Below are 105,094 nucleotides of genomic sequence, written 5' to 3'. Positions count from 1 at the left end.
CACAGGAAATGAGAGTTCACCACCTTTGAAATAGTAAAAGAGAGATGCTGAAGGCACATCTGGCAGCTCAGCTCAACATGATCTAACTAGACAAAAAAGGCCACAAAACATGAGTGCAAAGATCAAACTACAGTAGATTTAACCATTAACCACAACAGGCACTGTAAAGTGCATTGCTCACACACTGTAAAGCTTTTTAAAACAACATTGTGTCAAGTGTTCATTTGAGTCATAGCCATTAACAATGCCCACTGGAAAGCCAGACATGTTGGCAACCACGGGAACAGTACAATAGACAAACACTGCTCTGTAATCAGCCCTGCCCACTGAAGGATTCCAAATGAAGCTGTCATCTACTACACAAGTCTGTGAGGAAAACAATAATGTTGACAGGAACTTAGTCTGGTGCAAAACAGAGGGGAATGTTCCCGGTTAACGGTAGGAGAAACAGAGTTGTGACTGGAGTACTGCAGCTGACTCAATCTGGACAGGAAAAGTAGATGATTAACATTGTGTTACCTCAACAGCCACAGACAAGGTGCTTTGGTGCAGTATTTAATCCCCAAACTGCGTGTGAAAGGCCTTTCAGATAAGAAAGGTGCTGTGAAAAACCAGTTAGTTGGAGTTTGGAGAAGGCCTTTAAAAGAGGTCATCCAGATGTATTCAATCTCTGCCGCAGCAACAAAGGAACCCTTCTTTTCTCTTGACCACATCGTCTACATCTTGTACAAGAAGATACACTCACAAGGCCTGTTCTGAATAAGCCATTGTCTTGAGTCTGTGGTCCGCAGCAACAACAACAACAAAGGAAGATGACAGAAACAAATAACAATTGTACTGTTTTTTTGAGGAGAAAAAAGTGAGCGATTGTTGAATTTCTCCACGTCAGCGATCATAAGGAAAGGGGGTCAGAGAAACAAAGAAACATGTCATGGTGCTTGTTAGAACTTGAACCGCAGTCCCTAATATTGAAGAAAGCAAGGGAAGTGTGTGATGTGGTGTGTGAATGTGTGTGTTCTTGAGTGGATGGAGTGGGCGCGTGTGTATGAACTTCATTGTATGTCTGCACGCATTAACACATAAGATATATGATCCAAGAAATAACAAAAAACAGCAATTACACATTTTAATGGGCCTATGTTTGCATTACATTAAAGGGAGACTGACAGAGACAGAAATGTCCCTATAATGCAAAGCTCAGCTAGTCTCCAATTTGATCACTCCATACTGTTTATAGCATGCTTTTGCTGAGCTCTGGCTAATACTGAAGCTCTCTACCCTATTATTTATTTACAGGGACTAATTGAGGGTCAGGCCCTTTGGCTAACATAGCAGCACATTATACATGCATGCACATTAAAATGCTAACTAAACATGCTATGTACAGTACTTAAATATTACATTGCTGTGGAAGGGAAAAAAAACCTTGTAAGTTGTTATAATATATTCTTGGATACTTATTCATGGGTTTTACTTTTCAACACAACTCTATTGACCTGTTGGTTAACTTTGCTGAGTAAAACCTGGAAATTCCCTCAAATCTGCAACATGGACTCATTCACTCAGCAAACGTGTCCAGATAATTCAGCAAACCTGCTTCTTGGAACAGGCTCCAGCTCGATGTGAGTTCCTCACATGAACTTTGAGAAAATGTTCATTTTGACTGGCTGTATTCAATGATGACCAAATTTTCCATTGAGCCTTCCAGAGTTGATTTGAGGACAGTTGTTGTTCTTGGGTCACTGCTCCTGTAACTCAGTCTGTGTATGTGATAAGAGTCTACCAGAGCCACCATCAGATGCATTATTGATGAGCCTAATGTCCACAAATAGGAGAGTCTATGTAGGAGCAGTTTTGTTAATATCATCCCCCCGTGTGATATTAACCTAAAGTGCACCACAGTGGGCCTTAAAATTTTCATTCAACACACTTTACATTTCCGTTTTGTAATCTTTATAGCTTGATTATTTTGATTGATGGTAACCACAGATAGGAATGTGGTTATTTTCACAAGCAAAACTGAAATAAATGTACTGTTCGATCGAGTCAACAAGATTGCTATGACTTTTTAAAATTTTCACTTGTTTGCACATGTACCCAAATGCACACAGACAGAATGTGAGCACAGACAATCTATAACAAATCCTTTCAACTAGTTTTTCCTACAAGTAATCTATGCCTTAGTCTTAGCAGTTTAACCCAGTATTGGTCGCCCCCCACCAATTTTAGATGTTGTTTGAGGAGAGCAGATTATGGGGAGTCACAATTCCCGATTAATTGCCTGAATGATCAATAATCTGGCTGTCGGACGATCGGATGGATTTCTGGCATGTTCGAAACTTTGGTCGGCTGTGCTGAAGTTTGAGCAGATCTATGATTTTATTTCCTACATGGCTGCTGTAAACAACATCCTTTATAAACTGTATTGAGATTGTTTTAATGTTATTGGAGTATTGTTTTATATATTGTGGCTAGAAATGTAGTTTTGACTGAGACTGTGCTGCAGACCATATTTTCTGCATCTTCCAGCCATCTTTTTTTCTTTTTGCTTTCTGTTATGAGTAGAATTGCATAAACTAAGAAAACTTTTCTTGTATTTTGTCCACATTTTTGAGGAAGCATCCATCTTGTTTGAATAAAACTAGATATTCTGAATGGACAAAATCAACTGGGGATTCTGTGTTTATGTACAGTGTGACCTTACAAGTATTGTGTTTTGGCTGTGCAGAGAGGCTGATTAAAACGTGTAGTGTGAGTTAACGCAACATACAAGATTAATAAAAACATACAGTGTCCCAGCTTTCAAGACACACCAATCTCAAATGTTTAGAGGGCAGAGAGCTATGCCAATGTGATGCCTGACCAGACAACCATGAAGGCATCCAGTCCACGATCAGTTGAAGGGAGAAAAAGACTATGTATAGTAGCTTGAATATCCCTGGAATCCATCTAAAACTACAGCGTACCACGTCATTTCTGTTGACCTAGTTGTCACATTTTCTCCATAAAAATGCAGAAAAAGAAAGTAATAGAAAGAGCAACACAGGACTTTCTCCCTTCACATTGTCAGACTCAATCACAAGAGTTATGAGTCATCATTTCACAGTTTACTGATGCCTGACAGTCCTGCTCACATCAGCCCACAGGGGTTGTCAGTTAGAGGCACTTCATCATTCAGCATTATCAGTCCCATTAACCTGCAAACACCGACTCACTTACCCAAGATCATGGTGCAGGTACACAGAGGAGGGCACACACTGACTCAATCATATACCATCACACTTAAAGGGACAGTTCACCCCAAAATCAAAAATACATATTTTCCCTCTTACCTGTAGTGCTATTTATCTAACTAGATTGTTTTGGTGTGAGATGCCAAGTTTTGGAGATATTGGCCGTAGTGATGTCTCGAATATAATGGGACTATATGGCACTCGGCTTGTGGTGCTCAAAGCGGCCAAAAAAAAACATTTGAAAAACTCTGTGGATTATCTCGAGTAACTGTGTCATGACTTCTGGAAAGAGGCATTGCTGTTGAGTTTTTCAAAATCACTTTTTTGGCACTTTGAGCACCACAAGCCAAGTGCCATATAGTTCCATTATATTCAAAAAAGGCAGATGTCTCTATGGCTAATAATTCCAAAACTCTGCAACTCACACAATCTAGATGGATAAATAGCACAACTGGTAAAAAGAAAAATATGTATTTTTGATTTTGGGATGAACTGTCTCTTTAAACACTCAACACAACACACACAACATACAAACCCATATTTATACCTATGTCAAGTAAAACCAGGGGCTGAAGGAAGAGGCAGGACAACATAAACACTTGCATTTCCTTTCCACTCCTCTTTTTATCTCCTTTCATCCCTCTCTCTCTCTCTCTCTCTCTCTCTCTCTCTCTCTCTCTCTCTCTCTCTTTATTTTCTCCTGGATTTTTCCAACTCCTGCTGACACAGTTGCAAATCAGTCAGGTTAGATTCCTACTCTGACGATCCTCATCTGTAAGTGGGTGTGTGTTTGTCCAAGTGATAGAAGCTAAAGAGGCAGTGTTTGTTAGAGAGAGACAAATTCCTCTCAAAAGTGAAAGGCATTCAATCTGCCATTTGCTATCATTCAATGGAAAGTTTACTTTCCAAAGTAAATAATTCATATGACGCATGTCTTTGGCATCTGTGAAGCAAATTTCCATGGGGTTTCCCAATATTATAGACTCAAAATAACTTTATAAATCTTGCAAATCAATCATGTTTCCCACTGATACATTCATTCATTGTTTAGACTCAGGTTATTGTTCTACCAAAATATCAGATCCAGATAATCAAAAGAAAACATGACTCCTGCAACCTAAAGTTAACAAGGAAGTGAAGTAATAACAGAACTGTATTATTTTCCACATTCATGAATCACCAGATTTCCACAAAAAATTCCTGTCTTTCACTTGTCTTCTCCGAATTCGGATCACTGCAAGAAGTCATGGCCTACAATAAGTATCACATTCTTGCCACTGTCGCCAAGTGCTTGCTCTTGGTGGGAATTGTTGGGTCTCTGTAAATAATATTATAAAAAGTACGGTCTAGACCTGCTCTTAAGGAAAAGTGCAATGAGATAACTTCTGTTAGGAATTGGCGCTATATAAATAAATTTAACTGAACATCCATGTCTGTCTCTTTCAGAAAGGATTATGAATTCTTGGACTTTTTCAGGCAGGGTCAATGTTCTCAGGGTAGTCGTTGTAAAACATGGTGAGGTAAATTTCCACTCACTGTGTTGACAAGAGGGAAGATTAAGGTGTCAAGTAGGTAAATAAAGCCTGATACCTGATAGATGCTGCGGACTTTGTGTTTGTGTGTGTGTCCGTGTGTGTTCTGGTTTGTGTCACTCACTAAAATGGGGCTGTCTCTTTCTGTGAGCAATGAGACGAAACCAGAGAAGGGCTCTGTTTCCTGTTTATAGCGTCTTCGTTGTTAATGCTTTGTCCCTGGAGACAACACAGAAACCTCCAGCTGATAAAATGAGCAGTAGAAGGGTTAAGAATAACAAGAGGACAAACAGATTTGAAGTTACAATGGTGTTTTTTTGCCATAGCTAATCTCTTATTAGTGACATCAGGATAGTAATCATGTAGCACTATCTGTAAACATGGTGCTACTTTCCTACTAGAAACTTTTACAGTCTCGTCTGTCTGTTTTAAAGAGTGTGTGCTTGATTACCTGTCTTTTCACCTTACAGCACAGCAAATCAATTAAAGATTGATGGGATGAGGTGCAACAGAACACCAGTGAAATATGACTCTGTCAAATCAAAAGTGTAACCTGTTGTTTGTGAAGTATAGCAAAAAGAAATACACATTTATTTCCGCTATTATACAAGGACAATCATGTATAATAATTTCAGCAGGAAAAGGTATACAACAAGAAAAAGAGGATCCTCTGTGACCAATAATGCAACAAGGGTCAATTAGGGCAAAGCTCCCACACAAAATGACAGAAGATACTGACCAAAGCAGACTTGTGACCTTTGAAAACAACCTGTGAGTGGGAGGTCTGACGCAAAAGGCAGAGATGGAGGTCAAGCTCCATTTGACATTGTTTCGGGGGCATAAAGGTCTCAGGTCTCCAAGCAAGGCCTAACCTGAACTGTTTAGCCACCCGATAACCCCTTAAGGATGCTTTATAGATGAGGCAGTCCAGGGTATTGGCAAAAAGGTGAATATTTTTATATTTAGAATCTCACAATTTTAAGAATGGATGGACTCTTAACCCTTTGTGTTAGCGTTGGTCCCAGAATCAACTTAATGAGCAAAACAGGACTCCTGGAAACACTGGACCAGCGGTTCCCAACCTTTTTTGTCTGATGTACCCCCACAGGTGTTCTGAATGTTCTGATTTTAAATTTGGGTGTTATTTAACACTATTAATAATATTAAATTGGATAATGTAACAATACATTTTTCATACAAGTTATAGTGATCACGGAATTGTGGCTGTTTAGGATTTGTTTCTTTTTTTACAGTAGGTACTGAACCATTACCACTTGGAGTGGCAGAAGCTGGACGTTTCAACCATTTATCCATTACCTTTAGCTATCCATTTTGACTTCGATACTCGCTTGCTAACTAGTTTTCACCCTCTCAGCACATGGTGTTCAGAAGTCACAACTGAAGCTGGAATTAGAGTTCTACTAAGATACACATAAATGACTTGGCATACCTTTGCTTAGAAGGGTGTTATGGGTAACTGTAGATCAGACAGAGACTCGCAGAGAAGCTGACTTGTACACCTCCCAACTACAACAACGCGTCGTGCAGACCGGCAAGTTGTACATACATGCCTTGAGTCATGTCGGTGGGTGATGTGCCCTGTGCAGTGTAATTGGTAGTTATAAGTTAGCTGAGCAACTGTTTTTCACATGTTTCAACTTTAGAAGAAGATTCCTAACTTAGAATCCCTGCACTAGGCAATCTATGCAATACGCTACACAATTAAGACACTGGTCAAGCTGAGTGTTTTGTGGATTTACCACTGGCCTCAAGCATTGTCAAACTTCTCCTTTATGTCAACAACTCTGTACTGGGCAATGGTCCCTGTAATGGTCACATAAAGGGTGTCAGTGTGTCAGACCCTGGTGTCAAAAGCAGTTGTATCCAGTTTAATGGAGGCACCTTGATTTAATGACCATGTGACATTAGGCATGGGAGTACCCTGAGGTTATCCATGGCTGGAGCCAGACTGTGCGTCTGCCAATTTGGCCCTGTCTCACCCCTTAATGCTCAAACTGTGGGTCAGTCTTCTCTATGCACCCCTCAGGGAAGCTTGGACTGGTCCACAATCTGCTGATTAGGGGGCACTAAAGCTTCCTGCAAGAGCTTTAGCAGATCAAAGAGCAGAGGACGGTGGGCAACTCAAACCAAGGACCCAAGTTAAATTCAAGATAAGCCTCCAAGTTTCACCATGGGCCAATAGCTGTAGACAATGTGATTTTGATTAAGGCTGATGGCACTGGGAAAATCCATTCTCTTTGAAACTCCACAGGGTTAAAAGCTAAGACCACCTCTGTGACTGACAGCACTGAAACATGGGAGCTCACAGACTGCATCAGGGCAACATTTGGCAAAGAACAGAATCAAAGATCTGTAAGCGTTGTGAACTCTTGCAAGGTTACACACAGTATTGGCAAATGCCCTGCTGGGACACATTATGAAATGCCTTCCTCTCTGTACATGTGTGAGCTGAACAAATTAACATGAAACATTTGCCGTCGTTTCAAGCGACTGTAAATTAGTTTCCTCCAGGGCCACAAACTCATTAGAGGCAAACAGACATTCTCTCAATAGAGTTAACATTATACAAAGTTGTAAATTCAGATGGTGTGTTTGATAAATGGCTGTCATTTCAAATCAAGCCCTACCAAATAGAAGAGTAGGACAATAAAGGGCTTCATATCTGTATCCTTGGCTTTGATCCATGACTTGTGATTTCATGGTCATTTGGACACTGGTTGAAATACAACTCACATCTTGGCAAAGATGCTAGTTGCTTGTTACTGTCCTCGTCAAAAAGGCAACGAACACTTTGACACCTGGGTGTGAAGCCTTTGGCCCGGCAGCAAGCTGCTGCACTCCAACCCTCATTAACTAGAGCACCATTTGGTGAACACATGGGTGATCCAAACAGTTCCAAGCCCCCATCAATTAAAATTTTAACTGTTTAACAATACCATATGTTTCAAATTATATCATAACGCTTTCTTGCTGTCTTTAATACCAAAAAACATTTGAGTATGCAGAGTTCTGATCCAAAAGATCTGTTAAAGTTTAAATCAACTTCATGAAAGATCTACTTGTGTGAGCCTAATCAGAAACAAACAAGAGACGAGCAAACTGCGCCACATCACCACGCCTCACGTCGCTAAAAGATATGTCCACTTAGTCTCATGTTTTGGGACAAGATAGGTGTTGACAAGCATCAGTTTATCCACATCCGACCACCCCGCTGTTCAAAAAGCCGAACCGCTACATAAGGTAAATGTGAACCCATGCATGTCCCCACAGGCTGGGCCTCCTACATGGTAAAAGGTCTGTGTCTCCTGTTGAGGGACAAGCAGAAAGGAAGGCAGAACTTCCATCCCTGAGGGGACAATAGGGCCTGTCACAGGGCCACTTACCCTGCTCAACACCTCTGCCACAGGACAGGTGATGAGACTTCTGTCTTCCTGCAGGGGAGAGGGATAAATCAGAGAGAACTATCGGACCATAGAGAGATGGACAACATCCTCTTTCAGTCGGCTTCATCCGAGGGTGAATTACAACAGGAAAAGCTGTTGAGGCATGACTGTCTTTAGATGAGGCTTTGTTTAGCTTGTTTGCTAACTGTGGGATTTAGGCTTAATCTGTAAACCATCTCTCCCAGATGACCCTAATGCTTGGCGTAGCTCATTACTTACATACAGGAGCTATACATCACCAGGCAACCAGAATACATGTGGAAACCATTTTGATTTCACCTGGTCCCTCTGCTGTAGGGGTACAGTTGAGGCGGAAATGGCCAGGTTAGGATGTGGAGTGCTCCATAATGATACTAATTGGTGGTGTAGATGTAAAATAGGCCCAGGTTTATAGGTTTGAGCTGCTGTGTCTTGAGAGGAAGGTGGTGAGTTTTGCAGACTGAGGCGATTGGCCTGGATCGAGATCCACATCTGTTCTGAGCCAGCTGTTGGACAGATTCTTTTGGAGTGCATGGGCAGGCTGTGATCAAGACCTTTGAAGAATTTTGCTTCCAGTAAGCACTGACTGTCCAAATTAATCCTTCATTACAGGGCTGAGTCTTTTCCAACTTACTGCAAAACAGGAAAAACACCCTCATATGATTTTCAGGCTATAGACTTTCCAAAAGTCTATAGCTAGTCTAAAGTGTGAAATATGAATTGCAAGGTAACATCTTACAGTGGGAAAAATGTGCTGTCACAGTTCCATTGACAGTTCATAAGATCATAAGATGAGAAAATAAGGCATGATAATTTAGATGCATTCAAAAGCCGACACCCAAACTAATTTATAGTTGGTTTTACGAGTTTGTACTTTTCTATGAAAAACAGCACCTGTGTTTAGCTTGAATTAGTATGTTGGTTACACTAAATTCAATTAATGACGTTTGAAGTTTCACAGCAGGAAAAAAGAAGAAAGAAAAATATCTAAACATCCATAGAAACCTCTCACTCCTGTAACATAATGTAAAGCCCTAGAAGGCAAAGTTGTGGTTTTGAGCTATATTAACAAAAATGACTTGACTTGAAAACAACGGATTCATTGACTTGGAATCCATAGTTACCAACATGAATTATATAATTATAATGTGTTTTATGTTCACGTCTGTGTTCTGTGTTTTACCTGGCTGCAAGTTATAGTTCAATCTGACCACAGCTGCTGTTGTTTGTGATGGATCAAACTACAAAAACATTTTACAGCCACCTTTCAAACCTACATGAGGCGAGTAGTTGATACTCAAATGTTTAATTTTGGGTGGGGTATCACTTTAATATCAGGACTTTTATAAGACAACATAGAAGGGTTCTTACACCAAAATCACAATGTTTTTGTCTTGTTCCAACAAACAGCCCAACGTTTACAGTGTTCAATATTATTGCAGGTGGCAGAGCTGCCATCTAGACATGACAACCTTTCCAGCCATCCAGCTGACAGACACTGACCCACACACAAAAACTAATCCCCTACTTTCCAGTGTTTGTTTTCATAGAAATCCTGAATGTGTTGGTTTGGGTTGTTTATGTGGAGACCTATTGGGTGACTGACCTCTAAGTCTGACTGCAGTGTGCTTTTCATAATGCCAGCTCCTTCTCTGGCGAGGCCCTTCAACGTCTGGTATTGTTTTACCACAGGAAAGATGTTCTGCCAAAGGCTATGAATCCCTGAGCCAGAGAATGTCTCACTATGTGATGAGATAGCTGCTTTTCTCTGTTCTCACACAAATATTGATCTTTAATATTAGGAAATATTATACACAAGGGGGCACAAGCCAGTGTCTTCTTGTGCCAGTCCCAAGTCTGGATAAATGCAGAGGGTTGAGTCAGGAAGGGCATCCGACGTAAAACACATGCCAAATTAAAAATGTGAATCGTGAAAAAGAAGAAGATTACTGCTCATTCTCATTGTACACTTTGGATTCCCATCACATTGTGACTGTCTTCTTCATCAAACAATAAGAGCTGTGAGTTATCCAGAGACATGTCAGCAGATGGCTCTGATCCACAACACAGCACTTCACACCTCTCTAGGATTCGACTACAACCCAGGCATCAATCAGAGCTGTGGCATGAAGGAGCTAAAACAAAACAATACTTCGTGTACATCCCAACAACTGTGGTGCTGGGTCAACAATTCTGACATATTCAGGACTTTGCGAACATCTTCCTCCCTTTTTTTGTTTCTTTTTCCTTCCTTTTTGAGCAAGATTGTGAGCACTAAAACAAAACAATGTAGGGGCATGCTATTCCTCGACTAGATGTAAACTGCAAACAAAATGCGTCGTAACCGGCAGGAGTGTGGTGGGGAGAAGGGTAAAGGTCAGCACAAAGGGTAAAATAAACAGTAGAGGACACACTGATGCAAGCATGTTTAGGTCAACCACCAGGTCTGGGTCTTAAGTCACTACACTCATGTAGAGATGAGGAGAGAAAATGATTACTGTGTGAGATCTTGTAGTGGATATAATCTTCTGGATCCACCTATAGCCCTGAAGATGAATTGACTGCATTTGTTTTGTAGAACACTTAATGCTGCCCGGATTACATAAAAAAAAAAAAAAATCAACATAACAATATAGAATGTGTCTGCAAACTTGTCACTGCCAACATAAAATGTTTATACAGATCTATCAGCAAAATGTTTAATTGCCATTGTATTTAATTTGTTTTTCTACAATATCTGCACCTGATAACTAAAACATGATAACTAATACATGATTAATGTTTCTATGGTTGAGGCAACTCAAAGCACTTGATTAAGGTCAGAGAAAGTTCAAAAAAGTTGAAAATTGGTTAAATATGAATAAAAGTCAATGCTGACTTGAAGTACAAGACAACACATGTTGATTTTTTCAACATCTAACCAAAACCATAATCTTTCCCTGACATTATGGATTTTTTTGGACCACATAGTAGAGGAACAAGCTATAAATGCAACATTGACATATTATCATTACTTTATAAAGTTGATATGGCAACTGTGTTGGAGCAATATTCCTTGTCGGTCATTAATTTGGAGTTGTGTTTCTGGCCACCTGATGAATTTACATCCAGCAGTCACTCTCCTTTTAGGTCTTATTTGGTCTCCAACTCCTCCGGGAAATATCTGGCTCTTTAGCCGCTAAATGCTCCACTATGTTCACCAGCTAGTTGCTAACTGTGTCTGTCTGCCATTTGTTACTGGGTATGTGGCGTACTGTAGGTTTTAAGAGTTTGTTTTTTGAGTGAACCAAAACAGTAAGGTTTCAGGGTGTAAAACCAAAACAATCAGCAGAAAGATGCTAAAACACTCCAAACAGCTGAAGAGAACTGTAGAGTTGGGTGATAATTCTCTTTGGTTTCATATATATCACATTACACATAGTCATCTGATCCATTGTTAATATTAAAATATTGCTTAGAGCAGCTTTAACCAAGTGATTGATAGTCTAAACCTGATAATACGTGCCAGAGTCCTTGTAAGCCCAAACATCCACCTAACCTCCTCCTCCCTGTGACTTCATAAATAGGTCACACTTCCAGGATTGGAAAGAAAGTTTGCCAGCTAATCTAATCCAGGCAACATTTATGATAACTTCAAAGCAAATTAAACTATAAATAGTAAGACAAAGAAGACAGAGACAGATATTACCAGGAAGGGCCAAGCACAATATCCTTACAAGAAAAATCTGTGCCAGGGAGAGACAATGATGCATATCCAGGAAAAAATAAGCACTCCACAACCCCCCTCTTTGCACTCCATTCACAATCAAACTTGAGAAGTATTTTTCATTCCAAGACAAACGGGCTCCATCAAGTTTGAGCGATTCCACAACAGGTTAAGGTGCCTCAGGCACCTTATTGTTGAATTGAACCTACGGAAGACATAGTGCTACTACATCAATGGATACCTCAAACGATTATCTCTGTTTCTCCAAATAGCCACCACATGGTTCACAAGGCCGTCATCAGCTACAGAGATGCCAGCAAATGGTCCAAGATGGGCCAGGGCAGGAAGCTGGCCACGGTACGGCTTCCTCCCTTTGAAGTATCATTAATCCTCCAGCTTGTGTGTGTATGTGTGTGTGTGCTCTTACTGTGTACTTCTATTTTTGTGAGGACCAATTTGAGTCTTAGATGTTGAGAGTGAGGACGATTTGACTGGACTGTCTGTGAGTCAAAGAATCACTGTTGTGATATTCTATGTTTTTCTTATTGTCAACAAATTTCATGAAAAGACCAAAACCAACAATTACTTTCTGACCTTCCCTTCCCCTGTTTGTGGCACACAGCCCCAAGCCCATTGGTTCCTACTGAGGATAAATCTTCAAAATTGGCTCACAAATATATATATAATATAATTAATAATATAATACATATTTCAGTTTTTAAAAAAAGGCTCAGCAATCCCCTAAAACAGCTGGGTACTGTGTTTTTAGCAAAAGTTACTCAAACAGGATTAAACAGTGAATTTGTTGGGGACTATTTTCAGCAGTGGATCAATACACATTTGGTGCCCTGAGTATTTACAGCAGCAGGGCGGTGTATGCAGGGTCAACTCAAAATAAACTACAGTGTCCATTTTAATGTATTTTTCACTTACGACTGGTGGTATCTAGTCATGCAGATATTTTTAGTTTCATTTTGTCACCCAAATATAATAGAATTTCATTTGCGGTGCTTACAAAATAAAAAAAAATCAGCAGCAAGGTGTCTTTCCAAAAACACTGTTCTGGTTACTCTGGATAATCCACAGACCTCGCTGGGAACATTTTTCACTGGAACTTTTTTCTACTGATGTAATGGTCCCTAACTCTCAAACAGACCTTTTATTAATTAAGTATGGACCAGTCAAAATGTCCTCACTTTCAAAAAATGTTCTAACTCTCAAGATCTAAAACTCAAAATGGTCCCCCTAATATACAAGTGCAAATGTGTGTGTGCATGTGTGTTCAACTCTATAGCCCATAGTCCCTAAATGGTAATATCAATATTTAACTTGCATATAAAAATACTTATTATTATTAGATTAAAGCATACATAACTGCCATTTTTTTTGAATGACATTTTGGCATCATGGAAAGACAGAAAGTACATGAAAACTCTGACAACCTCACTTCTAATATTTTCCTGATTTTCTGTGGGTATCCATTTTCCTGGTGTTAGATAACATGTGTAAACAGGATGGGCCTTCCTCCCAGTCCTTGAGGAAACTGCTTCAAAGAAGGCTTATGGCAAAATGCTGAGGTATTTGAATAAGAAGATGTAAAAAGTATTTAAAATGGGCATGGCTCTGCCCATCACTCCATTAAAATGTGCCAGACTAGATACATGAGGAGTGTTGTTAACTTCTGTTGCTTAATACCATATGTCATAAACTGCTATTGTGAGTCACATCACAAATATATTAAGATATTAGAAAATATGATCCTTAAATGTAAACTGAGGAAGACTCAGTTTACTTTCTTACCCTAAGAAAGGTCAGTGTACACTGCAAAAATTGCCATCTTATCAAGTTTTATCATTATTGAGCTTTCTTACAGCAGGTTTAAATAAATCTGTCTACCAACATAAATAAACTTTTTTTCCTCCATGATTTTAGTGCAGTGTTTTGCCTTATTCTATCATCTTCCATTTCTAAAACAACCTTTAAGTCCAATGCATAAAGTTTACTGCTCATCAAAGACTTGTTGGAGGTGTTGTGGCTAAAATGTAATGTATAATGATGTTAAAAAAATCGGAACCCTTCAATCTGTGTAATATTCATTAATTAAGGCATTTATTGAGGTTCAGAAATTGGAGAATCTGGATGCTTTTCCTGTCATTATACATTAGAATATTCTTTAAAAATGTGTTAATTTGTTATCTTGATTTGTAATGGAAAGTTTTCTCAACAACTACCAGTCACAGTTGAAACATTATAGATCCTTTAGGATCCTGGATGTAACCCTGTTGTCTCCCTTGCCCTCTCACTACGTGATCGTTCACAGCTTTTACAGGATTATCGTCCCACGAGTTAACAGGGTCTTAAACAGCTGACTGGCAACAGGAATCGTGCAAGGAATTAGCCACCTGCTATATCGGCCATCCACAACCACACAGCAGCAGAGAGAGAGAACTCTCTACACAGGAAGTGTCCTCCTGGGGGCAAATACGGCGTCAAACAAGGTTGAGGTGGCTTGCCACCTCGCACACAGTGCTCAGCAGGAAGTGTAGCTTCCTTGAGTTGTGGCTGTGAGGGCAGAGGTCAGGGAACGGGATCAGCAGATCGTGTTACTGCACCCAGATGTGGCAGAGGACGACCATGGCTCCAGTCTGGAGGTGCCCCAAATGCAGCGTGACTGCCTTCTCTGTTCTGCAGAAACAGAAACTTCTATTTTGAGAAATGCCATTCCTTTGTAATACAGTAGTGTAATGATCTCTTTTTTAAAACTTGTATTCTTTCAAGGCTTTGCTGAGCATTCTTGCTATTTTTAAGCTTCATATTTAGACACTTTCCCTAACTTGAAACATCAACAACACTTTTCCTGTCAGCTACAGAGCTGCTTCACAGGGGCAGTTTTGGCCAGTTAAGTGTGAAATGTTCCTCAAGGAAAGGAGTGTGTGTGTGTGTGTGTGTGATGTATGCAGTATGGATGGATCATGTGAGCCTTAGCATGTCTCTGCTTTGGAGCGTGTTTATATTCTCGGTAAAATATTTCCAGTGGCTCTGTGTGCGCTGTGTTTCCTCACTCGCCTGTCTTCTCTGTCGAGAGTGATGAGCTTGAGAATGAGAAACAGGTGTGTGTGAAATGTGTGGATCACTCCTTTATCTCTCACTCTCACCCCCACTCCCGACCTCTCTGAGCCAGTCGTGCTGAGCTGTGTTTTATGACAAAGGGGATGAAGGGATGAGGGTGAGCAGAGAAAACACAGAAGGAGAGAGGATGATCACTGAGAACGGGCAACACATAGCTGCAAAATGTACTGTTTATTCTGTGCTTTCAATCACGATCAAGACAACAGCAAGGGGACATTATGGTGTTACTTAATCAATTGCCCACAGCTAATCAACAAATAAATTTGATTCAGAATGGGAGCAGTAAGTACAGGACAAGATATAAAAGCATCACAAAAATCATATTAAAATATGGGTGAATGGGAAAAGAAATATATAAGGAACATTTTCTAGTGTTATTTTAATCTAACTGCATCACATGTGACTTTATCAACATCAAAGGGTATAACATCTAAAGCTGCTCAGGTCATGTGCGATATGGGGCAATTGTGAGGCTATTGAAGCTAAAAGTCCACTAAGATGTTGTGTGAAGTGCACTGTTAAGATTAATTAATCAACAGCAGGAGAACAATACTGATTAAAGCACAATCAATCAATCAATCAATCAAACGCTGGACTGACTGATTAGTTAACAAGCTGTACAACCAATGAATAAAACTACTTTCAAACTACTCAGTAGGCATAGCAACTAATTCGTTTAGTAATTCATTCTAAAATAAACGAAATCAACAATATAAGTGAACCTGCCAGTTTGAAGAGATGATTTGTTGCCATTTTCAATACTTTGGTTTATGACCAAATACTTGTACGAGCTGTACTTTGTGTTTGGTGCCAATTAGCAAATGTTAGCATGCTAACACGCTAAAATAATATGGTGAATATGGTTAACATGATACCTGCTAGACATTAGCATGTTAGCGTTGTCATTGGGAGCATGTTAGCACGCTTACGTTAGCATTTAGCTCAACGCACCACAGCGCAGCCTCACAAAGCTGCTAGACCGGCTGTAGACTCTTAGTCCTGTTGTTGTTTTCAGTGCAAGTAAAGTTTCGGTAGGCTAACACTTACAGGCATACTGCAACAAGGTGTGCTTCTGTTGCTGTCCTTTTTTTTTTTTTTTTTTTTTACCAAGAAATAAGTGGTGCCATTGACACCTGATGAATTAAAGGATAAAGCAACCCAGAAACCCAATGGCTTACATATGCATTAATAACCTTTTTCTTAACTATTAATAGAGCCATTAGGTGGTACTTTAAAAAAAGTATGCTCTATTGCAGATAGAGCTACTTTAAGCTTCATGTCACTTGATTTGATTAAACTTTTACCACTAATACTACTGATACTACAATAATGTTTATGAAATGAACATTATAAATGACTTATTTTAATGTTATATTTGACACTGTAGTCTTCGCTCTAATCCACCACAGCCCCCCTCACCACTCCACTCAGCTCCCTGCAGGAGTCAGTTTACACAGCCTCATACCTGCCCCCACCGGGACTCCCTCTTTATCGCGCTGCTGCCATGCAGCGGTCCGTCAGTGTGTCAGCAGTCCGCGCAGAGCGCAGAGCGCAGCGCCACGCTGAAACAGACCGTCTGTCACAGCGAGGAGCTCCACACCTTTACAGGATTTGAAAGACAACAAGAGAACAACTCAGAGAACAAGGTGAGCACGGAGCTGCCTGTCATTTTTAATGGTTTCCTTGTAAGTAGATGTGTGACTGATTCATTTTGTGAAGTTTTCCGGGTACCGATCATGGTGGAATCGGGAATGAATTGATTCATGCGATCAGTGATCTTGCGTGTATTATTTCTGACGTTCTGTTTTCATTATGTGGCAGCACTATTTTGCAGCGGTACATGAGAAAGATTGGCATGGACCGATCACGCATTAACTGAATCTTATGTGAATTGTACAGCTGAAATTATTTTTGGACAGCTTGACAAATAACGAATAGCCTGGTAACTAAAAAAGACCATATAATGTTGTGGCACTGAGTATCTGTGGCACTCGCTGGTCAATTTACCATACTTAAGGGTGGGCCACTTAAATAACTATCATTAAATACGAGTTAAATCCTAAATTAGATAAATCTCTACCCCAAGGAACAGTACCCGTGTCTGCTCACTACAGGATTACTTCAGTTTGTCTTTTTTAGACTCACGACTGAGATCTTTATGGTGTGTTTATGGCCTATTCTCCCTGGCAGTATGTCTGTGAGTGATGTCAGGCTTTTTGTAGGTGGGTAATCCATAAACAACAGACCAGGTTATGGATCGACCCAAACAGTTGGGTTTTTGACAAGTGCAGCAATTCATCATCTGCCATGTAAACCTATATGTGGACTCTCTGGTTTAACTCAGCCTTGAAGTCCAGTCCGTAAAAGCTGCATGATATGGAGAGGGTGAGAGAGAGAGAGAGTTGACTGACCACTGTGCTCTGATTAAAGCAGATACAGTTGACCTGAGGCAGCAGGTTTATCCCATCTTAACTCTGGTCTACACTAAATATTTACATCTGGATGAAATCAGGGGAACGGCGCAAATGAGGCTCTGGCTTCCAAACATCTAATCAGGGAAGAAATGTTTTGTAATCTTGAACTAAATTAAGCATTTCTCTAACAGTCAGTTCATTTATGACAAATACATGTCTCGTTTTGTAGTCACTCATGCTAATAAAAACAAGCATATACTCATTACAAAGCCTAAAACAGTGTTACCCGAGAACTTACAAAAGAACAGAAGTAAGTTGGAGACCTGAGGGGTCATTATGCAACACACCCACTCTAAAACTGAAAAGACTGTAAAGACTGTCTCCTCCAAGGAGACAATCACGTGCCCTCAGGGTCAACTCCACCTCGATCCACCTCTAGCCCTACCACCCGTTCCCCTAACTCTCTACTGATATGTGGCTCATGCATCCTGAGTTGGTTTGATCACTGTGGGGTCAGGAGCATAAACAACTTAGGAGGCAGACTAAACAGACCACACATGTCTTCTAAACACATTCACCCTGAGATTCATAAGTGAGCATGTGTTGGTTTGGCCTGTGTGCAGCAGCAGGAGGTTTAATTCATGTTTTTTTGATGCAGATCATGAACTGGCAGTGAGGAAGCTTTGCAGAGGGAGAGGTGGTCTTTCAGTTCCCTGCATGAGAGAAACTAACTACAAACCTAATGCCTAACTTTTTTCTTGTCCATGCTGGCTTAAAAGATGAACTAATACAAAATAAAAGACTTGCTTTCGTCATAGTTTGGGTGTAATCACCCTCAAGGCACTTGATGAGGCATAAGATGAGTGCAGGTTATGCATGACGTATAATGGATTGTTAGGAGGTAGATTCAGGCCCATCTCCTCCCTACTTTTTTTTAATTCAACTTTTGTTTTTCTTGAAAGTTTAAGCCCACAAATCTGAACTGGCTTGCGTCCCTGCCTGAAAGCTACAATGAGTCATAGATCATAAACACCCACAGCCAACATGAATCCTTCATATTGCGTATGTTTAAACGCAGGATACAAACATCTCTCTGACTGAATACCTACCTGCAAAATTACAGTGTGGAGAAGTCATAAACAGTTTCCCTTTTCTCCCCCAATTCATGTGGCAGTGCGCTAATTTTCCAGCTGTAATACGGCTGCATCTGTGTTTGATGCTGATCCCAACGGAGCAGACGAGAATACTTCCTCCCGTTACAAAGCAGAGAGCCCAGGGGCACCAAGTGCAGAGCTGCTCGCTGCAGTCTCCGTCTGGGGTGTTGACATCATTAACATGACTAAATGAAATGTCCCAATCCGCTTGGCTAATAGCACCAGCAGTGATACTGCTGATGATGGTGCAACACTTTAGAAAGCCTGCAGAATCATGTTGACTTTATGACTTTTGAAACACTAAACTTACTCATAAATATTCATGCACTCACCACACTGTAGCCGTCTAAACAGAAGCTAAGCAGCCACCATATCATTGACCACTGCATGATCTAGCACAGGTTAAACAGTTGAATATATTATGGGATATAATAGTACACCAAGATTTCTCTTAGTCTTTTATTTTCCAATTTTCTCCCTCTATCTGTTTTTACTTGATGCTGTTTTTTGAGGCTCTACAAGTGTGTAATCTGATTGGTTTGAGCCACATCAGTGCTGACTGCGGAAAACGAGTGAAAGCCACAGGATATTTCATGGTTTTACTTCACAATGGGCCACTCATGTGTTTCTTATCACTTAAAGTTCAGCCGTACCACAGTCACATTCAAGGGATGGTTTTGCTTTCCTGCAGAGCATAGTCTTGAAAAGATCACATTTTAAGAGGGACGTCAAACATTTGTTCTGTTTAATCCCCATTTTGTTGCATGGTTGCATGTAAAGACCCCCAAGTTATGGCGGGAAGCTCGAGTTTCTAATTAGAGGGGAAAATGTACCCTGCTAATGACATCATCTTCCCTCTGGCACTGTGTTAAAGGAGTGTGTGTGTGTGTGTGTGTGTGTGTGTGTGTGTGTTGCTGAACAGCAGCTGTTTTTAGACGTGTGTGAGACTTCAAACACTCACACACAAACTGTCAGGCTTGTAATTTAGCTTTATTGCTCCTTGTCACCTAGCTTGGGCCATTGTGCCGACAGTCTCTGGGAACTTCCTTGCCGACCGTTTTCAGGAAGAACTCTTTGAAAAAGAGGAAGAACTTGTCAAAAAAGTCACAGCTTCTCTACATCCAGCAGGAAAACAACATATTCAGGCAGGCACCCTATGATAAAGTAATACCCACTCTTACAAAGGATTGCTGGCTGAAACGAGAAGTAAAACCTACCATTTATGTACCAAGATAGTATTTCATCTGTTTTGTAAACACCAGAGTGTGGAATCATATTCATTGAAGTGATAATTTGATGAGCAAAGAATATTTTCAAAATAGATGAGTCTATGTATGTAGCTTTTTGGAGTGAAACATTTACTTGTTGGCTTATCTTCTACAGATTTATGATGCTGCTCTCGAGTGTCTTCAGATGTCTTTGAATATGTTTTAGCTTGCTAGCAGAAATCAAAATTTGCACCAAATGTTTGTATCTAACTTTGGAACTGATATGATCATCTGAAAATCTGTCTAACCATTCTCTCAGGCCGGAAGTCAGTTTCTGCTCTTGCATCGCTCCCATATCCATGGGCTCATAACTCAATCCATAATTCATTGTGGGCAATGCAATCATGAAACATGATTTGACAGATCTCCATCTCCCGACAGTCCCCTGTGTGTGGGTGACAGCTGTGAGAGCAGCCCTTCTCTCCGTTGCTCTCACATCCCTGTAATTGTTCACAGTCTGATCGGGTGCCTCTGTAGCTCTGCCACATCCCATCACACTCAACCGTGCCGCGCTGTGTTCGCTCAGCCATGAGGAAGATGACACAGGCCTGGACATTCCCTTCGACACATCGATGCAGCTCCACAAACTCTTCCCGCTCCTCCAGATGTTTTCGGATTCTGACAGGAGCGAGGGAGGAGAGGAAGGGAGGAGGGACGAACGGTGGGGTCTCTTTCCATGGCGCTCGGGGGGTTGTTTGCAGGTCGGTCGATCGGTAATGAGAGAAGACAGCTGGCAGGTTCAGCGGAGGTTAACAACTAAGCGTAGATGGCAGCGAGGAAAAACAAAAGAGCTCAGTCGACGGTCTTTGTGTGAGAGATTTTTGGTGATTCTTTACTTGTAGTCTGAAGGTTTTCGGAGAAGTTATGTTTGTTTGAGGTTTTGTTTTGGGAAGGTTGCAAAAGATTAATGTTGGATTTAAGGCCCTGAAAACCTACTTTTTGAATTAGCTTTTTACTATGAGCGATGGGATCCTACATGAACAAACCTTTTGTTTTTTTACGTGAGATATTTCTGTTTTTCTGTTTTTGTCCTTGCTTTTCTCACTGATTTGAAGTGAACAGGACTCACTGGGAAAAAGTTGTCACAGATTTCTATTTCTGCACCAATTGGGATTCAGCAACATTTCAAGTGTGTTGACAGTTGTGGGTTTGTTTGCTTGTGTTTTCAGCACTCAGCACAAATTTGATCAAACCTCACCTACACATTTCTGATGAAGATGATTAGCTAGACTTTTTGAATGTTAAACTTTCTCATAAATCACTTTTTTCCAAGCTTTAACTTTGAGTGTTAGCTATTTAGTCATTGATATTTATTGTTATAGAGAAATACTAAAGGTTCTTAGGAGCTTTAATACTTTGCTTTAATACTAGCTGGCAAAAAAAAAACCCCACTTTCAATAAAATGAATGAGTTGTGCCTCAAAAAACAGGATGATGCATCCTTCAATTGCTTATCCAATAAGCAGTATATGAAGTATAAATTAAGTGTTAGTGGAGCATTTTATTTCATCAAGAGTTGCACTATATGAACCTGATCAAACAGTGTTCAATGCTAGCACATTTAAAGTGGTGGAGAGTATGTAGTAACACAGTAGGAGGGGCTTGGATGGGGTTTGGCACTACAGTCACAGATGACCCAGTGTTTGGGGACACAGCACAGCTGGAGCAGCTTTAAGCTTTAACCAACCCCAAACAGCCCTATCAGAAGTCTTCACAAGTTGGTGCTAACCTTTTACTGCTAATATCAGCAACATGTGTTTAGAATAATTCTGAAAATGGTGTGTGAATGTCCTTTTGGCAACCTAAATCTCCTCTCTGGTGTCCAGCTTTTCATTCATTTCATTTATCAATCTCAATCTTAAAACAAAACCTAGAAGTAGTGGATTTCCCTCTCTACATATATGTACTTCTTTTATCCATCACTTTAGAGTGACTTTTTATTGCTGTGGTTTTTAGGACAGCTCAAATGCAGGTACACAGGTGTATGATTTAACACCACTAACCATGTTTTGACATTTTAGTTGCTCTTTGCAAGTCTAACAGCCACCATCCAGTGAAGCATCTTTTATCACTTTGTTGAAGCAGACATATGCCTGGCAGAGTGAAAAATGTGCCGACTTGGTGAAATAAAACATCTGGCAGCTCGCCAGACAGTGCTGTCTTTCAGAGCATTCTCACCAGCTGAGAGCTTAATGAGGGTTCACAGTGTGGGAACAGGCCTTCATAATTTAAGCCTCTGGGAGGTTGAGGGATGTGCCTAGATTCATGCCTTTGCACTGTACAGTATAAACAGCCTCAGTACAGGGAGGGACCTGTGTTACCCTGAGTCGCAAAGTGCATTCCCAATCCAGGGCAGTGCTGCACACACACAGTAGGTCACTGCGGTTTGTACTGCTGGTCACATAAACCAGGCTGGCATGTGGAGGGAGCAGCAGCGGTGGTCATAATTTACCAAACAATGCTGTCCAGAATTGGGATGTCTACCTGATGCAGCCCAGATCTAAACACTTGGTATACAAACTCAACTCTCTCCTGCACACACCCTCTCTGACTCTCTTACTGTCTTCTCCCACACAAACATTCATGACACACTGCACACTTTGGGTGCACTCAATGAATAATCGATTTAACTGCAAAACTCAAATTGCTTTACTAGTATTGTCTTCTGTCAAGCCAAAGGAAAAGCACTATATGTTGTTTTTGACCTAGTGCCACTGTTGGAACTGCAGGTCATGTGATATGCTGGGGTTCAGAAAGGAGAAGAACATTTCCTGATCTTCATACATGTTCAAAAATTGCTCTTTTGAATCATCTGTAAATGAACCATTAGGTCTAAAATTTTAAAAGCCACACTGAAGTGTACCACTTAGGGCTACATTGAATAATCTGATGATTTTTTTCTTGATTAACTGATTAACCGTTTGGCCTGTAAATTGTCAGAAACTTGATGAAATGTCCAAATTAACGTCTTCAAATTGCTTTTTTTCTCCGACCAACAGTAACCAATAAGGGACTAAGAAAAACAGCAAATATTCACATTTAAGAAGTCAGAACCTATGAATTTTTGGACCTTTCTCTTAAAAAATTATTTTAAAGATTATTATCAAAATAGTTGGCGGTTAGTTTTCTATGGTTCGAGAAAGCTCTATTGAAACATTATTTTTGCATCAAATTTATATGTGTGAGTAGTCAGGCATGCTCAGCCAGAAGAGACAGTAATGTGCATTTAGCATGGGCACCTGAGTGGTAGAAACTTTTTTGGCATATTTGCTGAGTGAGCAGCCATTTTAGGACAAATTTAGTTTAATTCCATGCTCCACAGATAAGTGTAGTCATAGAGAGAGATCTCAAAAAATGTTGTCTTTTAATTAAATAGTTTAATGACTAATCATTCATTCTCTACAGAATGTCAACAAAATGACAGATGAGTCGACTTATTGATTAAGAAGAGGGGCAGCCCCACTGCACACACACATAATGGCTTTCTGGATCTTTGGCTGCATTGTCTGGGTGGTTGGCTTTGAGGATCCAGGTATACATCATCTCTTGTAAGTGCATGAGTTCACTCATACACTTACAACAACATAGTTCACTCATCGACAGTGAGGTATCGCAGCTAGGCTTAACATTCCTGGACTGGGAGGCAGGTTCAGGTGTCTCTGTGTTACAGTGTGGATTATTAGGTTTCCTAGCATAGAGCACCTGGTGAAATTGGAATTCGCATTGTAATGATAGAGTCTTCTCATTATTCTAATGATATAAATATGAATTTAAGATACATTTTCAAGTAAAATGATGGGCAGATTTTGGCAGTTTGAGTCCAGACTTTCATAGGCAAAGCTTGGATACAGTTCTTTTTGCTTTAAAAACTGTAGCTGAAAAAGTATATAGTAACTCATAAAACTTTATAGGTCAGAGCTGTTTAATTATCAACAGTAACAGCACTCGTCCTGGGCCCTTAGCTCAGAAGAAAAAGGAACTTGTCCAGTCTGTTGATAAAAGCAAGAATAAATGAAAACATGTTATCTCAGCAGACGTTATCTGTGTTAGCACTGCATGGGTGTTACAGTGTTGATAAAGGCCTGACTTACAGTATAATGGCTGTTACAGGTTGACTATATCACATTTGAAAGCAGTCACTGAAATCTCATGGTGAAAATTGTTTTAATTATTACCTCAACTTGGTGGAATGAAGCCAACTAACAATTATTTTGCTATCGATTAAGCTGGTGATTTTTTAAAAATTGATTTATAATGTAGTCTATAATATAAAAAATAATGTAGTCTATAATATAAATAATAATATCCATCACAGGTTACCAGACTCTTATGTGATGGCTTAAGATTTTTTTTAACTTAGTTTTAATAAATACAGGTGTAAATAATTTTAATGGTATGAAATGATATGGATTTTAAAAATATTGACTATTACTGATTATTTGCCAGCATACAAGCTAGTTGGCTAATACGCTCATTAGCTGTGTTTAAAAGGTCTTTGGTTATTGTGAATAAATTAAGCTAGTTTCAAAAGCCAAAAATGTAATTTTTTTTAATGATGAAGCAGAATTTTACAAATCGGCTAATAGGCTAATAAGCCTGATTTACTTAGTTGCCAGTTGGCTAATAAACTAATTATCTTATTAGCTGATTTACAAGCTAATTAGCTTTAGTGTTTAAAAGGTTTTTGATTAGTAGAATGTGCTTTCTGCCTTTTGTAGACTTATGTGTTTTTACTTTTTTTTTTTAAACTTAGCTTCAACAGTTAGCAAGAGTTTCGGCAAATTTTACAAACCAGCTAATAAGCTTATTAGTGTACTACACCCAGCATGTATCATTGTCATCTCAAAGTCTGCACAGGTCTGGCTTCTTTGGTTTGTGGCTCCAGAGCTCAGCTGCCTCTGCGATGACTTGCTTTGAATGACAAAAGACTGCAGCAGTGAGTTAAGAGCCCATCTTGCCCATTTTATGGTTTGGGAGGAGGTCTATTCAGGTCGGGGGTCCCTTAAGTCGTCCCAGGTGGCCTACTGCTGCTCCGCATGAATGTGGAGAAAGCCTCTAGGTAGCCTCTAACCATAGATCAGGCGGCAAATGGCGCTCAAGGCCTCACAATGGTGATTGAATTTACAATTGGCTACCAGGCTTTGTTTTTGAGGGGACAGTAGCCTATGTGTCCCGTGGCTCCATCTCTTACATTTTATTGCCACCATGTTGTTATTTGTCCCTTTCCCTTTCTGACTAATCAGGCAGAGCAACCAGGTCAAGACTTATCTGTAGACCTGAAGTAGGACCATTGTTATGGGCCATTAATAATGCAAAGAAAGGCTGGTGTGTCTCTTTGTCTGGATAATAGAAGACACCTCCTCTTTGCCCTACCCCATAACAGACTTCTTGAGGTCTGTGTCTGTAGTGTCTGTAGTGTTGGTAAATGACCGAACCAGACAAAGTCATGAATCGCGGCTCATTACTGGCCATGCAGATGCTTTATATTCACACTGTAGAGAATCAACGTGCACAGATGCTTTGTCATGACATAAAGGCATCTTTGAATGAGCTTTGGTTAACGTTTGAACATTCAGACATTTCAGTCCATTAGTGACGATCGTTAGTCTGTGTCATACTTAAGCCAGATGCCACGTTAGTATAAAGAAAGTGAGAAATACAAGACAACAGAGAAAGAGAGGAAAGACGTTAGAGATGGCCAGTTGGTTCCTTTGGCGGCAGCAGATCCCTCTCATCTGTCCAAAGATTCATTTGACAGGTAAGCATGCTGAATTAATTTCCCAGGAGCTTCAAAGGTGGTCCTTGTGAATTTATTAACCTCTTATCTTGTGTTTACCTCACTGGATACATACTTCACAGTAGAACTTCCTTTAACCTTCTGATCCGAGGCCAACCGGCTTTTCTTTGGATACACCCAGCGAGCCTAGATGAAGTTATTCTTCTGAGTGCTCTCTTGAAGCAAACAAACACTTCCTGGATTTTTTTTGTGTTTAGCTTCTTTCTGGGGCACCGCTTTCAGATCAGAAAAATAACCCAAACTGCATTTTTTCACTGTCAAATATGTGTACGTGACAGTGTAATTGATTACAAAACATGACCTGCTTTGTGTTCTCATAGGATAAAATGTAGCCCAAACTATGCTGTTGATTAAAAGGAAAATTGAAGTACACAGTCCCTTCCCATGACAGGTCTCTGTCAGGGCTGTCCGCGCATCTTGATGTAGCATGACACAAAACATCTGGTTCCTCTTTAGCTGCATGGGGGCGCCTGGTTAAGCCTCCCCTGCAGGCTGGGCCATCCGCTTCACAGAGAGGACACGGGGGAGGGAGGAAAGGAAGGGAGAGGGCAGACAGACAGACAGACAGAGGAGTTTTATTAAAGAACAGAGAGATGGAAGGCATAAGAGAAGGGTCACATGCTTAACATGCTGTATTGGTAATCCTGGAGTTTGTTAATGTTTGGATTTTGGTAATATCTTTTGCACTGCATGTCCCAGAGATTACTTTAGAATGAGATGTTTGACATTTGTGAAGGTTTCACTAGTTTCTTTGTATGTTCATCCATGTAGGCTACATCTGCTAATGGTAACTATCCAGTTGGTCATGTTGTACAATCTATTAAATGTTATGTACATAAGCCAGAGGCTGACCATGGGCACTTCCTGTAAAAAGGCTGTGAAATATATATTTAGTTATAAAGGGTCCATAGTACTTGTTGAATCGTCAAACAGTGTCTGAAACCTTCGCCCCCACATCTTTCCGACATCAGAATTGGAGGGTTTGTAACTTTCTGAGACTGGACAAGCTTGCCACTTCACACAGAAATTGCCCAGGTGTGCAAAGTTAAGGAAGTATCCAGTGAACTTCACTTTCTAGCTCTCTTTTTTTATTATTCACACAACTACTTCCATCACTGGTCGTGTGTACAACCAAGCGCAATGAATGCCGTTGAGCACAGATTGTCTGAAAGTATGTTATCCCCATTTGAACGATTAGCTTGTCGCAGCCCACTTTATGACAGATAGCTTTTTGCCCCACTTTTGAGTGTGGCTATTCAAAGGAGGTTTAAATTATTATATTTTCTTGCCTTTAGATGTGTTCCGACAACACTTTGTACGAACAAAGAGTTCGTTTAAGGCATACTGAACCCTTAACACTGCTACGGAGGGAAAACAGATGAAAACAAATGCTGACATACTACTCAGATCACTTTTGTATTTTAACTATCTGATTGGTAAAAACAAAATGAAGAAATTAAAAAGAAAATTTCTTTTGAATGATCAATAAGATTATAGATATCTGGGTCCCGGTCGCGATTTGCTTAAGTCTGTGAACTGTGACCAATTTAACCAAAGTGGCATTTTCCCTTCTCAGATCATTTCATTTGAATAGTTTCAGAGTCCAGAAGAGGTAAAACTCTCCAGTATTTCTCAAGAAATAAGCAAAGATTTCAGAAATAACATTTTTGAATGTTCTTCTTCCTATTTTGTTAATCATATTGTGACCTCTCAGATTTATCTTGCAACCCTCTTGGGGGATTCTGGCCCACTGTTCCATATGAAAATATAGGTTACTACTTAATAACAATGTCAATATATGGACAAAATCACTTCTCATAAATAAGGCATCTTGTTTGGAAAAGTAACACAATGTATGTTGTCCCAAGCTTGACAAAAGCTTTTGAAAATTGCACTCAGATACAGAGTGTATACAGTAAATAGAGCAGGAGAGAGACAGAGATTCAGACTGATATAGAGAGGGTAGATACACAGGGTGTATACAGGAAGTGAGTGATAGAGAAGGGAGGAAAATGAAAGGGTAAGGAGGCCCTGTGGCATAAACACGTAGAGAGATGAAGAGTGGGAAGGAGGGCAGGAGAGTGCGGGGGAATGAAAGACACAATGTTAGGTAGCATTAGGAAGCAGAAGGTGGTGGTGGGGGGTTTCACTATAGAGATGAGAAAGAAGGAAAGGGTTTAGAGGTTAATGACAACCTACAGTGAGAGACGAAGGAGGTTGTATAACACAATCATCTAACACTTTTCACAAACCTTGAGATCACAAGAGAAGTTGCTGGGTACTAATTTGGCTCATTATGGTCAATGGACTTAATGGTGGCTATTGTTCTCCAGCAAATCCCAGTTGAGTCACTGGTTCACTCTGTGTTTGTGTGTGTGTTTTCAAACATAACCTTTTCATCATGCAAATTTACATTTACATTAACATTTTATTAATTTATGTTTCGAAGAATTCTTAACACACTTATATCAGTCATTGTCTATATTTAGCAATGTAACTGTCAGTTAGCATTGTGACTCAGATTTAGTCATATGTTGTACGAGATAGCACTTGGAGCAAGAGCTAACCTCTGAAAGTAGCTGGTTTCCTTCAAGCTCGTAATGACAGATTCAATGAATGCACAAAGAACCAAAGAAATACATTAGAAATAGGACAAATACAGAATGTTGTGGATTTCAAGGTTATGACTGTTGGGTCAGTAGGGATTAACATTTACTGTATCCATAGTTATTGGCCCTTGTATTCTTCATATAATTTTGCATACTTTACCCCCATCCCCCTCAATGGAAAGCCAACATCAGGATTTATGACTTTTTTAGGCTCCTGTGGTGATAATCCCCTTTAATGCTTCAATAGCATTACCATTTTGAACTCAGATGGGGAACAGATTGTTATGGAAGATTGTTATAAATACCCCAGCCAACACACCGTAACCCCTATTCCCACTTCCTCCTCATTTTCTACCCATTTTTCTTGTTTCATGCCCAGTCAAGCCCTTTCTTCCACTTCCACACCTGTTGCGAGACATTTTTCCCGGAATTCTACCTAAACAATGGCTGGCTTTCCCGAGCTCTGACAGACTGACATCTGGAAAAAACAACTAGTTGGCTGTTGCCCCCCTTCCTCAGTGAATTTATAGTGGCATGCCATTAGACAGGCTAGCGCTTCTCTGTGAGGGATGTGGAGACTGAACGAGTTGGATGGTTACATGAACGTGAAATGTCACCTTTTAATGTGTCAATAGTAGTTTAGTATTTAGTAGTTGTGGGCTAGAGAGTAATAATAATAGTCATACTGAACCCAGTAAAAAAAAAGTGAGACCATTTTAGGAATTATTTTGAATAGTTTATAATTAATATTTATTTAATATTAGCTAATGGGCTCATATTGTAAGCCAAATAAAAGAAATGTGCTGGTAAAAGAAACATTCAACTCTTCTAATGTGAAATATGATAATTTTAATAAATATATTTAATGAACATAAATCCACTGCTGGTAATTTGCTGATCTACAGATGTGTTTGAGTTTGGTTAGTTTGGTTTATAACTTTGTTTTAAGCTGTATAGTGGCACACAGCACTGCAAAAACCATTTCTCTCCATTTAAACCAGTTATTTAATTTGTTATTGAGTCCTAAATGTATTTTCTTAAAGCAAGAGAAATAAAGAAATATGAAAAACTACACTGGAACTAAATCAAATTATCTCCCCCAAATGGCAGAATATTCATAGTTTTAAGAAAAGTCTTGAAGTGTGAATGTCAGACTAAATGATTTGTTTTCCTTTGAGAGAGCAACATTTTTTTGTTTTGCTTATTTCAAGTCACTTTGATTCGATTTGAGTGTCAGCGGGCTGAAGTGCATACACTCATGTTGTCTTAGGTTTGAATGTGGCTCATGACCTTTGTTGGATGTCATTATGTCACACTATTATTTACTATCTTACAAATCAAAAAATGCTTTAGAAAAATAAGAGAGAAAAGCAGGGGTTAAGTGTTTTCTTGTGTTTGCCACTATCAGTGGGGTCATATGATTTGTCTTAAAGGATGAGACATGGACACTTTTTCCTGCCAAAGGACGTTGCTCATTGTTTTACCTCATGTGAAGGAAAAGTTAAAATAGCATTTGATAACACTTGAGGCAGACCTATGGGAACAATAAGCAAAACAATATAACACCCTCCTGCTGTCTAGCACGGCACAAGGAGCATTTATCTCTCCAGTTGGACTCTTAACACATTTTGAAGGGAGGTGAATGAATAACAGTCTCCACCTGTGCCTCTGGGTATTTATATCAGCTTCAAGTTCAAAAGATGTGTTCTTTGTCTTCCCAGTTTGTACATGGCAAACTCACTGCTTCTTTTTGTGCACATGGAAAATGTGAAGAATAAGAGAAAGGCTTTATCATCTGCAGCCCAACTATGCTTATTGCCTCATGCTGACACACAAACATGCTTATAAGCTCAGACGCAAAACTAGAGCAGATACACAAATATACCCATGACCGCATGCACATGCACACATACATAGACACATGATAACTGTACTAGGGCTATAAATACTCCTCGGGTAGAGCCTATCCCTTTATAGACACGTGCAGCCTCCTCCCCCCACTTTCCCCTCCCAAACCCTTATATAGCATGAAAACCTAAAGGACATGAAACGCCTGTCTTCACAGAACACATCATAAATACAAAATGTGGCAATCCATTTCACAGAGTCATGCCTTTTGTTTGGTTTAAAGTGTCTTATAACGTTTTTAATGGTTTGTTAATTTGAAGAGCAAACTGTTTAACTGTGACTATGAAAGAGTTATTACGTCAGAAGTATATTGGTTGATTTAAGCTGCACTTTAAGTGGTGTTTAAATTGCAAAAACCTCAGTTTTCAGTAGAGATGTTTGTTTAAAACTTTTAAGCGGTCAGCTGAATTTTTAGGATTTCTACCCCTTGGTGCTTTGTAGCAGTGCTATATCATAGAAAACAAAGAAAGTGATTATGCAATATTCATTTTTAAAAATGCGGTCCTTCTTCAAAATAACTTCAAAATAATCATCTTTCTCAGCTTGCCAGATTTTCTCAATGATCAGTCACACACGTTATATTTGCTGCTATTTCTCTAAAAGCAAACTTGAAACAATTGGCCTAATCAAACTTCCTGCACAAAAAAACTAATGGAGGTAGACACATCATCATGCGCCTGGACAACAGACATTGTTGCATCCATTCATCTTTCATCCAACACTTAGAGGATGCTGCAATACTACCTGGACAACAGACATCTGTCATTTTAAAAATAAACATAAATTACTGAAGGAGGACAGACACAAATCAGTTACAAAAGATAAAGAAATGCTTGCATAGGAAACAATACCCACATGTGCTTGTTAATTCATATATGTGATATCTGTGTTCACATTTATGAAACTGCTTATACCACGTTCAGTGACAAAGGAAAAGCTTGTTTTGTGGTATGTCCTTCTTCTACTTCTCACTGGTTCAGCAGCAACATGTTTATGTAACCTGTAGTTGAACCCTTACCTGTTTACTCATTGACTATCTACTTAGATAGGAGTGTCAGCTACGTGTCTAAAAGTAGTATGCTTATTATTATTTAATATGTAAGACAGAGGGTCATTAAATGCTTACATGTGTCCGCACTGCATTGCCGCCTGCTTCAGACATGTAACTCCCTCAAGCTTTAAATAAGCACAATCTGAGCTTAGCTTTAGGGACCACCATCCTTCCGGCCATCTGGTCTCTGTTGCTTGCCCTGGAGAATAACATTTCCAACTAAAACCACTCTTTCTCTCTCTGTGTCTCCCAGGGATCCACACAGGTGAGGTGAGGACAAGGACAAAATCTGCATCTGCCCCATCTGTCCGTCAACAAACCAAGTGCCTCGGTGCCGGCCACCCTCAGGTCACCTCAACCACGACGGGCGCCAAACAATAAAAGTCTTGACCCAAAGTCCCTCAGACAGCCTGCACAAAGCAAATATTTGAAGCTGTTATATCTGATTTCTCCAGGCAGCCGTCACTGAAAAGATCAACAGTGAAGGGTGTTGTTGGGAGACAGAAAGAGAGAAGAAAAAGTGGGGGAGGAAAAAGTAACCCTTTCAAAGTGCACCCTGCCTGCTATTTCTGCTGCGCTGTGGGCAGGCAGTGTCTCATTTGGGAGTGCTCTTGGCTGACAAAAAAAGGACTTCCCTCTGCCCTGCCTGCCTATCCAAATGCCTGTATAAATACTGGATAGAGATATCAATTTGTCTGGGCTCTAGCATTGCCCAACAAAAAGACTGTAAGCTATCTATAGAAAACGTTCCAACAAACTTGGACTCTGTGGTCTCCTGAATTGCTACCCATCTATTACCCCTTAAGGAAGATCCAAGAGCTGTGTGAACAGGAATGAGAGCTGCCACAGTTTTCTACACTTAGAAACTTTTACAAACACTCTCATTTGGTTTGAAGTTTTCGCAGGGCCAACAACAGCTCATTTATTTGAAGTTTTGATGTCTTTCCCAGCTCAGTGAATCAACATGAAGCCCCTAACACCAATTGGATCACCTTCTCCTCTGAGGCTCCTCAACAAGGGTCCAGACTACCTGCGCAGGCAGATAGATGGTGGAGGCCATGGCCGCTCAATCAGCGCTGTGGAGAGGCTTGAGGCCGACAAAGCCAAATATGTTAAGAGCCAGCAGGTGATCAACACCAAACAGGAGCCTGTACTGGTGCCCTGTGCTACCCCACCACCACAGCCACGGCGAGCTGTTGCCATCCCTGGTAGCCTGACACCTCATCTTCCCCCACGCCATTCATCCAACACCCCCTTCTCTACACTGTCTGGCTCCTTCACCTCAAGAGATGAAAATGAAAATGATGACTCCAGAAAGGAGAACAGACGGACTTCTGTTGATGTTGAGGCGCATAACAGGAGCAATGTGAACAATCTAATGCCTCCCATCCCCAGGACTCCTGGAAATAACACCTTGGTAGCACCACACAGTGCCCCTGTACTCAGAAGAAGCACAGGCAAGCGCATGCTGAGGCCAGACTCCCTTGTCATTTACAGGCAGAAGAAAGAGTGCAAGAGCCCCAGTGGTGCCGCAGTGGGAGAGAACAATAACATGGAAGTGAAGGGCTACAGTTTTGTCCGCCGCCTCTTCCAGGGGTCCATGAGGGAGAAGAGTAGCGGAGGAGTCCAGAAGATGGTGATTGGTGAAGAGAAAGCGTCATCACGGGATGGAGACTCCCGCATGTCTTGGACCAATGATAAAGACACTATGGATGGTGGACCAGGGAGCAGGCGGTCTAGTAAAACTGACCAAGAACGCATCCCAGGGTCTATCCCCAGCCCTGGGTTTAGCTGTACACTTGAACGGACTAAGAATGGATTTACAAATGGTACCAGTGATGGAGTTAACAATGGTATCACCAATGGCAACCACTCAAGTAACCATGATGATGAGAATGACCCATGGAAACGGGCGTCACCACTACCAGCACCCAGAAGGCAGTTTGGGGAGTTGCAGCGCTCCAAGTCAGACCTGCGTCTGCGCTGCTCAGTAGCGTTATCAGAGCAAGAGCATTTTTTTGACTTCTGCGGGCTGGACATAGACATGATAGAGCGTCTGGGTCGAGACAATTTCCTCTCTGGTGCCAGCTCCATAGACACACTCTCATTGGCCCTCCGCAGTGTAGGTGGGGATGGCTGTGGTGGCTCAGAGCCCAGCGAGTTCTCCCGGCACTCAGGAGATGGGCTGTTTCAGGAGGAGCTGGCTGAGCAGCTTCCCACTGGTGTATCAATCATTGAGAGAAATGCTCGTGTCATCAAGTGGCTTTATGGGTGCAAGAACGCTGCTCGAGAGGGACCCAAAGAGTCTACTGTTTAATATAGGGACAAGGAACCATGTGTCACAGAGTGCAGAGGGTCTGAAGTTGTTTTGTCCCAAACAAGAGTTTGCTGGTTTCTTTTCTGATGAAACAATAACCCGGGGGATCTGTACATCCTTACCCAGAGAGAAGTGCAATTGCCTTTTGTAGAATTTGGTTCTCCAGACCTTTACCCTTTGTGCAGAAATTTGCTGCTGAAATGCACTACAAACCAAAAGTCAAAGCATTGAATCATTACTGACTTTCACTTGAATTTCAAAAACAACATTTAGTATGGACTGTGATTAGCTAGTAGCATTGCAGCAATGCATCATAGAAGGAAGAAATAGGACTTGTTTCTATTTTTGAGCCGCAAGCAGCAATGCAGCCAGTAAGATATGATTATTCTTTTAAATTTCAAATGAGTGTCATTGACAGTCAACTTAGGTTTTGTTTCAGCCGCTAATGTCTGCACGTAGGGTTAGCATTGCATGGCACATGATTACCTTTAGTCCCTTGCTCTCCCCGACTCCAAAGAGACTGTTTCTTCAACTGAGAGGACAACAACTGTTACTAGTTATCTCATGTCAAATTGCTATATTGTATTTATAGATCCTATGGAAGTATTGTGTGGGTATAGACAGACCTTACTGGTGAATGGAACAATTTCTCCTGGAAAAATGTTTTGGAAACTGTGTATGTGTGTGTGTGTGTGGCTGTGTTAAGAGTGGACATTGCTGTCCTCTCCTTTTGTAGCTTCTTTTCAGTTACTGACTGAACTGGATTCAGAACTGATCTGAAATCAGCCCCTGTGACCCCTCACAAGGCACATAAGTGTATGTTAGTCATGATACAGTAGACACAGTCTAGTGTCCTTGACACCGACACCCTCCCTTCATGACTAAATTAAAATGGAAAACCACTAAGCTAAGTTTTTTCTAAACTGGAAAACTGTTGTGTGAGTGTGAAGTGAACCATGAGTACCTCATTCGGATCTGTCCCAGTTTAGTTTGTGTGTTGCTTTTTTTTTTACTCCTTAAACGCAGGCGTTGGAACAAACATGCAAGGCACCCCTGTGGGGTTGTTAATGCACTGAACTGGACAGAGAGAGAGGAAATGAAAGATAGAGATATAGCTTTTACTCTGTACAGAGAGATTCATCTCATATAATGTTAAACACTGAGCTGGATTCAAAGGAGCACCTGCATCGTGGAAGACAAGGAGCCATGCCTGGCCAGTAATTTTCATCATTTTCATCTCATTTTCCAAACCCTAAAGAGGGTCAGTTCTCACACACTATACACTGTCCAATAATCACGTGTTACACATTCATTGATTAGCACAGCTAATGGTTCATGCATGTTCAGTGCTCACAGCTGTTTAAGCTATAGTTGCAGAGATGATAAACAGGGAAAGATTCCTGTGAGAGCAAAACTGGACTTTTGCAAGCAAATATAAACACAATGAGAATTTAAATCTCAAAAAAGAAGTTTCAAAAATGATGAAAATTTCACAAAATAATATATTCACCTCCAAAAGTAAAGGAGCCCAAGTTGTCAAACACTTGCTGCGAAATGTTTTAGGCTTTCACTTTTACCATCTGGCAGTTTACAGACGTTTAACCTTCCCAGCTGGCTCATACAGCCTGTTTCCCATCAAAACAAGCAGGGGAGGCTGAAGCTGCCCTCCTTTCTCTGATAACCAGAGATCCTACCTCACTTCATCCATCCTTCAGTGATTCTCACTTTATCGCCATGAAAGGTCATTTCCATTGCTTGGCCTAGAGGATGCCACTGAAATATGAACTGGGGGTCTGCAGAGGTATGCAGAGGTTAGACTGAGAGGCATTCTGGGCTGAGTATTACTAAATCCAAGGTCACGTTATATTTGTACATGTGATAAATGAACACAGTTACTTGCATCCTTGATATTTTTTCTGTATTTATCATCAGCATGGCACACACCTGAAACCCCTTCAACTTGAACTTGTTTTTTATCTCCCTGTTAAAAACCATTTGGTTGCATGTTTACAAAGTGGCTCCATAAAATTCTGAATCTCTTTTTTATTTGATATGAGAGATTTAATTTTTATTCCAAAGAGGTTTGTGTATGATGTACACAGCAAATAAACACAAAGAAATAAATATTTGTGTGAAGGTCATTTATTTGTTGTCTTTTCTTTGAGAAAATGATCTTGGATTAAGGGAATTACAATAAAACACTTGTAACATTCACTATTCAATGAAAATCCAGTAAACATTTAATAAATATTTTTATTAATATTACATGAAATTAGAAAAAGTCAATATAAAAATATATAGAAAAGCTGTGAATGAGTTGTTCTCTAATCTTCTTAGAGGGTAATGGTCGACTGAGTCAGTGTTGTGGCGCTGTCTCGTCCTTGACCACATCACGTTTCATTTTTCACATTATCTCAAGTGGCTACGCGCTAATCCTTTTAGCATTCCCTGCATAGTATGCTCTTGAGTGAGTTGCAGCAGGTTGTGTTTGTAGACAAGAAGGCCTCTGTGTGGCCTGATGCTATGTCTACGCCACCCGAGCAGACCCTCCACACTGTCTGCAGACTCCTCCTGACACTCTTTGTCTTTTCTCTCCTTTTTAGACCTGAGTCAGCTTTAGTTTCCACATGCACCAGCTCACAATGTATTCCCTTATTATCTTAAGGGAAAACATCTAAAACTATTTTTTATTTTATGCTGACAAGTCTCCCTAAAATGGAAGTCAGAGCTTGAATCTTGAAGTGAAAATATCAGGTGACACTTTTTGGAAATGTTACATTGTCAGTAAATTGGTGACTGGCTGAATTTTTGTTTAAAGAAAAGTTCAACATTTTGGGAAATATGCTTATTCACTTTCTTGCTGAAAGTTGTTGAGAAGATCAACACCACTCTCATGTCTGTCCATCAAGTATGGAGCTAGAATGGAGCTAGAGCCAGTAGGCCTTTAGCTTAGCTTAGCATACAGACTGTCAGCAAGGGAAACAGCTAGCCTACCAGCCCAGCCACTGTTCACCAAACAATAGTTATAGCATGTAACTCCCTGTAAAACCACAACTTGTCATATTTAGTTATGTACAGATTAAACAAACAAGCTATAACGTTAATTAGTGAGCTTTACAGGTGCTGAAAGGCAGATTTTTGTATTTTAAAGAGAGGCTAGCTGTTGCCAGTGTTGCCAACTTGGCCACTGTCACTAGATTTAACGACTTTTCAGACTCTCTTAGCGACTTTATTTCTAAAAAGTGACTTGCGACAAATTTAGCAGCTTATTCAGACCATCAGCACGGCTCTTCTGCCAACAGCGCCGGGGTCTCTCTCCCTCTTCTCTTGTGCTGTGTGCAGGCAATCAGTGTGCAGCATGTGGGGCAGGCAGCTTCTTTCTCACTCTTTCTCTCGGATCTCTGGATTAGGATGTTACTACAGGTTGTAAATATGTAAATAGTTTGATTTTGTTTGATCTCCCTCCTCCCTCCCTTTGTAGATTTTTTAATTTTAATTTTAATTTGTTTTTACTTCAAATATACAATGTCCCTATAGTTAGTCTGTGATTATTTCGCCAAAGATTTCTCTACCTACGTTTTATATGGCTTAAAATAAGGTAAGCTTTATGCAAATTAATGTGTGATGGCGTCATCAACATGCATGATGAGTGTATGATGTCATCTGGCAACTTTTAGCAACTTTTGGAGTTACTATAGCTACTTTCATTGGAAAAGAGTTGGCAACACTGCCTGTTTCCAGTCTTGCTAAACTAGGCTAATCGCTGACTCTCATGTCTGTCGCTGCACCCAGCAGCCAATTAGCTTAGCATAGCACAGAGACTGAAAACAGCTAGGGGGAAACGCCCAGCCTGGTTCTGTCCGAAGATAACAAAACCCACGTACCAGCACCTCTAAAGCTCACTAATTAACACGCTATATCTTGTTTGTCCAAAAAAGAAGTATAAAAATGACTATTGGGCATTTGTTGCCAGGCCATTAGTGGAAACTCCAGGAAGTTACTGGTTATAGCCAAGAAATAGTCCGACACATAACTCTTGGTAAAATTGTTGTTTTTACATTTCATTTTTTGTACAGATTACCTGGCAGGTGGATTTTGTTTCTTGTTACCCTCTTTCCAGTCTTAGCTAATTGCTAACTTGGCTCCAGCTACATATTTACCATGCAGATATGAGAGTGGTTCATCTTCTCATCTTTCAGAAAAAAAGCGAATAAGCTTATTTCCCAACATGTCAAACTATTCCTTCAAGATATCTAAATGAGCTTTTTATTTATTACTAGGGCTGACAGATGTGAATTACAAAATGTCTCCACATCCCAATAAAATCATCATGTCTGCTGTCGGGCTACAAGTTGTTCCATTATTCACTGTCCATGGAGCAGCTCCAGGGTTTGTCTGAAGATGACTTCATCAGCTATTCAGCTTGAGAACAGACTTAAAATTCACAAAGGAAAAAATATGTGTTTTCTATTTCAGGAAGGCCTTTCCCTTTAAAGAAGCCGGAAATGGTTTAAGGACATTTAATGTCTCACACATTCTCTGGCCTCTATTATGCAGACACTGACCAAAATTTTGCTAGCTGGTTGTTTTTTCAGATAGCCCTAAAATTTTTAAGTCTCTAACAGCAACACATACAGTGTAACTACACACATAAACACACACACATCCAATTTCTCCAACCCTTACCACACTTCCCTTTCCCTCTGTCTTTCCCAAAGCAGAAGAAGACAATAGCCCTCCTGTGTGCCTGTGTCTATGTCAGTTACTCTGACCGGAGGGCCTGCTGTGACATCCTGTTCTGGGTTCATAGGACAAGGTTTAAACATATGGTCATGTTTTGGGTTTGGCCTTTCTTCATCTGTCTGCCGGGAAATAAACAAGACAGCAGCTGGCACTGTAGAGGACAACACAGATCTTATTATTACAGGAATGACAGGGTTTAGATTGGTCTAGTGTTGAGTTTATTGGGGGAAAGTCGAGCTGGTGTACCTGTTTTAGTGTGCTTGCAAAAAACGCCTGGTAGTTTGAAAAGTGGATGGTAAACTGGCAGGGATCCTCCACTCCAGGCTTTGATGCTGCTGATGTGGTTTTTTACTCACATTAAAAAACACCACAGGGGGTCCAAAGACCTCCTGCTATATGCTTTTGCCCACCAGCAAATCCAGCAAAGTTCTGACCCAATTACGACTTGACAAACTGGTTTGGAGTTTTTGCTGAGTAAAACATCTCTTGGAAAACAAAACTATTCTTAGCAATTTTATAACCCACAAATGTACAAACTGTTTATAATTCACACAAGCAGTTGTGGGTTTACTTTATTCATTTTGTAAGAGCCTTGCTTAAAGGCCCTTACTGCCACAAAAGCATAACAGACTTTCTAGGGCAACAAATGAAAATCTGATTCCCTTTTTGCCTGGAGTTTTAAACTCATTGTGGTCTTGAATGCTTCTGGCAACTGTCACAACAAGATTTTGTCACATCGTACAGGCAGAACATGAGCTTCTTTTGGGATAAAAGACTCCAGTCTAGCTGTTTGACAACAACTCGGGTCAAATACTAACATTTTATGTCCAAGTGGCCTCAAACTGTGATGCATTTGTAGCTGGGATTTTTCCTCTCTGCTCTGAGAAGCAATAATGTGTGTCAGGGTTAGCATGGGTTGTGAAGTGTGTCAAATCTGGCCTAGTTCTTCTGCGCCAGCAGCTTCAGCAGACTGTGGATGTCTACGCTTGAGAGAAGCTTGGTTCATGACTCAGGGACAGAGAGGCTGAACTCACACAAAACTAGCACACAGGTCTGTAAGATCCGCCAGGACAAGAATAAAACCCTTTAGCCAATTAGCAGCTGTTACCAAGACACAGTTTCATCAGGGATGTGCTAGATACATCTGGCTGTAACTGAAGATACTGGTGAGGATAAGAGTCCCAGTTCCATACCACTGTAAATACCGATTCTGACTAGATTTTTAGTATGGAGTCCCTAAACACTGGAAAAGCAGCAAAATGAAGTATTCTCAAAGATGTCAGTATGCATACTAAATGTGCTAGTTTTATGAGTGTGCTGTTGATGGACATTATTGTCCCACATTGCAATACAAAACAGAAACTTGAGGACCCAATCAGAGCTGGAAAAAAGGCTCCAGGAACATAGAAATAATAATAATAATAAACCAAGTATGCAATTTTATGGAAAAAACATTGAAAAAACAGGTAAAGTAAGTTAATTGACAGCTTTCTATGAAGATTAGTTGCAGTGTGTAGTAATTCAACTACCTTTTCAATGTGGGGGAAAAATTCGATCTGTAATGATCTGTTAGTATTCAAAATTCAATGTGTATCAGAGCAACAACCCGTGCCTTGTACTCCAGTGGTTAGTGTTCCTAAAATGCACTGTCTGACCCGTTGTGTGCCCTGTATCAGCAAACAAGGTTATTGTTGTTTCTAACAGAAAAACGGAGATAACTAGCAAGCCGTGCTGAGCGGATAGTCATCACCAAACCATGTGAGAAGTAAGGTGTGGAAGCATTTTGGATTCAGCAACATAAAAAAAGTTGATAAAAGGCTGTTTGCTGACTTTGTTAAATTCAACTATCTTAGAGTAACATTAGCTTGCATTCAGAGGCACTGCGAATGAACAAGTTTAGGATAAGGCTACTTACAAGGCTGCTACGTGTGTTGTGTTCAAGGTCTTGAATCAAGAGTGGGTGAGGGCACCCCTACGTGACCACACAGTTTGATTTGATACAGTCGCAGACAAAATAAAATCCTCATAACTGAGTCCAAGGAATGACTGGAATGATCCAAAATAGCAGCTGTCAAATCAGTTATGTAATGGTGTTCCAAAACCTACCAGCTGGTTTACATCTGGAAATGCAACCTACCAGAGAATCAGTCAAAAAGGCACAGTTACTATGTTGTATCTGCTTAGTGTCCTAACACACCACAAAGCAATTTCAAAATCCAGTGTCACCATTTCAGCTACTGCCCCTTTGACTCTGAATGCCAAGCGTCTCTCTCCAAATGGCTGAAATCTTAAACCAACATTGGCAGGAGGTGCTGGGGGAAGCTGCTTTAGTGTACCCCCACCTCTGTAACAAAAACCATCCCTGAGCTGAAGGTATCCTATAGCTACGTTGGGTCATAAATCAGAGGAGTGGCCCTTTTCATTCCCCTCTCTCATGCGTGACCTCTGCTTTCCAGGGGGTCAGGGAGTGGGCTGAGCCTCCTGTGGGAAACCTGACCAGGACATGGACCCTCTTCAAATAACTCTCTGACGTCAGGAGAGACTACAGCAGAACAACGACTGGACTGCCGCAGGGGCTCTGGTTCAACCCCAACTGAAACTTACAGGAAGAGGAGACAAGAGTTTTATGTGTTCAGTGAGGTCAGTTGACCCTCATTGTAGAACAAAGGCAAGGACTGACTACAGCTGGGCTGAACCGAAACTAAATATTGAACAGTTTTCATTCAGGGAGTATTCCGGCTATTAAAAGTTTCCTGGATTAGGTGTTATGTTGGTTGCTTTAACCTTTCCGTGAACGAGTCCACGTTGGTATGAATACACATACACATGACGACTATGCTTTTATTACTGTAGTTTTCCACACAGATTGATAGTGAAACACAAAGTTATCAAAAGGCAAAGTTGCCAGCTATCGCCTCTCTCGTTGAATCAGCACTGGTAAAATACTTCCAGTTACAGCAGCTAATCTCTGCAGCCTTCTTGACCCTTGACATCTAGATTAATCTTCCTCCTCTTGCTCTCCTACCTTTGATTTTAATAATCAGTCTGTGTCTTGACAAAACAACCCAACATAATCATGAGAACTGATTCAATCATTTATCAATAAACATGGTTATCCCTTTTGACTATGCATCACATTTTCATATTTCTCTCTGTTCATTATGTGTGTACATATTGTAAATAAATCACCATATATCTGTATCCGTATATCTGAGAGAAGTCATTATGACTCTTTTGTGTGTCTTTTAATATCAGAATCTCTGAAGTTTGAACCAGAAAAGCGACTTATTGTCTAGAAATACATTTAATATATTTCCAACTTATGTTTGCTATGAATACTATATTTACTATACAGTTACCCAAAACTATGTGTGAAAATGTGAATACCACAAAACTAGAAAGCAAAGAGCAGCATGTTTGCCTGCTACAGTAATATCAGAGTAGCAGGGCAGTTTGAACACATTTTTAACCCAATCTAGGTTTCTTGAGTAAGAATACTCAAACTGAATTCGCTGTATTGACAGGGCAGTACTTTTTTTGGGGAATATCATTTATTTATAATGACCCAAAGTCCATCTCTGTAATAAATATTTATTCATGCCAGCTGTGAAAATCTACTAATGCTAAATATTTATCATCAAACATGTCACATAAGTACAACTAGATAACTGACTAATTCCCTGTTATTATAGTGCTCTTTGTATGCTCACTGATACGGCAGAAAAAATGTGAACAGGATTAAGTGTTGGTACAGAGGTCTGCCTTATTATAAACATGAAACCCATTAACATCTTTTGGGAAGCCACTACTGTATAGCACGCTAACATGATTGCCCAAAGACTTTTATTTGTTGTGACAGGAAAGAGAGAAATTAATATTCTTTGTTGTCCAATGTTTTGGATAGCTAGGATCGAGGCTGTGTGGTCGAGAGTTCAGCAGAGCTGGGCCAAATAGTAGCTGCAAATAATCCTCAGTGTTTGTTTTCACCTGCTAGGAGTGCAGATTAGTAGGGTTTACTGCCAGTTTTGCTATGAGAATGAGGAAAATTCTCACTGTTAAGTATACTAAATTCAAACACTGTAGCCTTCTACATACTGTATTGTTCCCATTTGGTGAAAAAGAATGATAAGAATGTAATAAACAAATTAGCAAATATCTTGTGGTGAATGTTTTAGTTCTTTAGTTTTAGCATGTTAGAGAGGTCAGAGAAGATGGACAGTAATCTGTAACTGTGGAACTTGCAGAACTGTAGAAGAAGGTTTTTTATTTCAACCATTTAAAGCTTTTCATTCTCTACAACCTTTATTCAAAAGACTATAGGAATAAATGTATCAAAATGAAAGCCTGAAGAACAGTTGTTTTGGCAGCATACCACAAAATAAGTCAGATTTGTTTCTCTTGCTGTCAAATATGGCATTGTGAATGCTAACATATTCTTAGTGATTCCAGGTTTATTAATTAAAAGTCAACCATGCTACTTGAAGAAGTTTGCAAGTCACCTTGAGAGCAGATACTCTGAGAGCAGATGTTCCTAAGTAGTAAACAGGTTTATAAAAAAAAACTCTGGAGGTAAATCAAAAATCCACAGTTAGCCACATGGCATCTTTCACCATTTAGATGATGATCTTGGTGAACAGGGCGGCAAGCAGCGACCAGAGTCAACTTTCTTTTGGTTACAAACCAGTATTTTAGCTGCAAGAATACACTAAATTTAATAGCATCTGAAGTGTCCTATCATCCCTGACATTAATTGTAAGGAATTGTTTGTAAAGTTCAGTATTTTCAACAATGGTACAGTTTAAATGTGGGGTGACTCTCAGAACATGTCTAAACTTTTTGAAAATCTTTATCTTGATTCCGCATAAAACAAAGAAAATGTTACTTTTATCCAATGTCATTATATATTCCTTGCAAATTATCAACTGACTTACATGCATTTGGTGCATTTAGCTGCAAATACTGCCTGATAGCTGTGTAAGCGGGCAAGAGTCGCATTTTCTACTCTTATGTTGAATTAAGTTGAAAAATTATTATAATTTCAATACATTTTGTATCCAGATCTATCCTACATCTTTTACAGTAACATTCTACAATGTGTTATTCACTGTGGAAGCATTTTAGACCACTGGGTTGTGAGAAAGCAGCCTAATCATACAGTCAGATCTATTCCCAGTCTTGTGGGAACAAGAAACATCAGGTCGACAGCTGGCTCTCGTTCCCTGTCTGTATCCATGAAAACATTCATCTACACATCTCATGCTCTGATATTCGACTCCCACGAAGGCACAGGGTTCATAACCTAAACTCCACGATACAGTCTCTTTATTGGTCACTTTATTGCACCCCAAGGGTTTTCGTTTACTCTCTTTCACTTTCAGTTCTTGATGTTTTCACCAAACAGGGTAAAAGTGTCTTCTGGGACCATATGTTTACAATATGGCCCGGGTGCAACCAATGACAGGCCCTTTCCTTTTTAGATGGCAGCTTTGATGTGTTCCACAGCCAGTTAAATTTGTTTGGGAAAATGTATGTTTAAAAAGACAAATCATCCACAACTTCAAAAGTTTGCAGACCTCATGGATTTCAGAGGAAGAAGCAATACTTTATAATATAAGCAGGTATAGTTCACTTTAACAGAGGCTGGTATAATCACAAGGGATCAGGATCCACAAACACTTAATCCTACAGCTCCCACAATGCAATTGGATAGCATCTTTTTTAAGATACCAACATCTTTCAAACTCTGACATAACCGAATCAACAGAATGCCTACATCCCCAGTTTGTAACTGGGGATGTAGGCATGATGAGGATGATGTCTGGATGTCACTTGAGTAATTTTCATTGTCATTGTGGTTGTTATGGAGATGCCGCACAGAGATTCTATAAGACAGTGATCCTAAACATACAGAGTTACAGTAGAAATGGGTCTGCTCCTGTCTGTGGTTTGTAGAATTCAGCCAGAGCTGCCACCAAATGTTCAATGAAAAAAGAGTCAGTCATTGTTTTATTTCATTTCCCTTTTGCTGGAGTATACAGCTCAAAAATTGTGGATGGATGGATGTCGACTGCAAATGTTCCAGCGTCCCTAATTTTTAAACAAATTAATTTCCTTTAGCTGTCTTTTAGACAAAAACATTTCTGCCTCAAGCATTTTGCAGCACAGATTTTGAGCTCAGATAGAGCGTAGACAGACTGAGTCCAGGCTTAGACTGTAACCTTCAGGCGGTAGAAAGAGAAAAACAGCGGCAGACACCAAGAAAGGCAAGACTGGAGATTAAATCACTGTCTGCTCCTCATGCCTCTGTCTATACCACTGACCATTCGCCAAACCCCGCTCCAATACCTGTCAAGCTTTCTGTTCTCGCTTAGCACATACGCAGTTTACAATGATATGTAATGTAATGATATTATAATGTTATTCTTTGATTTCATACAGAAGTAAAGAAAAGACGGCTTACACAGTAAATGTATTGGTCCTGAATGGGGCTTTTTCTACCTGTAACCGTGCATAAAAATGTAGTTAGCTGATGATTTGGTGCTTGGTTTTGGAAGTAATGCTATGTTACTACTGTAGGTAGCCAGTTAGCAGGGCATCCTAAAGTTTGCAGCTTACATTAATCCATTCCTTACACTTTTGTTGTTGTGTATTTTGTTTCTAAAAAGAAGATAAAGAGGAGGAGAAATCCAAAGGTTGATAGGCTGGCGGTGCCTACAATTGCGATTGGACAATCCTTGTTTGGTGAAGTTGTTTATCAGTTGCAAACTGTTGATGCAGGGGACAATTTACTACGTCTCCCATGCATAGTGTCAAGCTGTGGCACACTGGAGGGGTTATGGAACAAAACTGCTAAATAAATGCTGCAAACCGTTTGCACAGGACACATGAGAATGAATGGTGACCCTGGACAGATATGTGTCCCTCTCAGCTACATGCACAGGAATCAGCTTGATCGCCACATGCATGTACACAACAGGAGCAACATTAGTGACCAACAGCACTTGATCCATCCTCCCAGGGTCTGTCAGGCTCCAGATGAAGAGCGTCTGTCTGCTGCTCTCCGCAGCCTCCACCATCATCAAAGCAGACCAGAGCGTTTGACCTCGCCCTCGTCTCCACCACATTTCTGGGGTTAGCCTTTCCTAATTTTACCCCAGTCTGGTTGCCAGGGCGAGGGAAGGCCCATCACCATGGCGCCACGCTGGGTAGAACCCCGAGGATTCAGCTAATGATGGCCCTCAAAAACCACAGAGGATCCCCACCTGACATAACATCCTCTATGGGATCTAATTGTATCGTACAGAAGAACGCCTGTCAATCATAAGCGGTATTGGAGGTATTACATTCATTTTGAATAATTTCTGCTAGTTTGTCAATCCTTGTTTTTTCTGTTATTATGTCATGGCTAGTTTGATTTGTTTCAACAAAGTGTTACTTGGTAACTTTGGTATCTCTGCATACAGTAACTGTAACATTGATTTCAGCCTAAAACCCATCATAACCACAACTCTGTCCCATTTGTTTGATTGGTTATCTGCACTGGAATAAGTGAGGAATATTAAAGTGCAATGAGATAAATTCTGTTATGAATTGGCGCTATATAAATAAAACTGAATTGAATTGAATTAAATCCAGTGTATAACATTTAGGAGGAGCAAATGGCAGAAATGGAATATAATATTTAGAAGTATGTTTTCATTAGTGTATAATCACCTGAAAATAAGAATCGACCTAGGTCGCCATGTTGCGCTGCCATGTTTCTACAGTAGCTGTTGCAGCAGATAGGGCCGTTCATGTTTTTTGCGAGTTTCGCAGCAACTGTAGTTGATACCACTAAATCCTACACACTAGACCTTTAAATGAAAGAATAAAGTCACTGAAGTAATTACTTTCGAAGGTAATTATCCACAATGCTGATCACAGCTGACAGATAAGAAACTTGAAAACAAATTATCTGTCAACAAATTACATGTGAACTGCCTGTTGACCCAGTGAAGTTAAATGTGATCCAACACAGTCTGTTTCCTCTAATTACATTCTTCACATCAGCATGAGCTCTCATGACTTATTGCCAAGTTCCTGAATTATTGTGCATAGTCCAGTAAGGAATGTAGCTCCATGACGTACATACTGCAGAATATTTGAGTTATGTAAAGACAGTTTCTATTTTTTATGATTTATTATTCACTATAGACAGAAAGCTAAAAGGTCTAAGCAAACTCTGCAGCAATGTACAGTATTTATGGATAAACTGTGCTTTTTTTTTGCACTTAAGCAAACTTTAGTCGCTAACTTAGAATCAGACTTAACTCATTAACAGCAGTGTGAATCGTAGAAGTAGCAGTGGTGTGGTCAAAATTACACATGGCTGTGATGTTCTTTAAGCCAGAAATTCAAAAGAAATCGCAGTGTGGACTGAAGTAATTCTTCTGTAATTGTATTTTGTAAAGCATTTTGCTCTAAACTGCCTTAAGCACAGTACAGCGATACATGAAGCTCTGTAACATCTTCATACTGCATGAGTGAAGGCCACAGCTGAATCTAAATTGAATTGTCTAAAACATGATATGGTGACACCCAGCTTTGGGACTGGGTCATGCCCTATGACAGTGGCGTCTCCTGGAGGGGAAGCGTGAGTGATCAGGGTGTCTAATTGGCCAATTAGTGTGCCACTCACACAGATGTAAAGGTCCTTGAAAGGAACAATGAGTGACTTCCCAAGGAGTTGAATGAAAGGATTAGGCCTGCTGTAATCTCCTCTGATTCTCCAAAAGGTTTCTCCACCTGTACAGACACACCAGACGTGATGCTAGACAGATATTAGGTTTAACCTGTGATGAGGAGTTACAAGTAGACCTACATTTTTAAAACCATTAAGTGAAATCTCTAGGCATCAAAATTAAATATATAGATTAGATTATATTAAAAAGTGTTTCCACATTGAAGAATAGTTTTCATATATTTATGTTTATGTATAAATCCATGGATCTCATTTACCTAAATAATGATCTATTGATCTTTTCTGAAATATCTGATGCTGAACCAGCAGCTATTCTCTATCTAGGCATTGAAGACACAAACGAATATGTGTGCCGATTAGATTAAAAAAAAACTCTTTCCACATTAGAGAATTATTTCATGATTTTCATATTTATTCACAAACTCATGGGTCACATTGACCCAAATACAAGATGGCTGAACTTGATTGTTTGATTGATAGGATTATGAGTAAATCCAAGCTAAAGAAAATAAGTCTGTAGAAATCTTTTTGTTTTCATTTTACTTATTTTACTTTACTTTCTACCTTTATTTAGGATGAAATGTCTAACCAGCTTGTTGCTGTGTTATTTATCCAGTTACACATTCAGTAATTCAATTTTTTTCTTCTCCCAAGAAAAAACTGTAAAATATGTACAAACATTGATATGTGTATGGATGTGCATGCATGTGTGTGTTTGTTAGTTTTGGTTCCACCTGCCATCAGACTTTTACTCTTTTAAAGTGTTTTTTGTTTTGTTGAGTTGATTTTGTTTCATCAAGAAATTGCTTGTGCTGAGGATGAATTGGCTGACTATTTGGAAAACAAAGTAAAATAAAGAAATATTAAGACAAAAGTTTTTTCATTGTTTAATATGTTAAGCATATCCTTCACATGATCTTAATAAATAAATAAATAACTTTAGAGAACATTTGTATCATTCTTTTATAACCACATATTTCATTTAGTTGTTTTACATCCACACAAACAAGTCCTTGTAAATGCCAACTCCCCACAACAGCCTTGTCCCACAATAGCGCTCCCTCCGTCAACTCCTTGTCAAGTGACACTGTCTATTCAGCCACATCTCCTCACCCACCACCTCTATAGCCAGACAGACTGTGACACCCCAGATTCCCATGTCAGAAATAGAGGTGGACAGAAGGACGACGACTGCAAAGAGAAGCAGCATGCAAAGGAACGCAGGAATTTCTGTTGGGGGGGAAAAGCAAAAGAATGACCAGCCGAAGGAGAGACGGAGGGGTTTTAATGACATCCTGATGACAGGCTGGATGGAGGTATGCATGGCTCCTGCAGGAGCGGAGGAAGAGAAGGGTGTAAGACGAGCCATATGGGCTTGTATAGCTGTGATTAGATCGCTGCTCTTTTACGCTCCATACCTGCACTGATCATATATGATGAGAAACAGGAACAGTGAAGTCTCCAGCTGTGCATCAATGTGTAATGTCCAACTTGACTAGTTATGTCATGGGTCACTGGTTCTTCCGAGCTCGATTTGCTGGGCATGGATGCATGTCTGTGGTGTATGAGGGCTGTTACTGATGTGGTGGAAAAACACAACAAATATCATGTCTTCTTTTTTTGAGGGGTTATGTGCCAGACTGATTGTGGCCAGGAGCAGTGACTCCCTGAAGTGTCTGCTAAGCTAATAGGCCTCTGACGGTAAATTCATGTTTATTGTTTATCATATGATCTTCTCATCTAACTCTATGCACGAAAAAGAATAAGCGTATTTCCCAAAATGTCAAGCTATTCCTTTAACACCTCCTCACATCCAACCAATTGCTATGTAAAGTGGGCTTCATTAGTGGATTGTCTGAATCGGAAAGTTAAAACAATTCACAATGTTAGACAATATGACAAGCAGCAAATCCAGTTACCTTTGACTTAGTGCTTCTCGACATCCTACTGGATCTTCTTATACTTTAGGATATTGAAACTCATTAAAGCACTTTGATAAATAATAAAAATACAGTGAGAGTTTTTGTCTCCTCAACCTCAAAAATGTAATTTTCAGATACATTTTTTGAATGTCGGTTGGTTGGTTCTCACGGTGAGCTCTGTGTGTGTGCATGTGTGTGTGTAAGGCTTAGAGGTTGTAGCTACAGGTCTGCGCAAAAGCAAAGAACAACAACCCTAAACAGCTGTAGCAACAGTAACTTGATCCTGACAGGGACGCTGTGGAAGGCTAAAGAATCGATTAGCATTCCAGCAACCACAATACCCAAATATACAACCTAAAGTCATCACGCACACCAGCACTTTTATTGTCTGAGCGACCACAACAACCACTGGTCCATAACAACAACCTGACAATCCAGCTTTGAAAAGCAGTATGATTGATGAAGAACTGTAACCCTCTGGCATATCGCTCTCTGAAAAATAACTCTACAAACTATAATTTCAGAGTCAGAAACATCTCAGCTGCTCAGTTATATTTTCTATGTCATGTATGGAAATACCAAGGCTCGTGTTCTACAGGCTCAGCGGTCCTCTTGGTAAGTGGCCCCTGTTATGTGGAAATGATCAATGCAACCAACAAATACAAACATGAATTGTGAAAAAACACACACATATTGACTAAAAATGTATTGACTTGTGGTCATGGGACAATCCTTTGAGCCCTGAGTTCTTGTTAGAGAGTGTCAACAGCTGTAGAAAAATCAGTCTATTTTTAGCAGACAGACCTACATTTGGAGATGGGTGGTCAGATTTCAACAGAGATGGAGATAGATGATGGGTGGCAGGGTGTGTGTGTTTTTGCTACGCCTGTGCCTGTGTGTATTTGTGTTTTTGGTGGGTTGCGGTGTGGTCAGGAGGGTGGCTTAGCAGAGAGATTACCCCTCTGCTGGGAAATAGAGGGGATATAGGAGGCAGGTTTTCTTTTTGAAGGGGCCCCCGACTCTGTTCCCAAAGAGCCACGAGATTACAAAACTGATATTGAGCCTGTAGATTAGAGGGATGAAATGTCCTGTGAGAACCACCTCAACGTGAGGTGAAAGACTGAGGATTGTGGGCCTTTGAATAATTCACCTCCCTTCCTCCCTTCTCCTCCTCTAAAACATTAAAAAACCTTTCAGAGAGGCTTTACAGTTAAATAATTACCACCACTCTTCTGATTAAAAAAGCAAAAATGACTGATTATAATAATATTTTGTGGTGAGTTCTCTAAGATGTTATGAAAGTAAATCCAAATGATTTTCACTTCCAAATGAGACATCCACCATTAAGCATCATTATATGTTGTACAAACAATTTCAAGCTCCATAACTTCAAAATTGTAAAATGTTTGAGGATTAATCATCCTGTGAATATTAAATGACAAGCATTTCATTAAAAACGAAAAAAATTTAAACCAAACCATGCTTTCACAGGGATCTGCACATTATCACTTGAGGATTAACAAGGCTACAGGTTGCACGACAGAGGTCATAATAACCCAGTGGAGTGGTAGACTTACTTAAAAAATCTTCTTATCTGTGCAGACATACTGCAAACACTGGAGATTAACACTGCCGACTGCTTTGGCTACATGCTTGTTTAGGTGTTCTCCTGCTTTTAGCTGATAAAACTATCTCAGTGTCGTCTGGTGCAAAGTTACAGCTAATCTCTCCCACTCTTCTGCCTGAAAATGACCTCTGTGCAGTAACTATAGTTCTGAAATGTCCAGTGAGTTAAATATGACCACATTACTTTTGGGACATTAGTATAATTACTGTAAACAAGAAGAACCATTAGAGAAGACATTAGCAGCCTCTAGAGATAGTTCATATTGAGTGCCTCTGGGTCGAATTTCATGTTAAATCTACTAGAAGTAACAAGTGGTTTACAACACAAATGGACACTGCTTTAAAATGCTGCATGTAGCACCGTTAATGATGTTGAGCTTAATCTTTGAATGAAAATCAAATAAGAGATAAGACTACTGCAAGGTTAGTCTAGGGGCCACGTTAAAGGAGCACGGTGGAGGGTTTTTTCTTTGTAAACAACAAAAGTTATGCTTATATTCCCTGTTAGTCACCAAAACACATTGTGTGCATCCTTGAGGCCCAATAAACATGCTGAATACACTGCCTTCCTCAAACATTTGCAAAGCCGATTTTTGGAAGAATTTGAAATCTGCAGTCTTTTTCTACCTTGTCTTTGTTGGTGCATTGCTACATTTCTTTACTAACAAAACGGGGATCCACTCTTAAAAACATTGCTCCATAGCACTACTAGTGATCAAAAATTCCACAGGGTACCTTGAACTACAGAATTTTTGTTCTTTGTGGTGGGGTTTGTCTCTTGGCTGTTCTCATTAGACATATAACTCTCAGTTATCTCAGATTTATATCTGCTGGGAGATTGTGTGAGAGCACATGTACAATATTTATGTCTCGAGTGCAGTCTTCAAGGAGGAAGACAGTGACATATTTTGTTGTGTTTGCTCTGTAGTCCAGCACAATACATTTGAAATGCTGGCTGTCACCTTTAATTTGAGGAAGTTTATATCCACATCAGATGAAAAAATTAGGAATTGTGGCCTTTTTTTACATAATCCCCCAATTTTAGGGGAACAAAATGTATATGTATGAGTGTAATATAGCTATCTTGTTTAATATTTGGTGTCAAATTTCCACGGTGATGCCCTACTAGCCCGGTACTGCTGCCACCTTCACTTCTTGCTTGTTTTGAGGAAGGTGAAATACATGCTTAGTTGAAGTGAGGTCAGCTGACTTACTTGGCCAGTGAAGAACAATAAACAGTTTGGCCCTAAAAAAAAACCTCCTTGGTTGATTTGTTTATATATTTTGTAGAATCATTGTCCTGGTGCATTGTCTTAAAAAATGGAGGTTATGTAGGAAGAGGGCTACACTGTTCACCCAGTATGGATGGACACCCTTAAAATTCAGGTATTTCTACCTTCATAGAAATTTAATTTCAAATCAAATGTGCTGGTGGGGAAACAAAACAATGAAAAGTGTTTCATTCTCTTCTAGTATTTCCAGACTGCACTGTATATGTTTGTGCACGTGCATGCTTTCCTCAGACTAGTTGCCACATTCTTGCCTCAAGCAGGTCCGGCACTTGTAGGCAAGTATCTGAAAATCCTCAGACAGTGTGTTTTTGTGTACACCTTTGCACCCGCAGGTTGGTTTCCAGATGGGACTGCTGCTGGAGAGTGTGACTCACCGTGTCTGTTCAGACGCCCGCCGCAGCGTTGTCATACCTGATTGCTACCAGACATGTCTGTCTGGCTTTCATGTAAGAAATGTGTGTGTGTGTGAGGTTTAAAGTCAAATATCACCTTCCCTGTTTGCTTTTATAGCCCCTGTTCCATAATTTCACCTGTAAATCTTCTCTCATACTAACTTCTGATCTCAGATTTTACAGACAAAACAAGCTGGGGGCAGATGACGGAGAGATGACACCTCAAGGCCAAATATTTATGCATGTTTCTCATTGACTGATGCTATTTCATAAGCTTGACAACTTTGAGACCTTGAGCTGTAATCTTGAAGACAAACTTCCCAAAACCTGGCACTGTCCAGTTACTTTGGCTGCATAATTTATGACTTGTGTTGGCCAAGAGGAGTCACAAAGGGACAGACGCTGGAAATGCAACATCAACTTACAACATAATCATATGGTAGTTTGACCCAAATCCATTATACTGCACTATTCTCTAAAATGGTCCCATTGACCTTGTGATGTTATTTTCTCTCTTTTTACAGCATACCAATCAACAAAGAAATGAGTTTCATGGATCACCAAATTTCCCTCAGAGGATAAAGAAAGCATCTATGTATAATACAAATCTAATTTTAATTTTCTTGTGTATTTCAGCTTGTCTAAACTTATTTTAAGATTGCACTTAACTTGAAAATGTGATACAAAAGCTCAAATCAGAGCACCAGAACACCTGTAGCATAAACCTGTTGCCATAATTACCATGTATTATTGCCATACATCATCGTAATTGCAAAGGTAATCCCACCACAAAAAACAATCATAGATATAAACAGATTTAACTTGTTATCTTCTCTAACCACCTCCTGTCCAGATGAGCCAGCAGAGAGAAGGAAAGACTTTGTGGGCTATATGCAACAAACAAAGCAGGCTCACGCAACTTAGTGGGTGAAATAATTACAGTGTGTGGGACAGAGCCCACGGCAAGGTGTGAAGCAATTTAGTCATCGTTGTTCATCAGCAGAAAAAATAAAGTACTGCATCTGAATTATGTTTTTTGTGCAGGAGGGGGGTGGGGAAATGTTTGTGCTACACTGTGAGCCAAATGGCAAAGGCCAGGGAGAGAGAGACAGGGTGAGGTACACACCTGTTTGAAAAGACTACAAATGATAAAAGAGTTTGACACTTTGGGGGCAGTGTGTGTGCATGTGTGCATGAGAGAGTTGGATTTATTAAGGACTTTCATTCTAATCAACAGGAGTGAAAATGTTTTAGGGGCGGTTGAATCTGATTTAACTTTGACACGCCAAACCATGAGGCTCTCCAATGTCCAACCAGTTTGAGAGAAGGGGTGGGCTTGACCTCTCATTCAGGGAATATTGTTTGTTTATATTCTTGTTTTATAACTGCATGCAGAAATAAAACAAGCAGCAGAGAAGAAATGATGTTGTTTGGCTGTATAGTGAGTGCAAAGACAGTGACAGAAGTTAAAGACAGAAATATGTTTGATAAAACACTGTATAATTTCCAACTTTGTGGACTGCTGTTGTTAGGCTGCTAGCCATGCTAGCTCCTGCAGGATATGTTTTCCACCCCACCCAACCCATTTGGCCACACCATGCGAGTAAATTTCACCTGGCGGATTTCAGTCTGACTGCACCTTAAGGAAGATTCCAATCAAGCACAGCTTCACACAGTCCTGAGATGAGGTCTAATCAGGCAGATTAGTGAAAACCCCTGTGGACTAAGGGGATTTGGGCCTTTAAGAAGGAGACACAGAACACAAAAATAAAGACTGACTATAACCCCACTTTGGCCCTCATAAGTGATTTTAAAGATGCTGGAGAAGTTATTTGAAGACTACTCTGTAACATTTACTTGGTCACATGTGGTCAGTGTGAAATGGCAAAAAGTTATTAGGCATCCCGACCATAACCATAAATATTAATGTTAATCTTCATCCAGAAAGCGGTTTAATTTTTTGCTACTTGAGGGCATACCTGATTATCTTTTTAATTGTGTCACAACAGCACAACTGTATGAGCTGATCTTTAAAGCTGATATTTTCATATTAACAATGGATCAAATGACTGTTATGTGAAATGGAACGTGTTGCTCGTATTGATGAACCCACAGAGAATTATCACCCGACTCTACAGTTCACCTCAGCTCTATGAAGCATTTCAGCGTCTTTAAAAGAGGACTCAGATTTAGCATTGTACTGCTGTAACATTGTTGGACTCACAATGGATTGTTTAAAAAAAGGATCAAAAAGCGATGCAGCAGAACTAGATATATATCGTCTTTTTAATTCCACGTATTCTTCCTTGACAAAACCTACATTACCCAAAATTCAACCCGACCGCCAACAGTTCAATTTGGAGATAGGGGTGTGTTATGCTAGTGGCGGCTAATGTAGCCTTGTGCTGTTAGCGTCAAGATGTGGAGCGGGCTACAGAGGTCTGGTAAGCTCACTTCTTTCTAACTTCACAACCCATTTCATTTTCAAACTTTTCAATCATTTATCAGACTTCACACAGCTCCCTCTGGAGCCACAAAATACTTTATACAACTTCTTATAGATATTTCGCTGAGGAGTTGATGGAGAATTACTGTATATTTTGAATTTAAATTTGTCAGGTGGCCAGAAACACAACTCCAAATGAATGAAATGAAATGTTTCCCTGTGTCTGGTGTGTGTATATAAATAGGCAACTGTTAGGCAACTTAAGGTGGTAATATATCAGTGTATTATTTTACAGCTTGTTTCACTGCCCCCAAGTGGACAAAAACTCAATAAGGCTAATGCTGCTTAAATTTTTTCCTCTCCAAAAGTAGTTGGGTATCGATTTAAAAATATAGAATGAATGACTTTACAATTTACTAAGAAAAACACAGTACAAGAATGTGAAAAGCTGCTGAGAATACTTTTTATTTTAGTATTTATTTTTATTTGATCTCTGCTTATAAACCAACCAACCAAAACATTTTTCCATTGATGACAAAAAGCAGCTCATTATTTCAGATCGTCCCCTAAGACACGTTTTAACTGCGACTCAATATATGATTGCATGAGAGCACATGTACAATATTTATGTTTTGAGTGCAGGAGGAGGACAGTGACATATTTTGTTGTGTTTGCTCTGTAGTCCAACACAATAAATTTGAAATGCTGGCTGTCGCCTGTAATTTGAGGGAGTTTATATCCACATGAGATGAAAAGTGTAGGAATTGTGGAATTGTAGGAATTTTTACATAATCCCCAAATTTTAGGGGAACAAAATGTATATGTATGAGTGTAATATAGCTATCTTGTCAAATAAACAAAACATTTTTCCATTGATGAAAAAAAGCTCATTATTTCAGAGCCCCCTGAGACACATTTTAAATGCGACTCAAGACATAACAGACCTCTCATCCATCCACTTTGTCTCTCTGTACTTCCACCACAGTCTCCCCCTGCTCAAACCGCCAACCATAAGTGTTAAGTTTTTGATGACACCAAGTGAGTGCTGCTCACTTGGTGTCATAAAACTGCAATCAAGTAGTTCAGCATTCATCAGATTTCACCCAAACAACCCACTCTCATGCCACACCCCCCAAAAAAATCATCTTTTGTGGAATAAATTTACCTCCCAAGCTTTCTTATGGTCCCTGACACAGAAACTACGTGAGTTACATAAATATGTCGCAAAAGCTGAACATGTCGCTGAGCTGTGAGTGGGGAAAGATCTGCTTTGACTCAAACTAAGGCTGACAACTGTGAAAGTCTGGACAAAACTACAGAGACTCACTGACTTTCACAGGATCCACAATGACAGCCTGAAATTTGACTGACAGTGGAAACACATGGAGTTTGTTCAGCTAAAGAAAGCATGAACTTGAGCTTTGGGTACATTTGCTCACGTAATCTTCACCTTTTTTAGGGTGTGTTGTCAAATTCAAATGGAAATGTCAACAAAGGCCCCTAAATTGAAAAGGAAACAGTGTTGTATATGAGGAAACATGGCACAGTAAGAGAGGAAATGGGTATATATATGGGGAAAAAAACAGGAAATAAAAGAGAGAGAGATCAGAGAGGAACATTTAAGTATGAGTGACAGGGAATATGAGATTTTTGGCTCTATTATAAATGATGGCTTTAGTCTGTATGTGACTAGGGCAGTAAAAGAAGGTAGAAGAAGAGAGGAGACAAACGTTTTGCAGTGAAAAGGTAACAAGAGCCCCCTGCTGGTTAGAGGAACTACAGACTGGGTACAGATTAAAATCATGCTCAGGCATTTCTGTTGATTTTGCTAAAGGAAAGTGGAGGCTAAGACCAAACTCAAGAAAAGCAAAGGGAAGGCCCACTGGACAGAGCTTCCCCCAAAACAACCAAAACAATTGCAAACTAAACTAGCCCAAAACAAAACCTAAAAATAGGGATACCAATTATCTCCAACATTCGTCATACAGTGTCTGTATGACACTGTTTTCTATCTATGCTGTTTGTGATTCATGAAAAGCATTTAAAGCTCTTTTGAAAATAAGAGTTACTCTTTTTAGGACAAACTCATCTATATTTTTAAAATATTATGTGCTAAAAGTCAAGAAGCAAATCAAACATCTTACAATAAAACCTGTTGAATGCAGTCACTGTGTCAGTATTTTTTGCTGAATGACTAAGACTATTTGTAGTCACTCACTGCACAGAAAAGTCCATACATTAGCAGTCATAACAGATAATTTTCTTGAAGCACAATAATTAGGTGAACTTGGTTTTGCTACACCCTGATGTTTAAGCAATTCTCTTGGGATGGCCCACGCATCTGGCTTCCTGTGCTGCTCTGCTGTTTTCTTCTTGCAGTAGCCTGGGTGGGTCGTCAGAGCAACTAGCTGCACCTGAGAGGTGGAAGCAGCAAAAGGCACAAAAGGGTTGCTCTCCCAGGCTGAGCTCCCTCTTGCTGGGAAGCCTCAGTATCTCCTCATGGCCTCCACATCTTTGTAGTTTTATTTAGGTTTACATATGTTACAACACACACACGCATATATTCACCCATCCACACATGCCCTACACCACTGACTCTTTCCATATCGCCACACCCCATCTTATTTTCCTTATTCATTAAATAAACAAATTTGGCTTTTGAAACTTTTGTGTGTGTGTGGACTCCCTCTTGTTAGGGTTAAAAATATATTATATGATTATACAGCAGCATCTTTTCACTGAGATAATCCAAAAACATTTGAGTTTCACATACTTATTATCTAATTTAATTTTGTCTGCTTTGCATCTGTTGTAAAATAAAATACAGAGTAAAGCTGCAAAAAATGTCTCAGGTACATCTCACCTATCCTGCACTGTTACTACTGCAACACCCATGTGTAAAAACTGTCTTGTTCTGTCTTGATAAAATCATGAATTTTTTTCTTCCAGTTTCGGAAAAGGATTAATTGCGTTTGATTTTCTTCCTGTTTGGCAGAAGAAACAAAAATTACATTTGCTCATTCATGCTCAGAACTTTTAGTGCAGCAGTCTTTATTATAGCATGCCAGAAAACAAAACAACAGAATAAAACATAATACAAGATCAAAACCAAAATCTGAGATAAAATAATGTTCAAAGCCTAATTTCTTTCAAGTCACAAAATTTGGAATGCTTAAAAACTCACACTTTGCATTGTCAGTCAGTCTCAGTCACAATCAGAAAATTCGAGACAGTTAAGTCATCATGTCAGTGCACCTGACTTTATCTCACCACACACACATTCATATTTTACACATTACATATAATTGTGCAACACATTTCCCCTTCCTGATGTCTGAGGAGAGAATAAGTAGTTTATAAATGCTTGTATTATGTAACAGTTATGTCGCACTGCCAAATCTCTTGACTCAAATCCCCTGCCCTCTGAACAGGTTAAGTGAGATAATCCTCAACTAATCCAGCTATCACTGCCTTTAATCTCTTAATCCAGTTTTTGCTAAATTACAGATTAGATCAAGTTTGCTGACAGGTGTGAATGCCCCTTTTTGTGGTTTAAAAAGCACTTTGGGAAAGTAGATGTCACCATACAACCCCTAGAAAGTAGACTGTTTTGTATAACCTACAGTATATACCAGGTTCAACACTGGATAAAGTAATAAATCTGTTGTATTTACCTCTATCATACTGATCTCTAGTTACACTGTTGGCTACATGCTGCGTCTCAAGATGGTAAAGAGACAGCTATTAGCGCTGTAGGCAGATATGCATAGTACACCCATCTCATCTCCAAGTAACTCTCTTTTTAGTACAAGCGATTTTAGAAGTCCCCTTTGTGAAGCAAAATCCCTCCTTGCTCGTGAAAATTTAATACAAAAAGATATTTCAAGACTATTCTCCATTTGTATGCAGGAGAATATTTGGGCCTAAAATAGGGTCATGGGAAAGTAAAGGTTAAAAATAAACTGGTTCATTGTGATGTGGTTGGAAAAAGAATTTTATATGGGAGACGGTGCATAAGTTCAATAGTTTGTGATAAAAAGGGACTTCTACAATAGTGGTTACAATTTAGTTACAGGACATCCTGTGTAAAATATACCTTCCTCCTAAACTTCTTCCACACTCCTACAATCTAACCCCTTCATCATATTGTTTATATTCTCCAGATTCCTTCATCATGAACAGCTAGTTGCTCTTGGTCTTCAGCTCTGCCAGCTTGCTGGTGACAAAGTTCCACTTGAAGGATGTGTCCTCGTTCCCTCCTCCCAGCGAGACGTATTTGGAGAAGCTGTTGTTGCTGCTCCATCCTCCTCCTCCTCCTTCACTCTCCTCTCCCTGAGGGATCTGCCCATCCTGGCTCTCCTCCCCTCCGGCCTCTGTCACCCCCTCCTCACCCTGCCCTGCTGCCGCCTCGTTTGCTGCAGCAGCGGCGGCTGCAGCCTCTGCCTGTTTCTTGGCAGCCCAGTTGGCCGCAAAGCTATCCCAGAATCCTGAGCGCCTAGTGGGGCGAGGAGGCTCTTCTGGCTTCACTGCAAGTGGACTGAGAATTCAGAGAAAGTAGTGAGGTTAATTTTAGGATTCAGTCAAATATAGGTGGGTGCTTTGGCTTGGAATTCATTGTCAACCAACTGTTAAGTTTTCTGATTTTAGATTTTATTCTAGTGCTCTACTCATTAGTTATACTGACTGATAGTTTTAATCAAACGGAACTGCTCTGTAGACAGAAACATTAAAGATAAGTTGGTGGACTGGTTAAAAATAAGGTTTGGTTGCTTTGTGAAAAAGGGTGAGGGGTTGAAGCCTAAGTATTCAACCAATCTTAGTAGCATCTACTATCTAGTCTAGATCAATTAAAAACTAGACTAAATTCATAAATTTGAAAAAGTAAAACATCTTTTGATGACTAGGTTACATATAATTCTTGTTTTCAAAAACATTCCAATTACTATTTCAATGTGTAATTAGGAACCGTTTCCCCTTTGATATTTTGGGAAGTTAGCTTATGCACTTTCTTGCCAAGAGTTAGATGAGAAGATCAATATCACTCATGTCTGTCCACTAAATATGAAGCTACAGCCAGCAGCCGGTTATCTTAGCTTAGCATAAAGACTGGAAACAGAGCCAGGCTTGCTGTTTGCCTCTGTTTACAGTCTTTATACCAATCAGTATTGGTTTTGATCTTCTCATCTAACTGACGGCGGAGAACAGAGAACGAATAACAAATATTTCCCAAAATGTCGAACTACTGCTTTAGATATAGTCATTTACAGTAAATGCTGTTAAGGCAATAGTCATATCTAACCTAGAAGTCTATTAAACATTCGACTTTTTAACCAAATGTAGCCCAGATTTGCACCAAATCAAATCTTAAGTCTTGCAATTTATAGTTATATTTTGATGAGACCTCATTTTTTGCCATTCAATTTGTCAGTGAGCTAAATTCTGCTACTGAAGTTTAACTTCAACAACATTATTTGGGCTTCCTTGAAGTGCTGTATAATTAAGACTGATTACTACCAAAATTTCATAAAATTGAAATAAAACTGAATACATGTCACACAGAAACTATAACAATTCCCCATAGTTCCACGAACCAGCCCTGTTTTACCAACACAAACCCCACAGATGGTACAAGGTGCAAGAATAACATCCGACTAGGAAGAAAGACTCACTGGTCAGCGACTGGCGGGCTCTCAGTCTCCTCTAGAAGCTGGTGTTCATCGTCTTTGTTGAAGAGAGCTGATAACCTGTTCCAGCTTTTAGTCCCTGCCCCCTGCATCTGGACACACAACCAACCACACACACAGGGTCAAAGGCCAAGTAGGTATACAATTAGCTGTTTTCAGAGGATCAGTTGAACAATGGTCCTATCTCATACTTGGCTACATGGAGTTTTAATGATTTTACGACCACTTATTATGATATTCCTCATTACTGACACAACACTGAAGCTGTGGGGTAACAGTTGCATGACCACATTATTAAATACTTTTTTGGAATATAACATGTCCCAAAGATTATGTAAGAGCTTTCAATGTTCACGTACTTTCCTGGCCAACTGGGATACAGCATTGGGTCCCTCATCCTCCTGCACTGGACTCATCATATCATTCTCCACCTCTGTAACCTGCAACAGCAGAAAAAAAGACAAAATGGATGTACCTTACCTGTCCATACAGTGATGTCCTGAATTTGTTTACAACATACTGTCTGACGTTAATACAGATGTACAAGATTTGTGCACTTTAGTCGCCATCTAGTGCATATTGTGGATATTAAGACTTCAAAAGAAATGTTCATGAAGAAGATAGAATACATAAAAAACAGATGTTTTTTTAATATTTTTTTTGGCTTATGCCAGGACTTGAATAGTATTTCCACATCAGTATATATCAGGTCATACTAATACACTTTAGTTGTCACGAATTTCTCAATTATGCGAGGAGCAATGTCGACTAGTTAATAGCAGCAATGACAACTCTGCACATCCATCTAAATGGAAACTATCTCTCCAAACACACACAGTATTCCCTGTCGTCCCTATAGATGCCCTGGCATTGTGACAGACCACAGTATGGTCAGCCAGTCAGTGGAATGTCAACTAATCCGTTTGTTCAGCTCCCGTGCAAGATCCAGTTTCTCGGCCCTCCAGAGATCTGGGTTAACACAACACTGTGTCTGTTTCGTTGGTACCAAACCCTGGCTGGAGTACAGGTGTTGCAATGAGGCCAGTGGTGGAAGAAGTAGTCAGATACTTAAATTAAAGTACCAGTACAACAATGTAAAATACTCCATTACAAGTAAAAGTCCTGTGTTCAAACTCCTATTACTGATGCAACAGTGTGTAAGTAGTTTTACTGTTGTAGCTAGTGGAGGTGGAACACATTTTAATTACTTTGTATACAGTTTGGTAGTTTAATCCAATAAACCTAAGGGTTTATTTATTGGGTTTATTGGACCCTTCAAAGTGTCATAAATAAATCTGGGGGGGTTGTGAGATGATGAATGGTGCTTGAAAGACGAAAGAACTATCTTCTGCTACACAAATTTGTATTCATTTATTGGACTTTTCTCTGATTGTTCTCTTTTTTGGTGAAATATTAGATACTTTACCTCTTTGGGCCTCAAAACATTTCTTCAAATTAAACCATCTTAGGAGGTTACAAAGAGGAATGTCTGTAAGGGTTCACCAGCCAAAAAGATTGGCAACCACTGGTTTAATCTTTAAACAGTGTGTTTTATAAGCTTATCATCATAAAATATTAATCTGAAAAGTAACTTGTAACTATAGTGTTTTGATAAAAGCAATGGAGGAAAAAGTACAATATTTCCCTCTGAAATGTGGAGCAGAAGTATAAAGTAGCATAAAATGATAATACTCAAGTAAAGTGCAAGTATCTCAAAATTGTACTTAAGTATAGTACTTAATTAAATGTAGTACTTTGTTACTTTCCACCACTGATGAAAACATTGAACATGCCTAGTAACGTTGCCCTTTTGTACAGTACTACAGTTAACAAGGTGCTTTATTGGTGCTGTGACTACGTCTGATACTGGATTTCATTTTTGACACTAGAAACGGATGAGTTCACAGAAGGTCTGCATGCCAAACAGTTTTATCAGTTAATAATTCAGTCAAAAGACACAAGAGGAAGTATTCTGTAGGCCTAACTTCTGCCTTAAAGTTCCCTTTGCACATAAAACAAAATGATGAATAAAAAATAATCAGGAAACAAAACCTGGGGACTTTCTGACTTCAATGCCAACGACCAACGTCAACTTTCTGACACTTTAACACATGCATATGAATCAGTCAGAGGAACAAAGATGGAGAAAGTTGTCAATTCTGTACCTCTTCAGCAGTGTCCTCCTCATACTCAGGGTTAAGGGTCTTCAGTACTTTGCTCTTATATACCTTCCACATTGGATTCATACTTGCACAAATATCTACTCAACACTCAGGACCTGTGAAGACCTCTTTATGCCTCTGTGGTCCACCCTCCACCAAGTCTCCACTTCCAGATTCAGCTTGTCTCAGTTGGGCCAGCTTTGACCAGTTTCCATGCATAAAGTTCTCAGTAGCTTAGTATGGCAAGGGACCTGTTCAGCACCGAGGCCTGCACTGTTTCATAGCGTTTCTCCTGGTCAGATTATGTCTGTTTCGTCAAGCCAACAGGGTTGACAGCTGCTTTCGTCCCCACACAGTGTCTGAACAGGTAAAGCTAGGAAGCTGTGCTGTTTGTGTATGCGCCCACGCAGGTGTGTACACACACACACACACACACACACAGACTAAATTCAGCGTCATGGTTCAGAATCCCTGCCTTGGTTACCTGGAAACAGGTGTAGATTTCCTCATGCATATTTCAGAGGGTCTCTATCCCAGAGCCAGAGGTCCATTGTCAGCCAGTTTTGGTAGACTGGCTCCTGTAACCCTGATGCACACACACACACACACACACACACACGCACACGTGCACAGTATTGACATGTTTTTGTTCAGATAGACAGATTTTTATGCTACAGCAGCTCAGTGCCTTGAGCAAGTTCCCGTTTTCCCTTCCAAATTAGCCGTCTCAATCAAAGCTGGGTCTAAACTCTTCCTAATGTACCTTAGCAGACAGAAAACTAAAAAGCAGGAGGGCCTATTTTATTTTAGAAACATGCATTAATTACTTGTAATCTCATCTGCAATTCCCTATGAATTAACTCTACACACACCTTCATACGTGCAGTTTATTTATGGAAACACAAGTTTATACCATCTCACCAAACAACCCACTTATCTTCCACTGTTAGGTTGCAAGCCTGGCCCTCTGCTCTCATTGGTTGGTGCAGCATATCAGTCAAACACCAACCAGTTTCAGGTACACCGCAAGGTTTTTTGAGTCGCTTGGCAACCTGAGAGGGCTGGCAAGTGTCGTGTAGATAAAGAGAGATGTATAAAGCTTTGATGACAGATTGGGTTTCACCAGCCATCCACAACAATACGGCTGACTACAGAGCTACACTGCTTTGCTTATTTGCTTAAACACGTATGCTAATAAGAAACAACTACATTTAATGTTAACTCAACATGTTTCAATTATCTCTTTTATTGCAGCAATGATTATAGCATTGCAAGAACTTGATACTGAACATAGCAATGGTAATATAGCACTTGTGCACTTGCTATACATTTATGTAAAGCTATCCAGTGTAGCCTTGATTATAATCTTGATTATACACCAGAGAAAATTGATCTAACTTCTCCTATGGCTCTCCTGTTTCTGGTTTTGATTACCATACAGAGATGGACAGTAATGAAGCTGTAAGGCCGGGCAGATCCATAAGATCAACATGAATAAAGAATGCAGGTCTATGGATGTCCATGCACACAGACTGATGAATGTTGATTATTTGAATAGCAGCCAGTTTAGTTGTGACCGGCCCAGCTCGTGTTTCAGACTGGAAAGGACACACCCAAGTATTTACCAGAGTTAACACACCAAGGCAGTGGATTGTTATGGAGGTAGCACGGCTTCTTCAACGACCTACATATGTCTTATTATAAATACAAAAAGGATTACATAATAAAACCGTTAAATAATAGAAGATGTATACCAGTGAAGATTTTTATTAATTAAGTAAACATGCACGATAGTGAAGTTTCAGAGCATTATGCCATACTGGACTTTCGCATCAAAAAGATCTGGAAATAGTTAACAAGTTCTCAATCAAACTGCACAAACCTGCAGACAGTGGTGGACGTAATATTCAGATCTTCCTCTTTAGTATTATCAATAACAAGTACTTGAATAATCAAAACTTCTTGGTAATACACTTTCACAGTGTTATTATTGTATATTTTGCATTATTCAATTATTATCACTGATGCATTAACATGTATGGAGCATGTTAATGTTGCTGCTGGTCGAGGTGGAGCTTATTTTAATTATTTCATATACTGTTGGGTAATTTAAATGTTCATTATTGTTTAGTATGTAAAATCTTAATGTTTAAAACAACTAGTAACTATAGCTGTGAAATAAATGTAGTAGTAAAAAGAACAATATTTCCCTCTGAAATATAGTAGAATAGTAGAAGTATAAAATAGCAGGAAGATAGAATAGTGATGTAAAGTACAAGTACCTCAAAATTGTTCTTAAGTCTTACTTGGGTAAATGTACTTAGTTACTTTCCATCACTACTTGCAGGTGTGTGAATGATCATGGACATAATATGTGAGATATTTACAGAGGCCAAATTCTATCTGGAATTCAAATAATGTGCATAAATTAAAACATCAGTATAGATGTTTGACAAAATTCTTATCACAAGGTCCACTTACTTGTTTTTTCTGGAGCTTTCGGCCACATCTTGTGCCCTTCGTCATCGAATGGAGTTTTTTACGTACTGAGTGTGTGAGATGAAAGCTCAAATGTGGCTGAAAGCTACTTCAGATAGTGGACCTTCAGATAAGAAGATTTTTTTGTCAAATTGCTGTTTTCAAGGTCAAGAATGAACCTTCAAACTCAGTAGAGATATGGAAGAAAACGTAATTTTCACAATATGTGAAGATATTATTATACCAAACCAGTTTTTTTGTCATGTTAGAGAAACGTTTCTCCTCACTTAGTGTCAGAGAGAAGAACTACTACACTGGAGCAAAAGACAAATATTCAGTTTAATTAAATTATTTTGTTACACATTTTGTTTTTTCACTTCATACTCATTAATTAATTGTCTTTGTGTGTTGTGATGCATACCCCCAGAATCCTACACATATCCTCTTCTTTCCTGGATCTGGTTTCACTTTCACTGGTATTTTCTTATTAATTACTGGCTGGATGTTTTCCAAAAGCAAATACTAAAGAGAAACATACCATATAAACTGTTACAGTATATTGTCGTTGCCTTTGATTACCACAAGGTGGCTCAAGAGTCCTTTACGTTGAACATCTGGTTTTGGACATTGTGAGGAAGCAGTCATGTCTAATATTTCAAATGTGCAGTGATTATTAATAATATTTTTTCATCACGTTACAATCTGCAAATGCTGATATAAAGTAGTGAGGTAAATATGCCATAATTTAATTAATAATACCAAAAAAATACACCATGGGTAAAAGTGGCATTGTAGCAAATCTTTAAAACAAATTTAAAGCTAAAAAGAAGAAACAATGGGCTTTGATTGCTTCACTGATCATATAGGGTTCATCGCATGGCAGTTTAAAAATATTCTTTATGTACCTGCTGAAGTAGTCTGATTTGTGATTACTTTGTTTGATTTGATTAGTTTCATGACAAAGTTCATCAAAGCTAATAATCATTTTTATTGCCATAATTGTTCTGTCTTCTGTCGGACAGTTGACTGTTCAAAGACGTGTCATTGTTGGAATTCTTCCAGTCCAAAGGTGAATGTGAATGTGGGTCAATACCTTTGTCGCACAGCAGCACGTCTTGATATATCTGTACATTAGCAAACTATTTGTATTTGAATGTTTCCTTGAGTACTTGCGGAAACCTGTTGTCAGTAACATTTAGATCCTTTACTTATGTAGAAGTTGCAATGCAACAGTGTAAAGATAACGCATTACAAGTAAGTCCTGCATTCGTAATTTTACTCGAGTAAAAGTATGTAAGTGTTGTCAGTAAAATATACTTTAATTATGAAAAAGTACTCATTGTGCAAAAAAAATGTATTATATATTATATTAGCCTATATTACTGGAGTTTTTTTTACTGATGTCTTTACACATCTATGGCAGATGAAGTGTTCATATCATTTACATAAGTAAATTAACAATACCGAAGTGTAAATATACTTAGTTACAAGTAAATGTCCTGCATTCAAAATGGCAGTTAAGTACAGAGGTATTATCAGTGAAATGTACTTAAAGTATTAAAAAGTAAAAGTACTCATTGTGCAGAAAAAATGACCCTTTTGAGTGTTATTGTGTATTGTGTATATTTAGTCATTAATACTGACACTTTAATGTGCAAGTAGCATTTTATTGTTGTAGCTGTTTATATACATGTAGTTTAATCTATAACAATGCACTATATCTTATGTGTAAGTTTAAATTAAATTGATCTTAATATACAAAGTAACTGCTGATAAATAAATGTAGTGAAGTAAAAAGTGCAATATTTCCCTCTAAATTGTAGTGGAATAGAACTACAAAGTAGCATAAAATGGAATTACTCAAGTTAACTGCAAGTGCTTAAAATTATATTTAATTACAGTACTTGAGTAAATGTACTCAATTACTTTCCACCAATAAATTTACAGTATGTGGAAGCAGCATTTCAATGTAGTTGGTCAAGGCAGAGCTAATTTTAATTTCTTTATATGCTGTTGGGTAATGTATAACAATGCGTCGTATTTGCTTAGCTCATCATTGGTTTTGTGTGTAAAATGTTACTCTCCAAAGTAACAAGTAATTATAGCTGTTAAATGAATGTAGTGGAGTAAAAAGTACAATATTTGCCTCTGAAATGTAGTGGAGTACAAGTATAAAGTAGCATAGAATGGAGATACTCAAGTAGCTCAAAATTGTACTTGTAAATATACATAGTTACGTTCCACCACTGGCTGTTGCTATGAATGCATTAATGTTGGTGAGCAAAATACCACTAAACCATGATCTGCGTGTGGTGTACATACACTATAGAACTCACAGGTCAGTGCAGATGAACCAGGCGATCCTCCTCCATAACGTGTCACATGCATTGCTAATTTGGAGTCGAGGACCTTTGCAGCAGGCGACAGCTCACATCTGTGCTCGTCCTTCTTCTCAGCTCCCAGTATCTTGTCACCCCCCTCTCACCCCCTCCTGTCTGGTGTCCACGTAATGCTCGTCCATTTAAGAGCCTGTTGTTCAACCTCCTGCAGCGACTTGGATTGGACAGTGAAATTCCACCAGTGTGTGTGTGGGCCTGGACTTTACAAGGCTGATGTATGCTCACCAGTCAGAATGTTTATAGCCCTAAATAGACCTGAATGTAAAGACAGAGCCATAGCAAGATGAAAACTGGCTGGTCTTCAAACACAGTATGAGCCGTGTGTTGAGTAAAGGGGTTTGACATGGAGCCTGCTGAACTTTGCTGTATTTTCTCTGCTGTGTGTAGTGTCAGAAAAACCTGACTGAAATACTGTAGTGTTGAAGGTCAGGGCAAATGTAACTCAACATTTCAGGTTAAAAACATCTGGAATCCACTTTTAGCTCCAAGTATATTGAGCAGTTTGCTGACGCAGTGAAATTTCAGTATGCAGGTCAGTAGGTCAGACTGTAGGACAGCTGCTTGGACTAATGTGCATGTGCAGTTTGTCCTTTGGCTTATTTAATAAAGTAGATTAAATGAATATTATTCACTTTCTTGCCAAGAGTTAGATGAGAAGATCAAGATCTGTACAGAAAACATGACGCTACAGCCAGCAGCCACTTAGCTTATCTTAGCATAAAGACTGGAAAAAGGCTCTGTCCGAAGGTAAGACACCTCTGCTTGCTAATTAAGGTAGAATTTATTGTCATTCTCTCCATATACAATATTCAGTATACAGGGGAACAAAATGTGTTTCTTCAGTGCTACGGTTTACTCAATAAAAACAAATGCAACAATACATAAAACAAGTGTAAAGTGCAATAAAGTGAAAGAAGTATTAACTTGAGTAAAGTGCAATGAATGAACAATGTTCATCTCATTTGTTTAAAGGAGCTATATGTAAGACGTGGCCACCTGTCGAATTCATACTCCAAACAAACTGGGGGTAGCATGTCACCAGAAAGTTGGGGTGTCCACACCTATCGTAAGAAACAAGGAAATGCACAGTCCCTCCCATAGGTCTTTCTTTCTTTCAACAAATAGCTAATTTAGCAAACATATCAACACTGTCAGTAATTAGCTAGCTTTAGAAGCTATCACTAAATAGCCAACATTAGCTTTAACAGCTGTTTACTTACCAGTCTAGAAGAAACATTGCCAGTTCAGCATCAAACATCAGCTGTTAGAGGTCTGAAGAGGTAAAACTACAGCATGCCACAAGAAATAAGAAAAGTCAGAAAACAAAATCTAAATTGAAGTAGCATGAAAAATATTTTTCTTGTTTTATGTCCTATTAATCATGTTTTGATCCCTCAGACTTATTTTCCTTCCCCAGGTCAGGAATTACTGTTGTATACTTTCAGTCTTAATCAAGCATTTATTTGATCCAGTGGACGTTCATAAACAAGTGATTGAAAAGTACTGGGGCAGTGCTGCAGAGAGAAACATTTCCCCGTGTGGGATTAGGATTAGGGTCATAATCTGTGTCATCCCGAGTGAAACCACCAATGTTTCTCCTCAAATTTTCAGTTAATCTAACAACAGTAACACCTTTTAATTTTTGTTTGTTAAAATGGTGTCATGTCTTAAAATGTCAGTCGGGTGAAAGTTGGACCACATACAGTTTGTTTATGCAAATAAAAACAAGGCCTACATGTAAATGTCACGTGCTTTGTTGGTAAGGTGTGGTCATCTACATCAATTTAAACAACAAAGAAAAGTCCCACTCAAAAAGTAGACAAGTAGTAAATCACCACAGACTTGCTAAAACATTTTTTATCTGGAGTTTTTTTCTCCATAGACACACCGGATGTGTGGATTTTTGTAAACCCATATTTGACTTGTGTATTGATCACCTTATTTGTGAGGGAAAATACAGCTTGATAAAGTTAGCCATAAATGGAATAATGGACACATGACTTCTGAAAAATGTCAGATTAGTAGGACCTTGCCACATTGGAGAACAGACGTACATCCGTACTTGTGTACATGCACGTGACCTGCATTTGTTTGTCTCTTTTTGTACACACATGCATGTTTAAAAGCAAGCTGTTAGATGATGCAATGCCATGCATGTTGCATAAACACCTCTACTTGCACGCATCACACATTTGTCTATGTTCTTCTAATGTTTTACGAGGCCCTGCAGACGTGTGAGTTTCGGCACCGACACTTCCTATCATGCCAACTGTTGTGTAATGCACAATAAAATGCCCATTCACAGCTCCTCCCAAAACAGGATTTTTCTGTTATGTTTCCTTCAGGTTTTACATAAGAACTCTCATGGTTATTAGTCCTCTTCCAGTTTACTGTGGTTATTATCACATCCTGCACTATAGTATGCATGCAGTTTAAGAAACAAAAGGACATTTCTTAAATAAACATAAATGTTCTTATTCTGATGTAGTTTTTCTTACTGTCTGACCTTGTGTAAAAACAATATTTTGGAGAGTTAGGGTTTGCAGGTAGGAAAAACTCAGCAGGGTGCAGATTTAACAATGAACGATGCGTTTATTGGTAGCAACATCGACAATGCAGAAGGCCCATCTATGCACTCAAACATCACCAATCATTCACTAATAATAACAGCAATGGGAGTGTGGAAACTTAATGGAGCACAACGTAGAACACAACAACACCAATAACAATGCAGGAACACAAATAAAACTAGACTCAATCGATTGTCCCAGTGCATGCTGGGAGGCTTCTCCATACAACTGCCCAGTGGGATGCTACTAAATACTTTTTGTTTTATTACACAGCTGCTCAAGATCTCATTGTCTGAGATACCAGTGTGTCTTTTGTATGATTTCACCAAGAACGCAATGACAAGATAACTGTTTTAAAGGGAAATACTGCTCACTCTAAGAGTTCATATGCTTTTATTATCATTCATGACAATCCAAAATAGACATTGATGAATCAAGCTGTCATTTCATACATGCACACAGTACTCTAGTTACTGTGACGTACTAGATCAACACAGTCCATCCACAAACATCACTTAAGCCTTTGTTATGAGCTGCAGGTTTACAGAGTCCTGACCTGTGCTTTGTCTTTGAACACACACACATGCACACACAAACAAAACTTCTCTTCGTATATGTTATCCTTCCAAAACAGGCCACGACGAAAGGTTGATCTCTCAGTAAATAGTGAAGCATTCCAGTGACTGACTGGAGCCGCTGAGGTGTAAGACAGATGATTAATCACCATTTCACCAGCAGAGAAAGAGTGGGTGAGTCCACTGACCAGTTCAAATCAGCTCAAGAAAATCTTTAGATTAGATGCAACTAATCAAACATATTTTCATGAGAATGTTATCAGTGTTGATAGTAGGACAAGAAGTTGTTTCGACATGTTAAATCATCATCCCATAATGGTAAATTCAAGATGACAAAGTAAAAAAATCTGCATTTGTTTTATCGCTTCTGCATTTGTCTTAATTTAAGGAGGATTTCATCAGCATTCCGAATAGACAACAAAAATTGATCATGGTTCTGCTTTTAGCCAAGCCAGAAAGTAAAAAAAAACAAACAGATTTTTCAAATAAATTGACTTTAGCGCTATAATAACATTGATAACTTATATAAAGTTATAACAGAAGAACCACCTTGAATGTGTTTGGGAGGGTCCGAGGGCATGGCAGGTGAACCTACAGTTTACAGGGCCTGAGGGTGATATAAATATATTCAGACCTGTTGTTGCTGTGAGCTGTTGAACTCACTTACATGACATACTTTAAGAGAGATGATACTCTGGTTTAACACTGTTACCATAATCAAAAGGCATGCAGTGGTGTCATCAGTTCAAGGACTATCAGTCCACTATTAGTTTTGCATGTTTTAGACCATGAACATTACTACCATTTTCCAAACCATACCATATATATTTCGTTTTCTTGTCAATATAGGTTTTAGCTATGCTAGCAATGTGGCTCTAGGGATGGCAATGTTCACCACTTTGGTTGGGACTGAAATATCTCAACAACTATTGGATGGATGTCATGAAATTTCGTAAGGACATTCATTGTCCCCAGAGGATGAATCCTACTGCTTTTGCTGATCCCCTGACTTTTCCTCTAACGCCACCATGAGGTTAACTTTTTTTGGTTCTGACTGATATATCTATTGGATGGATTGCCATGACATTTGGTACAGACGTTCATGTTTCCCAAAAGATTATGTGTAATAACTTTAGTAACGACCTTTCCCGTGGCGCCATCATCAGATCAAAATTTTAATATGTCCGATATTTTGGAAATGATGAAATTATTGACCAAATACCTGCAAAATTAATGGCATTCCCATCAATCTTAGCTGTACTTTGTGTTCAGTGATATTTAGCTAATGTTATCATGCTAACACGCTAAACTAAGATGATGAACATGGTAAACATTATACCTGCTAAACATAAGCATGTCAGCATTGTCACTGTGACAATGTTAGCCTGCTGACATTAACATTTAGCTGCCTAAGTACAGCCTCACAGAGCTGCTGGCATGGCTGTAGACTCAAAGTCTTGCTGTGAAACAAAAGCTCTCAGTTATGATTGTAAATATAAAATAAGAAAAGGACTGTCCTCTTGCTTTCCAGGATTATTGACCAAGTTATATCCGAGAACAGAAAAGCAGCATGGTGGTCTACGTGCCAGGATAGTTCTGCTGTTGCAATGGGAACATTTTAGCAACATGATACAGGTGGGTTATTTTGGTGAAGAGAATCAGAGGTCACACAGGTTTACAGCTAAGAAAGGATCATTATGAAAGCTGCTTGTTAGAGAATACAAGAGACAACTAATGCATTTGCATTCACATGTGTGTTTGTGTGCTTATGTGTGGTTGCATGTGCACTAGCTTGTATAATTACACAGTCACAAGGTCCCCTGAAGACACTGAGGAGCTCTTTTTAAGGAGGTGCCCCTTCAAATCCCAACCCCTTCTTTAAACTGTACATGTGGTTGTGTGCTCTTCTGTGCAAGTTTTTTCAGGATATAGCCTGTTCAAACAGGTTTGTACTGAAAGGCTGGAGGTAGTTCCCCAACAGCAGGCCTGCTGTTTCACTCAACAGGAATATAAAGTTCACAACAAAGAAGAAAACACACACATGTAGGCCCACAGAGAAGAGTTTAAAACTATGATGTTGTACAGATATGATAGATTAAGACATTCAAAGATTTCAAGCAGATATGAACCTCAAATGAAAACACATACACATGGCTCAATATACACAGATTGTAAAATAATGTAAAGAGCACACAGAAGCACATGTACAGTCAATACACAAAGGTAAATTAATTTCATGGTACCAATGTGGGGTTTTAGTTTTGATCAAAGCAGAACCCAGTGCCACTGACCGAGTGCTCTAGAGGAGAGCTTGTAGAAAGAAATCATCATCATTCTTATTTTATAAACAACACAGTACTTGTGATGTTGACTTTGACTCTCTCAGAGTTGACTTTCTAAAAACCCCAGAGCAACATACCTTAAAAACACCACACTGAGCATGCTCAGTAACAGCAGAAGATGAAGAATATTAGAGAAAGAGAGAACTTACTGTAATGTGGCACACAATCTACATGCATGTGTGTGTTAATACAGACTTGAGCATACTCTGTGTCATGTAATATGTGTATTTACTGTATCTGCACTTGTGTGCATGAACATGTGAGTATCATATGTGAGCATGTTAGCAAGCTTACATGGGACGTGTACATGACACGCCATGAATCATGTTATACAACAAAGCCAGATGACCCTCGGACATCCAATCACAACCTCGCCTTCCTGCTTTAACTGTTGCTGTCATGATGCCGCACGTACAACTGCTTCCTCTCATCCTTGCCAATCCTCGAGCTTTGACCTTAATATATCAAATAATGGTCAGCTTTTATGACCAACCAGGAGCCACTCTGGTCCTGAACAAAGTTTACGAGCACGTGGTGGCTGTAAATTTTCTGGTGCTGAGTGTCCTGGTGGTTCCAACTGGACACAGTTGCAAAGTTTACGATCAGCATCCATATGAAGCACCACGTGCCTCAGCAGCCTCTGTTGCAAAACTGAGTCTCTCAGATATCCATCCACACCTGTCTTCATATGTTCCCTCCAAAATTAACCTGCTCTGACCTCATCTGTAGAGAACGGGTTGCTGCCAGGGGAAGATTAGATGGAGGGATTCAGGGGGTTGGAGGGATGAGATGAGAGGATTGGAAGGTAATTCAACTCTGCATTCTCTTTACAGCAGTCTTGGGTGTAGAGCTCTGGAACAACTTCTGGTGTAAGTGGATCTTCATCAGGTGCCTGATGAGTTATAGATACAACAGTGACGGAAAAGGAAAGGGGTGCAGATAGAGATAGTAGTTAACAGAGCAGTGAGTGTTTCATTTGGACATGAGCAACATGCGCGGCAGCAACCAAGACATTTGTTTAATGTAAGCCAAGTTTCAACTTTTGAATTTGCTATGTACACTAAATACACACTCTAGCACCCAAGTCCATAAAGATGCAGGTATAAGCAGGCCAACATGCTGACACAGTGACAACACACATTAGTAGTAGTGTAGTGTATTCATTGCCACTGAGCAAGACAATTAATCCATAATTGCTCCCATGGGTCAACTGCATGGCCAATAGTGGAACACTGTGGCTGCCTCCCTGAATACATGGCTGTGAAACCGACAGCTGAGGAAAAAGCAAATGTTTCTTGCATGTTTTTGACAGCTTGTGACATAAATCCACAATGAATGCTACATAACCAGGTAATTACTCATGTAATTAAATATCAGGATGAGAATCTCTCAATTTTTCAATAATCAGTGATTGAGAAGGTAACTTGCAGGAGCCTTAGCCGCAGAGCTATTTCCAGAGAAGGTGCTACTAGTTATATGTGCTAGTGATAAGATTAAAGTGATTTTAGTTAGTTCTAGTTTTGGCCTGAGAAACGTGAATTGGTCCGGTTAGTTTGACTGACTGAAGACACCGATTTTTAAAAAATCAAACAAAACCTTTGTTCCATTTCATAAAGACTGATATTGAAGACTGTGTCATTTGAAGTCAACAGGTACACCATGGAAAAACAGTATACCTGTTTAGGTGAGTGCAAGTAAGTACTGTGTCATGTCACAACTTATCCTGTTTACTGCTGAAAAGTAGGCCACATGGCCCAAAGGCATACCCTTGGAGTGATATATGTCAAGGCCTGACAAAGACATATACCTGGAAAAGGTGATCTATTCCTAACAAGGCACTCCCTTCCTCAGAATGACAAACGTTTGGGTCAGATATCTACTAACTAAGCTTATTCAGAGGACTGCACTGCTGTGGAGAAAGAGGCTTTAAGTGTGTGACCATTTCAAAACAGTTTCTAAATCCTCCCATGACAGAAATAACTCTCAGAGGGCAACAATAATGAGAATAGTCAGAAATTAGAGTTAAAAACTGAGGGACTATTATTCCCAAACCACTGCCTATTCCCAGCTCTGGCTCCTACAGCCGCTGCTATTCTCACAAGCATTCCCCACCAATATAGACAGGAAATCAGCTGCTCACTGCCTCTGCTCCTCTCATACAGCGGCTCAGCAAAAAAATGTGCCCATCAAAACCATGTGGGGTGTTGAAACAACATTCTCAGGCTGTGGATTTTCAAAAAGAGTGGTCATTGAGTGATTTCAAAAAGGGATAAATTAATGCAGAACATACTGAGACATCTTTTTTTTGTCAAAATAAGTAGACTCATGTTTCAATACAGTGGGATAGTTTTTCTACCACTAGACCGCGTCTTGAAGGTAACTATTTTACTCACAACAGCTGAAAGTGATTTATGTGAATTCTTCAAATAAACTGAATTACACTGGAAACTACTGAAACTGCCGTACCCAATCAACAAGTCTGTTCATTTATTGTAAGAAAATGTACTTTGTACATTTCCAGACTGGATTCAAGACAAAAAGAGTTGCTAAGATGCTCGCTTTTTAATACCGGAAATTGACGTTAATGATAAAACCATAATCGTTTTATTTATTGTGTCAAATTATTTATTTTCTTAGTTTTTATGTAGTAGGCTACTTCTTCCCATTTTTTATCCCTGGCTGAAGGATGGCGTCCAACAGTCAAAACACTCAACTCAACATCTGCCCTGAAATGAAATTTGGTGTGGATATATATAGCCTAGATTCTTGCATCATATTTTTTCATGACAGTGCAGGCAATAACTTGCATAATAGTGCCCAATAGTTGTGGTTTACCAAGTCACTGCTTCCTCCTCCACTGATTTCCACTTAAGTTTTGCAGCAGGTTCTGCAAATGATTCCCTCCATGTGTTTCCTAGTGGCACATGAAAAGATGAACAGATGGCAGTTTTAGGTTGTGTGACAGAGCAGGAATGTTTGTAAGATTTGAAATAAAACACCCTGTTAATAAGGTTTAAACAAGACTAAGAGCTTTCAGCTAAATGCTAACGTCAGCATGCTCACAATGACAATGCTTACAATGTTTATGTTCATATTCACTGTTTTAGTTTGTTACTAACATTTGCTTATTAGCACACACAGCAGAGGCTGACAGGAACATCATTAATTTAGTCACACTGCTAGCGTTGCTACATGAAATACACTAGAACCAGTGGGGAAAAGTAAAAAAAAAAAAAGTGAAAGTGTGTTTAAATCTATACAATATGTTAAACTTGTCTCAAAGTTTTTAAATTGTACTTTTGTTGATATCTGTGTACAGTATTTAATAATCTAGCTAAGAGACAAGTAGTCAAAGTGTAAAATCCACATATTAAAAAATAATTTCACATTTTTGTCTGATATATACTGTCACACACTTTCCTTCTTCTGTTTGCTCTGAATGGATGACATCAGCTAGCAACAGTTATAAAGCAAAATGATCACAAACCCTGTGGGGAAAAACCTTTGCGCCCATAAATAGAGAAACAAACAGCCTTCGAGTCCAGAGATAAGCCGCTTTTCAGTAAATCCTAATGAAAGGGGAGCCAGAGGGAGATAGAAAAATAATCAGAGTGACATTAGGAGGCAGAACATGGCGTCCTACATCACTGACCTGGCAGGTTAAAGAGCTGAGATATTAACAAGCTGTAGCAAACTTATAAACTACAGCTTTACAATTGACAGGCTAACTTATATAGCACTTTGCAGTTTACTTGTTTGGTTTTTTTTTGAGCATGGCAGGCTTCCTATGGCCCATAAGAGCGATTCAAAAACGAGACAAATTCAATGATCACTGAAAAATAGACTTTTAGTTATTAGAAGGGCTTTTTATTAGTAAAAGTCTATTTTTTTAAAGATTGGAGGCTTTGATGTGGCAGCAGATAAAAGCGGATGCTGCTGATTATGCTGCAGAGCGTGGGTGTCTGGGATCTGAGAGACATTGTGTTCTCTGCAGTCTGCACGTTGGTCGCCAGTCACAACAACAGCTCCCTGGGCAGAGGCCACCCCAGAGCGAACCTCCATCCAGCACATGCTCCAGCCCCGCACGTGCACGCTGTCGTCTCCTCGGCCTGACTCTGCCAGGGATGCTGAGATGTGACCTTATGCAGTCTGTGCACATAAACAGGACTGTGATCTGCATGTGCTTGTACATTTCATGTGTTTAAAACATTTCTGGGGGGGATGCCTCATGAAGCTCTAACACTTCATCCCCCATGAAAAGGGTTACATACAGTACTTCTTGACAGAAAATAAAGCTACTTCAATCTGTGGTACAACCTGTGGTAAAGTGCCAGTACGCTTCTAATGGACTTTTTGGTTCAATCAGTTCAAATATCCAAAACAATATTTCGCCATTATTATACAGCCTGTCAAGACTAAGGTCATATTTAACATACATGATGATACATACAGGAGCAACAAACTCTCCCACTGTCATAAAGATTTATCATGCACACACAAGTTGAGCATATTTCTTATAATTGCTCTTCTGAGAGATTGTGAACTCAGTGATTGGAAAATGAAAGGTGATAGTCAACTGAGAATGAGCTTCACAGTCCTGTTTGTGTCTCTTGTTCACACCTGCAGCTCCAAATTCCACCTATTCCTGAATAATTGTTTTTTTACAAAAAGCATTTACAAAAGCCATCTTATCTACAGAACTTCACTTTTTTTTTGTCTGTTATGGCCACCTCTCTCTGAGTGGCATCTCATGCCCCTTTGTGAGAACTGGTTAGATGTTAAAACAAAATAAAAAAAGGGAATGGAGCTGTCCCAAATAATGATCCTCCCACCCACATTCCCCACTAATGACCTTATCGCCATCCTTTTGTCTCTGTGGCTCAGAACCAGGCCGATTTTGGTGACGCATCACCAGTTAGCCAATGGGCGCCCTTCGTTAAGGGTTATGTCCTGGGCCTAGCATCACTGAGACGGCAAAGTGAGATTTTTGCCCAGTGATGTGCGAGGAGGACGGGATGGGGAGGGATGATGGGGGAGGAGCTTGTGGCGTGGGCAGAGGGGCACGTGGCGCCCAACGAGGTCTCAGCCTGTCACAGGGCATCACATCAGACAGTGAGCAGGCATGCGCACTTTCTAAACTCCACGCCCTGCAAGAGAAAGGGAGAACGTGCAGAAAAACAGTCACCAATCTGCCTCAAACCTGTCTGTAGCAGGGGAAGATGGGAATTAAGTGTGCAAACATCAGGAAATCCGTTTTGTCTGGCCAACATGTGAAGTACTATCACACTTACTCATGCACCCCATGTTACAGAGGAAATATAAATCTATAAAAACATGAAGAATGCTCAATGAATATTCTGTGAGGTGATGAAAATGGCTGCCACTTAAAATCAACTCATAATGTGGACGACCAATCTTGCCAGAACTACATATTTATTCCTTAATTTGCCATCCAGAGACATTACATTAGGGCACATTCACAAGCTATCTCTTCGAATATACCATTTGCTAGAATTTTAGAACTTCCTCATCTCGTTACTTGCTTAAAAAGGTATTTTATGTGGAACGGTTATCCAAGCACCAGTAAAAAAAAGACAACATGCTTGCAGAAAATGCTTGACATTCAAGGTCTACTTGGAACTAAAAGACATGTACGCTCAAATTCCTTTATTGCTTGGGTTTCCTACTTGACACTCAAGCAGAGCCACACCTACATTTTTGTAAATTCACTATAAATTTGGGCTTGCATGTGCCAAGCAGATGAATTAAAAAAAAAATAAATAAAAAAAAAACACTACCTCACTTAAAAAGAGCCATAACGTGCATCAGCCTGACCACTTCCTGTTGCGTGCAGATGAGACAGATTCTCTGATACAGGAAATACTGTAGCTCTGCAGCTTTCAGTGCCAACTAAGGAACTGTTCACACTCAACTCAGCAATGGTTTTAATTTGTGGAGGAACTGAGTTTGATTACTCAGAGTTAACATTCAATATTTTAAATAATATCACCCACTGTACATCTTATTCAAAATATTCACAGCTTTATTAAATCATTACAAAATAAAGTAATACATTCATTCATCAGTAAAAACAAGACAGACTCATGAATTTTGCTTTGATTGCACACCATGCAATGTTCAGTAAAGTTAATGCAAACATTTAACATGTAGTAGATACTGCAAGAAGGTGCTCATCAAGGAAGTCACAAATCTTATTAACAGGACGTCAATTTATGTTAACAGCGTGAAATCACAAAAAACACCATTTAAAAAAAAGGAAGAAAAAAAAAAAAAAAAAAAAAAAAAAAAAAAGGTAGTGAGTAGTTTTAAGTCCCTTTGCAGATCTACTGTAGTATTTAAAAACATTTCTGCACTTTTGTGCAAATCTTCACTGAATCGCTGCCACCTGACAGATACATTTCACAAGTGTATATATTTAATATTGACAGTTTGTGAATACAGCTCCCAATCTGTTCACAAGGCTCTGCAAGGTTCTCTCATGAAGGGGAAAAAAAAAAAAAAAAAAAGCTACAGAAAACAGTTGAGCTAACTTTTCATCCCCTTTAACCATGTTTTGGGCCTGTTATCACTTTGTTACAAGGTACATCTCAATTGCAGTCAGCCTTCCCTTAAAAAAAAAAAAGGCATTACTGTTTGTTATTTAACCCTCTTTGGCCACTTGCAAAAGTCACAGTCCCCCCATTGCTCAGCAGTATTGACGGCATCTTGCAAGCATGTACCTTTGTAATGACTAATGGTAAGACCCAGTTGGCAGTCGGTTTTAATCAATCACCCACCCAAATCAGTCCTATCCATGACCCCAAGTGAGCCAACCAAACAAACCCCTCAAGGTCCCGACAACAGAAAGTCTAGAAAACACGCGCAGCAGCCCTGAAATCTCTGCACATGGAAATTCAGTGTTTAAGTGTGACTATAACTGTGAGGTGAGAAAAGTACGGTCCTGAAGACACTGCTGTGTCTCTGCTTCTGCCTCCTTGCTCCACCCACTTTACTTCTCATTGGTTCATCCATTATCTCCACAATCAGAATGGTCAAGTCTCTTCAGGGCGCAGGCTGGGCCTGGACCTTCTCCGTCATCTGTTTGGCACTGTAGTAGGACAAACTCAGGCCCATGATGGCCAGCATCATGGCTATCTGGTTGACAGCACGGTCTTGTGGCTGCGTCTGCACCTCACCGGCAACTTGCCTCTGCAGAAATAAAAACAAACCGGACAAAGGTCAGTTGTCAGTCAACAATGGAAACAATGAGCCTTCGCCACCTGCAACATTGGTTCCACAGCCCTCTGCCATGTGACCAAACCTTTGGCAAGAAAAGTTATTAAACATTTAAGAGGGGAAGAGATTTTAACAAAAGGGGAACACAATGTTCTGTGCACAAAGAGAATAAGGTGCACTCAGAATCAAACAGCTCGTATTTTATAGAATGACTGTACATTAGATCATGCCTACTGTATGTGGTTTCCAAATGTACAGCTCCTCCTTACACTTATGAACCCTGTGGGGCCTGGAGCAGTGAGGTAGAAAAGTCAGCATTTTAAAAACATTAGGCATCTGAGACAGCTGCCCACACTCCACATCCTTTCATTTAAAAAGAACATATACATACAGACTATGTCAGCTAACACATGACTTCTGGTGATGTTTTCAGAGCCAATGGTAGGTTTGTCGACCATTAAGGTATCCATTAAGGTATTTTTTGAATATTTTATGACTGGGATGATATTTTATAGATAACATAATAATAATAAATAATAATAGTTTTTTTTTTTTTTTTTTTTTTTTACAATCCACAAAATTTTTTTAGCCAACATTCATCTCATTCCTAAGTTGTTAAACTAAACTGATTTTTTCAGGAGTTACTACTGTAGAGCACAATGTGAAACATAGATGTATAATAATAAAGTCCAACCGCATGTTGAAATCCTTGTCAATTCAAACCGACCCATCTGTCCTTGCGGGCAAAATTTTAATCCACTGAAAAGTAGCCCTTGGTTGTAGAAGCCTTACGATAACTACTCAGCATTAAGAAAGAAAAATTTACTGTCGCGCCAACATCTTATGCAACGCCAGTCACTTTTCTCCGCCAGTTAAGCTTTTGAGTCAGTGTAAACCATATAGGGGACAGTCTTTGTTTCCAAATTAGTGTAAATATGCGAACAAAGACTTTACACAATAGTCAAGACATATGGTGGGTCACTACTAATGAGTGGTGACAGTGGGAGGAACAAAAGAAACAGAGAGGAAATTATATCACCATGACTAGTGTCACCCCTAATTATATTGGTGATGAAAGCGGATTGTGGGTCACAGAACAGCTCTGGGCCCCTTGTCTCAAAGCAGTTCAGATTAGAACCAGTGTTAATGCCAAATAAGCACAAGGATAAAGACAAACTGATGGACAAGTTGACAGCATATACTAAATATAAACTTTTATTAATCGCTGAGTTAAGTGTTCATTCGTAAACTGTGGAGGAAGCTGCATGTACCTGGAGGAGGCGGAAGTATCCGGGTGTCAGCCTGCCCAGTCTGATGATCATGTCTATTGATGTGAGGTGGGTCGAAACAGTGGAAGAGCTCGGGGGGGCTCTGAGGACCTGCAAAGAAAAATGGGAGAATTTGCTAAGTAACTGCACAGCAATCTGACAGAAAAATTCTAACCAAGGATAAAGTTACCAACATATAAATACAGTTGGATAAGTGGCCGTGAATTCGTCTCCAAAACATGAAAAATATAAGAAAAAGTAAATCTAGTATTTCTAGTGATGTTTTGAGGGAGACAAATCCAGGCATTACTCAGCTTTTATACAATAATCAGATACAAATCGACTTTCCCTGTCGAACTTTCAAATGAGTTTTGTTTTTGTTGTTTTTTTAGAAGTATTGCTGCCAAGAGGAAGAGAAAATTGCTGTTGGCTTGCTAATAAACCAAAACCATCTGATCCATGCACAAGGAAGGAACATCTCTCCCCTGCAGGCAGCCATGGAACAAAACTTCACTATGTGCAGGAACGCCTTGCAGAGAAACCCAACGTATAGGTGCCTCTATCATCTGGAATTTTTGACCAACTTGGCACCATTTCTTCCCAGAATACCCCTAAACCCCTCTATTATTAAATCATCATGTTTGAACCAAATGCCTGGACCAAAGCAACTGAGCCTCTATTCATGCTGCGTCAGTAAACTGACGCAGCATGAATAGAGGTTCAGTCCCACACGGAATTGATTAAGAAAGTGGTGTTTTACATAATTGTTGAACACTAATTTTTGAGAGAGAACACCAAAGAAAAGCATATGGGGGGGGGGATGGATGTCCGTCCAGCCATGAATTAAGAGCAAAAAGTACCAGACAAAAGGAAGCTTTATTCAAACTGGATCATCTTTACTGGTGCAAGGATGGGAAAAGGTCATCTCGAAAGGAATCCCAGAGAGACAAGATGAAGCAGAAGAGGTTGTGCATCACAAGACACATACCTCAAGGTGTTAGCTTCATAAACAACCAGGGAAGTCACTTTCAGCTGGGACTGACCACTGCATTTGTGATCAAGGTTCCAGGGAACGTGAGGAGGATTGTGGAGCAGGTAAAAACATATGTGAAACATTAATGTGCCAACCTGGTTGGAGTTCCACCCCTTACGAGAAAAAGAAATATAATCCAAGCTTTCAAAAAGGCGTTCCTTGTGTGAAGAGTCGGTCTTATTTTCGTGAAAACCAAAAGCTTGTGATTCTTCACCTTCCAGAGGCCCTCTGATGGCAAAAGAAAAAGCCCGATACTGGCCAGTGGGACCATCTACTTCCCAGCCACGCTGAAAATCCTAACAGATGCCAAAACAGTGATGAACTTGAACAACTGAGAGCGCTTCTGTGTTGTGCTCCGCCTTTTTATAAAGCCCCGCTCTCATCCAACCAGATCTGCAGGCTTGCCTACAACACACACCCACTCTCAAAACACATACACAGCGCTGTCAAAATGCATTACTCTCAGTGGGTCACTTTCCCCAAAACACACCCCTTCCCACCTCCTTCCAAAAAACAACAAAAACCCTTGTGAACTGTCGGATATGATTTTCAGTTCAAGGTAAATAGGAATAATACACACAAAAATGGAAAAAAAATAAAAAAACAATACAGCGTGACACTGAGTTCTTAAAGCACCATGCATGTCAAAGTGTAGGGTTACATAACCAGCCTGATGTGTCCATTTAATCTAAAACTGGAGCAGAAATTAAATGTCACAGACCTCAGGATTGTCCATCAAGAACCTGACAAACCTCCAGATTAGAAATATGGGGCAGTAAGTTTGTCTTTTATAAACAAACAGTTATTTGTTTTAGCTGTGCATTTTAATTCCTTGAGTGGTTGTCTGTGTTATATAATACGTTTCCATTTCACTGAACAAATAGTTGCCGTTGCTCTCTAAGCCAATGTTTATATCATGCAATTTGAATTTTCTGACTAACATCCACTGGGCCTGAAGTTTCAGAGTTCTTTCTTGAGTACGGCAACTGAAATACAAACAAACAAAGAGATATCAGGATATTTGGGCTTCTTACAGTGAAGAGCTTGGTATACATAAGCAGATACAAGTCGCACCTTGAAGAAACACTACAAGAATTTGGCTCTAAATTGGCATCTGCGTCACACCAACAAGGAGTTATCTAGGGCCACTAATTTCATTGTTAAAAAAAAAAAAAAAAAAAAGTAAAAAAAAGTCATTAACAACAAGGTAAGCCCATTAGTTGGAAGTCTTTATAGCACTATGATTAAGTCAAAGCTTGGTTTATGACTACAAGCAAGTCTACAGCGGACACAATGATCTGATCTAAGTAGCTTTATACTACATGAAGACAATGTGTCAAAGATGTTTGTGAAGGAGAAAGAGAAAAAAAAAAAAAAAGGAAAAAAAAGGAGAGAGAGAGAGAGATTACCTGAGGCTCTTTTCAAACACATTTCCGAGTCATCAATTGGCAGTTTTTCCAACAGGTTAGATACCTGCAATGTGCCACACTGCCAGCAACCTTGATTAGAACCAGTGACGTGGGCTCGTCGCCAACCAAGCTGCCATATGACAGGGACAGCTCAGGGAAGGGTGTTGCCTGCATGACAATTAACCTGCTGTGAACTTTTTGTTCACTCGTCATGAGGACTCAGCCTGTGAACAGTTGTATAATGTCCTCCGTAGCTCTAAATGTTGTTTTACAACAGTTTGATAAATAACCCTGAGGCTTGAGACTTCAAATTTTTAAACAGACATCCTGGTTTACAAACTGGAGGTGTGGGGTTTGAAAGAAGAAATGGGCATTTACCAGGCATGGTGGATCTAATAAAAGATGCTACTGGAGGTGCATTATGGGAGTTGTAAGACCCCACGTTATTGGAGCTTGACCCATACAAGAGACTAAAAGTCACGATATTGCAGCCTCTGCTGCTTGAAGTCTTCAACATCGACGTTTGCGTTCTGGCAAAACTACTTCCTATTTATCTCAAATGAAAACGCTTCTTAATTTTCAGTCATACAAAACTGATTTGAATTTGATTAGTTGAAAAGAAAATGCAGTAATGAAGATGTATTGCCTTTCCATAAGGAGAGGCTGTGAAAAACACAAAAAGGGTTGGGTTGAATCTATTTAGTTCATCTCTCCCAGACATTGTTAATAAGAAAAAGGAAAAAGACAGTATGCAGTATGTCAATCAGCATTAGAGTCACAAGTGCACCGGGCCCCTAAACATTTATTTGGTACACTGTGTACTTAACTCCAAACAGCCAATGAAATATCATCAACACTCCTTTCCTCCTCTCTTGGTCCCGCCTTCTCATGTCACTTTTTACTACCGTCTGCAGCCAATCTGTCTACAGCAGGGGGATCTCCAGTGGACAACAGCCGTGTGAAAGACAGTGGGATCAGTAGCTGCAGCAGAGCTATCGACAAAGTAAAAATCTCCAGCAAGACAACAGCAGCGCATCAATCGGACCATCTAGTCGTGCAATAGCTCCACTCCACATCCTCCACTATTGCATGTATGTAACTGTTGCCATGGTTTCTTTCTCTGTGTCACCAGGGTGGTTTAGCTTTTGTGATGTGATGCTGTAACTGGCAACTATTGAAGAGAAGCCTATTCATGCCTTTGAATTTTGAATGAATGAATGAATGAATGAATGAATGAATGAATATTAAAACTTCAAAACCAAAGTCCATCATTGCAGAAACATAGTGTGGCTAAACACTAGTCACACCCACAAAAAACAAACACTGAATACGTCAAGATCTGAAGACACTAAAAAGTCATGCTGAACTCCATAGAAACAAAATTATTTTCATTATCGTCTAATCTGGCGATTATTTTAACAATTAATCGTTTAGTCTATAATATGCCAGAAAATGCCGAAAAACAGCCGTCACATGTTCCCAGAGCGACATTTTCTTATTGCTTGTGTTTGTTTGAAAAAGAAAAAAATAATAATTACCTACACAAATAAAATTGATCATCAATATAGTGGATTTGATTAATTTTCTTTTGATCAACTAATCCATCAATTGACTAATCATTTCAGCTCTAAAATTAATGCGCAAGACATGTTTCCATTATGTTGCAGCCATGTAAAAAGGCAGCTTGGGTTTGAATATCACTCATTACAAGCTTCAGTGTGTGGCTGGAACAAGCAGATGAGGTATTTGGTGTAAAATGAGAGCAAACCCCCCACCCCCAAAAACAAACAAACACTTTTTACCAGCTAGTTAAGGGACAATTCAAGGGAATGTCAGGGTTCCTACAAATACACAGAGGCAACAAAATGGGATGTCCATTTAAAATACCACATTAAAGATTACTTTTTCAATTAACGTACATATAACCAGTTAAGAGGTCATGACTCTTCAGTTTAAAGTAGTTGTGTGTGTTTGTTATTGTGTGTGTGTGTGTGAAATTTTGTCCCCCCCACATTAGTGGCAGACGTACTCAAGGCGTACGTGACAATTAAACACAAGACATGGCCTCCATTTTGGGCCCCAACTGTGAAGGAGCCAACCTGACTGACACGCAAACAAAGAAAAAGTTGAGTTTGGGAGTGTAACAGATAGATGCTAGTCGGTTAAATGAGATAGATCCCAATCTTGTTAATTAGCATTAAGAAACTGTTTGCCCACCCACTGTTAAAAGCCACCCACTAAGGTGACACGGGTGTAAATCTAAATCCAGGAGGGAAAGAGACCCAAAAATCCAGACTTTGGTCAACTGTCATCTGCACATCACAGGCTGGATTAAACAGTACTGGTATAAAGCAGTAACTTTCTGTGTCATTTGAAATGCCGTCATGCTAATTCAAGAGGAGTCAAATATCAAAATCTTCATCCACACCAATAAATAAATAAAATAAATAAAATCTAAATTGAATCTACATTCAACAGCATCTTTTCACCCCCAGGCTCAAACTGGCTGCACTTCCAAGAAAAGTGTTTTCCAGTCTCTATACTGCCAGGGTACAAAATGTACAGAAGACAATGTCATGTCCAATTATTCAGTTTGTCCATGACAAATCTTTTAGACGCGCTCCTTCGTTTTAAGTATGCTTTGCATTTATAAAAATTCTTATTTCGTTTTTAAAACCTATGCAACGCGAAAAATACCTGTCCCGCAATCAACGACCTAAACCAGGTGAACACAAACATTTTTGATTGTTTAAAAAAAATTAAAAATAAAAATCAGCTTTTAACAAAATCCTGCATTTGTGAACCTTAGGTCAAACTCCACATGTATTTCATTCAGGTTTTACGTGAGAAAGAAAAGCTAACAAACAAGCCACACCTATAGTTTACCAAACCAGCTGAGAAACTGAGTACTTACCTGCAGCTGCACCGGGGGGTTTTGGGACAGTTTGGGGAGAACTGGGGACGGCCAGCCTCTCTCCTAACGAAAAGTACACGGTGTCCACGATCTTTATAGGAAGCCGTGACATGTTCTATATGGACGGGGGGCGGGGCGCCAGTCCTGCAGCACACGCAAGGCATGCCAGCGTGCAAGTGAAATACAAAGCCCCCTACAACTGGGAGGAATGAGAGTACCAACACATACTGTAGATAGGCTACCCCTACATGTCATGTGTACACTGTGGTAACATGGCCTAAATACAATGGCACAAATGACAATAAAACATTAAAAAACACATGAATTAAAAACAGTCAGTTGTGGAAAACTTGGTTGCTCTTTGGAAAAAAATGTGGTTATGATGTCTTTGCCATTGTTTGGCTACTCATGAAATGCTATTGGACTAAAAAATGCATTGTGCACACTCTAGGAAAGTGATTCAGGTTGGTTATAAAATGCAGATGTACAGAAGTGTTTGTTGTTGGAAAATTTCATAAATCCATAATATATTTGCTTCAGTTGAGATTGAACGTTCATTCTTGATTTTTGTCGCTGACAAAAACAATCATTAAAAAAAAGGTCAGTTCTGGAGATGCTGCTCAGCAGATGGAGTTGCCTAGTTGTCAAAATCATGTGAATGTTAAATTTTCTCTGAGCTATTTAAGGACTTCTTGTCCATGTTGGTTTGAAAACAATTTCTTTCAATCTCAATTTTCAAGCCAATATGGACGAGAAGTCCTTAAAGTGATCAGAAAAAAAGGAAATGATGTGTTTACAATCTCTATAATTTTGTCATCCTGATTGTCCATAATCTTATCATGTTGATCTATTGCATAGATGTTGCTCTTCCTTCCATTTTTTCCTTGTTAAAAAGGTTTTTTGGGGGAGTTTTGCCTTGTCGAAGGTCTGAGAATAGAGGGTGTCGTATGCTGTACAGAATGTAAAAGCCCCTTGAGGCAAATTTGTGATATTGGGCTATAAAAATAAAACTGACTTGAATTGAAATTTCCAAATATATCTGAAAGGTTAGGACTGGCAGTTCATTCTTGACCTTGAAAATAGCAGCTGACAAAAACAATCTCACTACAAGGTCCACTCAGCACCTGTTCTGGAGCTTTTGATCATATCACATAATCTTCATCCTTGATGGAGTTAGCCAGTTGTCATGGAAATATAGATGCTCAAACTTCCATTTTTTTCTGAGCACCTTAAGGACTTCTCGTTCATGATGGCTCAAAATATAAAAATATTAGCTTAATGCTGGCTTAAATAAAAATTAAAAACCACTTAAAAACCACTTAATCAATCCTCTACAGATGGGTGATTAAATCAAAAACAGATAGACAAACGTTGGGGTGGCTGTGGCTCAGCATTTAGAGGGGCTTGTCCACGGCACCTCCTGTCCACGTGTGTTGTAGCACTAACCTACCTAAACTTAAATGAAGTTCAAATCAGCTCGGTGAGCCCCATGTTTGTTTAATTTTAGTCATCTAGGTATAGTGTTGAAATAAAAGGTTTATTGGGACTATGAATAAGAAACCAGCATCACTTTTACCAGAAGCAGATAGAATTTTTGAACCAGACAGGAAAAAATGTAAATGCCACAGACATATTGTCAAGGTGACTATGGATACACCCTCCACCCTTTTGGTTGGGGTCAGAAGACTCATATGCATTCCTAACCTGAGAGAGAAAGGATTGTGTCCTTCACACTGGAGCTACACATACTGCACAGTAAACACTGTTTAAATCAGTTAACTGTTGGGTCACTCCACATGTGGTAAATCCAGGGGGAAAGGTGATAGTAGGAGGACTTCTCGTCCGTGTTGGCTCTCTTTTAATCTCAAACTTTTGAGGAAGATTGTGTGATAGGAACAAAAGCTCCAGAACAATTACTGAGTGCACCCTGTGGTGAGATTGTTTCTGTCCACTATATCTAAATCAATTTGACGTATACCTTTAAAATTGTGCAGCATGGACGAATACATGGACGTATATTTCTTTGTGTCGTTGTCGCCAGTTCAATATCAATCTAATGCATGAATGTAGTCTTGGGTCTATGGGATTTTGGTCCTGAAGTTTTCAACATACAGTATGAATTGACCTGTATGTCTTTGCTGTGTTGCGTTGCTAGTGTGTGTGTGTGTGTGTGTGTGTGTGTGTGTGTGTGTGTGTGCCCCCAGCTTTACCACATGTGGAGTAACGTAACAGTTAACTGATTTAAAGTATGTGTTCACTCTGCGGTATGTGTTGGGCTTCATACTCGCCTAGTTTAGGAATGCACATGAACCCACTGACCCCAACCAACAGGATGGAGGGTGTTCCTACGGTCACCTTGACAGATAATTTATCCATGGCATTTATGTTTTCCTGTTTGGCTCAAATAAGTGATACCACAACCACAGTCCCAATAAACCTGATATTTCAACAATGTACTTAAATAACACAGAGTAAACAAAAATGAAGCTCACCAAGCTGATCCACAGTGGGGAACTTTAATTTAAAAAGTGTTAAGTTTAGATGCGTTAGTGCTGTCTGACATCTTGTCAGTCTGTGTTTTGATCTTATTATCTGTATTTGGAGGATTATTGTGACATTTTCAAGTAGATATTTAACTGCTGGTCAAGAATGAACTTTGAATCTTTTTTCCTCTTGATAGAACTTGAATAAGTCATAAATGTCCTTGCTTCCTGACACATGATGCTGATGCTCTACTTTACAAACTGTCTGCGATCGTGATATGTAGCCTATAATGTCGTCACAATAAAAATCCTGATGGGAAACATTACAGGGATAACAAATAGGTAATGGAAAAATATATTAAAGTGCAGCAATCTACATCTACATTTCTCTGACAACTGAACAGAAATGAAAAAGAGGGGGATTAAATGCCAGATTAAAATATATATGACAAGGAAATTATATCTACAACCAAATTGTGGTAGAGACTTTTTGTTCAATTTCCCATATGTCTCAGACAATACTGACCTTTTTGGCTGGTTACATATTTTTCAAATAATCTTCAATCTTCAAATAATCATATTTACTCAGATAGTTTGCAATGGAACGTTAATACACAGAATAAGCAATAACAGCATTTCTTGCATTGTACTTCGAACTGTACCTACCAATACCTCATTGTGTATTGATTTTTGAAAGAAAAAAAAAGAGTTACATTTGACCCATATTTGAACATTATTGTCACTGCTGAATCTTAGTGGGATCTCACAGGATGTTAAATACACCAATAAACTATAAAAACAGCAGCGTCATCAGTGATGTGAGCAAACACTAGTTTCAAAACAAAGCGCGTCATATTTGACCGAGTTTCACAGGCTGTACAAGTTAAAGGAGAGGGAGACCCCCGCTGGAATAAAGACGAGTACCCCGCACCTGTCTGCAGTGATGTGGCACTGCCCTCTACTGGTACTACTGAGCAAAGACACTGAGGGTTTTCCAGAGCTGGAAAGTCAACAAAGCACTTTTAACTCAAGTAATGAATTATTATTGAGATATTTACACCTTAATTTTTATTACTTTATTTCAATTTTGTACAACTTTATAAATCCACTTCACTGTTTCAAGGGAAACTTTGTACTTCAGCGTCACCTGATGGCACATTCAGAGTATACACACATATTTTGTATTTTAACTGCAAGTCTAATTTATTATTATTATTATTGTATTTTACTCATCTGTATATATTTTAATAATCACAATCCTTCTGTTTATGTATGTTTTTATGTTACACATGCTTTAGCAATGTTAACATCTGTTTCCAATGCCAGTAAAGCCCAATTAAACTGAATTGTATAAACTGACAAGCGAAGTTCATAAAATGTGATATTAACTACCCAACAGTACCTGAACAAACTAAGATATGACAATCTTTGATGCATGAGTAAATTAAAGACAAGTAAAAATAACAATTCTTCAACATAAATAGTCAGTTGCATAATTCCCACTACTGTAGTTTTACCAAAGTGATGTTTCAAACACAGGACCCTTTTAGTGTTTTACATTGCAGTTGTGCTTTTAGTCAACCAGCCTACACACTCAAATTCATTTATAGGCCCACTTATGACAAAAAATGTTGTCAAAACATTATCAAGAAATCAGCAGGTTGTAAATAAAAGCTGAGCCTAGATCCACCAACTATAAGGAGAAATGATCTTGAAATGGATGTCCTGCCAAGATGGAGGAGCCTGCAGTTGGTTTCGGGATAACAGTTGTTAGCCAAGATCACTGTCTATAAAACAAGGCTGCTTCCATTTTTCCTATTTCTCTGATGAGGTTTTTCACATCACAACAAAGAAACACCAAGAAGACATTTTGAAAATTTTTAATCAAGAACATTTAGATCAACCACTGAAGTCAGAAAAGCTTCCTTTTCCCCTAACAGAAACATAACTTAACATAACTTTTCATAAGATGACCAGGTTCACATCATATGTGTTTTTGGGATGTATCAAACTTTTGACCTAATAATAGTATTTTTCTGTGGCATTTTCAATAACTAGATCTCATGTCAACATACAGTGTTTCAAAGCATTTGGTAAGCATTTTTTTTTTTATTAGTTCAACATGAAAATACAAGGAGCAAAATTCCTATTCTCTCTAAAAATTTAACAATATGCTTTAGCTGCCTTATAATGTTTAAAATTAGATTTAAAATCCAACTTGTTGGAAAATATCTATTACTCAGCAGTTAAAAAAAAAAAAAAAAAAAAAAAAAAGAATTAGACAAACTAAAAATGCCACTTCTACAAGATATGGACGGTACTCATTTTTAAATGGATATGAATATGACAACAAAGTTTTGTTACATCAAGTGCAAGCCCAAAAACAAACCTATAAATGACATTTGTAATATAAAACTTGGTAAAAAATACTTATTTAAAACTGTACAATCACCAAGTACACAGAGTGAGCACATCAACCATTATTCATTTGGCTTCAGCGGCTTCGGCCTTTGGCTCCTGGGGACAGAAAATAAGAAAGCAGCACGTCATATACATTGCTTATTTTGGCAGTATGATAGTACATTCCCCTCTACTGTGATCATCATCATGTTATGATTTCATCTTAATATATTGCATGGTGCTTGCAAGTTTCATCAAGTCAGATACAGCCACAGGACAGGACTGCATTTAATAACAGATAATAAGTGCACCAACAAACAACAAATTCAGACTTCTAAAACTTTTTTCAAGATGTATAAATGGTATTAATCCAAATCGGTTTAATTGGACTTGAATGTTTAGACATTTACAGAACTTGCAGACACCCAGTGTTGATTTTCATGAGCTTTCATTTGATTGAGTGTTTTTTTTAGTTTATAATTCTAGGTTTTGCTCACAAGACCATACATTTTTCTAATCAGGGTTATATATATATATATATATTGTTTACACTTTAGTGCTCTCAAATTGACAATTAAAAACACCTGATTTGGTAATTTGAGTTCTCGAATTAATGTTAAGTTACTGTAACAAAAGGAATTAAAGTTACATGTTTCATGGCACGCTAGCAGCTGTGTTTTGGTATCGAGGAGCCTACAAATACTGAATTAATTCCTTCAGTATTAATCTTGTTAGCTTATCACATTCATAACACTTGTTCTCGTCTCCTCGACACTCTTAAGATAGGTAACATAAATGTTTTGCTAATTTGACCACGTGAATTATTTATTAGTTAAACAGCACAAATTACCTGCAAAAAATAAGAAAAATTATGTTGTGTAAGATGTGTAGCAGAAGCTCTTTCCCATAAAAGAAACAAACCTCAGCCTTGTTGTTCCCATTTTCAGCTTGTTTGGTCTTCTTTGCTTTGGGTGCCTTCTACAAACAACATGACACTTGATTAATAACAGATAAGAGCTCTCCAGCTAGTTTACAATTATCACATGCTTCAGAATAATGAACAAAATCAAGTGTACCAAAACATCTAAATTGTTTTTTTAAAAAAAAAGTCTTTTCCCCATTTGCCCTGGAACTAGGGCAAGCTTAATTTGGCCAAGAATTTGTTTCACATGTGACATACAGCATACAGAGATGTTCTGTTGAGATCAGCTTGTGTTATCAGTTTCATACTTTTGCAGCAGCCTTTTTCTTCTCCACTATTGCAGCTTTAGGTTTCTGCAAAACAAGAAGAAAGATATTTCAAATAGTATGTAACGGTAAATTACACAACAGAAGAACATGGGTTACAGTGAAAAATAATGGCTGGTGACACTGAGCATGTTTTTAGTTTTGTGACCATCTTTTAAAATAATTCCTCTGTTTTATATTGTAATCACAAAAGATAATGGTATGGGATTGTGATAAACTGATACAGAATGTAGAATGTATGTGCAATGCAAACAGGTTTATACATATTTCTATTTCAGGGTTAATCCCCAGACGAAGCTGGTGTTGGGAAACAACTAACTTTTGGATGAGGAAGAATAATCACAAAGCAAAACAGCAGTTCTTTGTAATTGATTGATTAACTGTGTTTCAAAGAAGCTTACCATCGCCAGCCGCTCGGAGATTCTTCTGCTCTATTGAAATAGGAGGAAGAAAATCTTCAGTAATAATTGCAGATGTAATAAAGTATGATATTCACAGCTCTAAAGTGGGCATCGGATGGTGTGTCCTATCGAAATTACTTAATAAGAATACTGAAATCTAACGACATTTACATTAAAAACAGCATTTAACCACAAATCACAACTATCAATTTATTTAAAAAGTAAAATACAATCTAAACTACTTTGTGAGAATGCACAGGTGTACAATATTCTTGCAATAACAGAGAATCAATATAATATGAATAATATAAACAAATAGTTTTTTGTTTTTTTACAAACCTCAGGGGGGACAGTTTTCTAAAAAGACAAAGAACAGAAAAACACAATGTTACAATTTGAATACAAGTATTACACATGACAAATATATAACATAACAACTCAAACAACACTATAATCTTAAAATGAATTACAATTACAATAATTTCTGCACACATGATCTTGTACTGGCAGAAAAATAAACACAAGACCTAAAGACTAATTAGGAAAGTAAATTTTTTTTTTTTTTGGAACATCTTCCCGCCCATATTTGAATTCAAATTTGGGCTGTCCTGTCACCATGACACCGCCTTGGCGCCTTGACAGCTTCCTTTGTTTTGTATCAGTGCGCGCCGACAGACAGCTGTTGTTGAAACTGATAAGATTACTACTTTACTAATCTGCAGCTACCGCCATTTAATAAATACAGCCGAACGCAGGCCTGCAGAGATTGCAAACAAATTAAAATGAAATTGCATATGGGATTTCATGTAGAAATAAATTTTTATATATTCATTTTTTCAAATGTCAAATTGGTGTTTTTTTTAAAAATGCCACACGTTGCTACAGGATGTGTAATCGCGACACGTAAAATTAATTAAGTCTTAATCAAACTAAATATTCATAATTAAGACAAACCATATCAAAAATTTCACATGGCTACATTTGTTCATTTACTGATGGCACTGGTGTAAGTTCACATTACAGTAAAGTCAGCCGAGTTTGATATTTTAAGGCCATTGTTGATTAAATTCTAACTGGATGACGAACTATTAAACACGTTTTGAATCAATATGCATAAATAAGCCTTTTAAAGACTTTTCTTATTCAAAGAAGAGTGGAGAAAAATAAATAAATAAATCGCCACCTCCCCTCCCCCAACTCCTTCCTCAAATTTGCAGGTTGTGCTTGAACTTATTTTGACTGACAACGTTACATAACCATTCACCATTAATTTAGATCACAAGTTATGCATTCATATTAACCCGAGAGCTAACGTTACACATTTAACTACAGCCTGTGTCGAAAGTTTGTTGTTGCGTTTAACCTGTCAAGATTTCCCCCCCAACCTCCTGTCAAAGAGGGAAAAGACGAACAGTGCCAGACATTTTTCACCGCGCAATGTCAACGGTCGCACTAGTCAGTGCTTTGGCGCAGGACGTGAAAATATAATTATGTACGTTATCAGTTGTGTTTAACGGATTAGGAGACATTTTACGTTACTACCTAGAATATAAACTTTTATTTTCGACAAATGGGAGGATGCCTGAACAGGTCTCTGTCGTCGGACCGCCATGACTGTAACGTTTGTTAGGGATGATGACGTTCCTCTGATGCAGGAATATCAAACGCAGCCTAACGCTAACCTCAAGTTAACAACAAGACTCTAATGCACTTAGTTAAAAAATAAAATAAAAATTTTTACCTTCGTTTTGCCCATGTTGTTGACAGGAAATGAGCAGAAAACTCACAAAAATATAACCGTAAAAACGGACTTTTTTTCGGCGCGATAACAGACGACAACCGACCAGTTGCTGAGGAAAATGGCGAATGTATAATGCAAACGAATGTTTTTGTAGTTTATACACTGAAATGTAAGAACGAAACCGGTTTGAACCAGTTTTGTATTTCGGTGTCTGTCATTGGATGCACATACGTCACGTGATTCCAGGCACCACCCATTTGTTAAAGAGGCAGGAAGCAACTTTGAAAATACATCCATGGAAAATACTGACCAATGCCGCAGGGGGGCGTTGTATCGAAGGTTTCTGATTGATTAAGGCTGTGATCGAAAAAAGGCAGCTCATTTTAAACAATGGTAGGTCCAGTTCGCGGCATTTCTTTCAGTGGTAGGAAGTAACTGAGTACATTTACTCAAGTAATGTACTTAAGTACAGTTTTGAGGTATTTGTACTTACTTGAGTATTTCCATTTTATGATACTTTATACTAATACTCCACTACAATTCAGAGGGAAATATTGTACTTTTTACTCCACTGCATTTATTTGATAACTTTAGTTACTAGTTACTTTACAGAGTCACATTAGTAATAAAAACTAAATCAACAAATAAAATAGTATGTATTAATATAGGTTAAGATATGATAAGATAAAACTTTATTGATCCTGGGGAGGGGGGATTCAAAAGCTACTAAGCAGTATATAAAGTTAAAATTAGCTCCACATTTACCAGCTGCAACATTAAAGTGATGTACACATTAATGCATCAATAATTATAATCCAACAATATAATATATGATTCAGAAATGTCCTATTCTGCATAATAAATACTTTTACTTTTGGTACTTTAAGTAGGCTATATTTTGATACTGTATACTTTTTTTTAAATATATTTTAATCATTTTGTACTTTTAGTTAAGTACATTTTTTAATGCAGGTCTTTTACTTGTAACAGAGTATTTCTACAGTGTGGTATTACTACTTCTGAGTACTTCTTCCACCACTGATTTCTTTCTGTTAACCAGATTAACCCAACTTTTGTATTGACAAATCTTACCATGACAAAATATCTTATTATAGGCTATGTAGCAGTCATGCGTATAAAAGCACTGGTGGAAGTACATTTACTTTATGTACTGTAAGTACAATTTTGAGGTACTTTAACTTAACTTTAATATTTCCATTGTATGTTACTTTAAACTTCTATTCCACTACCCTTCAGAGGGAGATATTGTAGTTTTTATTCCCCTGTATTTATTTCACAGATATAGTTACTTTTCAAATCAGAATCAAAACAGCTGATCAGTTTATAAAGTGATGCAATATGATCTAAACTATCCAACAGTATATAAAGTGGTTAAAATGATCTCCACCTTGACAACATTAAAATTTTGCTTATGAATACATTTGTAATAATATTCCATTCATATATGATAAATATAACACTAAATGGGGGCATTTTGCATTTGAGTACTTTGACTTTTGACACTATATTTTGTATACTTACTTTACTTGTAATGTAGTATTTTTATACTGTGGTACTGCTACTTTTACTTTTCCTCTCTGAAAGTATGAATTACTTTAGTTAATATTAGTTATCTGCAATGGAAGGATGTCTTGCATTTTAAATTTAAACGTAAAATTTAAGATTGAGCATTTTTACAAGAAATGGGCACCATTTTTATATTTTATGACACACCTGATTGTGTAGATGCTTATGATTAGACAGAGACTGGTGCTACTGCTTTCACTCCATGGTTGCCTGCCACTTATATATTTAATGTTAAGCTTGGTATGTTTTTCTTATTTACCAGTAATGATGTATTACTGGGGAATGGAGTCTTCTGATTTTCCCAAATGAACAAAAGCCAATAAACAAATATCTGTGTTTCTTTGCTTGTGTTAGATCGATCACTGACCAGGCAACTGGTCAAAGACAGCCATAATATTGACATGTGGTAGTTAAGTACAAATGATTGAATCGCACATCATTTAATCATATTTGACATACAGTAATCACTTTATTCCGTTTAAGAAAGCTGGTCAAAATCTAGTTATGTCATTGACATCACAGTCAACAAACAACACTTTCTTTGGGCATCAACAAAAATGCAAAACTGGACTGATTTATATCGACTGCTTTCGAAACATTTCCAAAACACAGTCCCAGGCTTTCAATCATATGATTTGATCTTCCAATCAATGGCATGCATTTGACAGATAATTCACACAATTATTTAACTACATCTTGACCAGACAATTCCATTTATTAGACTTTTTTTAAATCTACAATCATAAATATCAATTATTCTACAGCCCCATAGGGGTAAAATTGCCTTCTCATCTTGTACAAATTAGTAGCACAATGAAACCATTCCCAGTTACTGTTCACACTTCCCTTTTCCACAGAAGCCCTTTCGGGAAGAGGACAGGAGAGGTTTCATCCCCACTTCAACATGGAGTGTGTTCTTCAGGGCCTTCCTAGGCCAAGACGGCTTCGCTCCATAAGTCATTAAAGAAAGAGTCTCTCTTGTGCTTCAGTGCTTCTAGGAAGTCCTGAATTCGTTCTTCCCGGCAGGTGGTGTAGTGCAGCAGTGCCTCTTGTCTTCTCTGAGCGTCGGCAGGCTTTCCATTCCCGTGATGCTGCAGGTGCTCTGCTACACAGGCACGATCCGCCTCTAGCTGCAGCAAGGCCTGATGCTCTCGATCGAGGTCTCTGGCTTTCTAAAATACAACACACATTAAAATTCCAATTAGTAATGTGTAAGTAGGAATTGTTTTAATTACCATGTTAAAAAGTATGCAAACCAAGTAATACTGGCTCAAGATATTTACCTATTACCTTTAAAAAGTGGCAGTGCTAAATTGACTCATTCAGGGTGTGAACCCTGGGATATTTGTTAAAAATAAATCTATGCTGTTCACCAATTAAGCTGAAGCCATAAAAACAAGATAATAAGGTTATCACAACCTTTGCTGCTTTGCAACAACACATGCAATAGTTTTTAATAACATTTTCCTAATATACATTTTGCAGCAGAATAATCTGACATGCAGTGATTGGACTAAATAATATAAAACATCTTATAATACAATCACCCTACAGTAAATATCCATTTGATAAAGATGTCATTGGTTGAGATCAGTTGTCTGAGTTGTTGATTCAGTCATTTTTGAGGCAATACTTTGATATAGCAAATATCCCATTAAGTATCTTTCAATAATGTTGATGAATATGGTAAATGGACTGTACTTGTATAGCGACTTTCTAGTCTTCCGACTACTTAAAGCGCTTCACACACTACATATTACATTCACCCCATTCACACACATTCATACACTGATGGCTAACTAACCATTCACACAGGCACAGCCCTCGGGAACAATTTGGGGTTCAAGGACACTCCGACGTGGGCTGGGGGAAGCCGTGATTGAAATGCTGACCTTCCAATTGGTGGACGACCTGCTCTACCACTAAGCCACAGCCATACCTATGACCAGTTATTCCTCATTTGTCAAACCAGTTTTCCTGCATTTGGAATGTGTTCTCATGCTTTTTGATGTTTCTCCCCCTGTCGCATTGCATAGTTTTGTGAGTGTTTTCAAGTGATGAAACAACAAGTCACACAGCCAATACTTACATAGTCATTATTATAATAGTAGCTACACAAATTAGGTTGAATACCAATCGGGAGTATGGTTCAGTTTTAATAAAAGATCTGACAGTGACTATTTTATTGGTGAGTTTTCAAATCAACATATGGCAACCTACTGAGGTTCAAGGGGGCCAGACAGACCCTGTGACTGTGTGCTTTAGTACTGGCTGTATACATTTCTGGTGCACCATGTGTAAACAAAGCAAAATTTAAAAACTTGGCAAGGGCAAACCTAAAAAAAAAAAAATCAAGCGCTGTGTTCATGTGTTGGAAAAGTCAGCTGAAGTCACACACAGATCCTCACCTACAATGACTGAAAATACACCTCATCAGGACATTTGCTTTATAACACTCAAAAAAGAGGAGTGGAGTTGAATCAATACCTTTGGCAGGGTCACAAAAAAACAAACATTATGACCATCTCCAAAGCTAGATTTATAGCAAGGACACTGTATTCTGAGATGTTCCCTTTCCAATGCAGAGTCCCATATTGGTCACAACAAAGAAACTGTGTCTCAATATCAGCCTTACCTGAATGGATTTGTGATTTAACTGAAATTGGAGAATGGCTTCACACAGGTTCCAAAATGAGTACTCCGGCCACAGAACTGACTGAAACACCAGACAGGAGTGGGATGTCTGCAGAATGGAAGATAAAAGAAAATCAATATAAGTCTCAGAGGAGAAGCTGTAAAGTGTTTGACAATATGTTCAAATCATTAAAGATGTAGTCCACTTGATTAATACTGTCTATCATACATTGCACCCCTAGTTTGGTGGATAATACTTTGGTCTTAAAGGCATAAAAGCAGCTATAAAAAAATCTTAGGTGAAAACAAATAGTCTGCATTTCTTAGGGAAGTCCTATGATCTAAACATGTGTGGTTGATATTAAAGAGAAACGCAAAATAAGAAAAAATCCCCCGCATTTCATTACTGTCTTAATAAGGTAAGACAGCTGAGTCTGAGATATTTTTTGTTGGCATCAAAGACAAATTTGGGGCAATGTCTACAGAAACTAAAAGCCTTGTTTAAAAGCATGTTTGGAGGGGAATACTTTGAGCAACATAACCTGAAATACAAGTCTAACTGCCAGGGTTACGGCTACTGTGCCTGATTTCAGAAAACATTTTTTGCAATGATCACCAAACACTCAACCAAGTTTGGGAGTTCATATCTCCAATCTTACATTCATGTTTTCAAAATGTAAGTAAGATCTCTCAAGGGGCAGATTAAAGACTATAACTCATCTTCATTTGCTGTCATTTTCCCATGCAGTCATTCTCATCCTCACCTGCCAAAGAAGGAAGTCGCTGAGGCGCACCTCTCCAGAGGTGCGGATGAGCAGATCAGGATTGGGAGAATTATAGCTGTACAAACACTCACTTAGCAACGCCTCTGAAACATCACTGAGCAAGACAGAACAACATAAATACAGCTTGTTAAAGCAATAGCTCCCCAGGTTATCTTTTTCATCAACGAGATCAACTCAGTATTGTCTTTGCCAGTTTTTACCTTGCTTTGATCAGGCCCTGCTCCACTCCCCAAGCCATTTCTCTGACCGCATTGGTGATTTCATATCTTGACGTGTAGGCAAAGCACACATTCAGGAAACATCTGCAAAACAAGCATTTGTATATCTGTGGTGATTTACACTGAATTATATAAAATCTGTTTATGTCATATGGTATGATAGTAGAGTGGTAAAGTTGATTCACTAATAACAAGGGTCATAGAAGAAGAGGTACAAATTAATAAAACACATACTTATTGTGCGCTTTGGTTGTGACCACAGCTTTGGCAATAAGCTGCTGAAGGTCGAGTGGTAACATATTCAAGTCGCCCAGCACCCGGATACACACACCATGCTTCTCTAGATTGTCCCTAAAGAAGGAGACAGACAAGAGGTCTGTGGAGGTGTAGAAAAATCAAGAAAAGCATGAAGAAGAACAGGGAGAAGAAGAAGACTACTCCATTTATACAAGGCTGCTGAAACGTGTCCGTCTGCAATTCCCACCCAGAGATACACAAAAGGAGCCTACGCATAGGAAATTCCATTCAGTAGTCAGTGAGTACAATTTCCCTGAAGCAGTCTGCAGTCCAATGTCTTGAGTAAAGGTGGTTTTGTCAAGTGTTGATATTCAACACAATGTCACTAACCACCATCATAAACAGTCCTCTTGGTAGCAGCAGCCTTGTAGTTATATTAACAAGGGTTGCAAGACATCTTGATACACATATTGAAAATGTGGAGTAGTTGCATAAAATGTTATTGGTATCAGGACTAATCAAGATTATGTTCAATATGTTACACCAATATGATGATTTATTTTCTACAGTGTTACTGCTATAGGGAAAAATTTTATTTTGGTAATTGAGAACAGAGATTAGGTAGGGTGAGCAAGCGGCAAGCACCAAAGCTGAGTGTGACAAGTTACTCCTGTCATTCAAGCAAATATGCTCCAAAACAAGCCTACCTTTCAGCCTTCATGTTTCTAACATAACAGTATTTTTAAAATTGCCTCCAAAATAAACATGTGAACTAGTGAACTTAGTTACTGATATTTTTAAATGAGGAACCAAATGCGATCGGCTTAGCTAACAAGCTGCATACTAATGATTGACAAAAAGCTTTATTTCTCAAAAGGCAAGAAATTAGTCATCTGTAAAATAGTGGAAAATCATGAAGAAAAGTCTGGCAATCCAAGACTATTTTTTTCTTGGGCCTAGTGGTCATTTGTGGAACTGCAGCTTAACAAACCTCCATATTAGCTTAAACACTCACCGTGGTAGTTGTTGATTCGTTTAAAGTGTTTTGGACATTGATATTTGCACTAAGGACCATAAATACAGTATAATTAAAGGCCAAATCTACAGTTTTTGGTGTAACGCAGGGAAAACGTCAGTATCAGCTAAAATAGCAATGGAAATAACTGGTATTGTGTACTCCTATTTATAAGTCAGCCTTTTCTTCCTCTTGGCCATTTTGGCATCAGTCCACAGTATATCTTCCTCAATGACCAATACAGTGGTAGGTGTTTCTGTGTCAGTGTTGTCAACTGTTGTTGTATCCCGTTGCAGCAAAAAATTCCATTATTTCCTCAATGTGATGGCTTTGAAATACAGCTGTGTTTAAATCAACTATGAAGTTACAATTGGCTTCTTACTACCCTTCTGAAGCCCACTTAATTTTTGCAAAGACTGAAACTGAAACATTTAAGTTTCAGTCTTGTAAAGACACTTAACTTAGCACTGCATTTGGTTCCTCCCAACTTTAAGGAAGCTGTGAATCAACAATGTGACTTGTTCCACAAGCAACAGCAAAGTGAAAAGCTACTTTAAATCTTTAGAATCCTTAACTTGAAACTCACCGTTCCTCCAACAGCCTCTCAAATTTCTGCTTGGCTAGCTCAATCAGCCCATCCACCTCATCTTTAGTGCGCTTGAAGTTCTCAATGCTGAAGGCGTACACTGTAACTTCTTGGATGTTCAGATGCTTACACCAACGTAGTGTCTGGTGTGGATGGGACAAGGGGATACACATACATGAGCAACCTATTTTATGCCCAGATGACATGTGTTTGAGAAGACAAACTTTTAATCCCAACGCAACCTCACCTCTGCCAGCTTGTTGAAGCCCTGCATATGCCCTTCCTGGCGCTCCATGTTTTTCTTACGTGCAAAGCGACGGTTACCATCCATGATGAAGGCCACATGTTTAGGCATGGGCCCAGCCTGGGAGACACAATGCGGATCAGGGGAATCAGGAGAGATTATACTGACAGAGACATTAAGTAATAATAATAATAATAATAATAATAATAATAATAATACAGTTGTATAGAGCTGAAACGATTAGTAGATCAAGAGAAAAGTAATAGGGCAACAATTGTGATAATCAATCAATCATTTAAGTAATTTTTCAAGCAAACATGCCAAATATTCTCTGGTTCTAGCTTCTAAAATGTGAAGATTTCCCTGTCTTTTATGATAGCACACTGATTATCTTTGTTAAGTGTTTAGTTTCATTCTTGACCTTAGAAATAGTATTTTGAAAAAAAACAATCTTAACTCAAGGTCCACTTACAAGCTTTTTTCAGAACTTTCAACTACATCTCACACTCTTCATCAGTGGATGAAATATGAGCAACCTCCATTCCCTGATGAAGAGTGTGAGATGCAGTTGAAAGCTGTGGAAAAAGTGATTGTTTTTTCAAAATGAATATTTTGTTAGAATATGATCGGCAGATTAATCAATAATAAAAACTATTCTTACTTGCAGCCCTTCAGTGGTGCTGATTGTTTTTGGGTGACAGAATGTAGCTGTAGTTTGTGATTACCATTGCATTCAAGAGCTGAGATATTTTTTATTTTTTTTTAAATAGCTGGTGATCTTTGAAAAACCCAAAATGTTGTTTAACAACACTTTACACTGCTCTAGAGGTATTTCCAGAACCCTCAAGGACTCTTCTGACCATATAGATGAAAAAAATATTCCATCTGCAAGTTGTATCTATATTTCTTATCCAGGCAGCCAGAAATGACATCTCCTTACTCATTTTGCACAACACAAGAAAAATATAACCCCTTATTCTATATGACAATATAAAATAATACAACGTTACATCAATATAGACAAATATAACAGATACTTTTAAATTTTGTTTCAGGTTGTACAGATTAAGCAAGGTTTTAATTTCCAGCTACTATCTTTGTTCAGATTTGTAAAACAGTTGCGCCAGTTGAGACATTAATGAAAATGATTTGTAATTGAGCAGTGAATTGAAAATTTTGTCATCTAGACAAAACCTTAAGACATTAAGAGTCTTTCCGGATTCTGGAAATACCTCCAGAACTGCGGTAAGTATTGTTTAATGGCCGTCTGGGTTTTTCCAAACATCGCTGGGTATTTCTTTTTAAAAAAAAAAAATCATGCTTAGCTCTATGACTCAAATGCAATAGCAATAAAGGAGGGGCACAAACTGGATCTAGACAAAAAGGTATATAAGAACATACAGATTTAGGCTTACCTTGAGGATATTGGCTGAAATCTTTTCAAGCAGGTTTAATTCACCTTCCCTTATCCACGACATTTTCGAACTTTAAACGGTCTAAAAATAAGCGATTAAAATGGTTTTAAAAAAGGACTGTCAACCATATAACCCACCCTACACTAGACAGAAAAATACCAAGTTACTGTTTGTACGACAAGAAAAGGATCTAAATGTTTAATAAACGTATCATCTTAAAAAAAAAAATTTAATCTTATTTGCAGCAAGTGGTGGATTTCTCCGTTAACTGCCAGCCTGGCTCACGAGACATGCAATGAACTTAACTGCTATGAGGCTATAAAAGCACGAACATAGTCACACAACGTCCAGAAAACACTTACTGTTAATGGAAACTGCTTCATTCATTCAAACTACTGAACCACACGCTGTTCTACTCACATTACTACAATTTTATCACATAACACAGATCTTCCAACTCACAGCTTTTACGATGACGATCTCTTCCGCATTGGAGTAAAGTGACGTACCCGCACGGTGACGACTTCCTGTCAGAGCTTGGTAGATTTTTAAAGTAGGCTGCAGAAATATTATCAGCGAAATGTACATAAAGCATCGAAAGTAAATGCACTCATAATGCAGAAAAACTGATCACGTGAGTGTGTATGTAGTCATATTATTTTGATATTTTATTATGTTAATTTTGTGTTTCAATAACTTTGTGAAATGTTAACATTATTTAGGCGGAAGCTTCAAATAAGCCCACTGGGTTTTCTGCCTCTCCCTGCACTATATAGTATTTGTTATCTTTGTCATTTTGGTAATAAAACTAAACTAGACTTATACTATTATGTATATTGCGTTATAATAATAATTATTATTATTATTATTACTGATGCATTAATGTGCAAGTAACATTTTACTGTTAGCTAGTCGAGGATGATGTAATTTTAACTACTTTGAAGTGATTATATGTCCTAGGGGAAGAATAATCCCCTATAAGAACCCCCTATTATCCCCTACAGAATAAAAAAACAGTGTCATTAGCATAACAACAAAACCAGAGGTTGCGTTTTGGGGTAATGTGATGTGACGGGAGCATATAGATGGGACCAAGTATAGAATTTGGGAAACAGGAGCCGAAGGCTGAGGATGAGGCTGAGTTCCCAATGGTGACAGTGAAGGATCTGTGTTATAAATATGAAAACAAAAAACAAAAAAACAGTTGGAGGTTGTCAAGGGCTGCGCTGTGCTTAGGACTTAGGACAAAAGTTTAGTTTAGTTCATTTATTTGCACATGTAACAAAACACGCAAAAAACATAATACATG

General features: G+C 38.9%; 4 protein-coding genes and 1 long non-coding RNA gene across 17 annotated transcripts; 1 reads left to right on the top strand and 4 right to left on the bottom strand.

Moving 5' to 3' along the window:
* The first annotated feature begins 16,533 nt into the window (after positions 1-16,533).
* On the top strand, positions 16,534-35,701 carry fam110d (family with sequence similarity 110 member D). 3 transcript variants are annotated; one of them, XM_044208403.1, is made up of 3 exons: positions 16,563-16,689; positions 23,284-23,410; positions 31,497-35,701. In XM_044208403.1, exon 3 carries the CDS (start codon positions 32,208-32,210, stop codon positions 33,558-33,560), a length of 1,353 nt encoding a protein of 450 aa, XP_044064338.1. In that variant the 5' UTR covers positions 16,563-16,689; positions 23,284-23,410; positions 31,497-32,207; the 3' UTR covers positions 33,561-35,701. The 3 variants fall into 3 exon arrangements, with proteins under 3 accessions (XP_044064337.1, XP_044064338.1, XP_044064339.1); XM_044208404.1 differs by having other exon boundaries at positions 16,680-16,728; XM_044208402.1 differs by lacking the exon at positions 23,284-23,410 and having other exon boundaries at positions 16,534-16,689.
* A 22,040-nt stretch (positions 35,702-57,741) lies between these two features.
* Positions 57,742-67,661, bottom strand: LOC122881787 (uncharacterized protein C1orf232). 4 transcript variants are annotated; one of them, XM_044208400.1, is made up of 5 exons: positions 67,382-67,531; positions 63,052-63,153; positions 60,765-60,845; positions 60,391-60,497; positions 57,742-59,258 (listed from the first exon to the last, which is right to left on the bottom strand). In XM_044208400.1, exons 2-5 carry the CDS (start codon positions 63,079-63,081, stop codon positions 58,904-58,906), a joined length of 573 nt encoding a protein of 190 aa, XP_044064335.1. In that variant the 5' UTR covers positions 63,082-63,153; positions 67,382-67,531; the 3' UTR covers positions 57,742-58,903. The 4 variants fall into 4 exon arrangements, with proteins under 4 accessions (XP_044064335.1, XP_044064334.1, XP_044064336.1 ...); XM_044208399.1 differs by lacking the exon at positions 63,052-63,153 and having other exon boundaries at positions 67,368-67,661; XM_044208401.1 differs by lacking the exon at positions 63,052-63,153 and having other exon boundaries at positions 67,382-67,537.
* Positions 67,662-78,951: 11,290 nt separating this feature from the next.
* LOC122881785 (putative transmembrane protein ZNF593OS) lies at positions 78,952-86,946 on the bottom strand. 6 transcript variants are annotated; one of them, XR_006379224.1, is made up of 4 exons: positions 83,878-83,892; positions 83,410-83,454; positions 81,439-81,546; positions 78,952-80,140 (listed from the first exon to the last, which is right to left on the bottom strand). XR_006379224.1 is itself a non-coding variant. In XM_044208396.1 (3 exons), the coding sequence occupies exons 1-3, from the start codon at positions 86,901-86,903 to the stop codon at positions 80,124-80,126; spliced, it is 237 nt and encodes a 78-aa protein (XP_044064331.1). In that variant the 5' UTR covers positions 86,904-86,946; the 3' UTR covers positions 78,952-80,123. The 6 variants fall into 6 exon arrangements, 2 of the variants coding, with proteins under 2 accessions (XP_044064331.1, XP_044064330.1); XR_006379222.1 differs by lacking the exon at positions 83,410-83,454 and having other exon boundaries at positions 83,878-84,057; XR_006379221.1 differs by lacking the exons at positions 83,410-83,454; positions 83,878-83,892 and adding an exon at positions 82,564-82,922.
* A 4,192-nt stretch (positions 86,947-91,138) lies between these two features.
* On the bottom strand, positions 91,139-95,232 carry LOC122881786. Its single transcript, XR_006379225.1, has 6 exons — positions 95,065-95,232; positions 93,663-93,680; positions 93,324-93,353; positions 92,905-92,949; positions 92,596-92,652; positions 91,139-91,791 (listed from the first exon to the last, which is right to left on the bottom strand). It is a non-coding gene; the product is annotated as an uncharacterized LOC122881786 (long non-coding RNA).
* A 1,863-nt stretch (positions 95,233-97,095) lies between these two features.
* Positions 97,096-104,319, bottom strand: dhdds (dehydrodolichyl diphosphate synthase). Of its 3 annotated transcripts, none has more exons than XM_044208392.1 (9): positions 104,248-104,319; positions 103,786-103,866; positions 102,374-102,490; positions 102,127-102,269; positions 100,523-100,639; positions 100,271-100,372; positions 100,050-100,164; positions 99,287-99,394; positions 97,096-97,823 (listed from the first exon to the last, which is right to left on the bottom strand). In XM_044208392.1, the coding sequence occupies exons 2-9, from the start codon at positions 103,846-103,848 to the stop codon at positions 97,581-97,583; spliced, it is 1,008 nt and encodes a 335-aa protein (XP_044064327.1). In that variant the 5' UTR covers positions 103,849-103,866; positions 104,248-104,319; the 3' UTR covers positions 97,096-97,580. The 3 variants fall into 3 exon arrangements, with proteins under 3 accessions (XP_044064327.1, XP_044064328.1, XP_044064329.1); XM_044208393.1 differs by having other exon boundaries at positions 104,148-104,286; XM_044208394.1 differs by lacking the exon at positions 100,523-100,639.
* Between the last annotated feature and the right edge of the window lie 775 nt (positions 104,320-105,094).

The sequence above is a fragment of the Siniperca chuatsi genome, linkage group LG9, assembly GCF_020085105.1.
Source record: "Siniperca chuatsi isolate FFG_IHB_CAS linkage group LG9, ASM2008510v1, whole genome shotgun sequence".
Classification (NCBI taxonomy): Eukaryota; Metazoa; Chordata; class Actinopteri; order Centrarchiformes; family Sinipercidae; genus Siniperca; species Siniperca chuatsi.
The sequence above is the reverse complement of the archived record's forward strand: the minus strand, read 5'-3'. Positions and strand labels throughout refer to the sequence as shown.

Bases quoted from the DNA above. Each gene is read 5' to 3' on its own strand.
- fam110d (XM_044208402.1), top strand. From the start codon at position 32,208: ATGAAGCCCCTAACACCAATTGGATCACCTTCTCCTCTGAGGCTCCTC.
- LOC122881787 (XM_044208398.1), bottom strand. From the start codon at position 62,651: ATGAATCCAATGTGGAAGGTATATAAGAGCAAAGTACTGAAGACCCTT. The intron at 60,846-62,570 runs GTACAGAATTGA...CTGCTGTTGCAG, and splicing joins AGGAGGACACTGCTGAAGAG to GTTACAGAGGTGGAGAATGA. The intron at 60,498-60,764 runs GTACGTGAACAT...TTGTGTGTCCAG, and splicing joins TATCCCAGTTGGCCAGGAAA to ATGCAGGGGGCAGGGACTAA.
- LOC122881785 (XM_044208395.1), bottom strand. From the start codon at position 83,523: ATGTATACCAAGCTCTTCACTGTAAGAAGCCCAAATATCCTGATATCT. The intron at 81,547-83,409 runs GTTAGTCAGAAA...TTTTCTTTGCAG, and splicing joins AAACTTCAGGCCCAGTGGAT to GTCCTCAGAGCCCCCCCGAG. The intron at 80,141-81,438 runs GTACATGCAGCT...TTATTTCTGCAG, and splicing joins GATACTTCCGCCTCCTCCAG to AGGCAAGTTGCCGGTGAGGT.
- dhdds (XM_044208392.1), bottom strand. From the start codon at position 103,848: ATGTCGTGGATAAGGGAAGGTGAATTAAACCTGCTTGAAAAGATTTCA. The intron at 102,270-102,373 runs GTGAGGTTGCGT...CATCCACACCAG, and splicing joins GCTTCAACAAGCTGGCAGAG to ACACTACGTTGGTGTAAGCA. The intron at 99,395-100,049 runs GTGAGGATGAGA...TCCATTCTGCAG, and splicing joins GCGACTTCCTTCTTTGGCAG to ACATCCCACTCCTGTCTGGT.